Below are 141,732 nucleotides of genomic sequence, written 5' to 3'. Positions count from 1 at the left end.
GGCCAGCCAGCACAGCTACATCAGATGCAGGCCGCTCTAGATGGTCCACACATCAACCAGGGCAGATTAGAAGCCCCTCCAGCTATGACCAATGCGAGGATCTACTCACTCACCAGAGAGGACGTAGCAAATGCCTCGACAGTTGTTACAGGTCAGATTAGTATTTTACAGCAAAGTACAACTGTCTTATTCGATACTGGGGCAACCCATTCATATATATCCAGGGCATTTGCCGAGAAGTTAGCAATACCTCCAGAGGTACTCAGTAGTCAGTTTCTGACAACGCTACCTTCAGGAGAAATTATGGCATCCACGCACTGGCTCAGAGCAGTGCCAGTCATTATAGCAAACAGAGAACTCTTTTGTGATCTGATAGTGCTAAATATGACTGACTACGATGTCATCTTTGGAATGGACTTCCTGATCAGATACGGTGCTTCTATAGAGTGTCGTAAATAGAAAGTCGTATTCCAGCCTGAAGCAGAAGCACAGTTCGAGTTCATCTGAGAACCCAAGAGAAAGGCCAAGAGGTTTCTCTCAGCTATGAAGGCACAGAGATTAATGGATTCAGGGTGTACGGGATTTTTAGCGCACGTAGTCAGTACCAGTCAGGACAAGGACCAACAGCTAGCAGAGGTCCGAGTCGTATGTGACTACCCAGCAGTCTTCCCTGAAGAGTTACCAGGATTAGCACCAGACAGGGAGATTGAATTTGAGATAGAGCTCATCCCCGGTACCAACCCTATTTCCAAAGCACCCTACCGCATGGCTCCAGCAGAACTGAAGGAACTTCATGAGCAAGTACAGGAGCTGCTTGACAAAGGCTTCATACGCCCTAGTCACTCACCATGGGGAGCGCCTGTGTTGTTCGTGAAGAAGAAGGACGGGAGCATGCGCCTGTGTATAGATTACAGAGCGTTGAACCAAGTCACCATCAAGAACAGGTATCCTCTTCCCAGAATTGATGACCTGTTCGATCAGCTAAAGGGAGCAGCAGTGTTCTCTAAGATAGACCTCAGATCAGGTTATCATCAGGTGAAAGTTAAAGAAGGGGATATACCCAAGACAACATTCAGGACCAGATACGGACATTACGAGTTCGTAGTCATGCCCTTCAGCGTGACAAATGCTCCAACTACTTTCATGGACCTCATGAACAGGGTATTCAGAGAATACTTAGATAAGTTCATCATCGTGTTCATCGATGACATTCTTATCTATTCAGGAACTCAGGAAGAACATGCAGAGTACCTGAGAGTAGTATTGCAGACCCTTCAGCAGAACCAGCTGTACGCCAAGTTCACGAAGTGTGAATTTTGGTTAGATCAGGTGTCCTTCCTGGGTCACATCATCTCAAAGGATGGCATCATGGTAGACCCCAGTAAGATAGAAGCTGTGAGCAACTAGAAAAGACCCAAGAACGCCAGTGAGATCAGAAGTTTTCTGGGATTAGCAGGTTATTACAGAAAGTTTGTAGAGGACTTCTCCAGGATAGCCTCCCCACTGACAGCTCTTACCAGAAAGAACAGAAAGTTCCAGTGGACAGAGGACTGTGAGAACAGTTTCAGCGAGCTAAAGAGGAGATTGACCAGTGCACCTATTCTGACTCTACCAGAAAACACAGACAACTTTGACATTTATAGTGATGCCTCTAAATTGGGACTAGGAGCAGTGCTGATGCAAGAAGGCAAGGTAATCGCCTACGCCTCCAGACAACTCAAGGATTATGAGAGGAATTACCCCACTCATGACCTTGAGTTTGCAGCAGTGGTATTCGCTCTCAAAATTTGGAGACATTACTTGTATGGAGCTCAGTGCAGAGTGTATACAGATCATCAGAGTTTGAAGTACCTCTTCACCCAGAAGGATCTGAATATGCGACAGCGCAGATGGCTTGAGCTGGTAAAAGACTACGATATAGACATCCTCTACCACCCAGGGAAAGCCAATAAGGTGGCAGACGCACTTAGCAGAAAGTCCGATGCTGCCTTATTGTCTCTCACAGCCATGTCACCGCCCCTACAGCAGGAGATCGTAGATTTTGGTCTCGAACTTATAGTTGGACAGCTCTCTACTATGACCATAGAGTTTACCTTGCTTGGTGATATCCAGACAGCTCAGGAACAGGATCTTGAAATTCAGAAAATCAAGCAGGGATTAGCGGAATCAAAAAGTAGAGAATTCAGAGTGTCCGATAGCGGGGTGTTGTATTTTAGTGACCGACTCTGGGTTCCAGATCAGGAGGAACTACGGAGACATATCTTAGATAAAGCACACAGGACTCCTTATGCGATGCATCCTGGTTCTACCAAAATGTATCAAGACTTGAAGAAACGCTTTTGGTGGCCCGGGATGAAACGAGACATCGCTAGATATGTCAGCTGTAAAATACCGAAAATAGGCGAATATTAATAAGGGAATTTTTCGAAATTTTTTGAAAATTTTTCGGGAATTTTTCGGAGCTCGTACGGACGAGTTAACGGAGATAAAAACGGGGTCCCAGAAAGCCTGTTTGGGTTTCCCCAATTAAAAGAGGAAATGTTGAATTCTTAATTCCTTTTCTTTATTTCTTCGTTTTCTTTTTCCCCGCCGAACCCACGCGAGCCGTTCCCTTTCTTTTTCTTCTTCCCCCGCTGAATCGCTTGTGCCCTAGCCGGCCGATCCCTCTTCCTCCTCCCTCACGATGCTTCTGCCCTAGGTTGGCGCCGCACGGAGCAGCCCCGATCTCTCTCCCCTCCAGCGACGCCAACCACTGCTGTGCCCTAGATTGGGTTCATAGTCACCCGAACGCGCCGACGTCGACGCACAAAACCTCTTCGCTGTGCCTAGCACTGTCGACAGATTCTTGGTCACCTCCGACCAGTGGAGAGGAAGAAGGTTACGATTTGGTGAGGAAGTGGTGATCTTTGGTGATTTTGGGATCCGACAGTCCATTTCTGCCACCCGGGTCCAGCAGCCACGAACTTGGCAGAGGATCAGTGATCTTCACCTTTGATTTTCTTCCCTGTTGTGTTTCTTTGCTGTGTATGTTCTTCCTCCTGGTTGTGGATCAAGGGTACGAGATTTGGAGAGGAAGAGTCAAGTAGTCTTTGCCGAGAGGTTGTTACTCTTGTCCAACGACACCTGGTTTCCAACAGCAACCCTTCCATCCAGCACAGCTGAGATTTGAGGTAAGGATTATATGTATATGAATATTGGTTGTAGATCATGTTTCGAATTGGAGGATTTAGTTAGATGATCATGTGAATTTAGGTAAGGAACATGATTTTGGTACATATTGATTTAGGTAGGAATTGGTACATACATAATTGCTTATGTGTTGGAATTGGTGAGGTGTGGTGAATTGTGAAGGGGATGTGGATCTATTGGATTGATTCACTATGATTTAATCCTAATAGGTTTAGGATTTGGTCATTTTGATTTAATGATATAATTAATTGTAAAATGTATTGTTACAGGACTGTGATTCGAGATTGGGCGTCTCGACATCAGATTGGTTCGATTCGATCTATATCGGAGGCGGGTACCTCTTGACTTATCTTTTATGATATTGTCTTTGGATATGCATAGTATTTTATAACTACAAGCAATGAACATGTTTGTCTTTGGTATGTCACTGTTTGATATCCATAGCATGTTAGGTTTATCGCCTATGACGTATCCGTGCTTACATCATGTGATTTATTGCCATGAGTACTGTATTACCATGAGTATCTTAGTATTTAGAATAAGTGACATACCATGTTTTACTGAGGTTAGGACTAGGATTTGGATTGTTGTTTCTGGCCTGTGTATCTAGATTATCTGATACTTAGGTTTTTGTGCCATATCAGATTTGTGTACCTCTATTTATATATCATATATGATTCGGGTGTTTAGACCCTGATTCTTTGATCTGTGTATATTGTTGGTACATATGCTATGGAAGAGGGATATGATTTGGGTCTAGGTTGTTATACCTTAGAGGACTTGTATACCCTAGATCCGTGGATTTGACTTACTGATACTGTGGTACCCATATTATGTATATATGGATTTTTCTATGCTGATCAGGATATTCCATACTTATTATGTTCAGGACATAGGGTTATTGATATTTTATCTGACCTGTGTACTCTAGATCTTGGTATGTGACCATCACTTTTACAGTACCCATTTTGTATGTATGGATGTGGTTATGTTGATCAGTTTTTGCCATGTTTAGTGTCATGCATCATGATTGCATGCTGTGCGATAGTCGACTCCATTGTTGTTGAGCACATCGCCAGTTACATGGATCTGCACACACCACCACTCATGGGTTAGTGGTCGATTCAGGCAGTGTGTGTTGCAGCAGGGACTTTGTTTGGCTACGTTGGTCCGCTCATGGGTAGTGTGACACAACGTGTTAGCCGGCAGGGATTCCTCCCCGTCATCGTGTACCGGGAGTTGAGAGCATTGAGCTCCCCCATTTATGATTTGGGGTCAGGAGGATAGCCGTCCACTCGGTCACTCATCAGGAGCAGTGACGACAGAGTGCACGGTTGTCACAGCCCTACCCACTCGGTCTCGCCATTTGTGTGTGAGATGACTGACTGGCGTCAGGGGTGACCAGGACGCATCATTGACATCATATGCATTGATGCATTTATTTCTTGTGATTGTGTTTGCTGCATTTATTTGTTGCATTTGGTTGGATGCATATGTTTGACATGCATACAGGATTTAGGGCACTTTCGGTTTGACGACCCTTTTGTTTGGATAGGAGTTCCTGGTGAGTACAGCTTCCTTAGTTACCTTTCAGTTTTGCATCTTTCCTAGATATATGATTAGGAAGCTGTATTCCATGTTTATTGCTGTTAGATATATCTTACTAGGCATGTCTATTGGTATTCGCTGAGTTGTTGAACTCACCCCCGTGGACTCTATATTTTTCAGGAACCAGGTTATTTATGGTGTCGCTTGGAGCATCCTGTCTGCTGGTCCCCACGTCTCATCAGAGGACTTATCGGTTCACGTATGTTTTTGTTTGTTTTATGTATCGGTTTGTTTAGCTCTGTACTCTGGTTTTATTTTTGGAGTGTTGACGTTGTTATGTGGTATTTTGAATTTATGTTATTGGTTGTGTAAGTCTAGCCGGCTAGCAGTTTTGTGTTTTGGTTTTGGTACAGCCGAGTGGGCTGCTTTATATTTACCTGCGTGGTTGTGTCAGCCAGAGGCTGAATTTGATATTAACTGCGTGGTGTTTGTTTTCTTTTATTGTTATTATTCCAGCCGCATGTGGCTGAGGTATATAGTGCTTGTAGAAAAGTTTCAGATTGTCTGCCGTACAGGGGAGATGCTGCCGAAATTTCTTCGGACAGAGACTCCTCTGGGGCGTGACATCAGCATCTGCCTCACCTGTCAGAGGGTCAAGGCAGAACATCAGAGACCAAGAGGAGTTCTACAGCCTATTCAGATTCCAGAATGGAAGTGGGAGGATATCTCTATGAATTTCATAGTGGGACTACCCAGAACCACGAATGGTTTTGATGCCATCTGGGTAATAGTCGACAGATTGACTAAGTCAGCCCACTTCTTAGCTATCAGGATATCCTATTCCATGGAGCAGCTAGCTCAGTTGTATCTCAAGGAGATCATCAGGCTGCATGGAGTCCCACGAACCATTATTTCAGACAGAGATAGCAGATTCACATCACACTTCTGGGAGTGTGTACAGTCAGCTTTGAGCACGAAGTTAAAGTTCAACACAGCTTTCCATCCTCAGACAGATGGTCAAACAGAGCGAGTAAATCAAGTACTCGAAGATATGCTTCGAGCATGTGCCCTAGATTTCAAAGGAAGTTGGTGCAAATATCTGAGCTTAGCAGAATTTGCATACAACAATAGCTATCAGGCCACCATCGGCATGGCACCTTACGAGGCTCTCTATGGGCGGAGGTGTAGATCTCCAATCTGCTGGTATGAGAGTGGTGAACAGAAAGAACTAGAGCTTCAGATAGATCTAGTAGCAGATACCACAGCAGCTATACAGCAGATCCTCCAGAGGATAGAGACAGCTCAGAGCCGCCAAAAGAGCTATGCTGATACACGGCGCAGACCCTTAGAGTTTTCAGTCGGGGATACAGTGTTTCTCAGAGTAGCTCCCATGAAGGGAGTAATGCGTTTTGGGAAGAAGGGCAAACTTAGTCCCAGATATGTGGGACCATACCTTATCAGTAGAAGAGTGGGCAAGGTAGCATATGAGCTAGAGCTACCCCAGGAAATGTCAGCTGTCCACAATGTATTTCATGTCTCTATGCTGAAGAAGCATACCCCAGATGCCACCCAGGTGATTGAGCCCCAGTCGGTACAGATCCGCGAAGACCTCAGCTATGACAGTCGGCCTATTCAGATAATAGACCGAGCAGTCAAGAAATTACGGAACAAGGAAGTACCATTAGTCAAAGTTATTTGGCAAAATCACACAGCAGAAGAGGCAACCTGGGAGACAGAAGCCAGTATGAGACAGAAGTACCCAGAGTTATTCTAAGTTCGAGGATGAACTTTTTATAAGGTATGGGGGATTGTAACACCCAAAAATTCTCAAAACTATTTTAGAAATATTCTATGATTTTTCTGGAATTTTAGGATATTTTTATAGAATTTGTAGAGTAGCGGAAGTAGCAAAAACAAATAGAAAACGAAAACGGCCTAAGCGGGAATTGAACCCGAGACCTATGGTTTACGGATAACTCTAGTAACCAGTTGAACCCAGCAGGGTCGTGCTGAAAGGAAAGGGTATCAATTAAATTTATATTAGAGTTGGGCCGAATTACCCACTTAATATAAATAGGAAATTATTAAGTGGGGTTTTATTTTGATCGGGATTCCTTCTCCTCAAACCCTCACCGACGCCACCTCTCCCTCTCCTCCCTCTCTCGGCGCCAACCACAAGCAAGGCTAGGGTTCCGTCCCAAGGGTTTCCGGCGACGACTTCGACACGAGGACGCTCCCCTCCGCGAGAGGAACGTGTAGACGCGAGAAGATCGTCGAAAGGATCGTCTCCTCCGGAGATCTAGCGATTAGATTTGTAAGAAATTACGTATAGGAGGTAAGAAACCCCTCACCTGCAGTATAAGTAGCTTTCGTTTGATTGCATGCCTTTGGTTTTAGCTATATGCAGATTTTTCGGCACATAGGACGTGTTTAAACCCTCCTCGTAGATTGGGGATCTAGTTGAGCACCTTTGGATGGGCCAGACACGTTGTTCTCTGTCAGTTGGAGATTCTAGATGTTGTCGGGTGCCTAAATGTGGTCTTCCTAATAAAGGGGAGAGTTGGAGCACACCAAGTGTTCGACAAAATGTTAGTGTAGCTAAATACCACCTCAGATCCTTTTAACAGCTTAGTTAAATGCATTAGTAGCATTTAAATCAGTATATTAGTCTAGTTCAGCTTATATGGGACTACGGTCCAATGGGTGGGCTCCCACAGTCGCCTCTAGGTTTAGATAACCTAGCTCTAGGTTCAGATAACCTAGAAACAGCAAAATAAGCAATTAGTAGCCATATTCAGTATTTTATTTTCAGTTGGCACTGTACTGGATTAGATATCCATTGGGTCGGACTCCCACAGTCGTCCCTAGGTTCAGATAACCTAGTAAACCCTACTAAATTCGGGACTTGCAAACCCGGGTTTAGTTAGGGATGCGCACACAGTAAGTACAGTTGTCGGGCTCAACAGCACATGATTAGTATTTTAATCTACTATGTTATTAGTTTTCAAAACTCATAAAATCAGTTATGTTAGTTGAGTTTAATTTCAGCTTCAGGCTAGCTTCAGTTAGCTCGGTTTATGTTCAGCTTAGTTCTCTATTATTGTTCTATGTGATCAGCTTGCTATGCCATGTTTCAGTTTACATGTTCAGTTATTTCAGTTTATGCTTGCAACCATAGTATGCCATGCCAGTACATGTTTTCAAATAGCATTCTTTAAAAGCATGTTTGCATCGTTGCATGTTTTAGTGAAGTAGTTGGTTTCTTACTAAGCTTTAAGCTTACAGATTCTATTTTCCTTATACTGCAGATAAAGGTAAAGGAAAAATGGACTAGCAGAGGAAGTTGGAGGGTAATGCAAAGATGGTGTGTGTGGCAGGAACTGGAATAAAAGATTCTTAGGGGACTTAGCAAGTTTAAACCTTAGAACTCTTTAGTATTTTATTTTCATGCACGTTTAGTCATGAAATGATTTGAATCAGTAAACTATGCATCATGTTAAGTTTAGAATACTAGTTTTATGTCATTAGAATGTTTTTCATGTAATATATAACTCATATGTGAGATTTTGGCACGCCCAAGTGCTGAAATCAGAGTTTCAGTGCGAAATCAGAAACTCTGATCGATCCACGGATCGATCAGAATTGGGCTGTGCCACTGGATCGGTCAGCTGACCGATCCAGTCGCGAACAGAGAGTTTATGGATCGGTCAGCCGACCGATCCAGAGGTGAACAGGGAGTTCAGAAGCTCACTGATCGGTCTACCGACTGATCAGTGAGCCACTGGATCGGTCAGTCGACCGATCAGTGTGCTCCTGGATCGGTCGGTAGACCGATCCAGCCGCATACAGAAGCACTATAGCTTACTAATCGGTCAGCCGACCGATCAGGGAGCCACTGGATCGGTCAGTCGACCGATCCAGAGTCTTCTTCAGTGCCAGTATCAAGCTGGATCGATCACTAGATCGATCCGACAGCCCAATCGATCCATGGATCGATTGAAATGCCTGATTACAGCTAGCAGGACATCCGAGAGGCATATATTATCTTCCCTAGCATGTGTACAACTCCTAGGTACACCTAGAATTTTAAGTTCAGATTTTACAGTAATCAGTTTAGCAAAATTTTAATCAATCCAGATTTCCGCAATAGTAATTTAGCACAGCATAATGTAGCGATCGGCCTCACAGCCTAGTCAGTAGAAGGCGGGTCGTTACAACCAAGCTCCCTGCTTGGACTTTTCCGTGCCAAGTCTCCATACTTGGACTTTTCCCGTGTCAAGTCTCCATACTTGGACTTTTCCCGTGCCAAGCTCCCTGCTTGGACTTTTCCGTGCCAAGTCTCCATACTTGGACTTTACCGAATCAGGTCAACTCAAGTCGGGTCAACCAGGTCAACCTTGACCAAAGGTTGCACCCACAATCTCCCAAGTTTGTATTCTTGTCAAACATCAGAATACACCTTTTCTATTCTCGTCAAACATTAAAATACAACTCGAGTCAGGTCAACTCGAGTCGGGTCAACCAAGTCAACCTTGACCTAAGGTTGCACCAACAATCTCCCCCTTTTTGATGTTTGACAAAAATCATAATCAAGTTAGGTTAACCCGATAACCTAACTTAGGTTTTCCAATAGTTCTCCAATGCTCTTCCTTGAGCATTCTCTGAACATTCTCCCCAAACTCCAATGTTCTTCCTTGAACATTATCTGGACATTCTCCCCCTTTTTGACATACATCAAAAAGAGTGAATCAAGGTCAAGAGTTTCTTCCTAATGAAAGTCCCATACCTTTCATTGAAACTCTTAATTTCCCCCTTGATACTAAAGACAACAATCAACTTAGTGATAATCTCATATCACTTATTCTCAGAAATCATGACGAGTAAAAACTCCCCCTTGACTAATAGGTAAAACTCCCCCTAAAGGTCAACTCCTTCTTGACCATTGCACCAACAATGTCTTGGAGAGTTTCAACCCTTTAGAAATCTAAAACACCAACTTCCATAGCTGAAATTTCAGACAATCAGTCGAAAATCAGCATTTTGGCACGCTCTGATCGGTCACCAGACCGATCAGACCTTCACTGGATCGGTCACCAGACAGATCCACACTGCCCTGGATCGGTCCAGTGACCGATCCAGACTCTCCTGGACCGATCAGGATCTTCTCTGATCGGTCCACGACTCTCTGATAGGATTTCTGATTTTTCTCCCGAAATTCAGAAACCCCTAAAAAATCACAGAAAATTCTAAAAATTGTAAAATTTTGAGGATACATTCCTCATAACATATATTATCATGGAAAAATAGTTTTCTATGAAAATAACTTCCATTTTTAAATCTTGATACAAAGTTCGAAAAACTTTGAAATAGCTCAAGGTTAATCCATCTTTGTATCAACTTGCTCAATGATGAATGCTATCACTAGAAAAGCTTTATCAAGGTTTTTCAAATCAATTTTGAAATGATTTTAAACCATTCAATTTAGGATCACAATCTTAGGGCTAAATGTACATGACTTGTACACAAGTTTTCCCTATGATCCTCAATTCCGAATTAGGTTTATCTAGGTACGAGAACTATGCACCTTGATCCTAACTCATCATCCTAATATCTCACACACATCTAAGGTGTATCAAACACATCCAAGTCAATTTTGATGTGAGATATGGGTTTAGGTCATCTTAAGCTAAGTTCTCATGCATTTTCTAAACAACAATTTGATCTCCATATCAAATTGTGGTTTTTAACCTTAAATCAATTTAATTGATCATAAATGCAAGAGATGATGACATGGCATAAAACAGTATCATAAGTGAACATATGTGCCAATGTCATGATGTCATGGCATAAAGTATGAAACTTAAATAAGGCATGACATACAACTAACCTAAGCATTATCATGACATTTCAAATGATAATAAATTAAATATGATGTCATGATATGGCATATGACAAACAATATTTGGCAAATAACATATAAAGGTATAGAAAATACATAATTCTAGCCTTAGTTGCCATTTTTGATAATTTTGATCATTTTACCATAAATTCTATATTCCTAAGTGTAATAGACCTAAAATCATATACTAAAGATTTTTAGATCATTATGTGCCAATTAGATGGACCCTAGAAAACTCCTCAAATGTGGTTGGCACATCCTAATCACTTTAGGAATGAATAATTTTTAATTTCATTTTCAAGGCTTGATTACACCTTGAAAATTCCTAAAATGCCACCTTTTGCCATGATTAGGTTAACTACCTATCCAATTAAGGTTGGCATACCCTAATCCATCTAGCGTGATGGAATCACGCTCCTAGGAACCCAATACCTATTTGAGCTCATTGGGTTCACTAAATATTCACTAGGGATGACTTCCCTAGCAACCCTCCTAATGACTCTCTTAGGCTTTAAAACCTTGGTCATTTGGGACTCATCAAGATCAACTCTAGGGGTGACTCCCCTTGTGACCTTGGTGATGATCTTCCTAGCCCTAGGTCTTGTTCCATAATCGAATGGAACATCATGATAAGTGGGCTTGACCACTTGAGACTTAGGTTTGTGACCCAAACCTCTCATGTCCTTGGGCTTTGGTTTTTGACCCTTAGACCCTAGAGTTGACTTTTCCAAATTCTTAAGGGCCTTTTCTAAGGTGTCAAGTCTTGACCTCAAGACTTGATTTTCCTTCTCTAATACCTCAAGTTTTAATTTGTCATTTTTCTTTGAGGTATTCCTAGGCATATGTCTAGTTGTTTTGGGATTCCTATCTAGGTTTTCCTTACCTTAGATGAGTTAATTTTAGGGTTGGCATTTCTAGTATTGTCCTTATCTAGGCTAACATGTTTGGCACCTAAGCACATGTATCGGTTTCTATGGTTATCATGCTTATTATTGACAATTGCAATAAAGCTACTAGAATGTGTCTTAAAGGGTACCTTAGGGTTTGCCTTAGCTCCCCCCATAGATGTGCTTGGTCTCTTGTCCTTGTGAGGTTGCCTCCCCCTCGGACATTGGCTCCTATAATGTCCCTTTTGCTTGCATTGGAAGCACACCACGTGCTCCTTGCCCTTGCGTATCGGGACTCCGGCTTCCTTGACCTTTGGCGCCGGTGGAGTCTTCCTAATCCTCTTTGGACATTTACTCTTGTAATGTCCATATTCCCTACACTCAAAGCACATTATATGTAATTTACTTGAAATTAAGTTGCTTGAGTTACCTAGGGTTGAGGATGGATATAAGCTCTCTCCTTCATCCCTTCCGGAGGTAGAGGCTTCTTCTTCTTGCTCCAATCTCGAAGAAGAACTCTTCTCCTCGTCTTCCTTAGATGTTGAGTAGCCCTCAACTTCTAATTCCATACCTCCATGATGCGAGCTAGTTGGCTCACTTGACTCCTCTTCATGACTTGAATTGGAGCTCTCCTCATGGAACTTAGCCAAGTTGTTCCACAACTCCTTGGCATCGTTGTATCCACCTATCTTACACAAGATATCATTAGGTAATGAAAATTCAAAGATTTTCGTTACCTCGTCGTTGATTATGGATTGGTGGATTTGTTCCTTCGTCCACTTCTTCTTCTCGAGAGGTTCTCCTTCTTTATCCATCGGAGGAGTAAAACCTACTTGTACATAATTCCAATGGACTAGGTTAGTCATAAGAAAATACTTCATTCTTACCTTCCAATACGTGAAGTCGTCGCGATCGTAGAAGGGTGGAATCGTGATGTCTTCTCCAAGTCGATCCATTCTCTAGCTTGTGCTCCCCCGGGTGTTAATCCGACGAAGAGCAACCTTGCTCTGATACCACTTGTTAGGACCTTCGGATGCGGCTAGAGAGGGGGGGTGAATAGCCGACCCCAAATTTTCATTTCTTCCTACAATTTAGGTTAGTGCGGCGGAAATAAACGTAGAAACGAAAATGGAAAAGGGCAAACCTCAAACGCAATGATATAACGAGGTTCGGAGATGATACTCCTACTCCTCGGCGTGTCCGTAAGGTGGACGAATCCTATCAATCCGTCGGTGGATGAGACCCCAGAAAATCGGCTAATAAGAACTCCTTCTGGGTGGAGAAACCTCGCCACAATCTCTCTTGCAACAGCAAGAATGGAGTACAAAAATAGAGCAAGAAAAAAAAAACAATATGAATGTAAGAACACTTTGCTTGCCTTCTCGTTGTCGACTGGAGTTCGATGAAGCAGCAACTTCACGATGTCAACAGCAGCAGTCGAGGGAAGCTCACACGAAGCTTCAGCAAAAAGAAGCTCAGCAAAGCTCAAATCGCAGTAAGTGGGAAGTGGAAGAGCAGTTGCTGTAGAGGCCCTTGACCTCGATATATATCCTGCACCTGCTGCACCTGAGAAGAAGACAAAGAGCAACACAGAAATCTAGCCGTTGTGTCGCAACGGCTAGGCCTGGACCGATCAGGCTCCAACCTGATCGGTCTGGGAATCTCCTGATCGGTCTGTGGACCGATCAGACCCTAGGCTGATCGGTCCCCAGACCGATCAGCCAACTCTCTGTGAGAGTTGGCTTCAAAGCCTGATCGGTCCACAGACCGATCAGGAAACGATCAGTAGCTTTCTGATCATTTCCTGATCGTTTCCTGATCGGTCTGTGGACCGATCAGATAAACTACAGTGAGCCACTATTTGGTTACTGATCGGTCACCAGACCGATCAGATAAATCTGAGTATCACTGGATCGGTCACCAGACCGATCCAATGACTTAGAGCTTCTCAGCCCTAAATCCTAAAGCCTTCCCGGTCTAGAGAACGAGCTACCGAGCCCTCTCTGACCGAGTCTGGAAAATGAGCTACCGAGCCCTTTCCGACTTCCACGTCCGGTCCAGAGAACGAGCTACCGAGCCCTCTCTGACCTAGTCCGGAGAACGAGCTACCGAGCTGATGTGTGCAACTCATGTACAGTTTTGAGCATAAAACATATATGCATTTCATCTCATTTTATCTTGTTAGAAGCATATTTGTTAGTTTTTATTTGGTTTAACATATTTGGACGAAGGATACTGCTTTGCGTTGAATTCTGATGACAGGATGCACAAAACCAGCCGAATTACTCAGGGTATCAGAACAACACGGCCGTGTTGTTGATAAACACGGGCGTGTCAAGGTTTTCAGCGACCAACACGCTCAAGGCGTGTTGTTGAACACGGGCGTGGCGGAGATGTTGAAGAGCGACGCAGGAAGCAGAGGAGGACATGATCGGACCGTGTATTGAGATTGCTATTATTGCGGCGATGATTTTAAAAGATGGAAAGGGTCAATCCAATGGTGATACCGACTATCAAGGAGAGGAGGCTCTATAAAAGGGTAGAAAACCTAAAACCATGGGAGGCGGCAATTGAGACTTGGAGATAGACGACATCAGCAAGGACGATTAGTAATGTCTTTTCCTTATCTTATTGTCGAATTCTCTGGTGTAATGGAGTAGTTGTTTGAATCTTAGGTTAAGGGAGTAGCCCCTAACTATGTTCATGATTTGTTGTTAACTCTGGTTTTCGATTATGCATATTTTCGTTGGTTGTTTAAATTGTTGAATGATGCTTTGATTGGTTTCTGTGAAAGTGGTAATTGACTAGATAGGCTTTGCGGGATTTGTGTGACAGGATCCTATGCAAGTAAGAGTCATCTGTGTACGTATGCCATAAGATTGGGGACGGATCAAAGTAGATACATCAGCGTGATCACCAAAAGTGGCCGTTAGTATTTTAGGAATCAACTTACGAATCTGGTGGACGTATAGATAGGTTTGCAGGAATCTAGTGACAGGATTTCAAAGCATGAAAGATCATCTAATTCGGATACCTTGATAAAGAAAGTTGCATTCAAACAAAAGAAGCCAACCTAGGTATAAGTAGTCATTATCGGAGAACCGTCATGATAATAGTTAGAGTGGTGAAACCGTAATCCTAGGATTGATTTTATCTCTTAATATTTTCGTTGATTTTCGTTCGCTTGAATTGTTGATTTAGAGTAAAATTTCTCATTAGATCATTCGTATTGGATAATTGAAACTCGTACATTTCTAGTACTTGACCCAGTCCCTGTGGGATCGATATTTTATTACTTGACGATAAACCGTGCACTTGCGGATTTAAGCAATCAAGTTTTTGGTGCCGTTGCCGGGGACTGTGTCAATATTAGAATATTGCAGTTTGATTAATCCAGATTTCTATGTAATTTTTCTTATTCATTTTCCATAATTGTGTTTTCCAATTTTGCAACTCGATTTTCTATATTTGGAAGTATTCCTTTCTCGTTGAATGCTTAGGTCAGGTCAAGGAGGAGTCCTTCTTGAAGTTGATCCTGAAATAGAACGAACCTTTCGCACTCAGAGACGACTTCAAAAACAACGAGAAATGGCCAATCAAGAAGAGAACAATCAGGTAGAGAACAAGCTGTTGAGAGACTATGCTGCGCCAAGTGCTAGAGGCCTGAGATCTAGTATTAGAAGGCCTCCAATTGAAGCAAATAACTTTGAACTGAAGCCTGCTTTACTGAATATGATCCAACAACATCAGTTTGGAGGAGCACCTACGGAGGATCCAAATCTTCATATGGAAGTGTTTCTGGAATTCTGTGAAACTCTTAAATATAATGGAGCCTCTGCAGATGCGATCAGATTGCGACTTTTCCCTTTCTCTTTAAGGGACAAAGCACGAGCTTGGTTACATTCGCTTCCATCGGACTGTATCACAACATGGGAGCAACTCGAGCAGAAATTTTTAGATAAGTATTTTCCACCAAGCAAGACTGCTTCACTCCGTCACCAAATCACAAATTTTACGCAAAAAGATGGAGAATCTCTTTTTGAAGCTTGGGACCGATTTAAAGGACTACTGCAGCAATGCCCACATCACGGACTGGAGAAATGGCTCGTAATCCATACCTTTTATAACGGAATTTCCTACTCTACTAAAGTCTCTTTAGACTCTGCTGCAGGTGGTGCGCTCATGAACAAAACCTTAGAGGAGGCATTCGATATTATCGAAAGTGTGGCATTGAATCATCACCAATGGGCGATAGAGAGAGAGAATCCTGTTCGATTGGCAGGTAAGTATGAGGTGAGCGCTTTAGATAGTCTTGCGGCAAAGGTTGATGCATTAACCTATAAATTTGAAAATTTTAATGTTAATGCTGTTTCTAGTATCATCTGTGAGATTTGTGGAGTGACAGGACATTCAGCTATGAATTGCCAAATAATGGTCACGCAACCTACCGGAGCGCAGGTAGAACAAGTTGATGCGATAAATAACTATGCTCAAAAGCCAAACAACAATCCGTATTCAAATACCTACAATCCAGGATGGAGAAATCATCCAAATTTTTCCTACAGAAATAATCAAAATCAATCCGGGCAGAATAATTATGGAGCGTCTGGAGGATTTCAGCAAGAGAAGAAGTCTAACTTGGAAGTTATGATGGAAAACTTCATTGCTACCCAATCGAAACAAAATGATGAATATCGACAACACATGGTGGAATCTAATCGGAAGCATTCAGAGACAGCCGAAGCAATCTCTTAAATATCCGGTAAGATAGATAATTTAGCGAATCATACTAAAATGTTGGAAAATCAACTTGAGCAGGTCGCCGATTCGCCCTCGAGAGTAACAGGGAGATTTTCGGGAAGACCAGAAACAAATCCTGTGGAGCATTGTAATGCGATTACCTTGAGGAGTGGAAAGAGAGTAAATGAGCTCAAGGATAACCCAAAGCTATTTCCGGACAGAGAAGAACACGACCAGGACGTGGTGATTAGCACGCCCGTGCCAATCACCGAGAGATCCTCCAGCGAACAGCACGCCCCTGTCGGAATGAACAGCACGCCCGTGTCATTCTCTACTTCTGAAAAGACAAAAAAAATATCTGAAGGCCAAAAAACCCATGCACACGTAGAAAAATACGAACCACCGATTCCATTCCCTCAGAGGATAATTAAGGCCAAACTTGATGAACAATTTGGTAAGTTTCTTGATGTCCTAAGGAAGTTGTATATTAACATTCCATTCACAGAAGCCTTGCAGCAAATGCCCACATACTCAAAATTTCTGAAAGACATATTGACAAACAAAAGGAAAATTGAGGAGAGCGTAACGGTAGCACTGACGGAGGAATGTAGTGCTTTAATTCAAAACAGGTTACCTCCTAAACTCAAGGATCCAGGTAGTTTTTCAGTCCCATGCATGATTAGGAATCATAACTTTGATAAAGCTTTTTGTGATCTAGGAGCTAGTGTCAATCTTATTCCATTTTCACTGTGTAAGAAATTAAACTTGGGTGAATTGAAAATTACAACACTAGCTTTGCAACTTGCTGATCGCTCTGTGAGATATCCTTTAGGTATATTGGAAAATGTACCTGTCACGGTTGGGAAATTTGTCGTTCCTGCAGATTTTGTTGTTCTAGAAATGGATGAAGATCCATACATACCTATTATACTAGGAAGACCTTTCTTGGCCACTGCAAGAGCCGTAATTGATGTTAAAAATCACAAGCTGTCGTTAGCCGTAGGTAGCGAAAAAATTGAGTTTGATTTGTCTAAAGCTATTAAACAACCCTTCCTGCAGAATGTGTGTTGCAGGATTGATGAGGTGCAGATGGTTGAAGAAGAGGAAGAACCGTTTCTCGGATTCAGCGATACACTGGATGCATACTCGGATGATGAAGACGTTGCAAAGAGCAGTGAAGATGGAGGACAAATCAACCTTGTGCGGCATATGACTGAAGAAGCGAGGTTAGAACAAAAATCATTGGAAAGTGAAAACCATGAATCACCGCAGGTAGAACTTAAACCTCTTCCATCAACCCTCAGGTATGAATTTCTTGGTGATAATTCTACATTCCCCGTGATTGTAAATGCGAGTTTAAATGAAGTAGATACTGAAAAGCTGCTCCATGTGCTTAGAATGCATATTAAAGCCATAGGATATACCATTGAAGACATAAAAGGGATTAGCCCTTCATTATGCATGCATAGAATTTTGCTCGAGAAAGATTTTAAACCTTCAGTTGAGAGACAAAGGAGGCTTAATCCTAACATGAAAGAAGTGGTCAAGAAAGAGGTTTTGAAATTACTAGATGCAGGAATAATTTATCCAATCTCTGATAGTGAATGGGTAAGTCCGGTTCATGTTGTGCCAAAGAAAGGTGGGATGACAGTAGTTAGAAATTCAAATAATGAGTTGATTCCCACTAGGACGGTTACGGGGTGGAGAATGTGTATTGACTATCGGAAATTAAACAAAGAAACTAGGAAAGATCACTTCCCACTTCCATTCATTGATCAGATGTTAGAAAGGTTGGCAAAACACTCCTATTTCTGTTTTCTAGATGGGTATTCTGGTTTTTATCAAATCCCTATACATCCAAATGACCAGGAAAAAACCACGTTTACATGTCCTTATGGTACCTTTGCCTATAGGAGAATGCCTTTTGGTCTTTGCAATGCACCAGCTACCTTTCAACGTTGTATGATGGCTATTTTTTCTGATATGATTGAGAATATTATGGAAGTTTTTATGGATGATTTTTCAGTCTATGGTACTAACTTTGATACTTGCTTGTCCAATTTGGTTAATGTTCTGCAGAGATGCGAAGAAACAAACTTGGTTTTAAACTGGGAAAAATGCCACTTTATGGTAAGAGAAGGCATTGTGCTAGGACATTTGGTTTCAGAGCGAGGAATTGAAGTAGACACGGCAAAGGTGGAAGTAATTGAAAATCTACCTCCACCGACAAACGTTAAGGGAGTGCGAAGTTTGTTAGGACATGCAGGATTCTACCGGCGTTTCATCAAAGATTTTTCAAAGATCTCTAAACCTTTGACAAATTTGTTAATTAAGGAAACTGAATTTCTTTTTGATGAAAATTGTTTGGATGCTTTTTCCAGGTTGAAGGAAGCTTTGATCTCAGCTCCGATAATGCAAGTTCCCGATTGGACCTTACCTTTTGAAATCATGTGTGATGCGAGTGACTATGCAGTGGGAGCAGTCTTGGGACAAAGAAGAGACCGGAAGGTACATGCGATCTATTATGCTAGCCGAACTCTGGATGATGCTCAGATGAACTACGCAACTACGGAGAAGGAACTCTTAGCAATTGTTTTTGCCTTGGATAAATTCAGATCATACCTCGTTGGCTTTAAGGTTATTGTTTACACAGATCACGCGGCCATAAGATATCTATTGAGCAAAAAGGATGCTAAGCCAAGGCTCATAAGATGGATTCTTCTTTTGCAAGAATTTGATTTAGAAATAAAGGATAAGCAGGGAACTGAGAATGTGGTAGCGGATCACTTATCAAGACTATATCAGGGACAGAGTGGGACCAAGGAGGAAGATCTTCCAATTGATGACTGTTTTATAGATGAACATCTCCTTGCTATAAAAAGGATTGATTCTCCATGGTACGCAGACTACGCAAATTTTCTAGCTTGTGGAATTTTACCTCATCAGATGAGTTACCAACAGAGAAAGAAGTTTTTTGGCGATATCAAGAACTATGTATGGGATGATCCACTGCTTTTCAAGAAGTGTGCTGATACTATTTACAGGAGATGTGTACCGGAGGATGAAATAAAAGATATACTTTATCATTGTCATTCTTCATCATATGGCGGTCATGCAAGTACTTCGAAGACAGCTGCTAAAGTCTTTCATGCAGGATTTTATTGGCCACATATTTTCAGAGATGCTCGTGATTATGTATTGACTTGTGATAGATGCCAAAGGACGGGGAACATTTCCAAGAGACATGAGATGCCACTGAATTCAATTCTAGAAGTTGAACTTTTCGATGTTTGGGGGATTGATTACATGGGACCATTTCCCCCGTCTCATAACAATATCTACATTCTGGTAGCAGTGGACTACGTATCAAAGTGGGTTGAAGCTATACCATCTCCAACGAATGACGCGAAGACTGTGATAAAACTTTTTAAGAAAATCTTATTTCCTAGATTTGGAATTCCTCGAGCGGTGATTAGCGATGGAGGTTCACACTTCATTGAAAGACAATTTGAAAATCTTCTCAAAAAGTATGGAGTAACTCATAAGATTGCCTCTCCGTATCACCCCCAAACCAGTGGACAAGTGGAAGTATCAAATAGAGAAATCAAAAGCATTTTAGAGAAAACTGTGAAGCATTCACGAACAGATTGGTCAGAAAAATTGGATGACGCTCTATGGGCATATCGGACAGCTTACAAGACTCCTATTGGTATGACGCCGTTTCGCTTGGTGTATGGGAAATCTTGTCATCTTCCTGTAGAGTTGGAACACAAGGCTTTCTGGGCAATACAATTATTGAATTTCGATCTAAAGAATGCCGGAGAGAAAAGAAGGCTTCAGCTTGATGAACTAGAAGAACTCCGACTTGACGCTTATGAGCATGCAAAATCCTATAAAGAAAGGACTAAGCGTTGGCATGATCAACACATTATGCGTAGGGAATTCCAAGAGGGTGATCTTGTATTATTGTTCAACTCTCGATTGAAACTCTTTCCAGGAAAGCTTAAATCCAGATGGTCGGGTCCTTTTGAAGTGAAGAAAGTTTATCCTTATGGAGCTGTGGATATATCGAATGAAACCACCGGAGTCTTCAAAGTGAATGGGCAAAGGCTAAAAAAATATCTGAGCGAACCAACTCCTAAGGGAGGAGAGCAGAACCTCCTCGAGTCCACTTGAGTAACATCATATTGGTCAAGCTAATGACCATAAACAAACGCTAGTTGGGAGGCAACCTAATTTCTTACCTTATACTTTTATCTTTTATTTTCTTTTTCATTTTATTTTTCATTTTATTTGCAGAGCAACTGCCCAGGTAACAGAGGAGAACACGGCCGTGCAAATTTCAAACACGCCCGTGTTGGTTGCTGTCAGGTATGTTGGTGGCTGTCGGGTTTTCCAGAAGACAGCACGCTCAGGGCGTGTCGGGAAATGCGGGCGTGGAGATGTTTTCAGCGACCAACACGCTCAAGGCGTGTCAGGAGACACGGGCGTGCCGTAGGGTTTTTAAATAGGCACGACGGGTTTTAGGTCAGAACACGCCCGTGACTCTTCGAAGTTTTCGCCGTTGGTTCCAGAGCAGTTTCCGATCGTCTGCGTTCTTCTCATTCAATTCTAAAACGTGCACCGGTGAAGATTTTCCTCCGGCAAAGATGAGCAAGCGTGTGAAAACGGGGAAGGCACCCTCTTCTTCAAAAGACAAAGGAAAACGGAAAGCGCAAGACCAAGGTGATCGGTCTGATAACCCTTTTGGTTTAATCTTTCGTGATGATATTCATAAATCTCGTTTTGACAAGCTTGAAAAACGAAAAATAGTTTCCACTAGATATATGGACTCTTATACAATTGCTGCGCTAGGTATTAAGGAAGATATATATTGGATGGCAAATAGGATGGGATGGGGACAATTTTTGACTAGCCATTACCCTTCCTACCCTAGTATAACTTTAGAATTCCTTAGTTCCATGTCGGCCGAAATAATTCAAGGAAGAAATTGTGAGGAAGGATTGATTAAGTTTCGGTTGAGGAATATCGATTATAGGATGGATTTGAAGGAGTTTAATGAAATTTTCGATTTTCCTGTTGGAGGGGAGAGGCAAATACATCGAAATTTTTGTGTGTATACATTTTGGAGAGAAATTGCCTTAGACTCTATGCCCTATGATGCCTCTAGATCCAAATCATCTAATATCCCTAATCCAATTTTTCGCTATCTTCATAGATTCATGGCGAATACTATTTTTGGGAGAGGGGACAGTGTTGGGGTAGCCAGGCTAAGTGAATTGCAGTTTTTATGGGCCATGATTAATGATGTTAAAATTGATTCTGGAGCTCACCTAGTTAGACATTTTGTGAAAATTGGGAATAGCTCGACTGGAGTAATTGTTATTGGAGGACTTTTGACTAAGATTGCATTAGCTTTAGGGTGTGAGTTGGATGGATTGGAGACTTGCCCGGTTAGTCCGCGATTGGATTTGGATGCATGTTTAAATATGAAGATGATTGGGAGATTAGAGGAGGGATACTGTTTGATGTTACAAAATGATATTAAAATCCCTCTTCCAAATAATAGCCTTACAACCATTCGCAATACACGTAATTGGCTTTTTAAGGATGTTAGGACCCAAGATCTACCCACAGTAGGAGAGCCATCTATTCCACCGCATGTACCGGTACCCCAGGTTTCTTCCTTCATACCGGAGTCCCCTAGGACTATTACTGATGATGTTTCTGCAGGACCTTCTGTTTTTGATTTTTCAGGATTTCGTACATCGTTTGAGGATTTCAGAGAAAAGCATACTGCGGATAGAAACATGTGGGAGCAGTTTGCTCATACTTCAGAGAAGCATTATGAGCGAGTTGACAGGTATATGGAAGGGGCTAACTGTTTTTTTTCTAATACTGAGAAGTATTTTGTAGTTGAGGCCGCTAGAAGAGAGCGTGAGGAAAAATTTTGGCAAGAAGAAAGTGAATTTCGTGCAGAGCAAAGGAGAAGATGGCAAGAGGAAGATGATCGCAGATCTTAGGTGACCTCTTTTCTAGTTATTTTTCTTTATCTTTGGTTGTTCGTTTTTAAGTTTTTGCATTCCTGTTTTAGATTCGGTTTCATCTAATCAGTTTTATATATACCTCTTGTTTTGATTGATATAGACACTATGTGTTCAAGAGTCTTTGATACTTTGTTGCCCTCTCATCTCTTGTAGTATAACTTGATTATTAGTTGGATCTAGGAAATTCTTTATGGCTTATTCATTAAGAACCCTGTTTCACTTTTCACACAACCCCTAAGGTGGCGGCATTTGAAAAGGATTTAAATTTCTTTACCGGATTAGTACTCAATTTTCTATGGTGACTTTCATGAGCATTTTGGTTACTGGATAAACACTTCTCCTAGGAGTTTTTGTAAAAAAAAAAAAAAAAAAAAAAAAGGGAGATGGAATTTCTTTTGGCGCACCCCTTTGAGATTAGGTAGCTACTAGGGAAACACCTAAAGAAGGTGCCCTTTTGAGGTCAACTAGTTACTGGGGAAATGACCACTGCTAATTCCTTCTTTCTTTTCTTCTCGAGGGTGGTCCTTTGAGACCTTGTGTGATATTGAGGGGATGAACCAAGTGTTAGGGCAGGTAAGTGCCTCTACACTAGAAAGGAGAGGAACACGGTAATAGGGGTGATGAATCTAGATTGGTATCCAAAACCTTGGGGGGTTGATTTCTTCACATGCACTAAACGGGGATCTTTTGAGCTAAGCTGCAGGGAATGACTTGAGAAAATTAAGACCAATTTTATACCTTGGGATGAATTGCCAATAACTGTTTTCATGATTTCCACACATAGATTGTCTTTATTTTTCTTTGCTCGAGGACAAGCAAATGTTCAAGTGTGGGGATTTTTGATGTGTGCAACTCATGTACAGTTTTGAGCATAAAACATATATGCATTTCATCTCATTTTATCTTGTTAGAAGCATATTTGTTAGTTTTTATTTGGTTTAACATATTTGGACGAAGGATACTGCTTTGCGTTGAATTCTGATGACAGGATGCACAAAACCAGCCGAATTACTCAGGGTATCAGAACAACACGGCCGTGTTGTTGATAAACACGGGCGTGTCGAGGTTTTCAGCGACCAACACGCTCAAGGCGTGTCGTTGAACACGGGCGTGGCGGAGATGTTGAAGAGCGACGCAAGAAGCAGAGGAGGACATGATCGGGCCGTGTATTGAGATTGCTATTATTGCGGCGATGATTTTAAAAGATGGAAAGGGTCAATCCAATGGTGATACCGACTATCAAGGAGAGGAGGCTCTATAAAAGGGTAGAAAACCTAAAACCATGGGAGGCGGCAATTGAGACTTGGAGATAGACGACATCAGCAAGGACGATTAGTAATGTCTTTTCCTTATCTTATTGTCGAATTCTCTGGTGTAATGGAGTAGTTGTTTGAATCTTAGGTTAAGGGAGTAGCCCCTAACTATGTTCATGATTTGTTGTTAACTCTGGTTTTCGATTATGCATATTTTCGTTGGTTGTTTAAATGTTGAATGATGCTTTGATTGGTTTCTGTGAAAGTGGTAATTGACTAGATAGGCTTTGCGGGATTTGTGTGACAGGATCCTATGCAAGTAAGAGTCATCTGTGTACGTATGCCATAAGATTGGGGACGGATGAAAGTAGATACATCAGCGTGATCACCAAAAGTGGCCGTTGGTATTTTAGGAATCAACTTACGAATCTGGTGGACGTATAGATAGGTTTGCAGGAATCTAGTGACAGGATTTCAAAGCATGAAAGATCATCTAATTCGGATACCTTGATAAAGAAAGTTGCATTCAAACAAAAGAAGCCAACCTAGGTATAAGTAGTCATTATCGGAGAACCGTCATGATAATAGTTAGAGTGGTGAAACCGTAATCCTAGGATTGATTTTATCTCTTAATATTTTCGTTGATTTTCGTTCGCTTGAATTGTTGATTTAGAGTAAAATTTCTCATTAGATCATTCGTATTGGATAATTGAAACTCGTACATTTCTAGTACTTGACCCAGTCCCTGTGGGATCGATATTTTATTACTTGACGATAAACCGTGCACTTGCGGATTTAAGCAATCACGAGCCCTCTCCGACTTCATTCGGTCCAGAGAACGAGCTACCTAGCCCTCTCTGACCTAGTCCGGAGAACGAGCTACCGAGCCCTCTCTGACTTCCACGTCCGGTCCAGAGAACGAGCTACCGAGTCCTCTCTGACCTAGTCCGGAGAACGAGCTATCGAGCCCTCTCCGACTTCATCCGGTCCAGAGAACGAGCTACCTAGCCCTCTTTGACCTAGTCCGGAGAACGAGCTACCGAGCCCTCTCCGACTTCCCATTCCAAGCTTCCATACTTGGACTTCTCCCGTGCCAAGCCTCCATACTTGGACTTTTTCCCGTGCCAAGCTCCCTGCTTGGACTTTTCCGTGCCAAGTCTCCATACTTGGACTTTTCCCATGCCAAGTCTCCATACTTGGACTTTTCCCGTGCCAAGCTCCCTGCTTGGACTTTTCCGTGCCAAGTCTCCATACTTGGACTTTACCGAATCAGGTCAACTCAAGTCGGGTCAACCAGGTCAACCTTGACCAAAGGTTGCACCCACAATCTCCCAAGTTTGTATTCTTGTCAAACATCATAATACACCTTTTCTATTCTCGTCAAACATCAAAATACAACTCGAGTCAGGTCAACTCGAGTCAGGTCAACCAGGTCAACCTTGACCTAAGGTTGCACCAACAGCTTCCACATATGCTGATGTTCTACTGTTATTTTCATTGGTACATGACTATGAGATGTTGTACCCATGTTGATGATTACTTATCATTACTCATGGTATTATTTGTAGCTGAGTAGGTTTGCTACATAGTAGATGCATACATATGTTATCATATGATGGTGAGTTCCTACTCTTCCTTTGAGACTGTATATCTTGTTGAACTCGTTACACTATATTGATCATGCACCTTATTTTGTATATTCGCTGAGTATCTTTTATGCTCACGACCCCTTGCTTTCTATTTTATTTCTAGGTTAGCAGGTAGATGTTGACTGAGTCGCTTGGAGGATCTTGTCTGCGCATTCCCATTCACATCGAGGGTTTTCCCGCTTTGTGTTTCACTTTGTTATATTGTATATTTGGTTTCTACACTTATATTGTAACAAGTGAACTCTTGCGAGGATTTGGATTTCCATTTGGTATTCATTTTGGTGGTTCGTTGCATTGTTAAGTCGTACCGGCATGCACATTATGCTTTATGCATTTGGATTACTTTTGTTATGTTTGGATTTTCACTTTTGTTGATATACTTGCGTGGTTGTGTTTTATATCAGCTGCGTGGTAATGTATCAGGTTGTATCTTTGATTGTTACAAGGGAGATTCTGTCTGATTTTTCATTGGATAGATAGACTTCTGGGTCGTAACACTTTGCAAAGGCTTTGAGTAACAACCTTGACCCTGTAGGGAATAATGAATCCTCTGTATGTTATTCAAACACTTTCGGACACTTCGACTTATATACAATTATCTCACAAGGAGATACTTTGCTTAAGATGTCAAAGTATAAGTATCCATGACCAAGATGACTTGTTGATGGAGAATATCTCAGATGAATATCAAGAATACATTTCTAATTGTGATCTTCATGAAGAAGTTTATATAACACCTTCTCCTGGTATTTCACACCAACCTAATGAAGTTTGCAGGTTTCATAAAACGATTTATGGTCTTAAACAAGCACCTCATGCTTGGTTTAAGAAGTTCTCTATAGTGATCATTTCACTTAGTTTTAATCCTAGTAATCATAATTCAGCATTATTTGTTAGATGTTAAATGTCGATGACATGATTATTATTGATAATGATTCTGATGGAATTCCTTCCTTGAATTCTGAGTTAGCACGTTATTTTCCTAAGAAAAACTTGAGTATACTATGCTAATTTTTGGGCATTGAGGTCGCATATTCACTAAAAGGTTATCGTTTTATCCTAGTCAAAGTATATATCTGATCTGTTTGAGCATTCACCTCTTACTGATAATAGAGTCATTAATACTTCTATTGAAATTAATGCTTGATATTCTTCATCTGATGGCTCACGTTTGTCGGATGCTAGTTTGTGGCGAATTATTATTGGAAGCATTGTTTATCTCATAGTGACTCGTCTAGATATTGTATATGTTGTTTATGCGGTTAGTCAATTTATTGTTGCACCAACTACAGTTCATTAGGTTGTTATTCTTTGTATTCTAAGGAATCATTGAGACACTCAATTTCAAAGTCTTTTATTTTCTTCTATTTTATCTCTTGAGTTGCGTGCATACTCTGATGTTGATTAGGTTGGTGATCCTACAAATCATAAATCTACAATTGATTTCTGTGTTTTATTTGGTGATTCCTTCATTTCTTGGAAGAGTAAGAAACAAGATGTTATTTCTAAATCTTCACAGAAGCTGAATACCGTGTCATGACCTCAACTACTTGTGAGATAGTTTGGTTACGTTGGTTGCTTGCGGATATGAGTATCTCTCTTTATTAACTTACTGCGTTACATTATGATAATCAGAGTGTTATTTAAATTGTGCACAATTCAGTTTTTCATGAGCGAACGAAAGATATTGAAATTGACTATCACATTATTCGTCATCATTTTCATATTGACACCATCACATTGTCTTTCATTTTCTTTCAAATTTATAAATTGTTAATATGTTTACGAAAGCACGTTCTGCTTCACACTTTCTTTTTTGTTTGACAAACTTTCAATACTTCTAGCTATAGTATTGTGAGGTTGAGGGAGTGTTAGATTATATATATATATATATATATATATATATATATATATATATATATATATATATATATATATATATATATATATATATATATATATATATTTGTTTATAATTTTTACGATAATTTAGTCTTTTTTCTATTTATGATTTATGATTTTTTTAGTTAGCTATATAAGGCTTTATATTTTGTATTTCTATTATTATTTTTGAATTTAATAATATGACTAATTGTTTTTTCTTTTCTAATTTCTACGGTAAAATTAAAGACAGTTGTTTTCTGATCAGGAAGGACCAGGGGCGGATCTACCGGGGGGCGGATCTACCGGGGGGCGAAGGAATTTGGGGCCTCTTTACCGCCGTCAAAGGACAAAAATGAAGAAACGTGTGTTTTTAAAATTCTGAACAAAGTTTACATAAATAAATTAGGCTTATTTTTTATTTTCCTTTTTCTCTGTCCTCTTTTTTCTTTCTACCACTCACCAAGAAAACATCGACTTTGACTTTTTTTTTATTTTTGTCGCTGTGCTACTGACTGCTGCTGTGCGCCTATGCTGCCACGGCGTCGCCCACCTCCTGCCGACCAGCGGCTCTTGCCGGCCAGCAGGATCTCCGGCGAAACCCTGCCGCGGCACCACCCAACACAACTCGTAAGGGAGCCAGCGGTCACAGACAGTCACAGAAATTGTTTGCTACCGCCACCTCCTAGTCTCCTAGTTGCTGCTGGTCTTTTTTTATTGTTTCTTGATTACAATGATACAATTAACAATTAAAAATTTTGATTGTTTAAATGTTTAGTTGCTTTTGTATATTTGATTGTTGGATAATTGAAAATTTAGATTTTGTATATTTGATTGTTGGATAATTTATAATTTAGTTTTTGTATAAACTCCAAATATATAATAAGATTAGTTTTCTTTATTAGTTGTTAGTTAATTGTGATTTGTGAATATTGATAATTTATGTTAAATTAATTTTGTTTTTTTTTAAAGAATTGTGTCGATGAATGATGAATATTGCTAAATAATTTAATTGTGTTATTGTTAAATTGTTCACATTAAGTTTAGTAAAATAATACTTTATGTTGATACTTTTTTCCCATGTATTTTAATTTGTAGAAAATGTTGAAATATTTTGCAAAGAGGCCTAGGAGTTCAATTGAATCATCTAGTGTTCCTGATGAAGAGTCTACTCCTACACCACAACCACCACCACCTCCTCCTCCGCAAATTTTATTTGAAAATATTGGAAATCTGAGTAGTGAAGTAGAAATTGTTGTTGATCCTGGTTTACGAAAATTGATTGAAGAGTATGATGTTGGTGTTAGAGATCGTATTCGAAAAGAATATGTTGCTATGAGCCCTTGTCAACCTCGAGGACATAATTTTCCAAGAAAAAAAATGGGTAAAGACAATAGATATTTCAAAGATGTTTGGTTTAAAGACCGTGATTGGTTGGAGTATAGTGTTTCAAAGGATGCAACTTTTTGTTTCTGGTGTTATCTTTTTAGACCTAGTAATATAGGGTTTGGAGGAGATGATGTGTTTACGAGATCTGGTTTCATAAATTGGAAAAAAAGCAATTGAAAAATTCAATGAGCATGTAGGTGGAGTTGGTAGTGCGCACAATGAGGCAAGAATACAGTTTGAGGGTTTCAAGAATCAAAGACAAACTGTGGAGTATTCATTTTCATCGGGGAAACATGAGATCGAAGTTGCTTATCGCAAACGCTTGACTGCGATTTTAAAAGTAATTCGATTTTTGTTGTTACAAGGATTGCCTTTTCGGGGACATGATGAGTCTTCGACATCATCCAATAGAGGTAATTTTTTAGAATTGCTCAAATGGTATAGCTCAGAGTGTCCAGAAGTTGCGACAGTTGTTGGAATGAATGCACTTGGAAATAATCAAATGATTGCCCCAAAAATTCAAAAGCAATTGGTGAATGCTTGTGCAATTGAGACCACAAATGCTATTTTAGTTGATCTTGGAGATAGGTGGTTCACTTTACTACTTGATGAGGCTCGTGATTGTTCAGTGAAAGAGCAAATGACAGTTGTTATTAGATATGTGAACAAACATGGAGAGATGATTGAACGATTTATGGCTGTAGTTCATGTTGCAACAACTACGTACAGCTGCTTGTTTGAAGGAGGCAATCGACTCTTTATTTGCTAAGTATGGTTTGTCAGTCGCGAGATTGAGGGGTCAAGGATATGATGGTGCTTCAAATATGTCTGGAGAATTTAATGGTTTAAAGTCACTGATAATGAAAGAAAATCCGTATGCATTGTATGTTCATTGTTTTGCTCATCAACTCCAGCTAGTGGTTGTAGTTGTTGCTCAAGCAAATCAATATGTTTGTGATTTCATGTGGATTATTGGTTCGGTTGTGAACACATCTGCATCATCTTGCAAAAGGGCCGACAAACTTCGACAACTTGAACATGACAGAAAAATTAAACTTCTTGAAAGAGGAGAGATTAGTTCTGGTAGATGACTAAACCAAGAAACTAGTCTAGCTAGACCTGGAGATACACGTTGGGGGTCTCATCATTCAATTTTATGTCGTATTGAACAAATGTGGTCATCTGTTATAGAGGTTCTTCAAAATTTGATTGATGATGGTGATCGTTCTTCTAAGGGTTTAAGTAGAACTTTGGTTGAAAGAATGGAGAGGTATGAATTTGTGTTTATTCTACTATTAATGAAACATATTTTGGCAATCACAAATCATTTATCAACCGTTCTACAAGAGAAATATCAAAATATTGTGAATGTGATGCGTTTGATCAATAATGTGAAAGATAAATTGTAAAAGTTGAGAGATTGTGGATGAGATGTTTTATGTGAAGAAGTTTTGTAACACTCATTCCATTGAAATAATTAATATGACAGATAACATCAAGAGCCGTAGTCGTTTGAAGATAGATGGAAAAAATGTTAATTTGTTGAAATCTTTTGTGAGGTAACTTCATAATTCTTTTTTATTTAATTACTGTCAATTAAATTCTTTTAAATAGTAATATCTTTATTAACTTTTTACTTTTATTGTTTGATTTTTAAATTGTAGGTTATCGATATTATTCTACATGAGATGGATAATCGTTTCTCTGAAACAACTACAGATTTGCTGATTTATATGTCATGTCTTGATCCTAGAAACTCATTCTGTAGATTTGATGTACAAAAGTTAGTTGAATGAGCATATGTTAGTTGAACAAGAGCTTGAAACATATATTGATGATGTCATATCAGATGAATGGTTTGAAGGCATTTTAGATTTGGGAGCTCTTGTAAAGAAAATGATTGAAACAATAAAGAACCGTGTATTTCCTTTGGTTTATCGGATGATTGAGCTAACCTTACTTCTTCCAGTTGCTACTGTAACCGTTGAAAGGCTGTTTTTGGCAATGAATATTGTCAAAACAGATTTGCGAAACAGGATTGGAGATAAATGGACGAATGACAATTTGGTAGTCTATATCGAAAAAGATGTTTTTAATACTGTCGACAATGAGCCAATTTTACAGCGTTTTCAGAACATTGAGTTTCGAAGAATGCAATTGTCATGTATTTGTTAGTAGACTACTTTAATATTATTATACAAGTTTTTTCGTAATATTGTACTTTTTCTATGTCAAATTATTTAAAAAATATTTTTTTAATTACATAGAATTTATTAATTATTCAAAAAAAAATTCGCTGTGCTCGGATCACGATCACCCTTCCATGCTATAATTTCTGGATCCACTACTGGGAAGGACAATGGCAGTGTATAGAAGAAATTAACAAACGAGAAGGAGAAATAATAAATAGCTGCAAAAATGAGGTACGTGAAATTTGTGGATCGAAGAGGTTTGGTGTAAATTTGTGGGTGAACTTGGTTTACAATGAAATCAGTTAGCAGTTGCTGTGTGTCATGATGCAATTAATGAAAAGAAGTTCCAAGACGTGGCCGGTGTTAGTCGTACCGATCGAGTGGATAAGATCAGTGGCAATCCGAGTTCGACCAATCCATTCAATTATATATATTGGGCTAGCCAAGTAAGTAGCTAGGTAACCAAATCGAGTAACTAGACCTAATAGAATGGATCCTAACTAATTAAGGTCATTGTCTGAATAAGTAGACCAACCAAAATGTACTCTTCATGTGGATTTGAATCCAAAACGTCAACAGTAGGTACAGAAAGAGTTAATTAATTAAGCAAGATTCTCATAATTAATCAAATTTCTATTGATATGTTGAATTGAGTTGGATTTTGATCGAGAGAGCAAATGCATAGAACTGTACTTTGTAGATAGATTTTTACATGTTAATTGTCACATTCATTCTCATATCAAAGGCGCAACTTCCAAAATAAAATAAATCCTAACTAATTAGTTTATAAATAATAAATTAAAATTATATCATTTATTAATTATGATTTAATTAGTTTAATTACATGGCAAACAGCTGCCATCACATGCATTGAGTCTCTTGTTTGGGCTATTAACACCACAATAGATCATAAATAGTTAATTTAATGATAAATTTTTTTCCTACAAAATGTATGCTAACATTTGATTTTTACCTCCAATTCTAGCGGGTTAATTTGATGCTGCAAAACAAAGTTTGGTTAATTTGATGTTGCAAAACAAACCAATTCAATCTTATTTTCATTAAGAAAACTACCCTTAAATGTTCAAAAATGAATTTCATAGGGTTTAGGAATAGTTAACGTGACTAAAATGGCTTATTGTGCTGAAATTAGACCTTCACAGTCAAAGTTAACCTTTCCAATCGATTGAAGTTGGGACTCAATCGATTGAAGTCATACAATCAATCCACTGATCGATTCTACGAGCTTCTGTTAGCAGAATATGCCCTTGAATTGATCACCCGATCGATCCAAGCAGGGTCAATTGATCGACTGATCAATTCTGTGAGCTTCTACTCAAGAGAAAACTTAATTCAATAGATCAGTTGATCGATCGAACTCTCCCAATCGATCAGCTGATCAATTGGGCTTCTAATTTCTTGAAATCAAATTTTAGACAAAATTCAGAAATGCTCCAATAATTCTACAAAATTCTAAAAATCATGAAAATTCTTGTACACATTATTTAAGACATATACTATCAAGGAAAAATATGTTTCTAAGAAAATACTTCCTATTTTCAAAGATTGACATAAACTTGAGAACTCTTGAAAACTTTAATGTTTTCTTCTAGTTTATGTCTAACTTTTTAATGGTGATTACTATCAAAAGATAGCCTTCACTAAGGTTTTTCAAAGTATATTTAAAATGATTTTCAAACCCAATTTCCAACCATGTTCTTTGGGATCAATGCACATGACTTGTACATTAGCTTTTCCAATGATTAGATAACACATAACTATGTGTTTTGATGAAATAAAAAACTCAAAAGATGTACTAAATCAACATCTTGAGTTTTATTCATCATCCTAATGCCCCACTTATATTTAATGTGCACTAAACCACATACAAGTTAACTTATGGTTCTTGTGAGATGTAGATTTTAGTTTTCCTTAAACTAAGGAATCATGTATATCTATCTAGGCATTTTAATTTATGAACATCCACATACGATGTTACTTGTTGATAAAATCCTTTATCATTTGTTGGTAAATGTCATTGTCCTTAATTATAATAAATTTAAAATAATGCATGATGATTTATGACATATATAAAAAAATAATTTTTAAAAGAAAACATACTATTGCTACATGATATATGTATGACATAACATAGTATTTTTATTTATTTTTCATAATAAGCATGAATGCAAAATATGATGTCATGGAATATGATGGGCAAACAATCATAGCAAATTAGCATAAATAAATATACCTAGATTATCTATCTATCTCTAAATCTTTGCTAACTTAAACTTAATCCTAGATTGCTCTTATTTTCCTAAGAAAATGTCAAACTCCTAACTTGGCATTTCTTTTACTTTTCCTTATTTGTATCAATTTAAATTAAGTTCAATTCCTCAAATTGGCACATTTTACTCTTTCAAAGAATAATCAATTAATCCTTTTCATTCTCAAGGAATAACAAAACCTTTAATATGACTTCCAAGTATCAATTTTTTCAAGGTTAGGTTAACCACCCTTCCAATAAAATTTGACACTCTCTAAACCCATCTAGGATGTAGAGAATATACTCCTAGGAACCCAAAATCTATTGGTGTTCCTTGAGTGTTCTAGGTATTCACTAGAGATAACTTCCCTAATTACCTTCCTAATGACCTTCCTAGGTTTCTTAGAAGCCTTGATCATGCTCCTCTCCTCTAGGTCAACTCTAGGGATAACTTCCCTTGTGACTTTCTTAGTGACTTTCTTAGGCTTCTTAGAAGCCTTAGTCACGTTGGTCTTCTCAAGGTTAGTTTTAGGGATGACCTCCCTTGTAGCCTTGGCTTGACGCCTAGACCTAGGGTTAGTTCCATAACTATATGGAATCTCTATGATAAGAAGATACATCCTTCTTGGCTTTAGGTTTGTATCCCAAACCTCTATGGCCATAGGATGACTCTTGCATTCCCAAACCTATGGGCATAGGATGACTCTTGCATTCCCAAACCTAGGCTGTTCTCATTTTACCCCTTAAAGATATTTTCCATTCTTTTTAGGGTCTTTTTCAATTTATCAAGCCTTGACCTCAAGGCTCGGGTTTTCATCCTTAAATCCTTAGATTTTAATTTTCCATTAGGTCCTTGAGCATTTCTATTTCTAGGCTTATATCTAAGATCCATAGAATTTTTGCCTAGATTGTTATTTACCTTCCTAACCTTAGGTGAGATGGTCTTGGCATGAAGAGCTGCATATTTTTCTTTAATCCTATCATGTCTTCTATTTTCATGATAAATAACATTGAAATGATATAAATTAGAACTAGCATGCTTTTATCATGAGTTAAAAGAGTTGGTTCAATAAATGATACCTTGAGTTTCCCCTTAGAAGCTTCTCCTTGACTTGAGCTTCCTCCTTTGACTTTGGCTAGATTCTTTCCCTTTGGACATTGGCTCCAGTAATGCCCATTTTGTTTGCACAAAAAGCACACAATATGCTCCTTTCCCTTGCGTACCATGGGGCCGACCTCCTTGGGCTTATCCTTGCCTTTTGATGCCACTTGACTCTTCTTCTTGGCCAATTTAGGGCACTTACTCTTGTAGTGTCCTTTTTTCCTACATTCGAAACAAATGATGTGATCTTTATTATTTGAAATTTCTATACCTTTACTTGTAAGGGTGACACTTTCTCCATTTGATCCGGATGAAGAGACTTCTTCTTGATATATCCGGTATTGAAGTTCCATGCTCCCCCTCAATCCTTGAGGTGGAGGCCTCTCCATCTTCATTCTCTTGTATATGAAACAAAGAGTATGCTCCCTCTTTACTTTTTTCGTTACACTCCTTTGAGGATAAAACTTCTTGGACTTCTTATTTCGATGTTGAGCACCTCTCAACTTCGGACTCCTCTTCTTCTTGATCCAATGAGTTGCCTTCTTTAGATTTGTCTTGATTTGATGTAGTGGAGGGTTCTTAATGGATTTTCTCTAATTTTCTCCAAATTTCCTTGGCACTTTGATAATTCTCAATTTGAATCAAAATTTTACTTGGCAATAAATTGACCAACAATTTGGTCATTTTATTATTTGTCTCGCTACTTTGAATTTGCTCTTGACTCCATTTGCTCTTCTTGATGATTTTGCCTTTTGAATCCTTTAGAGCTTCAAAACCTTCCATGAGAGCAAACCATTGATCTATCTCCATCATAAGAAAATTCTTGATCCTTGATTTCCAAGAATCGAAACTCATTGATGTGAATGGTGGAGGCACCCTTGTGTCGAATCCGAGTCCATTTCAGAATTCCATCTTGAAGTTGAGCTCTTGAAAATCTTTGCCTTGTAGATTTTAGTGCTTCAACTTCTTCTTCCTCTAACTTATTGCCCTTCTGACGATGAGTCCGGTAAAGAGTGACCTCGCTCTTGTTGGACCGCTGGGCCGGCTAGAAGGGGGGTTGAATAGCCTGTAAAAATAAAAACGGAACCCTTCTCGATCTTTCAACAGTACACTTGCATAAATTATAACTTAAACAGAAAAATAGAAAGGATGAGGCACACCGAGATTTACTTGGTTACAACCAGAGAGGTTGTTAATCCAAGGAAAATGATCGCACTAAAAACTCCTTCAGGCGGAGAAGCCTCGTATAACGATGAAGCGCAAAAATACATAAGCTCAACTCTAAATCAAAGCCTACAAGTGTTGGAAATGAATTGTTTGTGATCGATGAAAAGCTTCTAGACCAAGGCTTTATTTATAGCATTGATCGGGGCGCCCTGAAGGGTTCCGGACACCTTGGGAGGGGGGGGGGATAAACTTTATCCCCTAACGTTCAGATCGAGTCAAAACTCGATCCGGTAAAAAAGTGGGGTCCGGGCGCCCGAAGCATTCCGGGCACCCCGGACTGATCCGGGCGCCCGGACCAAGAAAGTCAACAAAGTTGAATTTTCTCGGTCCGGGACCGCTGCTTCAGTTCAGCTCGTCTCAGTCTAGGTCTTTCGCTCCGGCTCCGCTAGCTTGGGTGATCTCGGCCATCCGGAAAAGGGCTCACCCGAACCCAACTTCCGGCCTTCTCGAGCGGGTTTTAGCTTCGGCTTCTCGTCCCTCGGAATCGCCGCGTGCTTCCTTCTCGTCCGCCAGCGTACTCATCCGCAGTCTTCATTCCTCAGTCGCACCCCCGTGCCGACCTTCTCGCTAGTTGCGTCTCTTGCTCCTCGAGCAGTCTTCCGCTCCGGATTCTTGTCCCTCGGAACCACCGCACGCTTCCTTCTCGTTCGCCGATGTACTCTTCCGCAACGCCTCGCCCCTCGGACGCACCGTGTGTCGTCCTTCTAGCTAGCTGAGTTTTCTGCTCGAGCACCTATGCTCCTAAGCTCCTGCACACTTAGACACAAGGTTAAAAATACACAGGACCTAACTTAACTTGTTGATCACACCAAAACAACTTTGGGGTTCCAACAATCTCCCCCTTTTTGATGTGAGCAACCCAAGTTAAGCAAGGGTAAAAATAGACATAAAAATTAAACTAACTAATTTTGCAATTAAGTGCAAATAGATAGAATTTTTTTTATTTTGGTCTACCTCCCCCTACACTTATACTTTTCCTTCTCCCCCTTTGATCACACAAAAAAATGAGGTTCTAAGAAAAAATCTAAGGGTTATAACTTAGAAACTTTTGAAAATTATTTCAATGGACTTTTAGAAAACATTTCTAAGTAAAAGAAAATTTTCTAAGTTAAACAAAATTCTAAGTTAGATATTTTGCAACAGAAAAATAAATTTAACTTAGGTAAAATTATCTTCTGAGAATTTTTCCAAAAAAAAACAATTTACAAAAGAGAATTTTTCTAAAAATTTTCCAAAACATGTTTTAAAACCTTTTTTTAAAGCATTATAAATTTCAACCTTAATGCTTTTTATCAGAAAGTTAATTAAACATTTTTATTTCATTACTTTGGCTTCCAGGTAGTGATGAGGCACTAGGCCTTCTTGGTTATTGAAACAACAACCACTTCCTTTGACAAAGCCTTATAAAGAAATTCGATGTCTAATTTTCTCGTTGAAAGCTCTAAAATTAAGTTTTTTTTTTAAATTTAGATCCAATTCTCTAATATTGTAATATTTAAAATTTTCATTTTAATCTATCATAATTTTTCAAATCATAATTTTTCATATTTGAAGCAAACAATATTAAGCATGCAGAAAATTGTATCATGTTATTATCTATTATTAGTTTGTCGAGATTCTTTAATTGACAAGCTATTGATTGAGTTTCTTTTAACTTACTATTAGTTAATAATTTTTCTAATTCACAAGAATATTTTGACAACATAAATTCTGATTTGCAAAAATCTTTTGACAATAAATTTTCTAATTCGAAAAAATCTTTTGATAATATAACTTCTATTTCAAAAAAAATCTTTCGATAATGTCGTCTTGATTGGATTAATCAACTGGTCAAGAGATGGAGGTCATACCTGCCTTACCTTTTTGGCTGTTGATTCTCCCCCTGTTGATTTGTTTTCTTCTGAAGACACTCCCCCTTTATCAATGCTCATCTCGAATGAGGTTTCTTCGTCTTTAGGTGGGTCTTCAGCTATGATTGTTGTTTCGGCAATTTCCTCGATCTCGGACTCTTCTGTCGGCGGCTCGGTGTCCATCGAGGAGTTGGATTCGACTTCAAGTGGTTCTTCGTAAAGCCTTAAGAACTTTTCCCAAAGTTCTTTTGCGCTTTTGTACGTTACGACTCTGTCAAGATCCAAAATAAAATGTTTGTATTATTATAAATTTCTATTAATGTTTTAAACTTTAAGTATGTACAATAATCAAAATAAAATGTTTGTTTTATTTTGAGCAATAAAGTAAATATCGATTTCAACTAGATGAATTCTTCTTCCATAATAAGAATTCCCATATCCATAATATAATGGATCGAAAAGAAACGATAGAGGGGGTGAATATTGCTCGTTAAAACTTTTTCTTTTATCGAAAGAAACATATTAAAGTAAAGAAGTGGAAAAAGAAAGAGTAATAAAAATGACTCAAGTGGTTACTTGGTTCCAAGCCTATATCGACTCCTACTCTAAGACCCGAGATTCTTGATCGCACCGTTGGGCAATCCACTATTATTTTTCTTTATGAAATCTTCAGAAAGGGGAAATGCATACAAATGCAAGTAGAAGATAGTAACAAACTACTATCTTCTTTCAATTAAACACAATGCAAGCTTAAATAAAATATACTAACAAGAATAATAATGAAGATCGTCGACACTTCATTGGAGTAGTAGCTTGCTTGAAGATGAGTAGCAGAGCAGTACAAACGAGAGTTTTAAAACAGAGTGAATTGGAATTCGATTACAGAGTTACCTTGGCTCAAATCTCGAGCTCCCCTTTTATAAGCCTAGTTCGGTTGACTGATCCATTCGGTCGGCCAAACCCTCTATCGGTCGACTGAATATTGTGCTTTCCTTTGGTGGCAAAATCTGATCTTCTCATAATTAATGTCATTAAAGGTTCAGTCAATTGATCACCTGGTTCGGTTGACCGATCCCTCAAATTACCTTCTTTGCTAGGATCCAAATAGGCTTCATCATCAATGCTAATTAATGTTCAGTCGACCGATCATTGGGTTCAGTCGATCGATCCCCTTGCATACCAAAAGTGTTTTGCTATATTACTTTATGTCATGTCAGTTTGGTTCGGTCGACCGATCCTCCTGTTCGGTGGATCGATCCACCTGTATTCTACAAAACAAAGTTAGGTTATACAGTAGTATAAAATACCCCTGCAATACAAAATTAGTACAGTAATAATACATGAAGTAAAAGACAGTAAGACCTATCTTGATCTCAACTTAGAAACCTTCTAGTTTCATTAATTGGATCAGCAACCTAGGGTTTGTTCCTTTTCGGAGCACTACCTCACTGTTGCTCCTCTTCAGTTACTTACCTCAACATACCTACCAAACATGTCCTCTAGACCTATTTGAACTTTAAGTACTCAATGTCTGATCCCTAATCCACTAAGGCTTTTCCTGCAATACTACATTAGCCAACAGCAATAATAGTAATACAAAACATTATGGTAAAACTAAACTTAGATTTACCAAGATCCGCTAGTTCGGTCGACCGCGCGCGGTCAATCGGAAACCATCCTATCAACCTTGCTTAGAGTTTACTCCTCCAAGACTTCCCGTTACCTAAGATTACCTCACCCTAGGATTTTCTCCATCTGACTTCACTCACTAGAACCAAGAGTTACCTCCCTCTAGCGTTTTCTTCATTTGGCTTCACTCACCAAGACTCAGCATTAGATCAGCCCACCAGGGATTCGATATTGGGTCCTCCAGATCTATCAAATCCTTCTAATTGGCTTCTATAATCTGTCAATATTTTCCTTATCTAGTCGCAACTAGGACTTCCCTTATCTAACCGCAGTTAGGACCAGTCACTCGATTGACTTCTCACCCTTGCATAGCCGCGACTAAGCTTCCCTTGATCAAGCTCCATTAAACATATTTGTTGAACATTAAAATCTTGGAGGTTAATTGCACCAACACAATATGTGCATAAAACACCTTAGGCGCCAAGCCCTTAGTGAATGAATCTACCAACATTGAATTTATACTAACATGCTTTATCATAATCTAACGACTCTGAACTCTTTCTTTAACCACCAAAAATTTGATGTTGATGTGCTTGGACTTGGACAAACTACAATTGTTCTTGACATACAATTCTGCTGCTTTTTTATTCTAGTTAATCCTAAGTGGTCTGTCAATGCCATCAACAATCTGCAATGTTGTGATAAAGTTCTGCAGTCAAATCCCATGATTGGATGCCTCAAAGCATGCTATCAACTTTGCCTCCATAGTAAAAGTAGTTATTAGTATCCGCTTGATGCTCTTCCAAGATATAACTCTTCCAATGTCATCAACAATCTGCAATGTTGTGATGAAGTTTGGCAGCCAAATCCCATAATTGGATGTCTCAAAGTATGCTATCAACTCTGCCTCTATAGTAAAAGTAACTATTAGCATATGTTTGACGCTCTTCCCAGATATAGCTCTTCTATCCAACATGAAAATATAGCCTGAAGTGGACCTCCTACTATCCAAGCATCTAGTAAAATAGAGTTTGAATATTCACCTCCAGGTGATCTGACCTCCGATATAGGAGTATATATCCTTTAGTTTTCTACAAATACCGCATCACTCTTGATCCGGTCTTAAGGATCGGGGGTCCACATAGGGAGGGGTCAACGACACGGAAGAGTCAAAGTTCCGGCTGAGTGGGGAGGAGGTCACCTGGCCGACCGGCACGAAGACAGCTCGGCTTCGAGTCGAGCTTCCGACGCTCACAAGCTCTTATAAAGGAACAGCTGGGTCGAGTGGCCAATCTGCTCGGCCAGATTGTAGAACAGCTAGCTTGTACCCCGTCCTAGTATGTGACCAAGCGGCCTTCCCGCCCGACCCAGGGTGCATGTATACCCTAGCGCTCGGATGGCTGAGCGACCAGCCCGCCCGGCCCGAGTAGAGACAAAAGATTTAAAAGAGGACAGAAGAGGAAGTCAGTGATATCATTCTCGAGATACCTACCACCGACAAACAGCAAGGTCGGCGGTGGGGCCGTACCGAGGATCGTACGGGGGAAGTTTCCGCTGCCATAGCAGATATATGCTCGGACAGTTGCGGTATGGCGTCATGCATACTTTTCTGACACAACCATTCTGAGGTATGCTTTGAGGGGCGTGCACGCCTCGAGAAGCGTGCACATGCCTCTCCGGGGTCCTATATAAAGACCCCTGGACTTCGACGGAGGTAGAGTTTTCTTCTCTCATCTACTGTAGCCATAGTCTTGTTACTTCGCCTCTATTTCATCTCGTCGTTGACTGACTTGAGCGTCAGAGGGTCGTCGCCGGGAACCCCTTCCCGATCCGGCTTTGTTGCAGGTTCACTGGAGGTCCACGTCACCGCGAAGATCACCCGAAGGCAGTAGAGAGCGCCACGTCCCCAGTTTTCATTGACTCAGCGCACGGACAAGATCAAATTGGTGCCGTCTGTGGGAACACACCTGAATCCGCGCCGAGAAGATGGAAGAAGTTGGACGCCAACTCATGGTAACGCTCTCTCCCGAGGAGCTCGATGCACTCATCCAAGAACGAGCCACAAAGATGGTCGAGCAACAGCAGAAGGCCCAAATCGAGAGGATGGCACAGCAAGCCGCCTCGGTTTCTGGAGGCCAAGCGGCAATGGAAGACCGACCGGAACAATATTCCACCTGGGCTCAGAACAAGGGGCAGACCGGCACACCAAAGGACGCGCCGGCCGCCCCTATTCCATTCCATCGGGATCTATTTCAGACGCCGTCGGAGCTAGCCCTAGCCAACCAGGGATCGTCCGATGAAGCGTCCGTGCTGGATGCTAGAAAGGGTAAAGCGTCGCGTACAGAGTCATCCCCCGAGCGGGTTAATCGCCAGTTCTCTGAGGCAATCCTACAAGACCCTCTCCCAAAGCATTACGCTCTAATATCGATCGGAGAGTATAGTGGTGCTACCGATCCGGACGACCATCTCGGTAAGTTCAATAATGCTGCTACTCTTCATCAATACACCGACGGAGTCAACTGCAGAGTCTTCCTCACTACATTGTCTGGTTCGGCTCAACGCTGGTTCCGGAGGTTGCTGGAAGGATCAATTAAAAGCTTCAGAGATTTTCGAACGGCATTCCTCCATCACTTTGCTAGCAGCCAGCGCTATTAGAAGACTAGCGTGAGCCTCTTTTCCATGAAACAAGGGCCAAGAAAAACTCTCCGAGCCTACATCTAGCGCTTCAACCAAGCAGCTATGGACATCCCCGCGATCTCGTCTGAGACAATGATGCATGCCTTTACACAAGGCTTAGTCGACAGAGATTTCTTTCGCTCGCTCATCAGAAAGTCACCTCGCGACTACGACCACATGTTGAAAAAAGCAAGTGAGTACATTAACGTGGAGGAAGCGCAAGCGGCCCGAAAGAAGGAAGCGTCAGGCGAGCCCCCAGCCCCAGCCGAACGGAGACCACACACCAACCAGCAACCGCCGAGAGGACCACACACCGAAGGGATGAGACCACCTCAAGATTCCAGGTCGCCCGCCTTTCAGCACATTGCGGCCGAGCGGCCTCGACAAAAAGGCAAGGTATGGACGCCCATGTTCTGCAAAATCCATCAATCAGCCTCTCATAACACGCGGGACTGCCGAAGTCCCCCCCCCCCCGGTCACTCAACCTGAGCCGAGCAACTATCGTCGTTGATCGCCTTCACTGGACAGGCGAGCTCATCATCAGAACGCCGAGCGAGTAGTTAGGTGTTCACCCAAACGACATAAGCATCCGCAGCAAAGTCACCAGCCAAGGGTTAATCCTCGAGTCTCCCATGAGCGAGCTAGACCGACGGCTCGGGAGGAAGAAAACAGAAGCAATACTACTCGGGGAGAAATCAATATCATCGCTGGTGGACCAACAAGTGGTGACTCCAACCGAGCCCACAAGTCGTATGCCCAACGACTGGAAATACATGCTGTGGGATGCAGCCAAGAGAAGGCGAACGGGTCGGCGATCAACTTTGGTCCTGGCGACCTCGAGGGAGTTGAAGTGCCTCACGATGACGCCCTCATTATCCGAGCGGTAATAGCGAACTACACTATTCATCGCATCTTTATTGACACAGGGAGTTCGGTCAACATCATCTTCAAGAAGGCGTTCGACCAACTCCAAATCGACAGGGCGGAGCTACTACCGATGACCACGCCCTTGTCCGAATTCACGGGTAACAAAGTTCAACCTGTCGGTCAGATAAAGTTGGTCATTTCGCTTGGCGAAGAACCACTCAGGAGGACGCAGACTGCTAACTTCATCGTTGTGGACGCTCCCTCGGCGTACAACGTCATTCTGGGCCGACCGACCCTCAACGAGTTCCGGGCTGTAGTCTCAACTTTCCATTAGAAGATCAAGTTCCCCGTTGAGAACCAAGTGGAGGAAGTTAGAGGAGATCAGCTGGCGGCCCGGCGTTGCTATGTGGAGATGGTTCGAGCTGAAGCAAAATCCGCTCGGAAAGCACCGCGCCTTGAGGTAGTGCAAAATCCGCTCGGAAAGCAAAATTCGTTGAAAAACCGCCCCCTTTTGTTTATGAAGAGAAGGAGGAAGTGCAGATCCACCCCGCCTGATCGGAGGCCACGACATTCATAGCCTCCGACCTGGAGGCAAGCCAGAAGGAGGAGTTGACCAGATGTCTTCAACAAAACCACGACGTCTTCGCATGGTCAACACACGAGCTGCCAGGAATCTCGCCAAGCGTCGCGCAACACGAGCTACACGTCCGGCCGGACGTTCATCCCGTTAAGCAAAGGAAACGGACTATAGTGTCGAGCAGAATGTCATCATACAGGCGGAAGTCGAGAAACTACTGGAGGCCGGCCATATACGTGAGGTACAGTTCCCAAGCTAGCTCGCAAATGTGGTACTAGTCTCCAAGTCCGGAAATAAATGGAGAGTCTTCATCGACTTCCGCGACCTGAACAAAGCATGTCCGAAGATTTCTACCCGCTGCCCCGGATCGACCAAATGGTGGACTCGACCGCCGGGTGCGAACTGATATGCATGCTGGATGCTTATCAGGGTTATCATCAAGTGTCGCTCGCTCGAGAAGATCAAGAGAAAGTCAGCTTCATTACGGCGGACGACACCTACTGCTACAACGTCATGCCGTTCGGACTAAAGAATGCTAAAGCGACGTACCAGCGGCTCGTGAACAGGGTGTTCCGGAAGCAGATCGGACAGAACTTTGAGGTATACTTAGATGATATACTCATTAAATCACTTCGATCGACCAATCTGTGCGCTGATATAGAGGAAACCTTCCAGATGCTGAGAACGTACGGAGTCAAGCTGAACCCCCAGAAGTGTCTGTTCGGGGCCAAAGGTGGACGCTTCCTGGGCTACATCATCACCGAGCATGGTATTGAGGCGAATCCCAGCAAGGTGAAGGCATTGCAGGATATGCCACCACCCAGAAATCTTAAGGAGGTTCAGCGTCTCACCGGTCGAATAATAACATTATCACGATTCATCTCCCGGACGGCCGATCGAGCCTTGCCCTTCTTTAAGATTCTACGCCGGGCTACTAAATTCTAGTGGGATGAAGAATGTGACCGAGCGTTCGAAGCTTTGAAGGTTTATCTGAACTCCCTGCCTGTATTAGCTAAGCCAATTATCAGCGAGCTGCTCCGCCTCTATTTATCATCGACCGAGCATGTTGTTGGCTCGGCGTTGGTTCGATCGGACGGCGGAGAACAACCAGTGTATTTTCTTAGTCATATTTTGAAGGATGTCGAATCCCGCTACACTGGTCTCGAGAAGCTTGCTTTCACATTAGTTCTCGCTGCTCAGAGGCTCCGGCCTTACTTCTTGGCACACACGATAATCGTTATGACGAATAGTCCTCTAGGGAGAGTCCTCCTTAACCCAGAGGCGTTCGGACGGCTTATCAAATGGACGACCGAGCTCAGTGAATTCGACATCCAGTACCAACCTCGAGCAGCGATTAAGGCGCAGTCCTTAGCAGATTTCATAACTGAAGTACGGAACCCCGAGCCAGCAGCTTTGTGGAAAATATTTGTGGATGGGTCGTCCACCCGGCTCGGAAGTGGAATCGGTATCTTGTTACTTTCTCCTCAAGAAGAGCGGATGCATCTAGCCGTCCGGCTGGATTACCGAGCGACAAATAATGAAGCTGAATATGAGGCCCTCATAGCCGGGTTGCAGGCTGCTAGACATGTAGGGGTCGGTCGGGTGGCCCTCTACTCGGACTCTCAGCTCGCGGCTCAGCAGCTTTCAGGAGCCTTCGAAATAAACAACACGCGACTCAAGCTCTATGCGGACGCTTTCGAGAAGCTCAAAGCTAACTTCGAGGAAGTTGTCATACAGAAGGCTCCCCGGACAGAGAATCATATGGCAGACGAATTAGCTAAACTCGCGAGTTCAATATCGCTGATCGTCATCCAGCAACCGATCGAGCATGTATCTCTGGTGGCACACATCGACAGAATGGAAGGTCTCACATTCCCGAGCGATTGGAGAACGTGCATAATGGAATTTTTACGCTCTGGAACTACACCTCCCGATCGGGAGGAGGCCCAGGTACTGAGAAGAAGAGCTAGTCGATTCACCCTCAAAGGGGACCAGCTCTACAAGAAGGCCTTCTCCCGACCGCTGCTAAAATGCGTTAGCTCAGAGGATGCGGAATATATATTGGAGGAAGTGCATCAAGGATCTTGCGGGGGACACCTGGGTGGCCGCTCGCTGGCAAGTAAGATCCTCTAGCGGGGTACTTCTGGCCAACCCTTCAAGAAGATGCCGCCCGAACCGTTGCCCACTGCCTTTCCTGTCAAAAACACCGCTGCTTCTCTCATCGGCCAACGGAGAAGATGAAGGCGTCTACGGTGTCTTGCCCGTTCGACCAGAGGGGGATGGATATTGTAGGGTCTTTTCCCATGGCAACCGGACAGAGGAAGTTCTTACTGGTAGCGGTAGATTATTTTTCAAAATGGGTCGAGGCCGAGCCGCTAGCAACAATAACCGAGCAGATGGTCAAGAAGTTCATCTGGCAACACATAATATGTCGGTTCGGCATTCCCCGACGCTCGTGTCCGAAAATGGGCGGCAGTTCGCCGGTCAAGAGCTCCAAGCATGGTGCGAAGGATATGACATCCGGCAGCACTTCACTTCCGTATCATACCCCCTAAAGCAATGGGCAGGCCGAGGTCACCAATCGGGAGATCCTTCGGATTCTTCGCGTTCGGCTTGACCATATAGGAGGAAGCTGGGTGGATGAATTGTCGGGCGTGCTATGGGCTATCCGCATGACCCCAAAGGAGGGAACGGCCGCTACGCCGTTTCACTTGGTGTATGGAGGAGAGGCGGTCGTCCCAGTCGAAGTCGGTGTAGAGTCCGAGCGGATATTGGGCTACGACGAGGACAACGCCGAAAGGAGACAGCTGGAGCTGAACTTGATTGATGAGAAGCGAGCCAAAGCAGCCGCTCGGCTGATGGCGTATTGGCAAAGGATGAAGCAGAATTATAACAAGCGGGTAATCCCTAGAGCATTCCAGGTCGGCGACTTGGTATGGAAGAAGGTAAAGTTGGTCGGCAATGTAAGTAAGCTGCAGGCCCCATGGGTCGGCCCCTTTAAGGTCATTAAAAAGCTCCGATCATGCGCCTACTATCTCGAGGATCAAGAAGGGCGACAGCTGGAATGACCTTGGAGTGCGAACCCTCTCCAGCCATACCGAGCTGGGTGAAAGGTGCGCCAATGTGATCATTTAAGCATGTGTTCGTTCTCCTGTACCCTTTAGCTGCAGGAATGGAATTGCAAAATACAAGGATGTACCGATTTCCACCGAGCGACCCTCTCCACCAAACCGTCGAGCGGCGACGTTAAATCCCCGAGTCGAACCGGCGACTATAAAAACCCCGGCTTGAAGACCGTCGAGCAGCGACGTTAAATCCCCGAGTCGAACCGGCCACTATAAAACCCCGGCTTGAAGACCGTCGAGTGGCGACGTTAAATCCCCGAGTCGGACCAGCGACTAAAAAAACCCCAGCTTGAAGATCGTCGAGAGGCGACGTTAAATCCCAAAGTCGGGCCGACGACTATAAACCCCCCAGCCCGAAGATTGCCAAATGCCGCTCGGAAAGAATGGGATTCGAAGAAGTAACATTAACATAATCAGAATTTTATATTAACCGTGTAGAAGCACACATATAAGTGGGCTAAAAGAGCCACGGGCGGATCAAGTTGGGAGAGAGTTCGGTCCAAAGATATGGCCTCGACTAAAGCGGGGGTCGGGCTGACCGCTGCAGAAGGGGCAGCGGTCAGCCCGGCCTGCTCTGTCTCCGGTTCCACAGATGTAACTGCGTGGGTGTGAAGGTCCGTCCGGCGCCGTTTGCGTATCACCAAGGGGGAGTCCTCGGCCGAGTGCCCCGCATCCTCTGACGCAGGATGTCCAGCAGACGAGATGGCGTCGCCGACCGTTTCGGTTGCAGGGAGCCGAACGGCCAACTCTCCAACTGCGGGCGGGGCTTCTTCGCTTTCGCCCTCATGCGAACCGACCGAAGCGATGCCCAGATCAGCCATCTCCTTAGTTGTCGCCACCTCGATCTCGGCAGCCTTCAACCTCATCCGCTCGGTAGCTTTGGCACACCACATGATGTCAGCTGCATAAAAGAAGAATAAATCAGTTAGACCAAAAGGAAGGGGGTGAGGAAAACGCTTACCCATGCTGCTCGAAAGCTTCGTTCGGATCGGGCTCAATCCGAATATGTACAGTACACCCTCACAGAGCAGCTTGTTGATATTGAATCTCTGCCCGGCTAGCAGATTGGCTGTGTGGAGATAATCTGGCTGGCTCTTGTATTTACCGAGGTCCGGCGGGCTCGGCACGGTAGTCTGCCATTTAGTTCGGAAAGGTGGCCGCTCGGGAAGACGAAGGTAGAAGTAGTTCTCCTTCCAATGTTTGTTCGAGGTTCGCATTTTGTTGAAGAAAACAAGGCCGATCCGTGACTGGAAGAGAAAGGTGCCTCACTCGGATTGTTTAAGGTAGTAGAAGTAGTGGAAAGTCTTGCGAACTAAGGGGATGTCGTGCAGCTTAAAGAGGACAACTACCCCGCACAACAACTGGAAGGAGTTCGGGAGAAGTTGGCCGAGGGGGAGGCGGAAGTAGTTGCACGCCTCAAGGATGAACGGATGTACAGGAAAGCGTAGACCGGCCACAAACTGGTCCCGGAAAAAGTAAATAGTGTCGATCGGAGGGTCGTGTGGCCAATCAGATGTGGTGGCTAGTATTAGTTCATGGTCAGAAGGAAGTTCGAAGGTTCGGACGAGGCTCAGTGCATCCCTATCGTCAAACCGGCTCTCTGTGGTATTGTACCAGAGGCCAGGGGCGGGGTCGGACTGGCGAGAGGAACTGGTCATTACCGGGGCGGGGTAAAGCAAAAGAAGGCGAGGGTGGATGAAAAGAGCGGCTGGAACAGTGTCAAAAGGGGCACGAGTACGGCAAGAGTACAAAGAAAAACGCAAAGGAACTGAAAGGAGAAGGACAAAAGGAGCCTTACAGAAAATATGACTGAAGTAGGAGACGAGAGATCGCCGAAACACTGCAAGACGAGTTCACCGGAGCACTGAACAAGGGGGAACAGAAGCCTTCGGATGCGTACACGCGATAACGTTAAACGGCTGGGGAAGAAGGGGTTCCTTATATACAAGGGGCTCGATCAACCGGAGCCATCCGATCCAGGTCACGGGATCCAAGGAGTCGATCCGACCCTCGAATTCAAAAGGCCAAAAGTCACATCAGCCCCGACAGCTCGAGCGAGCGATGACGGTCGCGTGCCACGTGGCACCCGCTCATGGGTCGCATTTAATGAGTACCATCACGCGGGCGTGGGCGCATGCTCAGCCTTAATGGCGAGGATTTACACGAATTCCGAAGAGATTCTAGGGATATCATCATTGACTAATGTCGGAGAGGTAGGACTACCACTGGCAAGCAAAACTTTCCAAGTGTCTACAGGTGTCTAACCGAGGGGCACCACCAACTTGGGCAGTTCCTGATCGGATAAACACTGATAGCGGCGGCCGAACGGTAGGTGTGTCACCAAGCCAACGATCCAGTCAGTCGGACTTGCCGCCTCCTTCGACTAGACTTGGAGGGAAGGCACGTGATCCGGTCTTAAGGATCGGGGGCCCACATAGGGAGGGGTCAACGACATAGAAGAGTCAAAGTTCCGGCTGAGTAGGGAGGAGGTCACCTGGCCGACCGGCACGAAGACAGCTCGGCTTCGGGTCGAGCTTCCGACGCTCACAAGCTCTTATAAAGGAGCAGCTGAGCCGAGTGGCCAATCTGCTCAGCCAGATTGTAGAACAGCTAGCTTGTACCCCATCCTAGTATGTGACCAAGCGGCCTTCCCGCCCGGCCCGGGGTGCATGTATACCCGAGCGCTCCGAAGGCTGAGCGACCAACCCGCCCGGCCCGAGTAGAGACAAAAGGTTTAAAAGAGGACAGAAGAGGCAGCCAGTGATATCATTCTCGAGACACCTGCCACCGGCAAACAGCATGGTCGGCGGCCGGGTCGTACCGAGGATCGTACAGGGAAAGTTTCCACTGTCATAGCAGAGATATGCTCGGACAGTTGCGGTATGACGTCAGGCATGCTTTTCTGACATAACCATTCTGAAGTATGCTTTGAGGGGCATGCATGCCTCGGGAAGCGTGCACGCGCCTCTCCGGGGTCCTATATAAAGACCCCTGCACTTCGACGAAGGTAGAGTTTTCTTCTCTCATCTACTGTAGCCACAGTCTTGTTACTTTGCCTCTATTTCATCTCGTCGTTGTCTGACTTGAGCGTCGGAGGGTCGTCGTCGGAAACCCCTTCTCGGCCCAGCTTTGTTGCAAGTTCACCGGAGGTCCACGCCACCGCGAAGATCACCCGAAGGTAGTAGAGAGTGTCACGTCCCCAGTTTTCATCGACTCAGCGCACGGACAGGATCAACTCTCTTGACAACTTTCAAGTACGATGGTCCTAGGTTACTAATATATCTATCTAACATCCCCACTATAAATGTTATATCTGGTTGAGTATAAACTTGTGCATATATGAGATTTCTCACTGATGATGCATATGATAATTATTTTATCTATTTTATTTCAAGTTCAAGCCGTGGACACTACTGCAAACTGAATCTATCACCTCTAGACATTGTTATGTCTACATATCATATAATCATCTTTTCAATATAGGCCCACTGTTGACCAGGTGTGTCTACATTCCCACTGCTGACTAGGTTTCGATTCGTCATCCCAATTGATTGCCAAACCAACATAATCGATCAGAGCCAACTGATCGATTGAGTCAATCGATTCAAGATGATTCTGTTCATAATTTTAGGCTTGATAATCAATTGGTCGACCAAACTAATCAATTAAGCTATCATAATTTGACCTAAAATAAGATTAAAGGTGGCAGTTTTCAACAAAGAAGCACGCTGTTTTTCGTGTTCTTCGTGGCAATACAAAAAAACTTGAATCCCCAAGCATTTTCTTGGTTTTCTATCACAGTAATTTGACGATCAAATTACTAAAACACAAGATCGACAAAAAACCCTAACTTTAAACCATGAAATCCGAAGAAATATAACCATAGCTCTGATACCGATTAAGAATACTTGAAATCCTATATCGTATGAGTTTTAAGAATCAGACAAGAATTCTAACAGGAAAATACAAGTACATAAACAAAATCTTGTTTCTACAAAATCATGGCATAACAAAATAAAACATAAACAGTAAATTAAGAAGAACTTAAATGCAACAAAATTGACATTGTTCTTCGTGTAGTATTAGTCGATCCGACGATATCTTGCAAAAAAAGAATTAAGGTTGATCTTCCAAGAGGCTTAGAGTGTGTTTGGTTTGCATGTTTTCCATTTTTATTTTCTGGAAAACGCATGTTTTCTAGAAAACAGAAAATGACTTTTTGTCATTCTCTATTTTTCTAGAAAATGCTATCTATTTTTTTAGAAAACAGACACGAAAAATGCAAACCAAACACCTTTTTTCATAAATGTGCATTTTTCAGAAAATGAAAATGAAAAACGCACAAACCAAACGCACTCTTAGAGTTTGATGGCGTCAAATCCTCTTTGTCTAATGGGGAACGAAGAGTCGTCAAGAGATATACCTAAAACCTTGGGGGACCAACTCTATATATATGAAAATCTAATCCGTTATCAGCGCATAAATAATAATGGATCGGGCTAATAAGTTCTACATAGTAAATCCACATCCGATAACCAGAAGTCCAATAAACTTAAGTTTGAATAGGTTCGGTTTATATTTATATGTGTAACTTACAAATAAGGCTTACCTAATAGGAAATATCTCACATTGATAATCACGGATGTTTGGTGTTTTGCTAATTCAGTTGAAGACCTAAGCCATCAAAAAGCTCAAACTAGAATCCTCCTCCCATTGAAGGATTCTTTAGAGATAGACGCAGTTAATTCATGGTCAACTAGCAATACAAAGGAAGCCTTTACATGGTGATGATGATTCAGATGATTGGTAAGTCATTAGAGAAACCAGCAGCTAGCATTTCTCTTAATTCTTCTCCTTTGTCTCCGGGACCAATGAAGTGGATAAGAAGATCGACTGCCCTGGATCCTCATTCTTTATGGAACGCAAATGAAAATATTGGAAGTTCTGATGCTAATTCAAATTCAGAGCCTCCTAAATCCAATGACCACTGGATTACTCCTGATATGAATAGGTGGATATATATATATATATTGAGTTTTGAACCCTTCATACGCATTTGCAAATAATGGACCTAGCAAAGTTAACTTAATGTCTATTAGGACATGCCCGGTGATATAGCTTTGGGTTAGACTAAATGAAAGGCTAATACCCATGTAGTTAGACCGAAAAAAAGCTGAGGTTTTGAGTTCGGCTTGCTAACGATGAGAGATAGAATCATCATCATTATTATTATTTTTAATAATTTAAGTATAATTTTAGAGATGACCAATCCAATTCCAAAAGTTTTCACCGGCATATGGATCCTCTTATGTCACGAAACTCCATCTACTATATTATATCCTTATCTATATTTAAATAAATTAAATTTTCATATTGAAATGCCTCTTAAATACATGGTTGTACTTTTTGTTTTGTTTTTGATTTGGGTGTTTGAATATCAATCATATACATGCTCTAATAGTTGAAGCAACATATCAAGAATTATAATTGATCATGTTCGAAAGTCGGGAAGACAGATGTTGGGGATGTAGTGCTCTTGCTGACCTTCGATGGAGTTCACTCCCACCTGCAACATAAGCAGCGTCAGTGTTAAGCCAGGGAAAGGGTCCTCAGCGATGGTCCTCCAACGCTCAAGTCACTCTCCGGTGAGACAAGAAGCAAAGAGAAATATAGCACAACAATAGAAATCGCGAGAAAAGCCTACCTCCGTATGCCTGGACCCCCCTTATATAGAGCTCCTGTGACGTGTGTGCATGCTTCTTAAAGCGGCCACACTGTCTCAAGCTTTTCCTGAAAAGACATGTCAGTAAAGTGTCCCTGCCACAGTATCTTAACGAGCCGAGCATATCTCTGAAGTGGCAATGGAAGCATTCGCAGTGTGATCCTCTGTCTGCCTATGTCGCCTTTCAGCGGCACTAGCTCCCAAAAGGATGTCGAAGGACATCCCGCAGTGTCTGTTGTTTGACCGAGCGGAATGGCCGCTCGGCCAGGACTCTGATATCCTTGCGTCTACTGCCACACCGAGTGGGATACCCGCTCGGCTGAAAGTCTCTATCCAAGTGTCGTCCGTTGTTGGGCCAAGCAGGGCATCCGCTCGGTCGGAAGCCCACGGTCGTGCCGAGCAGGAGAGCTGCTCGGTTGAAAGCCCTCGGTCTGTGTTGTCTGCCATCTGGCCGAGCAAGATAGCCGCTCGGCTCGGCTTCTACGCGTCCCTTGAGTGTCGATTTGATTACTCCGCGTCGGAGACGATGGGTCGATGCTTAACCCACGATCAGAATATGGCCCGCCCGACCGACCAAGATCATCTGTCCATTGACCATCTTCACTTTGACCTCCATTGACCTCCACCATGATAATAAGACGGGATTTTTCATCATCACCACATCAGCAATCATTCATCTGAAGATGACTCAAAAAAATTTAGAGGGGAGCTTAAACCATTAAAAAAACATACAAATCATTGAAGAATAAGGATTAAACAAAAATAATAATCCCAGTTAGCCTCAATGACTATCTCTGGGGTAACCGGTCCGGTTCCACGGAAGTTTTCCACAGGCCACTAGGGTAAATCGGGAAGCGCACGCGGCGGTCAACCCAAGTCCAACATCCTTTGATTACGCCCCTTATTTGGAGAAAAAAATCTTACAAATACGCCGTAGCTAGGGTTTCAAACATGAGTACTTAGGAAACAATCTGAATGTTCACCGCGACACCATTGTTCCGGGGACAATAATAAGGATTAAACAAGCTCAACTAACAACGGTATCTAGTCGAAGGATTATATTGTATATATTAAAACTTAACACCCAACTGACATGTGGCAGTCTCTTCCTGCAGACCTTAATCTAGATAGATGTCCGGATTTACTCCAACTAATTCTGAAAACAGACAGTCATTCCCTTTGCCTCATTTATATTCCTCTCTCCTTGCTCAATGCCACCATATAACAAAGCCCTCTCTCCTCTCATTCTGTTCTGTGTGCGTGTCAGAGTGTACAGAGCAAGTAGAACTGCATGCTGATGCGATGGAGAAGCTAACTAACTGGCTGTTGGTGATGGTTTGCACTTCATGGGCTGCATCACCAGCAGCTGGAGATCAGTGAGCTGCCTCCAGCCTTACAGAGTCTTGAGAGACGATCATCGACCTCCTCGTCCATCTTCGCTATGAGTCCTCTCCTTGAACGTATAATCCTACCAAATATGTATATATCTCATTGTTACGCATCTTTATTATTTTTTTTTAATAAGATAAATTTGTTTTCCAATTTTACCATAGCAACATTTAATTATAATTAGCTTATATATTTGATCATAGCTGTAGATAGGAGCATTGGGTCGAATAGGTTTAGCAATCAGATGGAAAATATTTCCTCAATTCTAAAATTTTCACTTTCAATTATTTACATTTAGATGATGAACATGATAGCCAACCTACCACAGCTACCGCCTGCCTTGTAATTTATGAACAGCATCATTTGCATACTCCCATCCACCCACCAGTCAGCATCTTATTCCTCCTTTAACCTTTTTGAAAATTTCATAAAGATCTTTTCATTTAATATTTGCAAATTTCAGAAATGCGTCGATCTACTTTTTCATGCCTGTATAAATTACATATATGCATTTAATTCTCTTTGAGATCACTGCAATCAGTGTGATCCCAACAAGAAGAAATCTCGCATGGTGAAATACCACCTTGCTTGTGTTTTATGTTCTTGTTAATTTCCTGCAACAAGGCTCTTACTAGCATGAAGTTACAGTTGGGGCAGTTGGCTGGCATTTGTGTTGTCACCGATTTCATTCATTTCAGCACAGCGCATGCATGGTTGTCCTTGATTCGACTGACTATAAGTTTTTTAACTAGCTAGTTGAATTAATCATCCAATATCCAGTAGTAAAATGGTTATTCAGACTGGCAAGATGAGCTGATCTACATAATTATGGATGGACATTAAGTTATATTCATGCATCCACTTGGCCAAAGATTTAATGCGGGCCTCGAGTGCCTTGCCTTGTGGAGTTATGGTGGTGAACTCTATATAATTAAGACTCTACTATGTTACTGAACATTTAGATTATTCACACTATCGATCGCTCTAGATATAACATGTAAATAGAAGAGACCTTGTTGAACACTTGATTTACCTACTACTTAGCTTATTGTTGTTGGAAATTCTTTTGGTGCTTAGCTCGGTGGTAAAACTAAAGACAGTTGTTTTCTGATCAGGAAGGACGATGCCAGTGAAGAAGAAATTAACAAACGACAAGGAGAAATAAATAGCTGCAAAAATGAGGTACGTGGAATTTGTGGATCCAAGAGGTTTGGTGTAAATTTATGGATCCCTACTATTCGACATTAAATTCGGTGTAAATTTGTGGGTGAATTTAGCTCGGTTCATTGTATAGGTGAAATCATCAGTTAGTAGTTACTGTGTGTCATGATGCAGTTAATTATATATATTGGGCTAGCCAAGTAAGTAGGCAACAAAATCGATCGACTAACTAGAGCTAAGAGAATGGATCCTAATTAAGGTCATTGTATGAATAAGTAGACCAACCAAATCAACTTAGGGGACCAAAATGTACTTTTCATGTGGATTAGAATCTAAAACGTCCTTCTCAACATCAACAGAAGGTACACAAAGAATTAATTAATCAAGCAAGATTCTCATAATTAATTCCTTCTTATTTGTTAAATTAATATGGAATCGAACCGAATCTTAAAACTTAAAAGTCATTCTCACCATCAATATACACACCATAATAATTCTCAAAATTATGTTGAAGTGTGAATTGGTAAAATAGCCCTCAGAAGTTAGTCAAATATCACAATAGAAATTATACACACATATTAAAGCACCCCTCGATCGATTTGCTCTTCGATTTTATATAGACATACATACACGACAAGCCTACCATTCCCACCTCGTTTCGAGTTGATCCAGCGCCGCCATGGCTCAGAGGATTGTCGCCGGAGTGCTGTTCCTTGCTCTGGCTTCGCTTCCCGCGCTCTCTGCGGCGGCTCGCGCCTTCTTCGTGTTCGGCGACTCCCTCGTCGACAACGGCAACAACAACTTCCTCGCCACCACCGCGCGCGCCGACCAGCCTCCCTACGGCATCGACACTCCCAGCCGCCGCCCCACCGGCCGCTTCTCCAACGGCAAGAACGTCCCCGACATTGTCAGTTACGTGGGTTGCTCTGCTTAATTAATTATCCACGGCCGCCGCCGCCGTCGTCGTAATCTGGTGTCCTAATTTTGCAGGCGAGTACATCGGATCGGAGCCCACGCTGCCGTACCTGAGCCCCGAACTCCAAGGAGAGCGACTCCTGGTCGGCGCGAACTTCGCTTCCGCGGGCATCGGGATCCTCAACGACACCGGATTCCAATTTGTCGGTTTTTTTTTAAATTTTATTCAGATCTGTGCCCGGAAGAACGTACGGTACTGATTTGCTTTTCGAACGCAGGCGAACATCATCAGGATCACGAAGCAGCTGCAGTACTTCGAGCAGTACCAGCAGCGCCTGAGCTCGGTGGTGGGGCAGCCGGCGGCGAAGCGGCTGGTGAACGACGCGCTGGTCCTGATCACCCTCGGCGGCAACGACTTCGTCAACAACTACTACCTCGTCCCCTACTCCCTCCGCTCCCGCCAGTTCTCCCTCCCGGACTACGTCCGCTACCTCATCTCCGAGTACAAGAAGATCCTCACGGTACGTAACAGAGAGGCCGTCGCCGTCGTGCGCTTGTCTTGACTGTTCGAGTTTTTTTTATTTAATTTGCACCGGCGGGACGTAACAGAGGTTGTACGAGCTGGGGTCCCGGCGGGTGCTGGTGACGGGGGTGGGACCGCTGGGGTGCGTGCCGGCCGAGCTGGGGCTGCGGAGCCTGACGGGCAGGTGCGACCCGGAGCTGCAGCGGGTGCCGGACTTGTACAACCCGCAGATGATCGCGCTGCTGGGGGACCTCAACGCCCAGTTCGGCGCCGACGTCTTCGTCGCCGTCAACGCCTACAAGATGCACATGGACTTCATCACCAACCCACAATCTTTCGGTAATTACAAATTCGTCACTTCTCTGTACGCAAAATACCCCCTTCCTCGTTTCGGAATCTCAACAAGGCCCTTAAAATAAAATAAAAATATGCATCGAAATTCATTTTTATTTTTTCTAAATTATCATCTAAATCAGTCATCTGTCAATAAAGATAAGGTATTTTCATTTGTCTTGTCATTTATAAATGCTACAAATTAAATGCTTTAATAGTTTAAAATTTTGCAGGTTTCGTCACATCGAAGATAGCTTGCTGTGGCCAAGGCCCTTACAATGGAATCGGGCTTTGTACTATCCTATCGAACTTGTGTCCCAACCGAGACATCTATGCTTTTTGGGATGCATTTCACCCGACTGAACGAGCTAACCGGATCATAGTGAGCCAGTTCATGACCGGAACCAATGAATACATGAATCCCATGAACTTGAGCTCCATCCTAGCCATGGACACTCGCACTTGACTCGATTTCCGTCAATGGGTCAAGATTAGCTCGCTAGTAATTGATCACTAATGTGATCATGGCTGTTTATTAGTTTAGTTTTAAGGCTAATTAGAGAGGGTTAGTGGTATTAATTGCGAGTAATTCGACCTAAATAGAGGTAAGACCATTTACATATGCTTGTAGACAACTTGATCAGTGTCTTGTTATTGTGGAATTTATTATGTGTTATGCTTTACAAGCTAGGAATAAGTATGCGACTTGTATTAGTTAGAAAAATACTAAAATTAATAATAATAAAAAAAAAACACTAGCTGTGTAGTTTTATTTAAAGTTATTTTACAAATAATGTATATATCATCGTGAAGGTAAAGTAGTTTTAGTTAGTCTTCAACGTACGGCTTAACTAGATCTGATCAATGTTGCTTAAAGATGGTGTGAGTTCGACCTAAATTACTTGAAGTAAAGTATTAAGCTGTATTTTGGATATCAAATTAGAGGTAGAATATGTTAGATATTTTAAATATCGGGTATATGGATCGATGTTGAGATTCAACAACTGCGCCTGATTAGTCATCTAGACAATGAGTCGATAATTTTAATTGGTGGAGCTCGGTACGACAATGTGAACTTTGTCTTGTTTATTCTCTCGACATCCTCTTTCAGTTATCGAAGTGCCCCTTTAGGTAAGAAACATATCCTTTTTGGTATCGTCGTTATTGACCTAATCTTATCGGTCATCAAGTTATCCCTTCGGATATCGACAAAACCCCTTTGGGTAAACTTATCCCTAAGGATAAGAGTATTAGGGTTGAGGTAAAGGCTAGACCTTCTTTTCTTAAGACGATATTGTCCCGCCCAAGTGCTTACGGTTTATTGGCAATTGTCTCCCAAGATACAACGACTTGCGTCTCAAAATAGGAGTACTCTAAATTTTGAACCCCGTCGAACTTTCGAAGCCTTGAAACTCTTAAGAGAGGAGGGAGAGAAGAGAACCCAAGAGGAGAATTCACAACTTGAAAATTGAGTGAGTTGAGTGGAAGGAATATATGAGATTTGTTTTATAGGGATGAAGGGTTACTCCCAAAAGGTGAAAAAAATGGGATGTATCTTTTTTCTTAAACTTTTTCATTATAATTAATTTAATTAATTAAATATTTACTTAATCTATTGTAAATATTAATTAATCAATTAATATTACAATAATTAGTCTTTTAATCAATCAATTAATTAATCAATAAAATTAATTATAATTTCATACTCCTTAATAGTTCCACATACTCGAGTTAGCGTTCATCTATGAATTCAACTCGTATACAAGTCAAATTTCCATTTGATCATATCGAATGAACCCTTCATTAAACATTAATTTCTCATTCACTCGATAAATTGATTTACGATGGTCTACTACGAAGTAGCCATCTTATCCCTAATGGTCACCAAAACTAATTTTCTAACAATCTCCCACATGAATGAAAATTATGGATAAGTTTCAAGTCTCAAACAAGAGTTTCATTGAAAGACTATTGCATCAGGAGAGGTACCTTATGACTTGGAACCTTTCGTAGTGGAATATGATTGGATTTACTTGGCTATCTAATGAACTATGTCTTGAATTGTTCAATCATTGGTGTAAAGCCCCTAGGCTTTTATCAGTTCTCTATCGTGTCTGTTTTACCCATGGACAAAGTTTGGGATTCATAAGTACTTTATTGAAGTGACTCGTCTTCACACATATATAGGTGATCTCCTATTAAGAGTATCCTGAATACTCTAGTATACCATTTACAATATAATATAGGAATCATTAAGAACTTTTGTTCATCCTTTACTCATTTTATATGTTGCACCTTTTGTCTCTTGGAATGAGTTAGAGTAATTACTCCTAGGTGCCTCGAATCTTATAACTTAGTTGTCCCTTTTAAATTATGATCTTGGGATCTCCAGTCAATATGGTTGGATTACCACTACTCGATTTAAATGTTGAGTTTTAGACTGATCATTCCCTTAGACATACAGTATAATTGATCTTTTGATAGGCCTAGCGGATCCGCACAATTCTCCATATTCAATGAAGATTTTACCACTAGAGATCTACTATTTTTAATGATATTAAGTCATTTCAAAACTTACCATTTTACACTAGTATTCTTCTCATAATTTCTTAGATACCATAATGTATATATATATTGGCACATTGCTTAACCTCTACATTTATAAACTTCATTAGAAGGTTCCTGACCTTTCAACGCCTTATAGAGATTTTTCATTTCTATTTTACCGAGGGCTATGGTTTATTGAGAGGACAATTTCTCCCATAATTTTCAGGATAAATCTAAAACTTATCAACATAACTTTATCATCTTCTCAATATTTAAGCCACTATTGTTGAATTGAGATGAATGTGATATAGTCAATTATTGAATGTTGCTCTTCCTTAAGAAACATTCCTTGAGCAATATCTTGCATTCTCTTCATCAATCACCATGGATGATCTTGCTTTATTGATTTTTCTAGAGCTATGATCCTCTAATTAGAGTATTGACTAGGATTGACTCAAGAGGTATACATCCCTTGGTCTTCCAATCTCTTCGAGCCAAACTTCTGGTCATCTAATTGGAGTGCTAGCTTGTAACGACCGCCTTTCTGAGTGCCCTAACTTAGGGCATGGATGTTACTTTTTTTTCTCATCTTCGTCTTCCTATGGGAAGATTGGGAGTTCTACTCCTTACTTGTTCCTATTGGGAGGTCCACTCCATACTTGTTCTGAGTGATAGGGCAGTATTTCGAGCCAACACAAGTCCTTAATGGAGTCTAGAGCTTTTAGAGTGCCTTGGTCGTGTGGCACACACGGTCGGGTAGCCTTACCCGAGAAGGGAAAGGACATGGCCGTGTGTGGCACATGGTCGTGCAACATTTCTAGAGGCTAAGCCTTGCAGGGCCATGTGTGGCACATGGTCGTGCAACCTTTCCAGAGGCTAAGCCTTGTATGGTCATGTGTGGCACATGGTCGTGGAACCTTTCAGAGGCTAAGCATTGCATGGTCGTGTGTGGCACATGGTCGTGCAACCTTTCAGAAGTTAAGCCTTGCATGGTCATGTGTGGCACATGGTCGTGCAACCTTTCCATAGGCTAAGCCTTGCATGGTCGTGTGTGGCACATGGTCGTGCAACCTTTCAGAAGCTAAGCCTTGCATGGTCGTGTGTGGCACACGGTCGTGCAACCTTTCTCAAGGCTAAGCCTCGCATGGCCGTGTGTAGAACACGGTCGTGCAACCTTTCCATAAGCTAAGCCTCACATGGTCGTGTGTGGCACACGGTCATGCAACCTTTCCCGAGGCTAAGCCTCACATGGCCGTGTGTAGCACACGGTCGTGCAACCTTTCCAGAGGCTAAGCCTCGCATGGCCATGTGTAGCACACGGCCGTGCAACCAAGGTCGAGAGGGAGAGAGTTGGGGCCGTGTGACTCCACATGGTCGTGTTACGGGTCGTGTGGGGGGCACACCCTGCACCCCAAAAGGCTCAATCTCTCCTTTCTACTCATCCTTGGCTACTACACAATCCCCTCACTTGAGGGAGAGTTTTTTTTTTTGACATACTAATTACTACCAAACTGAGAATTCATCATAAGAAATTCTTAGTGGCATTACTTGCATAGTCAAGAGGTAGGAAAGTACACACTAAAACCCGGTTTAACACATTTCTTTGCACTAACAAGTTCCAGGATCTTCTTCCACGGTTCCATCACACACACACCACCAAGCACTGCCCTTGCCGCCTCTTCTTACTCGAGCTTTCCTTTACCTTTATCTACAGTATAAGAAAATGCAAACTATAAGCTAAATGCATAGTAAGTACCGTCTACTCACAAAATAATGCATTAAGAAGAGTACATATTTTTCAAACTGCTTGCGGAAACACAAAACATGCATTTAACAATCAATCATGCTAAACCCCATATCTCGGGAACATGTATATGGCATGCATTTTTAAATCAGTTGATCGTGCAAAACATCCACTTAAAACCATGCTCGTAACATCAACATGCAAGGGAAAACATAAAACTTGCTATGCTATAGAGATCAAACACTGACTCTCTAATGCTAGTTCTCAACTCAACTATGTTTTCACTTAACCAAATCAATAAGCTTTGGAAACTTTATATTACATACTAATGAAAATAATAGTCAACTTACTTTGGGACTGGTATTGTACCATTTTGCGCGCATCATTAATAAAGTCTGAGATAGCTAGTCCCGAACCTATTAAGGTACTACTAGGCGATCTAGGGGTCTAGGGGCGCTTTGGGAGCCCACACATGGACCTTGTGTCCAGTACATGCTAATTAAAAGTAAAATACTTTCTTTTACTTATTACTTTCTTATAATTGCACTTGTTTGTCATTTTGACAAACACCTTATGTGCACTTAATCCCCCACACGTATAGGGAAGCATCTTAGGGCACTTGATTATGCTTCTTACTCCCAAAAACTTAATGGGAAGCAAATCAAAGTACTCACATGCTCTTAATTCCCGAAACTTAGGGGGGGCATCTCACATTCTCACATATCATAATATGTATCTTCATAACATGTATAAAATATATCATAGCATGTATTTTCTTTAGCATACAGAAATTATACTAAAACTATCACAAGGAAGTTTTCACATGCATAATCGTAACAACTCATATTGCAGGTGAGTAGTACTTACTTCCTTTCGCTAGATCCTACTATTCTAGATGTAGAGAAGACAACCTCCCTTGTACGCTTCAATCTCCAGGATACCTTTCCCCACGCGAACTACCTCCTTGCGCGTTGGAGACCTTCCCTTTGGATTCTCCCCTTGAAAATCTTTACAACTTGAAGCCCTAAGGTTCTTGGCCGAACTTGCAAGGAGGGATAGGAAGAATTCGGCTAGAGAGGAAAAGAGGGAGATGAAATCTAGGTTTTGATCTCATCCATCCCCTTTTATACTAAGTGGAAGTTGAAGCATCTCTTTACAAAAAAAATCTACTTATAATCAATTATTTCCTATTGTTAATGTAATGCATTACCCCCACCTTATTGGCAACTTCAACTAATCTTAAATAATAGGTCTTGGGTTCAATCTTGCCCAAGGCCATTTTTAAATCTATTATTTTTATTTCTTTTCTTTTTTTTCTATTTATTTTTACTCTTTTGAAATAGAGAAAATTTAAGGGTGTTACATAGCTAACTAAGATTGTATTTACTCTTTGAGAGACACTCGACTCAAGAAGTATACATCCTTTGGTCTTCCAATCTTATCGAGCCAAAGTTGCGGTCGTCTGATTAGAGTGTTGACTAGGATTATATTACTCTTCAAGAGACATTTGACTCAAGAAGTATACATCCCTTAGTCTTCCAATCTTATCGAGCCAAAGTTGCGGTCGTCTGATTGGAGTGCTGACCAGGATTGTATTACTTTTCGAGAGGCATTTGACTCAAGAAGTATACATCTCTTAGTATTCCAATCTTATCGAGTCAAAGTTACAGTCGTCTGATTGGAGTGCTAACCAAAATTGTATTACTCTTCAAGATATACTCGACTTAAGATGTATACATCCCTTGGTCTTCCAATCTTATTAACCCAAAGTTGCGATCGTCTAATTGGAGTACTGACCAAGACTGTATTACTCTTCGAGGGATACTCGGCTTATGAAGTATACATCCCTTAGACTTTCAATTTTATCGAGTCATAGCTATAGTCGTTTGATTGGAGTGTTGACCATGATTGCATTTATTCTTCGTGAAAAACTTGACTCAATTATTAGTCACTTGCAACACATGTAATGCAATCCTTCTAACTCATCTATTTTAACCTCTACTCAAGTCTTATTGAGTTAGACTCAAGTCTAGCTTTTTACTAAGTAGTCTTGATCTTCTATCTGAAGACTTTCATTAGCCCTCTTTTTGGATAGTTTAAATTCACTATCCTTAACTTTGTAACTTTAGTCAAATGACCCCCACAACTCCTTAACCATCATTGTTACATTATACTCAAGGTATAATTTTGTTATCCATCCTTTTAAGGCATGGTTCTTACATAGGAAAAATTTATTCTTCCTTACGAGTAACTCTCACATTACTTGAGGTTCACTTTAAATGCACTAGGATAATAACCTTAAAAGATACATTTTCTCCAAGTAATACAGTGTCTTTAACTGTCATTGCTTGAAGACGTTTACGGAGAATTTTTCCAATTTCTCACAAGTAGGAGTCGGACCCACGGTCACCATAATCGCCAATATCGTCTTAAGATTGTTAGATATTTTTAAATATCAAGTATATGGATCTTCGGTGTTGAAATCCAATAGTTGGGCCCAATTCATCTCAACAATGAGTCGATGACTCTAACCGGTAGAGCTCGATACGGCAATATGGACCTTGTCTCATTTATTCTCTCAACATCCCCTTTCAGTTATCGAAGCACCCCTTCGGGTAAGAGACATACCCTTCTTGGTATTGTCGTTACCGACCTAATCTCGTCGGTCGTCGAGTTATCCCTTTAGATATCGGTACAACCCCTTTGGGTAAACTTATCCCTAAGGATAAGAATATTAAGGTCGAGGTGAAGGCTAGACCTTCTTTCCTTAAGACGATATTGCTCCGCCCAGTGCTTACGGTTTATTGACAATCGTCTCTCAAGGTACAACGACTTACGTCTCGAAATAGGAGCACTCTAAATTTTGAACCCGCCGAACTTTCAAAGCCTTGAAACTCTTAAGAGAGGAGAGAGAGAAGAGAACCCAAGAGAAGAATTCACAACTTGAGAATTGAGTGAGTTGAGTGGAAGGAATGAGGTTTGTTTTATAGGGATGGAGGGCTACTCCCAAGAGATGAAAGATTTCTTTCAAGAGGTAAAAGGATATGGGATGTGTTTTTTCCCTTAAACCTTTTCACTTAAACTTTTTTATTATAATTAATTTAATTAATTAATCTGATTAACTATTGACTTAATCTATTGTAAATATTAATTAATCAATTAATATTATAATGATTAATATTTTAATTAATTAATTAATTTAATTAATTATAATTTCATATCTCTCAATGGTTCCACATACTCAAGTTAGTATTTATCTATAAATCTAACTTGTATACGAGTCAAACTTTCATCCGATCATATCATGTCAACCCTTCATTAAACACTAATTTCTCATTCACTCAAGAAATTAGTTTACAATGATTTAATCACGAAATAGTCATCTTATCCCTAATGGTCACTAATCTTATTCAAAAATCGTGAAGAAGGTTGGCGGGGGATGTGACTCCTCTGTTGACCTCGCGAAAACTCCACTTTGATCTACAACACAAGAAATGTCAGTACCGAGCCAGAGAAGGGGTCTCTGACGTTGGCCCTTCGACACTCAATTTAGTCACCAGATCAGTAGACGAAGGTGAAGCAACGTAACAACAGTGAAATCACAAGTGTGAATAGTAAATAGCATATACCTCTGCCGGTGTATGGACCCCCTTTATATAGTGTCCCAGTGGACGACGTGCATGCTCCTGAAGGCGCAGGCACGCTTGCCCAACAGTCCTATGAAAGGACATATCATAAAAGTGTCTCTGACATCATACCTTAACAAGGTATGCAAATCCCCAATGAGACGGTAGAAACTTTTGTCGTACAATTTGCATGTTAACCATGCTCTGTCGTCAACGGCATTACCTCCCAAATGGATATTAAGAGATATAGGAATGATCCCACTGTTCGGTCAAGTAGAATAGCCGCTCGGGACTCCTCCGCTCGGTCGACCTCTGTTGTTTTTCCCCGTAGTGACTTGGTTCAATAGATTATTTCTACTTGACCGAACAAGCACTCCAATCTCCTTAATGTTCCTTTGATCCGTAATGAACATCTGATATTCTTACTGTAGTGCTCCTGGTCAGACAAGCATTTTGCTCAAACAAGCCACCTGGTCGATCAGTAGGCGGCGTCAATTTTTGCTCAACCATCTTTAATGGTATCGTTAATCACTATTAATCATCTTAACTTTAACTTTCACGTGAACTACTGTCTCTGCATTTGACCCCATGAACCCGCTAATCGCCACATCAGTCACCAAAACTAATTTTCCAGCCGAATACTATTTTAAAATTTTTAAAAGATCAAAGAATAGAACATATTTATATATTGAATTAGTTAAGAAGGCATGCATGTTTATAGATGAAACAGCAAAATCATCGCCATGCAACTAGACGCCGGAAGAGAGAGAGAGATCCATCGGATCGAATGATCGATGTGTTAGCTCTGTCACGGGCACCGCGGGTTGTTGCCGGGCCCGCCGAAGTAGAAGTAGGCGCCCCACCCGTCGGCGTCGCCGGCAGAGTCGCCGGCGAAGCTCCTGATGTCGTAGCAGTCGGTGTTCTCAGCGAGCGTTGATACGCCGGCGCCGACGGACGCCAGGGTGTTGTCCGCGTCGACGACCTCGAGGTTTCGGAAGTAGCCGGCCCGCGAGAACCCTCCGGCGGCGAAGTGGCCCGACCCCATCTGGGTGGCGGTGTGCGAGCCGTCGGGGCGCGTGTCCACCACCTCACCGCCCCACTCCACCATGGTGGCGTGCTCCGACAGGTGGCTGAACAGCTCCGCCGGCCAGTACCCCACCAGATCTCCGCCGTCCCCGAAGCTCATCCACCAGTTCCCCAGCTTCGGGTCCTAATTTACACAATACACAAAGTACAGGGGCTAAATTGATTAATTTTTTAAAAAATAAAAACTTAAATGGGCCGGAATAGGAAGGCCCTATCTGTCCAGGGCCCATTAATTTTTTGTTCACCTTCCAAATGAGGACTGTGATATCGTACTGGCCGCCTTGGAAGGAAGAGACCGGTGAAATGGCAGCTCCAACGGCGATCCTTCTGTTGGTCTGCACAAATCCTGAACACAGAAGATTGTAGCACCCAGTCGCTTCATATGCATCGCTCTGTTTTATATGAATAATAATGATGATTATTATTATTTATTTATTTCCTAAAATTAACTTTTTAATTATTATTATTTTTAAAATTATATATATATATATATATATTTTAAATCTCACCGTCCAGTAAGTGAACAGCCTCGGCCTGCTGTCCCCGTACAGCTCAGGGCTGACCTGACTAAAACAACAAAATTTCAGCATTTTCAAATTAACAAAACTTGAGGGGGCATTTTGATATTAGCGAATTTAAAATTCAATTTTTAAAAAAGATTAATAAATAAACAATTTCTGGCATTTATTTGTCTCGGCTTGGAAATGTGTGCTGTGGGATTTAGAGAAGGGCTCCATTAATGCCCATCAAATTTTGTAATTAATTAATGATTTAATTAATTACCTGCCAGCCCGCCTCGATGCTGTTGAGATCCGAGCCGTCGAATGATCCCGAGAGGATCCAGATCTGAGAGAGGCTGAACTCGCTGTTTACTTGGACGGATGGATCCCACACGTTGATGGTGGCCTTTGCCCCGTAGAACTCGCCACCGTTTATTGTGTAAGCAATTGCATGCTGCAAAAATTCAAACGAATAAGATTAATTAATTAATTAATTCAAAACCTGTGCCAAACTAATAAATTAGTTCATGTCATGTTTACTAGGCTGGATATTCATCCTATGAACTAAGATCCTATTTTCTAATTCCCTTGTTGGCGCATATCTCCTTTCCTCATCAAGAACAATATCATTCTATAAAAGATAAACATGCATTTTTTCGATCGAACAATATCATTATAGTCTTCCCATAATAAAAAATGTCCCTGCCTCAATGAAGATTATTTTCGATTTGAAGGGTAGATAAAAAGAAGTGATGATGGCTTCCTCCACTAACCCTAATCAAAGCCCTAGCTCTCTTAGTTCACTCACTGCATGCGTGCTTTGATTTCTCTTCACTCATCAGCAAACACTAACTAGATAGTCAAAATATTGCACAACAAACCTTATTATTATTTTTATTATTATTATTAAAATGGGAAATTTGAAATTATGACAAACTGCAGGGTCATATTGATATATATACCTCATGGCCATTGCCGCTGACCACATCAGGCGCGTCGGAGCTCCTCGCCGGAGGCCTCATCAAGGTCTTCTTCCCGAAGTGGAACAGTGACTTGGCTCGCAGAACGTCGTCGACGGAGCTCCGGCGTATGGGGACGGTCCCCCTGGGGCAGTGCCCGGCGTGGTGCCACGCCTGCCACGCCCTGCGCGATGCACTCGCGCTGACGTTCCTAGCCGCCGCCGCCGCTGCCGCCTTCTTCGGCCTCTCCGCAGCTCTCTGAAACAAAAACAAACAGAGTAAAAAAAAATTACATGAAGAAATTGTGAGCTAGGAGCAATCGGCGATGGAGCTATGTGAAAGAAGAACCTGGATCTTATGGTCCTTCAGCAGCGTGTGATCGAGCGCCGGCTGCCGGTGCCGCGGGACGCAGTCGATGATGTCTCCGCCGTCGGGACTCTATCAGCCGTCGATCAAAGATCGAGTAGCTCATCAAAAATCAATCCAAAGCCCAGAAACGAACTGCTCTCTCCGATCGCAACGATCACCTACCTCGATGGTTCTGACTGCGGGTTTGTTGATCCTGGCCAAGTGGCGCTGAATCCTCGCGATCCTGAGCGACGTGATCCCTCGCCTCGCCGTGCGGTTGCCCGGCGACGCCAGAGCGCCCTTAACGCCAAAAAAGACGAGGAAGAGGAGGAGCAGAAGCAGCAGAAGAAGAAGAGTGTGCTTCATGGTCATCATCCTCGTCGTGGCCCTAGCTCCTCCTCGTTTGTTTTAGTGCTAAAGCGACGGCGATCGCCTTGAAGGAGGAAGGTGTGAGATCGAGAGAGATGAAAAGAGAGAAGATGGAGTTTGTGTAAAGGCTTGACCTACCAACTTAATGACACTACTTCAATGGCCTAACTGCCACGACACTAATAAAAAAAAAAATTATTACTTTTCTTTTAATTTTTACTCATAACATTAATAATTTAAATAAATTATACTCTTAAATTTGTTTATTTTATTTAAGTATTTATTTATTTAATTTTATATATATTAAACAAATATAAATAAATTCGAACATTAAAAATTTATTCACAAATGTTCAGTTCATAGTTTCAGAGGGGCAAAATGAAAATATGGCAGCCGCGTTGATCTCCCCACTCCCCCAGGCGGTACATGCGTAATTATTCAGATAGTTAAGGCTGCGATCTGGTGTCGGACACAGGACAGCAGACAGGCTTTCAATTGAATGGGCACCGGCTATTTAATTTTCCTCTCTGAATTAATTAAAGCCGACTCTGCTCCACCATTAATATCATGCTAACTAATATAATTGTTATTATAATCCTTTGGAAATAATAATTGTTATTATAAAATCATCAGATTAAATGCAATATATCTGAAAAAAAACGCAGGCCGAATAAATAGCAGAGGAGTCGAATCATCGTAATTAACTACTATTTCCTTATTATTTTATTTCGATATTACCAATATTATTGAAAGTTTTAATAAATAAATAAATATGATTGAAGGACAGAGGGTTGCGTAGTTGCGCCTCTTCATTCCCTTCCACGGCAAGAAAAAGTTTTAGTGTATATAAATATTAATAAAAATAGTGTTTTTATGTTTTTTTTTTAAAAAAAATATTTCGGCCGGTTCAAGAACAACACAAAGGTGAGAGCTCTCAGTGTAGCTACTACAAAGTCAAAGTCAAACCCAACGTGAGTTAAATCATTCCTTTATGACCCCATCAAAATCTAAATTACACAAATCTAGAAGGATCTTTCCGGCCAATTTACATTTTTATTAGAAATTACTAAAATTAACTCAAGAGTAGACTTGAGTACAAAATCAAACGTGTGGCTCATTCACAAAGTTTATTGACCCAACAATGAAAGTAACCTTTTACAACTTCATTAAGTAGACTATCTTCATCCTTGATTCATTTGTTCTGACCTCCAAGAAATCTGCAGAGTTGTCTATTCAAAATAAAACAGTCAAAATCACAATAACAATTTTCTTAGGAACACAAAATTCACATGAAACTTTATCCCTCCTAGAACACCATGCTGTTTAATGCTGATAAATAAATATATTCTTCCCTCTACAGAATGAACCACCAGAACAGAAGCATTCTACTATATATAGAAAAAAAAGAGCATCAATTGGGATACAAACAAATCTATGCTTTACTCTGCATGGATAAGTGAATCAGAGTAGATATATTTCCTAGCTATTGACTATAGATGTTAGACGATTGGTAGATTTTTATTATTATTATTTTTTAATAATTTTTACTGATATGGCGGTAAGCACAGGGGGCTCGCATGGATGAGGATCAACGACATGTGAAGGTTAAGGTCAGAGGGGTCGACCTACAGTTTCGGCCGATCAGAGAGGCCTTATGGCCGCCCGGTTGACCGCCCGGCCTTGAGAAGTCTTATGGCCGCTCGGTCGGGATCGTGCCAAGGGTGGTGCGAAGACCGGTGACTATAAACCCCCCGGCCCGAAAACCGTCGAGCGGCGACGTTAAATCCCAGAGTCAGACCGGCGACTATAAACCTCCCGGCCCGAAAACCGTCGAGCGGCGACGTTAAATCCCAGAGTCGGACCGACTACTATAAACCCCCCGACCCGAAGACCGTCGAGTTCCGCTTGGAAAGAATGTACGTGTTTTGAGAAGCAAATGAGAGCAAAATTGGAAGGTTATATTGGCTCATTGCATGACTGGTACATAGACAAAAGACGGATAAAAGTCGGATAGCATTAACTCGCAGAACGATGAGTATACAGATGAAACTACAAAATTTCCAGCAACCCTAACTCGTCGATTGGCTCGGAGATAGTTTCCAGCAACCCAACCAAGTCTCGGGGGATGGATGCCGTCTCCGGAAGTTGGCCCTTAGCGATGGCTTCCTCAAAGGCCAGGACAAGCCGGTCGCTGAGCTTGTTGCCAAATTCTTCCGAACGGACATAGTTTTGCCTCATCACCGCGAAGCAACCTGATTCGCCATCTTGGTACTCTTTGAGAGCGGCTCGGGCAGCTTCGAGGGCGTCCTGTAGATCCTTCTTATCTCCTTGAAATTTAGCTTGGTCTGCCAATCGGTTTTCTCGCTCGGTGGATAGCAAGCCAGTCAATTCTTGGACACATTGCTCCTGCGCTCGGGCCTGCAAATTCTTTGCCTCTAAATCAGAAACGACCCTATTCTTCCTGTTAGTCGCCAGCTTGATCTCCTGGTCGTGAAACTTAACCTGGGCTTCGAGCCCAGCTACCCTGGTTTCCAGGCCAGAAGATTTATGTCGCTCGGCCGCCAACAGTTTTTCAGTTTTGTTCAGCTCGACCCGAAGCATGGCGTACGAAGGCCCCTGAGCTGGCGCCCCTCCAGAAATCTGAAGTTTCTTCAACTCTTCCTCCAGCGCCGCCAGGCGGTTGCTGACCGCGATGTTCTCCACCCAGTTCTACGCTCAAATGAAATAATATAAAGAACCGAGCCACATAATCATATAGGAGTTTGAGAGGCATATCCCGGTAGCCTGCTGCAAGTGGCTGTCACCGAGCTGACCGAGAGTCATTAGGGAAACACGGGCCCTCGCATCCTCCCATACTTTTGCAAGTGGTCCGCAGATGGTGATCTGATGTTCAGGGGAAGTTGGTCGATCAGGCGCCAGAAGGAATTCTTCAGTTGGGAGATGCAGGACAGCCTTAATCACTCGACGACCGCTCGGATCAGACTAGGCTGAAGGTGAGCGACCGGACGACTCGCCGAGCGGGAGGCAGAAGTAATTGCACACTTCACGGACGAACGAATGAAGGGGAAAGCGCAGACCGGCTACAAACTGGTCGCGGAAGAAACAAATGGTGCCGGTCGACGAGTCATATGGCTGATCGGAGGGGGTAGCTAATATTAGTTCGTGGTCAGAAGAAAGTTCGAAGGTTCGGACAAGGCTCAGCGTGCCCCTTTCATCAAACCGGCTCTCCATGTTAACATACCAGAGGCCGGGATTGGGGTCGGACTGGCAAGAGGAACTGACCATTACCGAGACAAGGGGCGAAGCAAAGGAGAAATAGCAGGGTCGACGGGAAATATGACTGGAACAGTGGCAAAAGTGGCAAAAACTGCGAGAGTGCGAAGAAAAATGCAAAAGAACGGAAAGGCGAGGGGCAAAGAAGCCTTACACAGAAGAAGGTGATCGGAGAAGGGAACGAGGGGTCACCGGAATGTTGAAGAAAGAAGTCGCCGAAGCACCAAACGTGAGCAAGAGCCCAAAAGCACGAAAGCAAGCAGCGGCGAGGGAAGGCGATAAGAGCATTATAAAGGTTGGACTCGAGTGCTCCGAGTTGTTGGATTCAGGGCACAGGGCCCGAGAATCAGATCCAGCCGTGGAATTCGAAAGGGTAAGGGTCGCATCAGCCCTGACAACCCGATCGCGTGGTGTCGGCGGCAGCGCCACACGTCGCTCGTTCATAAGGGCACATTTAATGGGCTCCATTACTGAGGCATGGCCGCATGCTCGCCCTCAATGGTGAGGATTTATGCTAATCCCGAGGAAATCTTAAAGACGTCAGCATTGATCGTCGTTTAATCGGCAAGGCAGATGGTGGCAAACCAAAACTCGCCTAAGTTCCAGAGAATGTGTTGTCGAGCGGCAGGGTTCCCTTCCAGGGTCCCCAAGCAGTTAAGCATTTTCGGCAGAGCGGCTGTCAGATCACCAGGCTAATGGTCCAGTCAGTCGAACTTGAGGCCTCCTTCGACTAGACTTGAGGGGGAGGCACGTGATCTGGCGGTAAGCACAGGGGGACCCGCATGGGCGAGGATCAACGACACGTGGAGGTTAAGGTCAGAGGGGTCGACCTACGGGTTCGGCAGATCAGAGAGGCCTTATGGCCGCCCGGTTGGCCGCCCGGCCTGGAGAAGTCTTATGGTCGCTCGGCCGGGATCGCGCCAAGGGTGGTGCGAAGACAGCTTGACCGTGAGTTCGGTTTCCGACGCTCACAAGCTGCCAAGTACAGAGAACTTGCTTTGCCGAGCGGCATCTCCGCTCGGTTGAACTGCAGCTCAACCAAGTAAGCATTCTCGCTCGGTCTGTCACGCCTTCAGGTCCGAGCCCTACGAGGCCGAGTGGCTCTTCCACTCGGCCCAAAACGGACAAGGCGCGGAAGGGGACAAAGGGTGTAGCTTAGGATATCCTCCTTGAGACGTGTGTTGCCGACGGACAGTATGGTTGGCGGCTGGACCGGACAGAGAATCGTACGGTGGAAGTTTCCACTGTCGCGTCAGAGATATGCCCGGACGATTGCGGCATGGCGACAGGCACACTTTTCTGACATGGTCATTCCAGGTATGCTTTGAGGAGCGTACACGCTTTGGGATGCGTGCACGCATCCCCCCGGGAGCCCTATATAAGGACTCCCAGGTTTCAACGGAGGTATGCATTCTGCGTTACTGTAGCTACAGTATTCAGTCTCATCTTTCTCTCTTTCCGCCGTAGTTGACTTGAGCGTCGGAGGGTCGTTGCCGAGAACCCCTTCCCGACTCGGTTTTGTGCTTACAGGTTCTCGTCGGAGGTTCATAGCAGTCGAAGGGCTATACGTCATCACCGAGAGCGCCACGTACCCAGCGTTCATCAACTCAGCACTCGGACAGGATCATTTACCTTTAGGGTATTTAAGGTATTTTTAATATTTTTAAAAAAAATTGATAATTTTTATCCTTTAGATTTTTAGCTTTTTAGTCCGTTTAGTGATTTTAGGATTACTAGTCTATTAAAAAATTTGTCCTTCATTTTTAGTTCTTTCCTTTCTTTACAAGATAGGAATTGTAGTTTATATATTGGTATTTATTTCTTTTTTATGTCTTAAGGTTTGGAGTCTAAATAAGAGTTTGTTTAGTTGATGTGGAGGCGAAGATTTTCAGTTTAATAATATTATCGACAGTGCCATTATTTCCTTATTTTCTTGTATTCCTCTTAGAAACAATAAACTTTAGAAGATTATTTCCTGTATTCACTATTGAATCAACGGATTCAATAATCCGCAAGATAATATCTATCCTACCCATCGTCAACTATGGTACACAACTTTTATTGTTCACCCATAACATATAGATCAGTGGGTGGGTTTCTTATAGTTGGTGTTAATGCTCGAAAATCAACATCACAGTTGCTAATATGGTTTTTGAAATTCAGCATCACTGTAGTGCTAAATTTCGAAATCCAGCTCCATAATGTTGATGATTTTAAAAATTCAACGCCACTAAATAATTTATAAAAGAATTATTTGATATATCGATATATCAAAAAAATATAAATTTCACACTGATACTAATACCGAAAAATTAAGTATACCAAAATATTGGTACATTGAAAATTCGCTATAACAAAATTTTGGAAATTTTGATATACCAAAAAAAATATTATATTAAAATTTTAGTATATCAAAATTTTAGTAATTTTAGAATACAAAAAAATTTCGCTAAACTGAAATTTAATATTCTGAAAATTCACTATACTAAAATTCTATATACTGAAAATTTGCTATACTAAAATTTTAGTATGTTCGATATACCAAAAAAAAATCGCTATGCCTGCAATTTTGCTATACTAAAAATTTGCTATACCGGCTCAACTTGTCTATGAGATAGAACCCGCTAAGATGCTAAAAGGGTTGGCCTCCTAAGCGATAGAGAATAGAGGATAACCAACTATTCACAGGCCTCCGAGCGCAAGCTGAACTGACGGCCAATAAAGCAGAAGAAGATTGTCAGACGGACTTCAAGTAGGAGTTTCTATAATCACAGAAGTATTTCAACCTACTGAGTGCCCAAGTATGGAAAAGACTCCAACAAGGCTTTTAATGAGTGATCAAGCAAAGTCACAACGTTGGATTACTGTCGTCCGGTACCTCCTTGGATTTCCAAAATTTAAACAAAGTGTGGGAGGCGTTGTCTGAGTAAAAAAATTGATAAGTAATGGAGCTTTTACTCGTTTATTTTGATAGCTCTCCATGTAATGGGCCGATAGGCCTTATGTTGATGTAATGGGTCAAGAGGCCTTCATTTGACTGAATGGGAAGTATTTTTTATTAGGACACTTGAGAGATAGGGGGTGAATAGCTTTATTTGCTTCTTCGATGATAAGTTGCAATGGATACTCGAAGCGAAGACTCCACAATGTTGACACCTCCAATTTACTTGATATCCACCTTCTTAAGATGACTAATCCAAAGATCTATATAGTGCGCATAGCTCCACTATGAACACATTCCTTCTTGGAAATACTTTGGAGGTGAAGAAACCTCGTACAACCTCAAATATAAGAATTACACAAGAAATGTAAATTAAGTTACAAAGAAATTGAAAATGATTACAACACATAACCTTGCTTTGCTTACTCTTTTCTTGCTTTGATTTAGTCTCTCGCTGACTCGAAAATGCAGCAGCACTTCACTCTAAATCGTCCAAGAACTAATGGTGAAAACCCTAGATGAACTCCCCTTTATATCAAAGTTGTTCAAACCTTTTTTTGCCTTCTAATCGATTAAAGTTTTCCTTAATTGATTGTCGTGTAAGCCAACCGTCCAATAACCTGCAAAATGGCTCTTTTTCAAATCCTTAGTCGATTGTTGAGCCATCCCAATTGATTCAGAAGGAGTTAATTGATTCCTAACCTTTCTGTTCTCTCGCGACAAATCTTAATCGATTAGCCCAATAGATTAAGAAGTTTGAATCAATTGCCTCAATTTATTCAATATCTTCGCGATAAACCACTGCCTAATCAATCAACTCAATTGATTGTCAATCGATTTAGCACCTGTTCTCACAAATTCTATGTGAAGCTCCCAATCAATTGGTGTTGGACCCCATGGTTGTTTTGGTATAATCAACCAAGTTAAGTTAGGTTCTGTTTTATTTTGATCCCTGTGTTTAAGTGTCCAAAAGCTTAGGAGCACAAGAAGTCGAGCGAAAGACGCAGGTAGCGAGAAGAATGACACGGGAAGGGAGCCGACAGGCTCGGTGCATCGGAGGGATGAGGTGCTGTTAAAGAGTACACCGGTGGACGAGAAGAACGTACGTGACGTTCGAGGGACGAGTGTTGGTGCAAGGAGCATCAGACGATCGAATCTGAGTTTTGATTATGTCAAAGGGTTCAAAGTTAAGTTGTCTTATGATCTAACATGTTTGAATGAGTTTGCAGGAAAGTCCTAAGTATACTTAGGTAAAAGTCCTAGCTGCAGTTAGACATGTGGAAAACCCTAGGGGGCGGTAACCCTAGCTCTTAGGGGGTGGTAACCCTAGGTCCAAGGGGATAACTCTAGGTGAGGAAAAGTCTTAGCTGCGGTTAGGCAAAGGGAAAACCCTAGAGGGTGGTAACCCTAGGTCCTAGGGGTGGTAACCCTAAGCGGAAAGTCTTGGCAGGTCGAGGGCTTCGGGCAAAAATCCTAGAGTCGGGGACTCTAGGTGGAAAGTCCTGGTGTCGCAAACCAGGTGGAAGACTGAACGGGTCGTGGACCGAACGTCCAGTAGAACGTCCTAGAGTCTCGGGCACTGAGCAAAAGTCTAGTCGGTCTGGAGAACTGGTCTGACAACAGGTAAACTCTCCTAAGTGGAGTAGGTAAGGACGCATTCCCCGATGAGGGAACAGTAGGCATCGGTTCAACCTAGGGTTTTCGGATGGAAATCCGAAGTCAGAACCGGACAGTCTGGTGGCTGTCAAATATTTATCTTAATCTTATTTTATTATGCTAAACTCTGTTTTGCAGGATATGTTTTATATTTTGGACTAACACATCTTACAGGGAGTGAAAAAACCTTAAAGTCTCGGATGAACTTGGAGGCGCCTCGGGTGCAATGCTTCAAGACTCTGTGCAGCAGAGCAGGAGGCGCTCTCCATGGAGCTGGAGGCATCCTGGACGTTGGGTGGAGGAAGCCCTCCATGGGCTTGGAGGCGCCCTCAAGCGGATAGGCTATGGGCGAAGTAGAGCTTATCCACCCTGCGGATTCGACGGGTTTTGAGAGCGCCCTCCATGCTGTTGGAGGCGCCCTCAACAGGCTATATAAGCATGTCTCGAGTAGCAGCAAAGAACAACACTTAAAATCGCAATCAGTCTTCCTTGTGCTGCTCAAAGAACGATCCGACAAAGCTATAACAAGACTCCGACAACCAGAAGCTTCAAATTCTCTGTATTTGTTGTCGATATAATTTCGTTATTGTTCTAAATTATACTTCAAAGTTGTATTTTCCGAACTTATAGTGATTTCCAAAGTAAACGATCAACAAGCGTGAGCCTTGGAGTAGGAGTCGCCACAGGCTTCGAACCAAGTAATTCTTTGGTGTGCTCGTGTGTTGTTTTATTCCGCTGCATAACATTTACTCTGATCGATTGTTTTAAAACGACATAAAAGCCACGAGAGCTATTCACCCCCCCCCCCCCTCTAGCGCTTTCGATCCTACAATTCGTACCAAAGCGGGATCGCTTCGAATTGGTGAAACCACCATTCAAGTAATTTCTTTTCTCGTGGTAATTTTTAATATTTCGGAGTCAATCAGAATCAATAAAATTGTCATCTTCCGATCTGTTTTTATCGCAATCAAAATTTTCCTTCAAAGCTGGTGCAACACTACTCGAGTTCATACATATATTTTTAATCCCGCACTACTAATCCAAGACTAAGTCTTAGAACAAAGTTTCTTATTTTTGTTTGTGCGAGACGTTACTTCTACAATGGCCCACCAAGAAGGCTATAGCACAGTCCGCCCGCCTCTCTTCTCCGGCGAGGACTTCGGCTACTAGAAGGGCCAAATAGAGTCCTACCTCTAAATCCAGTTCGAGATGTGGATGATCATCAAAACCGGCATCTCACTCCCACTCGACGGCACGGGAAAACTAGTATAATATGAGAATTGGGACGCAAGGATAATAAATAAGGTCGAGGCCAATGCCAAAGCAACGTGTACTCTTCAATGTGGTCTAACAAAGGAAGAGCTGAACCAAATTGGTCCATTTTCAAGCGCGAAAGAACTATGGAAGAAGCTAATCGAAATGCACGAAGGCACCTCCTATATGAAAGTAAGTAAGTGCGATTTAATTTTGAATAAGTTATATAACATAAAAATGCAGGAAGATGAGACAGCCAGCCAACTTCACGCGCAGATACAAGATCTACTGAACAGACTCCATGGGATCAAACAAAAGAAAAAGCTTTCCTAACCTACTATCATCCAAAACTTCTCCAGTACCGTTTATCAAGTTAAACTTTTGTCCCTATTTAACTTAGTCCTAATTACCCAGTCGGATAAGCTATTATTTTGGAGGTGCCAGCTAAATTAGAGCCTCTCCTGAATTATTTGGCTAGGTTTAAGTTTTAGGTTTGTGTCAATTTTTATAATTATAATAAACTTGGTTATAGTTGGAGTTTAGGTTAATTTTGGTTCTACTTAGTTTAGGTTGATTTAATTTTATTTGATTCCTTTGGTTTGAATTTATTGAAGGTTCAATTTTGGAGGTTGAGAGTGAGTTATTTGATTTATTTTGATTACTTTGTTTTTGGGACATAATATTAATTGACTCCTACTTGCGTGGCTAGGCACACTTTTGGAACTCAGACCTTGGTTTGATTTTTATTTTGATTTACCAGAGATATAAAGGTTTCGTTGGTTGAACTGGACTTGTATCCGAGTCCGGATTTATTGTACACAGCTCTTTGTAATCCAAGTATCATGTCAAGGTACTTGGATCTAGTTGTGAATTTCTCTAGTAGTTCTTTTAGTTCAACTACTTCGCCTTTCAATTTAGAATTGTCCTCTTCAAGTTTTACAACTTGAATTGGGATTTCAGCTTGAATTGACTCACTTGTTGAATCTGAATTTAATTGATTATTATATATTTTATTTTTTAAATTAGTTCGTTTATTTGATCTTTAGATGCAATCAATTTCTTATGTAAGCAAGCAATAATTTTAAAAACTCTTTTGATTAAAGTAGATTTACCTCATCGGAACCTTCAGAAATGAGTGCGGACTCGTGGTTTGATTTGAGTTCGGACCCGTCTTTTGATTCACTTTCTGATTCTAGTCTGTATGCCATCAGTATCAGGTAGTTGGTGTGCCTTAGTTCGTCGTTGTCTGATTCCTCTGCGAACGATTCATGCCAAGTTGCCTTAAGGGCTTTCTTCCTTTTGAGATTCAGGCAATTGATCTTGTAGTGTCCCTTCTTGTTGCATCCAAAGTATGTGATGTTTGACTTATTGTTAGAGTTATAAGTGGAGTTGATCTTCTGCAATTCCTTTTTGGAGAAGTTCTTCTTTCTCCTAGTGAACATCTTCCTTACTAGATTCATCAGGTATTCTTCATCATCTGAGTCTTAGTCAGACTCAACTTTAGGTTCTAGTTTGGTTCTAAACTTTTCTTTCGATGCTCCTGCAATAAAAGCAACACATTTCTCAGGTTTGGCATTAGTTTATTCGTGTAGCTCTAATTCACAAAAAAATTCATCTAACTTTAACTTGGAATTTCCTTGAAATTTTATAGGCATCCACGATGGATGCTCACAGTGCATTTCGAGGAAATGCGTTTAGAGTATACCTTATAAGTGTTGGTGTAATATTCCCCAGGTCAGAGTTGACCAAGTTGACTGAGCTTGGACTGAGTCAAGCTCGAGTCTTGATGTTTGGGTTTCGTTGTTTAACAATGCATGTAAACAACACATGGAGATTGCAGGTGTAATTGTTCATGTGGGGAGATTGTGAAGAAGAGTCAAGTAGGTCAAGGTTGACTGGATACTTGACTGGAAAGTCTTGGTGAGTGAAGTCAGACAGAAGGGAAGTCTTGGTGAGTGAAGCCAGGCAGAAGGGAAGTCCTGGTAAGTGAAACCAGGCAGAAGGAAAGTCCTGGTGAGTGAAGTCACGCAGATTGAAAGTCCTGGTGAGTGAAGCCAGGCAGATTGGAAGTCCTGGTGAGTGAAGCCAGGCAAATTGAAAGTCCTGGTGAGTGAAGCCATGCAATTAAGAAAAGTCCAAGTAGGTCAAAGTTTTGACCAGATACATAGCACGAGGAAATCCAGGTAGATCAAGGTTGATCGGACACCTGGTGGTGAAGTCCAAGTAGGTCAAAAGGATTGACTGAATACTTGGCACGAGGAGGAAAAGTCCAAGTAGGTCAAAGGGATTGACCGGATACTTGGCACAAAGAAAAGTCCAAGTGGGTCAAAGGGATTGACCGGACACTTGGTGAGCGAGTTCTAGCAGGTCAAGGATGACCGGATGTTAGGCATGATGTACCAACAGGTCATAGGTGACCGGATGTTGGTTTAGGGGGCTTTGGACTTGATTTTGGGCAAAATCAAGGAGCTGGATCGATCAGCCGATCGATTGGCTCATGCCCAATCGATCGGTCGATCGATTGGGTGAGTCCCCACGACAAGCTTCCTCCCAATCGATCGGTGGATCGATTGGGAGAGGCTCGCAATCGCACAGAATATCGCTGGATCGATCAACCAATCGATCCAGAGCTCCCAATCGATCGAGCGATCGATTGGGAAGTGCAATTCTGCGCAATAAGCCCTGGATCGATCGGTGAATCGATCCAGGCGTTTCCCGAGAGCACATAGGCGCTCTGGATCGATCGACCGATAGATCCAAAGCCTCCCCAATCGATTGGGAGCAATCCAATCGAACGGGATCCGACCGTTGGCCCTAGATAAAGCCGTTGGCGTGTGATTCCTTCGCTATCGCTTGCACTGTTCACTCCCGATCTACACAGCAATCTTCGAGGGTTCTTCTCCAGAGCTCACCGCCAGTTCTTGAAGCTTCTTGGAGCAGCGTTTCCAAGGTCAAGAGGCATCCCAAGCAAGAGGAAGAAGCTAGTTAGGGTCTATTGTACACAATCTTGTAAGATTTACTTGTATTTGCTTCTTCTTCTCTTCTTGTTTGTTGTGTGAGTTTGTAAAGGCTTCTCCACCTTTGGTAGTTACCGTAAAGGAGTGTTTCCATAGTGGAGAGTGCTCGTGTATGTGGATCCTTGGATTAGTCACCTCATCTTGAGGTGGATACCAAGTAAATCCTTTGTGTTAGCGTTGTATGTTTTGTTTCTTGTATTTCTGCTGCATATCATTGAAGAAACAAGCAACGAGGAGTGCGACAAGCTATTCACCCCCTTCTAGATACATTTTGGTCCTAACAAGTGGTATCAGAGCGAGGCCGCTCTTCACCGGAATCATCCCCGGAAGGGGCAAAGAGCTAGAGGGTGAAAAAGTTGGAGCAAAATTCTTCAAGTCAAAGATTTCTTCAAGCTCAACTTCAACATGGAATTCCAAGACGGACTTGGATTCGACACAAGGGTGCCTCCACCATATGTATCTACAAGCTTCGATTCTTGGAGATCAAGAATCGAAAATTTCTTGATGATGGAGATAGAACAATGGTTTACTCTAATGGAAGGTTTCGAGGCTCTAAGAAATTCAAAGGGCAAAATCCTCACGAAGAGCAAATGGAGCCAAGAATAAATTCAAAGGTGTGAGGCGAATAACAAGGTAACCAAATTATTGGTTAATTTATTGCCAAACACCATTCTTTATAAAATTAGAGAATTTGAAGATGCAAAGGAATTGTGGAGTAAGTTGGCCAAACTTCATGAAGAACCCTCCATTGTACCAAATCAAGATAAATCTAAAGAGGGCGACTCATTGGAGCATGACCAAGAGAAGGAGGACTCTAAAGTTGAGAGATGCTCAACTTCCGAAGAAGAAGAAGTCCAAGAAGCCTCGTCTTCAAAGGAATGTAACGAAAAGGGCAAAGAGGGTGCATACTCTTTGTTTCTTGTAGAAGATGAAGATGAAGAAGCCTCCACCTCTAGGATCGAGGGGCAGCAATTTTCGATGACACCAGATCAAGAAGAAGAAGAAGTCTCCACATCCGGGTCAAGAAAAGAAGAGGATGAAGAAGCTTCCACCTCCACAAGTCGAGTCGAATCTATTGGAGGAGCATCATTATCGGATCAAGAGGAAGCCTCTACCTCCGGATCAAAAGGAGAAGATGTCATCCCTACACATGAAGGTATAAATGTTTCAAATAAAAATAAAAATCATATCATATGTTTTGAGTGTAGGGAGCATGGGCATTATAAGAGCAAATGCCCTAAATTGACCAAGAAAAAGAGTCAAGTGGCACCAAAGGGTAAGGAGAAACCCAAAGAGACTGCTCCGTCACAAAGAAGAGCAAGGAGCACATTGTGTGCTTTTTGTGCAACCAAAAGGGACATTATAGAAGTCAATGTCCCAAGGGGAAGAAAGCGATCAAGCCTCAAGAAGGAAGCACAAATCAAGGGGGAGCCTCCAAGGTAAAACGAAAGGTATCATTTATTGAGCCTACCCCTTTAAATAATGGTAAAAAACATGCTAGTTCTAATTTATATCATTTTAATGCTATTTACCATAAACATAGGAAGCATGATAGCATTAAGGGAAATCATATGGCTCTTCATGCTAAAACTACCACACCTAGGGTTAGGAAGGTAGATAAGAATTTAGGCAATAACTCTAAGAATTTTAGTTATAAGCCTAGAAATAGAAATGCTCATGGACTTAATGATAAATCAAAAACTATGGATTTATGGAAAGAAAATCAAGTCTTGAGGTCAAGACTTGATAAAATGGAAAAGACCCTAAAAAGGATGGAAAATATCCTAAAAGGGTAAAATGAGCAAAACCTAGGTTTAGGACAACAAAAGTCATCTAATGGCCATAGAGGTTTGAGATACAAACTTAAGGCTAAGAAGGATGTAATTTCTTACCATAGGATTCCATATAGCTATGGAGCCGAGTCTAGGTCTAAGGGTCAAGTCAAAAGTACAAGGGAAGTTATCCCTAGGAGTATTTTTGCAACTAAGGTGACTAAGACTTCTAAGAAGTCTAACAAAGTCACTAAAAAGGTCACAAGGGAAGAAATCCCTAGGGTTGACCTAGAAAAGGTGACCAAGGCTTCTAAGAATCTAAACAAAGTCACTAGGAAGGTATCTAGGGAGGTTATCCCTAGCGAGTACCTAGAGCATCCAAGGAGCACCAATAGGTTTTGGGTTCCTAGGAGCATTTTCTCTACCCCATAGATGGGTTAGAGAGTGTCAACTCAAATTAAAAGGGTAATTAACCTAATCATAATGAAGTTGACACTCAAGAAGCATTTTCAAGGTTATTATTAACCTTTAAAAATGAAAAGACTTATCATTTACGCTTAATTGGAGTAATATGTGCTATGAGTTGAGAAGTTTTGATGTATTTTCAATGGCACAACAAAATATGAGTAAAAGAAATGTCAATTTGGGATTTTGGTATTTTCTTAGAAAGTTAAGGGCAATTTAGACCTTATTTTTAAATGGTTACTCTTGTAAGAGTAAAATATGCCAAACCTTGAGGAATTGTGTTTCTAAATTAAATTAGCACAATTGGGATAATAATACGAACTACCAAATTGATATTTTGATAGTTTCTTAAGGGATTAAAGGCAATCTATACCTTAACTCAAATGGTTACTCTTGGAAGAGTATATTGTGCCAAAATTTGAGGAATATAGTTAATTTCAATTGGCACAACAAATTAAGAGTAAAAGAAATGTCAAGTTGGGAGTTTGGCATTTTATTATGGACTTAAGGGCAATCTAGGACTTAAATTTTAAGTTAGTCAAGGTTTTATGATACTTAGATAGGTAATCTAGGTATTTTATTTATGCTAAAACTTGTCATGATTGTTTGCCTTTTATATGTCATGACATCATATTTATTTGCTTTGACATTCATACCTTATTATGAAAAATATAAAAATACCATGTCATGTCATACATACATCATATAGTCATAGGAAATTTTCTTTTGAAAATTATTTTTCTTTGATGTATGTCATAACATTATCATGCATTAGTCTATTCCTTGCAATTAAGGACTAATGACATTTATTAACAAGTAACATCCTTAGTGGATGTTCATAACCTCAAAATGCCTAGGTAGATATGCATGATCCCTAGATTAGGGCAAAACCAAGACTTACATCTCACAAAGAACTATAAGGTGGCTTGTATGTGTTTTTGTACACATTAGATGCAAGTGAGATGTTAGGATGATGAACAAAACTCAAGATGTGATTTAGTACATTCTTTTGAGTTTTAGGTTCATCAAAACACATAGTTATGTATTTTCCAATATTTGGGAAAGCTAATGTACAAGTCATGTGCATTGAGCCCAAGGAACATGGTTGGATATTGGTTTTGAAAATCATTTTAAAATGCTTTTGGAAAACCTTGGTGAAAGCTATCTTTTGATAGTAATCATCATTGAATAGTTGAGCACAAACTTGAAGAAAATACTAAAGTGTTTACAAGTTTTCAAGTTTGTGTCAATCATTGAAAATATGAAGTATTTTCTTAAGAAAACTATTTTTCCATGATACTATATGCCCTAAATAATGTCTACAACGATTTTTATGATTTTTGAAATTTTGTAGATTTTTCTAGGGGTTTCTGAAATTGACTAAAATGGAATTTCAGCTTTTTCAGAGCTTCGATCGATCACCCGATCGATTGAAGGGTCTCAATCAATTAGGCGATCGATTGAGAGCAAGCTTCTCGCGAACAGAAGCTTTCTGGATCGATCCACCGATCGATCCAGCCATCCTGAATCGATCCGTGGATCAATTCAAACAGGTTCAATCGATTGGAACCCAACTCCAATCGATTGGGAATGCTGATTTTGGTTGGTAAAGCCTGATTTCAGCATTTTGGACCATCTATAGTCTAGGTAATCATTCCTAACCCCTCAAAACATATTTATACACATTTAAGGGGAGTTTTCATGATGAAAACAAGGATGGATTGGTTAAGGAAGACTAAGTCGAACTTTGGGTTGAGGTTTGGTTTCACTATTAAATTTATGAACCTCAAAACTTCTAATTTTGGGTTTCCTAAAGGTTTAGGGATTCCAAGTCATTGTTGGGCAATGACAGAAGTTTCGTGCATGTCTTTAGGAGGAGTTACTCTTTAAGGACATGAAAAATATTTTTCATACACCTTGGAAGGTGGCTAACCTTTTTTTGTGAAAATACTCAAGGTTGGGCATTTGAATATAATGGAGAGTGGATATCTTCATTATTCAAGTGGTGTCTGCTCAAGGATGAGCATTTAATGATAATGAAGGGTATGGGACCTTCGTTATCGGGTTGTGAGCAACGAGTGAAGTTGTGAACAACGTTGGGTAACTCTTCAGGGGGAGAGTTTATTTTTTTTTATGTGTGCCAATAGGGGGAGAATGAAAAGGTTTAAGTTAGGCCTTCATTATCTAAGAGGGAGTTTGCCCTCTTAGGGGGAGAACGTAGGGTTTAACTTACATCTTCATTACCTAGTGGCATGATGGGAGTTGAGGCTATGGGATTAGCCTAACTTAAATGTGGTATTGTCAAACATCAAAAAAGGGGAGATTGTTGGTGCAATATTCCCCAGGTCAAGGTTGACCAAGTTGACTGAGCTTGGACTGAGTCAAGCTCGAGTCTTGATGTTTGGGTTTCGATATTTGACAATACATGTAAACAACACATAGAGATTGCAGGTGCAATTGTTTATGTGAGGAGATTGTGAAGAAGAGTCAAGTAGGTCAAGGTTGACTGGATACTTGACTGGAAAGTCCTGGTGAGTGAAGTCAAACAGAAGGGAAGTCCTGGTGAGTGAAGTCAGGCAGAAGGAAAGTCCTGGTGAGTGAAGTCAGGCAGATTGAAAGTCCTGGTGAGTGAAGCCAGGCAGATTGGAAGTCCTAGTGAGTGAAGCCAGACAGATTGAAAGTCCTGGTGAGTGAAGCCAGGCAATTAAGAAAAGTCCAAGTAGGTCAAAGTTTTGACCAGATACTTGGCACGAGGAAATCCAGGTGGATCAAGGTTGATCGGACACCTGGTGGTGAAAGTCCAAGTAGGTCAAAGGGATTGACTGGATACTTGGCACGAGGAGGAAAAGTCCAAGTAGGTCAAAGAGATTGACTGGATACTTGGCATGAAGAAAAGTCTAAGTGGGTCAAAGGGATTGATCGGACACTTGGTGAGCGAGTTCTAACAGGTTAAGGGTGACCGGATGTTAGGCATGATGTAACAACAGGTCATAGGTGACCGGATGTTGGTTTAGAGGGCTTTGGACTTGATTTTCGACAAAATCAAGGAGCCGAATCGATCAGCCGATCGATTAGCTCATGCCTAATCGATCGGCCGATCGATTGGGTGAGTCCCCGCGACAAGCTTCCTCCCAATCGATCGGAGGATCGATTGGGAGAGGCTCGCAATCGCATAGAATAGCGCTGGATCGATCAGCCGATCGATCCAGAGCTCCCAATCGATCGAGTGATGATTGGGAGGTGCGATTCTGCACAATAAGCCCTGGATCGATCGGTGAATCGATCCAGGCGTTTCCTGAGAGCACAAAGGCGCTCTGGATTGATCGACCGATCGATCCAAAGCTTCCCCGATTGATTGGGAGCAATCCAATCGATCAGGATCCGACCGTTGGCGCTGGATAAAGCCGTTGGCGTGCGATTCCTTCGCTATCGCTTGCACTGTTCACTCCCGATCTACATAGCGATATTCGAGGGTTCTTCTCCAGAGCTCACCGCCAGTTCTTGAAGTTTCTTGGAGCAACGTTTCCAAGGTCAAGAGGCATCCCAAGCAAGATGAAGAAGCTAGCTAGGGTTTATTGTACACAATCTTGTAAGATTTACTTGTATTTGCTTCTTCTTCTCTTCTTGTTTGTTGTGTGAGTTTGTAAAGGCTTCTCCGCCTTCGGTAGTTACCGTAAAGGAGTATTTTCATAGTGGAGAGTGCTCGTGTGTGTGGATCCTTGGATTAGTCACCTCATCTTGAGGTGGATACCAAGTAAATCCTTTGTGTTAGCGTTGTATGTTTTGTTTCTTATATTTCCGTTGCATATCATTGAAGAAACAAGCAACGAAGAGCACGAGGAGTGCGACGAGCTATTCACCCCCCCTACTCTAGCTACATTTTGGTCCTAACAATAAGATCACAGTTATCCATCTGGTGGCTGATCATATGAAGTCCGTTGAGGATGTCCTTTATCCTCACATATAGTTGAGGGCAGTCTCACCTTCCTGCATTTTTATATTAAATAATTTATTTAAATATATATATCTTTTCTTTACCTTTGCATCGTTGGTTCTCTCGTGTAGTTTTATGAGTTTGTCCCATAGCTCTTTGGTGTTTTCGTGTGGGCCGACGCGGTTTAGCTCCTCCTTTGTTAACCCGCACTAGATTATGTTGGAGGTCTTGAAGTCAATCTGGGTCTTCTTCTTCATTTCCGGATTCTAATTTTCCAGGTCCATTGGAATTCCAGCATTGTCAATTGGCGCCTTGTACCCTTTGGTGACGCTGAACCATTGGTCGAAGTTAGTTTTCAAGTACACCTCCACCTGCCTTTTCAAGTATGGAAAATCATCCCCGTTTAAGAGTGGGGGATGAACGGTATTGTATCCTTCGTTTTGGGACATTTAGAGCTATAGATAGAAAACTAAAGAAAGGTATCAAGACTTGGTCTTGGATTAGCAGAGTTTAAGAAGAAGAATAAGAAATTTCGAAGAACTTGAGTGGTGTTGTACCAATTTTGAGTTAAAAATTGAAAGAGAAATCATTATTTGAAAGGGTAAGTTCTACCAATTCAAATTGAATACGAAAAACTAAAATTTGAAAAGAAAATAAAAGAATTCCTCATAGCTTGATTAGTGGTTACACCAATTTAGAGCAGAACTTGGCTCCGATACCACATGTTGGATCAAGTCGCACGTGAGAGAGGGGGGTTGAATCATGTGATTTTAAAAATCTCGTTCTTTTCAGATTTTAAAAGACAAGTACACAACGGAAATTAAGTAAGAAAAAGAACACCAGAAAACATGGTCGGTTTTACTTGGTTCAGAGCCTTCGGTGACTCCTACTCCAAGACCCAAATCTCGCAGGCCTATCGATGGATAATCCATTAAAATACCTCTGTCGGTATCTCTAGAAGAGGGAATCGAGTACAAAGAATGTAGGACAAGTGTAACAAACTACACTTCCCTTTTTCAGTAATTAAATACAAAAAATAACTTTGTTATCGACACATAGGGATCAAAGTGAAAGTACTCGTGTGTCGGTGTCGGTTTGTCGGACGCGATCGGAAGTCTTTGGAGAAGTTGTCGGGAGCAGAAGCTTGGCAATAGAGTCACAACAGGGAGTTGGAGCAGTTGGAACCTCAAATGGACGCGCAGTAGCTCGTATATCAGTTGTTGTGAGAAGCTTAGTCGAGACTGACTTATAAGGGCCATAAAAGGCGCCTTCCATAGGCATTGAAGGCACCTTCGACTAAGAAATCTGATCTCAACTTCGTCGCACCTTATCTGCGACAATGTCCAAATTCTATCCCTTGGAAGGCACCTTCAAGTCATTGAAGGCACCTTCCATGAACAGTGTGAAGGCGCCTTCGGGTATTGTTCATCCGAAGACTTTTTGCTTCTTTTTCCCTACAAGTTATGTTAGCCCAAAACTAAAACATCTAACCTGCAAAACAAGATTAGCACAGTGATAATAAGTAGTATTAATTAGCTCCTGTTATCCCAGAACCATGAACTAGTCAAAGTCTCAAATTAAGAATCTAAAATGGACCTAATCTGGACCGACGCCTACTGTCCCTCAATCGAGACGCGTCCTCATTTAGTCACTCTCCTCCAGTGATTTACCTTTACTTACCAATTTGTTGTTGGTTGACTAGCCTCTTAACCCACCAGGTCTGCATGCCAGTTGTCCGGTCTGCAAACTCAACTGGACTTCTGTCAGTTGTCTGGTCCCACGGACCCAACCAGACTTCCTGCCAGATATCCGGTCGGCTTGTTGACCTTTCTGGACTTTGCACCAGCTATCTGGTCCTGTAGACCTAGCTGGATTTCAGCTTGGTGTCCGATCCGTCGGACCCGTCAATTTCTGCACACTTGGTAACGCAATTAGATCACAAAATACTCAACTTAACTCACTTGTCATTCATCAAAACCTGAGTTAGACCGTTAGTGCAAAATGTACCAATAGTTAGTCCTTTTGAAATTTGAATCGATCTAGCTCTAATACCAATTGTAGGTCTAGATAGGTTGGTTAGAGGCGATGAATAGCCTTGAAATAAAAGTTAGCATTTCTTTTGCTTCTAGCTTAATAAGGGGCACACATTAATTAATTAACAAAAAATTATTAGCATAAAAAGAAAGTAAGAAGATACTCTGATTTTACTTAGTTTACAATCGAGGAAATTGCTAATTTAAGACAATGAAAACTTACTAAAATCTCCCTTGAAGAAGGTGGAGTAACCTCTTACAAGCGTTGAAAGCACATTACAAAATTATAGAATTTAGAAGTTAAGAACAAATGTGTTATAAACTTCGAGCACTAGCTCTCTATTTATAGTCTACTAGTAGAAACTAGTCATTTGCTGACATGGAACTTCCCAGGCGCCTGGACCGGGTCCAGGTGCTTGGACTTAATCGAGTCGATTCACTCTGCAACAGCTTTTCTCCAACGACTCTAGACTTCTCGGGCACCTAGACTCGATTCAGATGTCTAGAGTCTGCTGACGTGGACTCCGTGCTATCCTCTTTGGCAATAGCTCTAGCTGACGTGGTAGAACGATCCAAGTACTTGGACCTGGTCTGGACACTTAGACCCGGTCCAGGCGGCTGGATATGGTCCAAATGCCTGGAATGGTCAACTTCCAGGTTGACCATTCTTTGACCTTCGTTCGCTTGGATGATATTTCAGCCGTCCAGAGTTGAGCCCACCTGAATCGATCTTCGGTCTTCTTCTCGAGCAAACTTCATCCCGACTTCTCATCCCTCGAATATGTCGCACACATCCTTCTCGCTCCACCGGAGTACTCTTCTGCAGCTCCTCGTCACTCTGATGCACCAAGCACGTCGATTTTCTTACAATGTCATCTTTTTCACTTGCAGCGTCTTCCGCTGAACTTCTTATATTCTTAAGTCCTTGCATACTTAGACACAAGGCATCAAATCCGCAGAACCTAACTTAATTCGATTGATCACATTAAGACTAACCCGGAGTACTTACAATGTACCTGTCAAGAATTGATTTCTTTCTCATGTAATAAATCTATCATCTTCTAACAAACTAGTCACCCGGGGAAAAAAAATTATCTTAGAATGTACATTGATGGTGCTCCTTCCATACGCTCGAACCGCTCCCCTTCTTCTATTCTCGAAGTCGCAGTTGTCAATCACTCCGATCGATTAAACCTCTTCTTCCTGCAAGTTAGCAAGTATCAGTGAACGTCGATATGACTAGAATGACTCCTCTCTGACCGTCAAATCAACACGAAGCTGAAACGCAAAGCTCGCAATTGTACGAGAGAAAGAAATGTGAGTGGTTGGAGATGAAGAAGATGACCAACATAATCCTTATCTTCATGTCTATGTTCAATTCAGTGCCTCACTTCATGTTTAATAATTTGGTTCATCTATTTTTTCGGAATCGATGATAGGAAATGCATTAAAAAGGGAGTAATCACGAAATTAAATTTAGGAATTTAGGCTAATCGGATAAGCAATTACTTATAAAAATAAAATAAAATAAGCCCTAGAACTAAAGCTTAGTTAAATTTACACCTCCCTCCACCTCTATTTTAGAGAGAGCGAATCTTCTGGATCATACTTTACCGTTAGAGGATGAATCATTATATTAATTGATTAATTTGAATATACTCCGCCTGTTTAACAGGTAAACTCCATCTAAATTGATCAATCAATTTCTATCATCCATCTTTTAGTTAGTAAAATATAGACTAGATGATCCACCTATGTTTTAGATGGCTACACGTTACCACGAATCACACCATGTGATAAAAAGCATAATATCAATTTGATTTATTTTTTTTAATACTCAATGCCCAGGAATGTGATTTTTTATTAGATGTGAGTTTTTTAACAAAAGAAGTCAAATTGGTCTCCAATTATTGAGTGATAGGAAAAATAAATAATATTAATAAAATTATAATTTACTATTTAAAAAAAATAGTATAATAGCAATTATAAAAAAAATATTAGTAAGAATCTTAATAGTTTTAAGTTAATGTTTGACTTCCGTGTTGCCACTAATTACTCATTGATAAAGGACCATACGTTAGCATAAATACATCATAATTTATTTATCTATATCTAACCGAGAGCAAAGACGTGTGATATAACCTACATGAGAATCGAATCCTCGTTGTACAAAGTCAAAGTCAAACCCAACATTAGATAAATCATTCCTTTATGAGTTGTGTGCCCATCAAAATCTCAATTACACAAATCTAGAAAGTTGTCCCAAGTAAACTTTTACAACTTCAACAAGTAGACAATCTGAAGCACAATTTTTACATAATTTAAAATTGATCTAACGCACAATTTTTACAGTCTTCTAAAGAAAAAGCCCCGACCACCTAGTCTGACCTCCAAGAAATCTGCAGAGTTGTCTATTCAAAACAAAATGGTCAAAATCACAATAACAATTTTCTTAGGAACACAAAGTTCACATGAAACTTTATCCTTCGTAGAACACCATGCTGTTTAATGCAGATAAGTAAATCTATTCTGCCCTCTATATAATGAACCAGTAGATAGAGCAAGACACTCTTCCAGAACAACAGCATTCTACTATATATAAAAAAACAAACATCCAGTGGGATACAAACAAATCTATGCTTTACTCTACCGGATATTACAATAGAAATGGATAAGTGAATCAGAGTAGATCAGGAAACACTAACTTAACTTTTAAAAAACATTTATCAGGAGACAGGTAACAAGATGCCAACAATAAGACACCGTGTTGTTTAATACTGACCAATAAATCTATGCTTCTCTCTACAGAACGACCCAATGGATAGATCAGGCCACTCTTTCAGGATAGAAGCAACGAAAACAAGAAAGAGTGAGGAGAGAGAAAGTATGATGAGAGAAAATGAGAGACTGAGGAGAGAGAACATATGATGAGAGAGAAAGAGTGATGGGAAAAATGAAGAGAGAGAAAGTATTATGAGAGAAAATGAAAAAATGAGGAGAGAGAAAATATGATGAGAGAGAAAGTGGGTTGAGAGAGAAAAAATGATGGGAAAAAATCAAGAGAGAGAAAGTGTGATGAGAGAAAATGCGAGACTAGGAGAGAGAAAGTGTGCTTAGAGAAAAAGTGTGATTAGAGAAAATAAAGAGAGAGAGTGTGATGAGAGAGAATAGAGAGAGAAAGTGTGATGATAGAAAATGAGGAGAGAGAGTATCCTGAGAGAGATTGAGGAGAGAGAAAGTACGATGAGAGAGAAAGTATGATGAAAAAATAAGTAAAAAGTGTGTAATGGGAGAGAAAGTGTGATAGAAGAGAATGAAGAGAGAGAAAATAAGAAGAGAGAGTATATGATGGGATGGAATATAGAGAGAGAATGAGGAAAGAGAAAGTATCTTGAGAGAGAAACTGTGATGATAAAATAAGAAGAGAGAAAATATGATGAGAAAGAGTGTGTGAAATTAAAAAAAATTGAACAAATATACTAAAGATATTTTTGTCTAAAACTTAATTCACAATCCTATTCCATCAAAACCCAAGGGAGGGGGTGGGTTTCATCCATACCCAAATTTTTAGGTTTCATTCCAAAATCTTGATTCCATTCCCATTAACCAAACACAAGGTTGGGAATGAATTCATTCCCTCATTCCCAAACCCATAAACCAAATGTCACCTTAGTCTTTGCTTCATTCTCTTTCCAAGTACAATTTTCATATAAAATGTATGAAACATTAACTATTGTTGGAGATGATTGATAAATTGATGACTAAATTAAACTGGTGGAGTTAACCCTTTTGAATCATGATCTTGGGGTCTCTGATCCGTCTTGATCTCGTAAAACATTGGAACGATGCTGGTTTAATTCTCTCCACAAGCACTGACTTTTAATTAGGAATATGAACAAAAAAAAAATGAAGATTTGGAACATTTGCTAGAAAGGTGAAACTTATCAATAAAATTAATTTGTTCAACAAGTTAATCGCTTCACTTATTATAAAAAAATATCATCACGGTAATCTAAGACATTGACGATAAAACAACAACGAATTATTGGATGAATTGTTGAAACATAATAAGAATAAATTAGCATTCTTTACCAAACTGAGGCCACCAAAACATCACCAACAGAGTCAGAAAGGAAGCCAATAGGGCAAAGCACTTTGTCTGGAAGATCCAGTGTAATTCGAAACTCCCTCCCCTCTCTATACATTTAGAAGAAACGAAGCATCGACCACAAATCATTGCTTAGTAAGGGAACGAAACCCTACGCCAAATATCAATCAGATCGAAACACAAAAAAGTATTCTTTTACGACGACAAATAATGAACGAATCTAATCGGCAATTCGAGATCATTAGAAGGCATCGAACAAGGAACGAAATATCAGATCGAAACACAAAAAAATATTCTTTTACGAGGAAATATAGTGGACGAATCTGATCAGCGATTCCAGATCATTAGAAGGCATCGAATGAGGAATTCCCATCGAGAAGATCGATGATGACTCAAGATTTGCAATGGCAACTCAAACACTAACGAATATGAGGAAGAGAGTAGTTTGACGACACAGCGGCCGAGTCCTCAGTCATGAACTCTGCGACGTCGTGGCGAGAAGAGAATGTGAGCGTCAATTTATCGAGTAGCATCTAGGGCTTTAGGAGTAATTACCGGGACGTGTCCTTCGTCTAAACCGGCCGGATCGGTTGGGTTTGGGCTTTGCAAACATGGGCCGAAACATGAAGGTCCCTTCAAATCTCTCTCTCCACATATACACACACAAAATATTAAATTAAAAAAAAATCAAAATGTCTTTTTTTTTTTTTTTTTTTTTGTAAAAGGCATCGTGTTCATACTATCGGCGAACTAAGGAGGTGTTTGGTTTAGGAGAATAAGAGCGAGGAATGAGAATGAGAATGAGAATGAGAATGAGAATCATTAATTGTCATTGTTAATGTTTGGATTATAAGAATAAGAATACAAATAAGAGAATGAATCCTTGAAATTGGGTAATAACTCATTCTCATATACCTCCACTTCAATGAGCTATTATCCTATTTTCATGCCCCCACAGGCTGGATCAGCTGGTTAGATGCCTGCAGCTTATCACTGAAGTCGTGGAGTCGAAGGTCGCCAGTTGCACTCGGGGATAAAACCCTGGTCTACTGCGCTAAAAATTCCTTCAACCCCCAGTCACCTATCCTGCCCAGCATTAACCGTGATTTACTCCCTCTGGAATCTTGTGGGGTCGGGGCCAGGGGGCCGCTAGGGTGGCGGTTCCACCTTTTTGCCACTATTATCCTATTTTCATCATTCAAAATATTCCCTTGTTCCAAAAATACCATTTACCTAAAATTAAAATTTTCTCCCTTAATATCAAATATCAAAATATATTTATTTATTTTTTCTTTCATATCACTTCTCTCTCCTTGGTCTCTCTCATCATATTTTCTCTCTCATCATTTTATCACACATTTTCTCTCTTATTAATCTCTCCTATCACACTATCTTTCCTCTTTTTTTTCTCATTATATTTTCTCTCTCATCATATTTTCTTTCTTCTCAATCTCTTTCATCGCACTCACTTCTTTCTTTTTTTCTCATTATACTTTCTTTCTCATCATACTTTCTCTCTCCTCAATCTCTCCCATCACACTCTCTTTTTTCTTTTTTTCTCATCACACTTTCTCTCTCCTCAATATCTCTTGTCACACTCCCTCATTTTTTTTCTCAACATATTTTTTCTTTCATTATACTTTCTCCCTCCTCAATCTCTCCCATCACACTCACTGTTCTTTTTTTTTCTCATCATACTTTCTCTCTCCTTAATCTCTCTCATCACACTCTCTCTCCTCATTTTTCTCATTGCATTTTCTCTCTCTTCATCTTCTTCTATCATACTTTCTCTCACATCATATTTTTTCTCTCATCTTCTCTCATCATGCTCTCTCCTATCACACTCTCTTTTTCCATTTTCTCCCATCACACTCTCTCTCTTCATTCTCTCTCATCATTCTCTTTTATCATATTTGTCTCTCGCATTCATCTTTCTCTCACATCTAATTTTTTTCTTCTTATTATCCTTTAAGGGTAAAAAAGGAAATTTTGATTTATTCCGATAAAAAATATATAACTAACCAAACATTGCTTTTAAGAGTGATATTTATGCTCATACTCATTCTCATTCCATAATACAATGATTTCCATTCTGATTTCTATTCCTAGGAAAGAACCAAACACCCCCCAAAATTATTAGAAGACTTGGATAAAAGATCAACACGATATTTTTTTAATTTGAAATCTGTTACAAGTTTCACCCCATAATTAGTTATAAATTTTTAAACGAATTTTAATTTAATACATTCTGTGTCCTTTATTTCTATTTGAGTTAAAAGTTATAATATCTCGTACCCTCTAAAATTTTGAAATGTTCTATTCAAATTGGCATCTAATCATTTAAGACGTAGTGTGACTCGATTGGGTAGGGTCGCATTTAAGTGGCTCTATGGGTTCGCACAATTAATTTTTACATGGATGTTGTTATAATAGATCAAATATAGACAGTAGTAAATGATTAGGATTTGATCCGATAGAGTTGTCTTTTCATGTCATTATTAAGGATGTTTAAGTAGTATTATATTTTATGAGTTAATTATACTCTTTTCTATCTATTTTTATATTTAAGTTTTAAAAATTATCTCTATATATATCAATGATTAATTATATTTTTAAAATGTCATATTTTGACCATTTATCATTTTTAATTCAATTCCCCACTCAAAATTCAATTCCTCCCTAACTCCTAAATCCGTCCTGAATACAAGTTATGAAATTATTGAATCATCAACAATTCTATGCTACTTATTTTATAACTTATCGACCGACATGGTTACAAACCTGAAAGTAATCGAGCATAATCCAACGAACTTGTCTACAATAACTCACCCATTATAACAACAATGACAACAATCCGACCATGGTAAGTATCCCATTTGGTACGTGTGTATATATATATATATATATCCATAAATTTATATGTCATAATTTGACCAATTAGAAAATTAATTAAATATTATTAATAATATTTATATATAATAAATTACTAATTAACTCTTAAATAAAGTATAAAATTTAAAATTAGCTGGAAAATTTATTACGAGCTTGAAATCAGTTAGAAAATTTATTGGAAGTTAGAAAATTTATTGGAAATTATTAATGACATTTCCAATAAATTCTAGAACCGTTTATCATTTAAATTACATTAATATCCCTAATAATAATAGATCCATGACACCATCTCACGATATGAGAGACCTACTTGACTCATAACCATTTATCATAGAAATTACATTAATGCCCCTAGTAATAATCGATCCATGACACCATCTGATGAGAGACCTACTTGACTTGATAACCATTTATCATAGAAATTATAATGCCCTAATAATAATCGATCTGTGACATCATCTCACAAGATACGTTAATTATATACATAGAAATTAAACATTTATTTAATTGTGTATGTTTGATATGTCGTGCCTTTTATTTTTTAAAATTAAATTAAAAAGTTAATCCTTCAAATATATGGTATACATAATTAATATCAATAACTAGTGTTCAATTCCAATATATTCTTAGGAAGTATACGAATACAAAATGTCATCTTAATTTGGTATACAAAATTAATATCAATAACTAGTGCTCTATTCCAATATATTCATGGGAAATATAAATTAACTAGATAATACAAAATATCATCTTAATTGTAAATTAATGATCAAATATTAATCCTATTTAAACGAACTAAACTAAATCATCATCTACCAATTGCTTATACGATAATGGCACAAAGAACACCAATCAAGAAAATTCGAAGCAACAAGTGGTTCGTTCCTCCATCGCCTAAGAGCATGGAGACATTGTATCTTAATCTCAGGGAGAAACAAAAGAAGTTGGTGGAGGAAATGAAAGATTTGAAAGACGAGATGAAGGAGTTCCTAATTAAGAGTTGCAAAAAAGACACAGAGGAATATGTCAGGGATATGTTGCTGAACGAATTTCCTTTGCCGAAGACGTATGAGCTGTTTTTAGAATGCGTGAAAGAAGAAGCTACTCGTAAACCTATCTCTGTGATTGTGGTTTCCGATAGCTCTTCTGCGCAATGATTTTATTTTGGATTTACATTATGGTGTTGTTCTATTCTTCTACGCTATGAATAAAAATATATTTTATGCTATAATCTAACCTATTATTTATTTCAAAATTGAGTTTTAAGATATATATATATATATATATCAATCTGACTAAAAAACCAAAATTAATATTCAGCTCAAAGTGAACAATTAAAACGATCTTATCCAATGAATTGCTATTTATGAGAAAAATATTACAACTACATATTTTGAATTTGCTCAGATAAAAATAAGGATCGATTTTATTCAATAATCCGTATTATGAGATATTATATATTATGGAAATTTGGATTGGCTCCATGAATTATGGAGGTGACCCTATCACTACAAGAAAACATGACTTCAGAAACAGATTTTCGATACAAAATTAAAATCTATTTCAGATTTAGATAAATTAGAGATGGATTTGCTACAGAATTACTAATCCGTTTCATTTTAATAAAATATAATATTTGAAAAAAAATTTGAGTCGGAATTTGAAATGAATTTGAGATGAAATTTTAAATAAATTTTTATAAACAAAAATAAATACAAATTATAGACAGAATTTGAAACCGTTTAATTTCTGTCACAAAATTTGTTTAAAATTTAATAAAAAATTAAGACAGAAAATAATATATTTCAAGTTTATATAAATTAATGATATATTTTTTAAAACAAAATTAAAATCCATTTTAAATTTACATAAATTAGAGACACATTTGCTATGTAATTATTAATCTACTTTCACTTTAATATAATATAATATTTGGAAAAAAAATTAATACGGAATTTGAAATAAATTTGAGACAAAATTGTAAATAAACTTTTTATAAACAAAACTAAATACATATTATAAATAAAATTTGAAGTCATATAATTTCTGTCACAAATTTATTTAAAATTTAATAAAAATATTTAATGAAAAATTGAGATAAAAACAATCAGTTTTAAATTTATATAAATTAGTGATAATTTTTTAAATAAAAATAAAATCTATATCAAATTTATATAAATTAGAGATGAATTTAAAATATAATATACAATGAACATTAGACAAAATTGAAAATAAGTTTCATAAATAAAGATTACAAATAAAATATACATTTCATTTAAAATAATATTTTTTATAAAAATAAAAATAAACTTTTTATTTTTTCTTTAAACTTATGAATCCTATTTAATTTACTTTATTTACCTCTGAGCCTAATTCCCTTCTCTGTAACCTAACCCTCTGCTTCGCTTGCTTGACTTCCGAGGTCGCGCGGCTCGCGCTGCAGTGAGGACATCAGTTGCGCAAGGTGGCTGTGGCGAGGACGTCGATGACCGCCTTGTGCAGTGGCGAGGATGTCGGCGGTTGCCTCACGTTATGGCAAGGACGACGACGACCCCCTTCGTGCTGTAGCGAGGACAACGACCCCCTTCGTGCTTTGGCGAGGGATGCCCACTGCCCCTCGCGCGGCGACGAGGATGCCCACGGCCGCCTCGCGCAGCGGCCCTAAGGTTGCCTCTCTCGATCACGAGGACGCTCGCAACTGCCTCACACGGGGTGAGTACGTGAACTGTTCTCTTGTGCAAATCCTAATTAGGGGTTTGACCGATACTCAATCATTCTTCTATCGCCAGCGTGCCTCTTGTCTATCGCACTGTCAATGATTTACATCCACTTGCCATTGTGATGGATGGGAGAGACCAAATGCCGCCAACAGAAATGGCATTGGATTGAAGCGGAATAAAGATAATTTTTCTTGATTTATATGGTTTATTATATTTTTCATTGAGGTTAGATGAGCATTTATATTCCTTCCACATAGTACTAGGTTGACTATGCTTTGTATTGTTATAAAGGCGCCTTGATTTGGTAAATTCAAGATTATTTTGTTCTCTTGTATTATTTTTCTTAGATGTAAGAAATTGTGTTTTTTTTTCAACAGTCCATCTTATGCTCTTGTTATACAAATACCAATTAGCTAGCTTATTTGAATGAGGCAATTCCCAAGTTCTAAAATTTTATTAGCATTCCCAAGATTTTTCTTTCTAATACCAAATCTAAGCAGATTTTAAGCTTTTTTTTAAATGAAATTTTTATCGTTGATATTAAATAAAATTTATATCTTTGATATGGTTAAAACTGTTTTGCGTGAATTAGTGAAACTATGAGGTACTGCTATAAAGGATATCTCTTTATGGGAGCGTCACAGATCATATTTGCTTATATTGACCTAAATCTTTTGGTAAATCTGATAGGGTAAGGTGATCTTGAGGTATAATTTTCTTTTGCAAGCAATTATAAGTCTTTGTTAGTTATGTTGGTGGCAACAAGTGTGGATATACTTGATGTTTATGATATTATTTTTGTTTGAAATTGTGAATTGATTTTTATTCTTCTTGTAATACGGGTAAAATAAATTATGAATACATTAGTACTTTCTGATTTTCTCCTTTGACCACTACTGATATGGTTATCAACTTGCTTAACTGAAGGTGGTGATCGTACCTTATATAAACTCTATAGAATTACTCAACTCTTTCCCAAGGTGAATTCCTTGTTCCAAATACTATTAATATTATTCCTTTCATTTAAAATTTTTTTGTACTATGGATGCTGAAACCTTTGGTTTTATTTATAGGTAGATATATTTGCCCAGCTCCAAAAAGCGAGTGAAACATTTATAACTTATATTAGAGATAGACTTGCTCATATTTGTAGGATTTCCTCAAAATGTTTCCTTTATATTATAGCACGGTGAATATTATGTTTATTGTATCTGAATTTTGTTATTTCTCCATCCAGATGAAGAAGAATGCAATAGTTGGAAAGACACCTTCCCGTCTTCCCATGACTACTCCACCCCCACCAACAACTATTTCATCTCTAAAGTTTGGATACTTTCTTCTGTACACACGAAGTCAGTTAATGCAAAAGTTGAAAGCATATATCTAAGTGCATACATAGATGATGGTGTTGCCAAAACAACTGCAAGTCACTAATTTGACCTTCCAGAGTTTAGGCCTTATTTAGGAGATGAGCAAGTGGACCAAGGATTTGATTTCTGTGAGAGTAGTGATAGCAGAAATAAAGATTAAATTATTTGTGGTGGGATTTAAAATTTTATCAGTTACTTATAGTTTGATTAATGGTTAAATTTGTTTGGATGTTTTGAATATTTATTTATCTCAATGTTAATTGAATGATGCTTTTTTATTAGAAATTAATTGTTTTAATTTTTTTCAATTTATTTGAAATGTGTGATTATTTATTGTAAAATATTATGTAGATGAGAAATATAAAATAGCATATAATAAAAATTTAGTGATAAATTTAAAGACTAAATTATATACGAATTTATAAATAGAAATATATACGGATTTATAAACGGATTAAAATTATATTTGAAATTAATATATAAAATTAATTTAATTTGGTCAATTTAATAACAAATGTATAAACGGATTTTAAATCTGTTTCTAAAATTAGAGACGGAATATTTCTGTCTCAAAATTAGCCACGGGGCTTTCACTAACGGATTTTTGAAACAAAATATTTCGTCTCAAGTTTTTTTTAGAGACGGAAAAATGACTTTCAGAGACGGATTTTTTCGTCTCTGAAGTCCTGTTTTCTTGTAGTGTATCACACAGAGGAATATCACATAATCCATATCAAATTTATATAAAATAATAACATTTCAAAAATAAAGATAAAAAATAATGTTTATTGGCAAGGGTAAGAAAATGATGGAGGTGATCCTATCAAATACTCAAACTGTAATAAATCTAACACGACAGAATATTGAGGATTAGATTATTGAGAGAATGAACTTTTTAAAATTTGCACTCAAGATGAGTTTCTTAACGATAGCATGGTCTCTCGTATATTTTGGTTTACCATTGCAAACCATATAGAAGAATAATTGAGACATTTCATTTTTAGTCCATTATATACATATGATATTACTAAAATGTCCATGTATATGGATGTATGTATATATTCTGATTGGTCAGATATATATCTATATACAGTAAGGGTAAATCTTGTTGGCAAAAATCTGGTCAACTAGAAATTTTTATCTCCCAATTATAATACATGCATGTACATACATGTAATTAATATCTACATATGATATTACTAAAATACCCATGCATACACATGCATGTATATATTCTGGGTGGCCAGATTTTGACTATTTAGCATTACCCTATCAGTAAATCTTGTTGGTGGGCAACTAGAAATTTTTATCTTTCAATTATAATACATACATGTAATTAATATATAAATATGATATTATTAAAATGTCCTTGTGCATGCATGTATCCATATATTCTGATTGACTAGATTCTGACCATTTAGCATTATCCTATATATATATATATATATATATATATATATATATATATATATATATATATATATATAAATCTGACTCAAATTAAAACAATTTAATAGAGCTCGACCACTTAAGGAGCATAGTTTCACCAACCTCGCTCTAGCGAGTCTTAATTTCATTAAATGAAGCAAGTAGAAGCCTTTCGTTCAGGTGTCTTTATAACATCGTGGGACTTGATGAATTTCATTGATGCTCGATATTTATTACGATTGTGCGTTTAATTAAAGTTAGAGATCCTTTATGTACCCTAATCGATGAACCATTTACACGTTTAATTAAATTCACATTAAATGCTCTTTTATGAATTTTAGGTGGGCATCTTACACCTCTTTTTTTCCCCCTATTTGTCTTTTTTTTTTCTCCAAAAAAAAAAAAAAAAATACAAACACAATACTCAACCATCACTTTCATTCGCTTGATCGAGCCCCTTAAATAAACAAGACAATTTGGTCCCCAATCATGGCAGGATATTTGATACTTAAAAAAATAGACATTGCTAAATGATCAGAATATATACATGTATGTATATATATGATCATTTTAGTAATATTATATGTATATATTAATTATATACATCTACATGCATGTATTATAATTGGGAAGATAGAGATTTCTAGTCAGATTTTAGCTAACAAAATTTACCTTAAACAAAAATTATTGTTCGATCTCTACCGTTAACCTAATCAATCATTATAATCATTGCAATCTCTTCCTTATTAGCAAATTCAATTTTAAACACCAAAAAAGCTTTAGAAACATTTAAAGCTAAAGACACTCAAAAGAATAAGAGCTCATTGACTCCCCCTCGTCGTGGTTGGGCAACGCGTGCCAGAAGAATCTTAGGCATCTTCAATCGTTAAAGTTTTAATTAATTTTTTTTTATGATTTCAATATGTTACATGAATATTATAAAATCTTATTGAAAAACCTCCAATGGTTAAAGCTCTATGTGAATCTTTTTTATGATATAATTTATAGTATGTAATTGCATGATTTCATGTATATATATCAATTTCAATACAAAAGAATAGGTTTAAATTTTCACTATTACTCTTCAACTATAAATTTCAAACCTATCTATAATAGTTTAAACCTTTTTATTCAATTTTTTTAATTTTAAAAATCTCTCATGTGCTTTACATTGGAGATGCTCTTAACAAATCTCTTCTTTATGAAGAGAAGGTCAGGGAAAATATCCATCTGCAATCAAAGTTAGTAAAACAGTTAATGAATTAAATGTGGTAAAATATATTTATATTCATTCAATATCTAGTTATCAATTAAATAAATAAATTAAAATAATTATTAAATTAAATAAATAAACTCGAATACGTTGTGTTTGTTAATATCCATAAATTGAGATTATAAATTATTGATAAATAATATTAGTGAATAAAATTTATAAGTTATCTTCCACAATAAACTCTCTTGTTATCTTGGTTAATAAATAAAAAAACTTTAAAAACAAATAAATTTATGTTATCAAATTCAAACCAAATAAGATTTAAAAAAAAATAAAAAGTTACCTTCTTATAAGAAGAAGATGAGTTCCTGTATGCGCTTTCCGATTTATTTTGATAAATGACAGTAAACTTCTTTAGAACTAAGACATTCACCCCATCATTAGTCAGTTCGAATAGATGAATATTTACCCTTAATTTGGATGGGACAAGCGAAGATTCATTAACATAAGGGGAAGGGAGAGAAATGGAGAGGAAATTAAATATTTATATTCTTTTTGTTTGGGAGGGAGAGAAAGTTCATTAATGTAACATGTGTTACCTGTATTTGGAAGGAAAATGAGGATGATGAAGGTTAAATATATAAAGTTATAAAATTACTCTTACTTTTATTAAAGACTTACGTGTTCAAGAACCTAGTGCATCTTACGTACATTTATTGGTTAAGACTTATGTATTCAAATAATTGTAACTTATTTATTAAAGTCGGTGTCAGCGTCGAAGTCGGTGTCGAAGCCGAAGTTGGTGTCGACATTGAAGTCGAAGTCTAAGTCAATGTCGAAGTCGATGTCGGTGTTGAAGTCGATATCCGCGTCGAAGTCGACACCGACGCCAAAGTCGGCGTCAGTGTTGACGAACTATGAGTGTCAAGCGGCGCAAGTCGGACGGTGTGAGTATTTTTTATTATAAAGTAAAAATTATCTAAAATAATGATTTTTAGAGTGTAAAAAATTCTTTTGTTTCATTAATAAAGAAGGTTAAAACTTCCTCCTACCTTTTCATTCTATAACTTACTTCCTTCTAAACAAGGTTTCAAATTTTCCTTTTTTTTTTTTTTGGTTACCAATACCTCACCTCCTCTCAAATAGTCCGTTAGTATCAACTAAAAAAATAATCAAATAATTAATAAATTTAAATTAAGAGATTTATAACATTTAAACAAATTCAACTCAAACTAAATTTAAATCAAGCTTAAATTTATAAAAAAAAATTAAGCTAAATTTGAACCGCCATTTTCATGACTTAATTTGTTTTAGGTTTGACTCAAATTTAGTTCGATTACCTTAAGGTATAAATAGTAGCGGTGCGAAGGGATCTTTTATGGGTGCTTGACTCAACCGTCGAATCCAACCTCATTTGATCCCGGCCTTTCACACGTGGAGAGTCCGTATTGTCCATTGCGCAAAGGACCCCCCTTCGTCTAGGGTTTTCTCAATCCAAGCTGATCGGTCAAGTTCGCGCCAGCTAGCTAGATCCGGGTCCACAGCTGCAAAATCTCTGTAAGGCCGTAAGGGTGGGTAAATGATCGCATTAAATGTGAGAAATTACTTTTTTATTTTTATTTTTATTTTATATTTGTAGTTTATGCAGACGGCAGAGGAGAGTCTTCTCATGGAGTTGTTGTCAATGGCGTCCGCCTTCATGCTCTTCTACTGCTTCTTAAACATTCTATGGGTTTTTTTCCGGCGGTGGCGCGACCGGCAGTGCTACCTGGTTGACTATGTGTGTTTCAAGCCCTCCGACGACCGGAAAATATCGACGGAGTTCAGCGGGGACATCGTGATGAGGAACCCGCGGCTGGGGTTCCCGGAGTACAAGTTCCTGCTCAAGGTCATCGTCAACTCCGGCATCGGCGAGGAGACGTACGGCCCGAGCAACATTTTGGAGGGGCGGGAGGACGAGTGCACCCACGGCGACGGCATGGCGGAGATGGACGACTGCATGGACGCGGCGCTGGACGAGCTGTTCCGGCGGTCGGCGGCGCTGCGCGTGTCGCCGCTCGACGTGGACGTGCTGGTGGTGAACGTGTCGATGTTCGCGCCGGCGCCGTCGCTGGCGTCGCGGATCGTGCGGCGGTACGGCATGCGGGAGGACGTGAAGGCGTTCAACCTCGGCGGGATGGGGTGCAGCGGCAGCCTCATCTCGCTGGACCTCGTCGGGAACGTGTTCCGGGGGAGGGGGAGGACGACGGCGGTGGTGCTGTCGTCGGAGTCGATCGGGCCCAACTGGTACCGCGGCAGCGATAAGTCGATGATGATGGGGAACTGCCTCTTCCGCTCCGGCGGATGCGCCATGCTGCTGAGCAACGACCCAGCGATGCGGCGGCGGGCGAAGATGAGCCTCCGATGCCTCGTGCGCACCCACATTGGCGCCAACGACGACGCTCACCAGTGCGCCGCCCAGAAGGAGGACGACCGAGGCCTCGTCGGCTTCTTCCTCGGCAAAGAGCTCCCAAAGGTCGGTAGTACTTTTTCAAATTACCTCCGAGTTTTATAATTCTTTTACTTTTACCCCGAATCTTAGAAAATGAATTCAACTCCTGTAGTTTTTAAAGCCACCAATATATTTCACCCTTTTTCTTCTACCAAGTACTGCATCACATAACTATAAATTGCAACCCCACATGCAGATGTTTCCGTATAATTGGGGACGGGTACAACTGTGTTGTTAAGACTGAAATGAGATAATTTAAACTTACAAGGATTTATAAGTAATTTACTAAACGTTAAGGTGTGGAAACAAAATTTTCTCTGGTTCTTACTCTGTTTTCGGAACAAAGAAGAAAACAGAGCCAACTGTTCTTGACCGAAAGATGCTCGATCGTTCGATCGATTCTAAGCTGTTCATGAACAGGCTGCAGTCCGATCGTTAACGGAGAATCTCCAACGCCTTCTCCCCAAAGTGCTTCCCACCCGAGAGCTGCTCCTCTTCGCCGCCCGGGCGGCGAGGCAGCGGCTGTGGTGGCGGAACAAGGCCGGGGCACCTCTGGCGGCGGCGACGCGAGTCAACTTCAAGTCCGGCATCGACCACTTCTGCCTACACCCCGGCGGCGCCGCCGTGATCGAGGCCGTCGGGCGAAGCATGGCGCTCTCCCCCCACGACCTCGAGCCGTCGCGCATGACCCTCCACCGGTGGGGCAACACCTCCGCCAGCAGCCTCTGGTACGTCCTCGCCTACATGGAGGCCAAGCGCCGCCTTCGGAGGAACCACCGCGTGCTCATGGTCACCTTCGGCGCCGGCTTCAAGTGCAACAGCTGCGTGTGGCAGGTGGAGCGCGACCTCGACGACGACGGAGCTTGGGCGGACTGCATCCATGGCTACCCTCCCAAGACCTCGACCAATCCCTTCCTCGAAAAGTACGGCTGGGTCAACGATGAGTGATCGCCATTGCCATCGAACAAAACTACTATAAAAGGATCTTCACAACTCTCTTCACAGCCATTAAGATCAGAGCAGAATTCGCTTTCAATGTAGTTTTCTTCTTCTTCGTCTTCTTGATGTTTTCCTCTGATTAACATTCGATTATGATGATTAGTTCTTAGCCGCCACTAATTAATCAACATGAGCTTAATTAATTGTATTTGGATGCATTATGCCGTTGACAACATGAATGCAACAAGAGCTTTCTTCCAGCTTCATTAATGGCGGCAATTAAGGGCTAGAACTGCCCTTCTCCAACCGGGCATGTGCCTTACCAACATTTTCGCCGGTCTCTTTCCCATGAATTGATTGTCGTCTCCGCATTTTTAATCTTGCAGCCTAAATAAGTTTAGCCACGATCCCGTTAGGAATATGAGACAGACGGAGACCGGACGAGCGGTCAGTGATGTTGACGAAGGATGACTGAGCTCCTCGGAAGTACTATTGAGGACTGCTAACGAGGGGCGATGACGAAGAGGGTGATACACGAATCCTGCGCACACTCAAACAAGTACCCTACACATTAGGGACCAAGAATCAGAGAAAAAGTTCTCGGAGCAGGTCCTCTGACGCTCAAGTCAGATACTTTTTTTTTCAGAAGCACAATAAAACGACAAAGGAACAAAGTATAAGACAGATGCGAAAAAAATCGTGAGCATACCTACGTAAGGGAGAGGACCATCTTTTTTATACGACAGTGCGTACTTCTGGCCTCTGACAAGTATCAGGGAATGTCGGATGTCAGACCTTGTCCGACGGTGAATGACGCGTGACATCCTCTTATAGGTCGGAGGAAGGTTCTGTTAGCAACGAGTCACAGACCGTAAGAATATACCCTGACACGCAACAGTTATTTCATGACAGGTGATTACGATTCTCTGACTCAGTTGTCGTTTTTGCTGATCCGGCCTGGACAGAAAAACTCTTGACGACCAGCAGTCGAAGAGCCTGACCTGGATATATCTGAGTAGTCCGCCATATCTTGGCCGGGTGTGCCATGTTCTTATATGTAACTCTGCTTGAGAAAACCTGACCGGTAGAGATAGTTCCCGCTCTTCTTTTACTGTTCCTCATTCTGTTAGCCTGAATCCCCGATCTATTCATCCCGACTGGGCATTAACTAATTAGCTGTCTCTAGCAGTTATATCCCTTCTGTTGAATGATACGCGCCTCTTGACCCTTGACTACCACGTCCTCTAGACTTCCGACTGTCATGTCCCCTTGATTTCTGACTGCCGCGTCCCTTTGACTTCTGACTGTCACGTCCCTTTGATTTCTGATCGCCACGTCCTCTTGACTCCTTCCTGATTGGCTCTCCCGACCCCCCACATCATACGCCGCATCAAGCCATATTAAACATATTTTGATAACCCGAATGACAAAGATACACAATTTGATCTAGCAAACCTCTTTTCCTCATTCCAGTCACAATCTTTTATTCTCTATAGGGAGCACGAGTCTCTCCTCTGCCACCGGTGCCCTTGCGATCTCTTCGCCAAAAGAAAACCCTTGTTCTGTAACTATAATAGCTATTAACCAGTCGAGATCCTCTGGACCGCAACCCTTGACAAAAATCTGGTGTGTTAGTCGTCAAAAAATTTTACATCTTAGCATAACTAACTTATTTGCAAACTATATTAATAATGAGCTACAAAGCAAATCCAAATTCTTCAATGATCTTGTCTGAAAATTACAGGGATGACAAGCTGAGTACGATGAACATATGGTTGACTAGCAGAAGACCTTTAACTCCCAGGAGTAGCTTTTTTTCGATCCTATACACAAGGAGATGAGCCAATAAAACATCAGCGCCTAGAAACCAGGGGGGAGTCCTTAGTGTAGACCCTTCGACGTTCAAGTCAGTCTCAGTTCGAGTGAGTAGATGAAAAACAATAAGAATGTAAGCGTGAGAGTAAAATTACAGATGTCAAAGAGCGTACCTTCGTCACAGAGACGACGCCTCTTTTATATATCACCTCACATAACCTCCTTTATCATGAGGTGACAAAACATGTCAAAGTTTGTTAAACAATTCACCATAATCATCCGAGAAATCTTTCTCTTACTTACATGTATACCTCTTTTATCATTTATAACTTGTGTTATTACCAAGGTTGTTAAAGAGATATGTTGTTATTATTGATCAGCTGATGGGAGACACGATAGTTCCTGAAGAAGTTTTCAGAAGAATATTTTTTGACACCAAGTTATTATTATGGCAAGTTATCATGATATTGTCCGCTGAGCATAATTCAGTAGATCCTTAAGTCGGTTGTCATGTTATGATGATGTTGTTGGCTGAGCATAATTTGACAGGTCCTTAAGTCGGCCGCCCTATTAGGATGATGTTGTTAGATGAGTATAATTCGATCGGTCCTTAAGCCGACCGCTTCGCTAGGATGATGTTGTCGACTGAGCATAATTCGGTAGGTCCTTAAACCGACCGCTTTTATAGAACTATTTGGTTGCATTCTATATATTCCACTGTAATGCATCATATTAAACTACTCAATTACGTTCTGCGAAGCATTAAGATATTCGTTCGGAAAATGGTAGAGTGCGCCATGCTTCCTAGAAATCACTTTGATAGTGCATGTTTTGCTATAATTCTATTCGAGCGGTAATATGAGGATAAGTGCCATAGACTTGGTCATCCTTTTTCCCGACCAGTCATATAATTGGCCCCTCAGAGAAACCCCACTTCATGCCGAGAGACTTGATCAATATATTAGGATGGATTATATTTGTCTTGACTGACTTTTTACACGGCGGGGCATATAAATTTATCTGACTTTATTACCAGATGAGTTTACCTACATACCGTCCCCTTGGTTGGTCTGTTGTGGAGTGAGTCAATTATTCCGGTCGACCCATAAGACTAAGATTAAGAGTGCGTTTGGTTCAAGTCATCATGTATAACCTTGGTTATGTGATTACCAGGTAATCACATAATCAAGGTTATAGGGAATAAAACATAACCAAATATTGTTTGGTTCAACTTAGGTAATGCAACAAAAACTTGTTTGTTTGAAGGTTTTAATGAATACCCTAATTTAATATTTTACCGTATTACCCTCAGTTACAAAACCAACTATACATAATATTATTATTATTATTATTATTTATTTATTTATTTTTTAATGTTTATTTACTTTTCTTTTTCCTGTATATTTTTTTACTTTTTTATATGTTTTTTTTTTTAATGTTTTTATATTTTTATATTATTTATATTATTTATATTTATATATTTTATTTTTTTTTTACATTTTTAAAATTTTAATTTTTATTTATTTATTTTATTTTTAACTTTTTTTAAATTTTTTAAATTTTTAAAATTTTTAAAAAATTTTAAATTTTTATAATTTTTTTTTTAAATTTTAAAAATTTTTAAAAATTTTTAAAAAATTTTAAATTTTTATAATTTTTTTTAATTTTTTTTAAAAATTTTTTAACATTTTTAAAATTTTTATTTTTTTAAATTATTTATTTTTAAAAAAATTAAATTTTTAAATTTTTTAAAACATTTTTTTTAATATTTTTTTTACATTTTTTCTCTTTTTTTTCATGCTTTTTCTTATCGGAGGGTATTTTTGATAAAAAAAATTCGTTAACCCCGGAATCAACAAAAACCTTAGTTTTCTGAGATTTTCCGATTCCGGGCTGCATGACCCTTTTGCTGACGTGTCGGGCATGGAACATTACTTGAGAATCATCGAATACCTAAACCAAATAAGGTTTTTGTTGATAACCTTGGATGGATAACCAAGGTTATCAAAAATAACCCCGAACCAAACGCACCCTAAGGGTTAATCTTTCAGGAATCATTTAACCGATGATTCCAAACCATCAAATCATCAATTTCAAACCACAGACTGATCTAGTGGCAAGTGGGAGAGCGAGTAACACACATTTTGCGGAAACGCGGAGGATGTACTGTAAAATCTTTTCTCATTCTCTCTTAGTCGGGTATAAAAGAATATTCGTATAGAGTAGGTCAAGGCCGGCGATACTTTTTCCACTATGCTAATTGTTGAGTTTTTTTCCTATGTTTGGCTTGAGGGCAGAGGAGGTTTCGCCCAGGTTTGCCTTGACCCCTTCTAATTTTCCTCTGTGGTCGCAGTCCAACCTAACAAGGAGTTAAGGTCGGGTCCTCAAATCCCAAGGCGGAGTTGACTAACGTACTACGGTCTAACATGAACTGAACACGAAGGTGGGGTTCAATCGGGTGGATGGGTAAGTGTGAGAGTGAGTAAGGCACATTATGAGGACGTGCAGGAGGTACACAGAGAGGTATTTTCCTACTCTCCCTGAGTCAAGTATAACCGGAGGCAGGTGAATAGGTGATAAAAGAATTTCCTAAAAAAATGGATATTAAAATTCGCCTTGAAGGTTGGCCCCGCTGTGGGACCAACCTGGGTACAATTTCCAGCAGGTAATGAACGGGTCTTTCTAATCGAGTATCTCTAGTATTGATTTTACAAAAACCCAACCCGTCATTCACGCGTTAAATATCGAAACCTCCTAAAGCCCTAACGCCTAATCGTTCGTCTCTTACTTATCGCCGCCGCTAGCTCCTTCCTCCACGGGCCACCGTCTCCCTCCGCAGGTTTGCTTCTTCTCCTGTCTCACTCGATCACGAACCAGATACTTGTGTCGTTCGATTAGGATTGCTATTATTTTTGGTTACTGCTTCCTGACGATGTAAATTGTGTAAATTCGAAGGTTGAGGGAATCATCGAAGATGTACCTCCAGTTCTACATCAATGAGAACGGAGACAAGGTTTACACCACCAAGGTACCTATTTTTTTTTCCTTTGTATTTCGCGGATGGTTTTATGCGGAATCAGAAGAGAGGTGATTTTTCTTTTCTTCTATTCGAATTCGTCGTTCCCCCCTTTTATATCTCTCTGATGATTTATTCGGGATGAAAAAAGAGATGATTTTGTTTTTCTACTTTCTGAACTCTTAAAATGAAAAGGGATTATCTATTAGTTGTTTGCAATTTGTTTCTTTAGCTTGAATTCAATAACTTCATGTTGATTTACTGCTGGGAAATTTGTTTTTTTTTAAACATGGATCTTTAACAACTTCGTGTTGAGTACCGCTGGGGAATTTGTTTTTCTTATTTGGCATTTAGTAGCTTACTGATTGAAGTTCTTTCTCGCGTCTGCAGAAAGAGACTCCAGTGGGGTTGCCAACACAATCTGCACATCCAGGTATGCTTTACGCTCAATATAGTCTCATTTGTATTTATTCTCCTTTCATTTTTGCTATTGTTCTCTGTTTCAGTATCTTTTGAGCATTTGCAAAAAAAAAAAAAATAATTAACATATGGGAGGCAAAATGTCTAACAATATGGTAATCGAAAACAAATTTAAATAAAGATAGTCACCGGTGTACTAAGTTCCTAAGTATACATTTACCATTTAGTAATATATATTAGCAATCTCTAGAATAGTTTGATTGACCTCTCGTGAATTCGATAGCATTATTGCCTATCGACGTGCCCATAGGGGATTGTTGGCTTTGTAATCAACAAAGTTTTTTACATACCATGATCTATAACACAAAGATTGAATGGATATTGGCTATTTAATTTCATTTAGAATTAAAATATAATGAAAAACATGTTAATGTGTATTACTTTTGACATAGGACTACCATCGATGATGTAGGAAATGAACGTCCCCAGTTAACGGTGGTCAAATAAACGACACACCAAATCACTTAAAGCTCACATAAAGCACAAAAACAAAGATAATAATAATATTAGTAGTGTGTGTGCTCATATGTGTTTGGTTGATTGTGTCAAGCATATATGCAATGGAAATAAAAAGGAAAACTAAAACATGATGTTAGCGAGATCATCTAATGTGGTTCGGAGACCTTCTCGTATTACATAACCTATGATATGTCAATCCATTTCTTCACAAGAGGTAATAGGGTAAAGATTTACAAGCAAGGATGGTTCCTTGATCCAAACAATGAGATTTCACAGCTTGAGCTTATCTCACACAGATTCAACCTTACTCTACTAAGTAATGAAATGAATGCAACGGGGAAGAAGAATTACCAAGAGCTTGACGAGGATGGAGCCTTTACTTCATCCAAATCGTTGGAGATTTTTAAACACTTATCCACTTAAGCAGGAGGAGAAAATGATATGAAATGAAGAGCTCATTGTGCCCAAATGCTCTTGATGCATATATCAAACCCACAGAAAACACCGACCTCAAACTATGGTACATCAAAATAATGTGGTTAAGTGCAACCACAAATGATTTTTTTCAGGTTACATTATACTACCTGTTATTTAATATTTTATATATCTAGGCATTATTTGATTGTTAAATCTGTTCATGGTTGATTTAAAATCCGAAAACTCTATCTGAACTTGAATTTGAACAAATGCAAAACTCAAAACCCATATAATTTATTTCTTTTCTGGTCTGATTGTTTGATTTTCGGATAAGAATTATGCCATTTATTTTTTGTGCACCTCCATTGAAGAATAATGTCATTTCAGGCATAAAACTGGTTAATTTCATTTATGCTGTTAAGTCATTGGTCAAAACCGATAGTGAAGTAATACATTTTTTGCTTTGCATTTGAGAGCTCAGTTTCTAACACTCAGGAAAGCATGCTTTTGCTTACATTTTTTTTTCACCCACGGTGATGCAGCTCGTTTCTCTCCGGATGACAAGTATTCCAGGCAACGGGTGCTTCTGAAGAAGCGGTTTGGTCTACTTCCAACCCAACAGTCGCCCTTGAAGTACTAAACCATTCCACGATGAGCTGAGCTGGTGAACCATATCCATCCATTCGCTGTAAGAGAGACTTATAAGAACATTGTGTGCATTGTGTTCGTCATCTTCTTGAAGTACTTTTTGCCTGGCCAAGTATTTGTAGATTTATGATATTTCTGTTCATGTGTGTTCGTGTGCGTTCAGTTGGTTGCGTCAAGCATTCGTTCTTCGATTCTAAAGCGTGTTTGGATGGACCACCTTCTGATTTTGCTCAAGTTTTGAAGAAAATGGACTCAAATAAATTCATTGTACCACTACCTTTTTGCTATGTTGCTTTTCTTGCTATTGGTCAAAAAGTTGGAAAAATTAAATCCTCTTGATCTTGCTCTTTTTTTTTGTTTTTTTTATTGTTCTGCGAGGATATGAATCCATAAACGTACAATTATTTGTGAAACGACAAGTTAGGTAGGGTGCAATTGTAGGTGGGAAACAATGACAAATTGCATGGTGATCAATGACCCTACTTTATTCTTTTGGTTGTAGAGGTATATTTATTACTTTTAATGTTTTTTTATAATTAATTATGCTCATCTGTTAAAAATTTCTGCATTATTTTTTAAAAAATTTTAAAGCTTAATTAAATTTTAGTTAAATTTAGATCATGGACATTTGAGAGTATTTATTTAATATATAAAATTTATATTATTATTTTTAAATATTATGAATAATTTAAAATTATAAAATTTATAAATTATTGTATTTTATGTTTTTAATAAAAATTTAGAATTATATTTTATCTAATTTAAAAAAAATAGATAAAATGATAGGTATTCATGTTGAAACAAGAATATTATAAAAAAATTTAATTCGATTCGAATATGAACTCAACGTGAAAATCTTAACTGAATCCATTCGAATTATCTAACCAATCTATTTTTTTTTCTCTTAATATTTTATCATTATATACTAACATTCTTTTATTCATGTACATAAAAGTAAAACATCCCAATTTAAAAATTTCTAATTCGAATTTCCAAATCCCTAATCTTCATCTAATATTTCAAGTCAATTCGAATTGGCAGGTCAGATTTATTTTTGACACTTCTAAACTATACGGATTATATTATTTATGTTTCATCTTTAATGTGCAAAATACCAATTAATTAATAGACAAATCAAGAAGCCCTCCGATATTTGGAAGCATCACATGAGCATTTCTCTTAGTTTTTTTGTTTTTTATAACAAATCCACCCGTCTCAATAATATAGTTGTCTTCAAGTATATTATTTGATGTTATTATCTTTTACCACAAGTATTAAATTCTAAACAAATCAATTAGTTGTAAGTTTGAATTAATAAGAATTATAGTTTTATAATTACTACAACATAAATATTAGATGAATGAGTCCTATCCACATTATAATAGTCTAGAAATCATAACTACTATAATATAAATATTTTTAATAAGTAAAAAAAGCATTGTAATAATTACATAATATTTTTAACAGGTACAATTTTTGTAGCTATAACAATACAGATTTATCCTATTATACAATTACCTGATTTAGGTTTAATATGTGTGACAAAAAATAATAATATCAAATAATATACTTGAGGGTAGTTGTGTAATTTTAAGAAGAGGTCTTTTTATAAAAAAACAAAACAAGAGAGTCCTTTTTATGAATAAAAAGGGATTTCCTTTTTATTATTACCCTTAATTAATTGCAAGACCATAGTGAATGCAAGTGGTCCTGTTTGAGCAAACATTAATTAATTGATATGTTAAATTGCAAACAAAAAGAAAATTGCCAGATTAATTACACCAAATAATTATCCATTGTTAATTAAGTGTTTTGAACGTAAGACGAGAATTTCCCTTACAACATATCTATCTATACACGGAACAATGCCAAACCTATAATCCATCTACATAAACAGTCACTCATGCATATCTCCATTACACTTGATTAACTAACACGCAATCTAAAACTAAATAAGTGAGTCAATGCTGAGTAATTAACAGCTAAGTACATTATTATTATTATTAATAATAATCAACAATCAGAATAAAATTTGATCCTTTTTTTCCAGATTCGTGATCAAATCTTGGTCTTCGATAAATTCCACATCAAGCATTAGTCCATATTGGTCCATGGCCCCACCAATTCCCCTAGACCCCACCTCCTCCTCCATCTCCATGAAGTTGTAGTGCAATGGCGTTAAGTCAGGGAAGAATGTGTTATTCGAGGTGCTTCCCTCTTCACCCAGGGCATACAACTTGTGGGAGGATGATTTTGATGGCATCATCATCATCGCGGCCGTGCAGCATTCGTGTTGGAGGGGCATTTGACGAGGAGGAGACACTTCCAAGTACGACGAGGAGTTGTTGTTGTTGTTGTACTCTTGTTCATTATTCTCGACTCCCTTCTTCTTGTGGAAAACCCTGCACAGCACCCAGTCTTCCTGTCGGAGTCGTATAGTTTTTGGAAGTTAGTTGTTTCCTTATCTCTGCTCAGGGTTAAAGAGGTTTGCTATTGGTCAATTAATACCTTCACAGGCGGTGCGAGTGGTGATTCGAGTCGGAACTCATGCATGACCCAATTGGTCTTGGTGCCGTTGGGCGCTCGTCCCATGTAGAACACGAGCGTCTTCCTCATCCCGACCACCGTTGCATGGGTCGCAGGGTCATAGATTGTTCGATCCTTCCCTGTGGCCTTCCAATACCCTGATCTAGTTGCGCGGTTCGCACGCGACCCCGTGGCATACTTGCGGTCGCGAAAGTTAAAGAAGTACCACTCATCCACACTCAACTTCGCTATGTCTAATCGAACAAATCCCAAAACACTCGCATAATCAGACCTTAAAATAAAACCCAAAAAAAAAAAAAAAAATCCAATGCATGTAACGATAAACATAACTAACGGTCAAGAAGTTAACCTGGAAGCTCCCATGGCTCTTGAGTGTGCAGATCCACCTCCACCAAAGTCCCCGTGGACACTCTATCGCATGCAACCTTCTTCTGCAAGTAGTAGCAAACCAGCTCTTCATCGCTAGGGTAGAACTTGAACCCCGGTGGGAGAGTCGACCCAATGTCCCTAAGCTCCATTTCTTTGATCCACCTCTCACCAACAACTCGATCAATATATATATATATATATAAATATATAAATATATATGTGTGTGTGTTACTCAAACCCTAGTTCCTACAAAGAGGGAGTTTATATTCATGAAGAGAAGGGAAAAAGAAGACGAAGTTGAAATGGCTTCACTTGGTTGATGAAAATCCATACTTATAGAGAGCATTAAGTCGTCATGAAAACAACATCGACTATTCCATATCAAAATCAATTTAAATAATAAATAAAATTCTAAATATTTAAACATATATAGTCCCTGTCAAATCATGATCAAGAAGGCGTGCAAAGAGGTCGTAATCTTTCTGGAAAATGCTTAAGTATCAGTCCTCATGCGTCTGCGGCGAGAACACAAGGAAAAGAAATCCATGCCCACAAGAAATCTCACATTTTAATTAAAGAAACATTTCATGTATCAAAATATCAATTATTTGTTCCTAGTTCTTCTCATGTATAATTATATATATTAAAGTTAGTTAAATTGTAGATGATGGTAGGAATAACAAATTAATATTTAAATAAATAAAAAATAAATATTAGGGTTTCTTGTGGTTTAAGGTAGGAAATTGAAGGATGTACCAAGAATTGGAGTCATCAACTAGCTTGTCAACTTGTGTGAGTAGTAGTGTATTATATTATTTGATGTCAATTAATATTTATGTAGATGATAATAGATTGAACATTAAGTAGATGGGGACGAAAAGATGTCACCAATCAAATAATGGAGACCACTTGTGAAATGTACAAATTGCATGCCCATCACTTTCCAAGCTAGAAATACACTCTGTCCTACTCATTATCTACGTGAAAGTTAAGTGATAAGTAATGTCGCTAATAGAGATGTATTAAACCTTGTATGACGGCCATCTTCACCATTAACACGTCAAATTGTAAGTCTTAATTCAAACTCTATATGATTATCAATAATAATAGAATCTTATCTCTTCACCCATATTGAACTCCACGCATAATTAAGGTGACTGCAAAGAAGGTCCATCCCACCCAATGCGTGGTTAATCTTTCTTCTCAAACACCTAATCTAAGGTTGCCACATCAGTGGCATGTTGAGGTTTGTATAGGTGCATTCTCTTGTAGTGTCGATCGAGTTTCTCATATACGTAAAACTAGTGCATATATTTGATATATGTTTATAAGGATTATGCCTAGTTATTTGCTTGCTTCAAGCCCTAAGAAATGGCAACTACAAAGGGAACATGGAATTAATGAGCACTAATTAAACCTAAGTACTAGGCACCTTTGTTTCCTTATCCTAAGGTGTTGTAGTCCCATGTGTACTCTTAATTGTGTTTAATTGTGTGGAAATAGGAATAATTTCTAGTAAACACATCATGGCTATAAAAGGACATATATTCTATAAATTATTGTAGAAACCCTAGTTTGGATTTCTTGCACAATTTGGCGAACCATGAGTTCATTTTTTTATAATTATATATAATGATTATAAGAACAATAACTGAAAAAAAAAATATTTTTCACATGTGGTAATATGGAGCACTAACAATTATTGGAGTCTCTTAATTGACTAATTAATTATATATCAATTTGCATTCCTTGTTGATTTTGCTTTGCTAAGTACCAAGTGGCACTATCACCTTTAGTTCCCATCAACATCTTGTCTTGAAAAAGTCAAACAAATGGACTTGTAATTTGTAACTGTAATTTAATAAGACAGTAGAAAATAAAATTTTAAAAAAGAAACAAAGAATAAAACTCCATCTTTTATCTGATCTCTATCTTTATGACTAATAAGTGAACTAATTACCATCTTTGATCCTCTAATGATATATACAAATCATTGGAAGCTCAAATCTTTTGCCACATCACTTCCTTAAATTTTAGCTAATTAAATCCAAACACAGGGACAAGAGAATTAGTTTAACCTTTTCTGTTAATATCAACAAAACTAATAAGGACAAATATGTGAATATCGTGACTTCATTCAGGTGGTGGCCATCCATGAATATTTTCAGGTATATTAATTAATTAACACCCTAAAACACATTGTTTCAACATCATATTTAATTATTCATTTGATTCTCCATAGAGATCGTTGTGACGTTAAGCAAGCAATGTGATTTAGTTTGTAGTGTTGTAGGCTTTTGGGGAGAGTGTGCATGTCTTGATGGCTTGAGAAGGTGGGAAAGCGGTTGTCTACAAGCAAAATTTTAGGGCAGATGGCGACTAAATTCTTACAAGGGAAGCATCCCGACTTCAAGTCATAATCATAATAATAAACATTGAAAGTTGATGAAAGTTTTTGAATGTTCCATCTACTCAACCTCGCTATCTTGATGCATTGATCTATTTCCACGCAACGATGACACGAGTGTTCTTTCATCGGTTGATCACCAACTCTATTGACTTGGTCTTAGTAGATTTTGGATTAGATCTGTTGAACTGATCAACCCTCTTAGACTTTGACAAGTAGGCCATGTGCATGAGCACACGACTCTAGGAACATAGCGAGCCAAGTTTGGTTGGGTATTGCACTTCAATAGCTAATGCGAGCAATCTTGGTTGGCTTTTGCTTAAGAAAATATATATGCTATAGGAAGGATGACACTTGCTAGCTACAATTAACGCCTACTAAAGGCTAAAGAGCTAGTCGAGCATTTGAAGCCCAATAAAAATATTTGAAATAATGGGCCTATATTTGAGCCCGTTGTGATCATTTGAATGATGTGATCTTTTTCATTTCCATCCACATTTAATAGAAATTGACTCCTTTCCCTCCTCCCTATTTCCACCCAAGTAAATGCAAGCCATAAATCTTTTCTCGTTACCTTCATGTGTGGCTTACCATTTCCTCTCCGCTTTGCTCACTTTTGGCCATAGCCCATTGAGTTCCTCATTTGAGGATTTAAATTTGTGTTATGATACAAATGGTTCCTCCCAACATTAGAGCCCATCGAGATGAATCCTAACATATATAGTCAATGGCCTTTCAATCCAATTAATCCATTTACCGACTCTATCAAACATTGGGTCATTACAAATAGAGTTGTAAATGAACTAAACGTTCGTAAAGCTTGGTGTTCGGCTTCGTAAGAGCTTGTTTATATTCGTTCAATAAACACAAGATCAATTAAATGAACAAGCTTGAACATATGTGTTCAGCTCGTTAACATTAGTGAACATGTTTGTGAATAATGTTCGTAAATAATGTTCATCAATAAAACTCTTATCAATATGTTAAATAAATAAAGAAAGTTTCAAAATGAATAACCAAGTTTCTAAGCTCAATAACCAACAAAACAAGCTAAAAAAGTAAAAGTTTCAAACAATCAAACAAATTTGAATTGAGAGCTCGATAACAACTAAATGAACCAAGCTCAAGCCAAACTTGAACAATCATTTCAACGGCTTGGTTCATTTTAGGCTTGGCTTGACTTAGCTCGATTACCTTATCAAACAAGCTTGAACACTATAAAGCTTGCCTCATCTTTGGCTGGTTTACAACCCTAATTACGAAAACAATAGCTTAAACCATGTCACTTCTTTGAGACACTTAAACTACTCAATTGTAACATGATGTCATTTATATACAAGATCTAGTGTTTCAATTCTTAGAATCAAGATAAGAAATGAAAGATTTTCCATACATCCTTTATTCATGTTGTTGACTGTTAATTACAATGAATGAATTATAAGAATCAAGACAAGGAGAGCTAAAGGTCTCTTCTTTTCATCTTGTTGTTTGCTAGTCGGAATGAATTAGACATTGTCATACCTTGAAGCCACTCGAACTACTTAAGTTGTAACACTGCGACATGATATCACTTATAGATCACATCAATTAGTTTACTAACAAAAATCCGTATGTGTGATCAAGTCTCAACCATCGATGACCTCTCTTCGTCATTGCAATTTGATACAATTGGATATAAAGGGGCCTCCATAGGAAATCCTATGAAGGGCCCCTCTGTAGGATTTGCTTCCTACAGTGGGCCTCTCGAAACGATTCACATTCTTGCCTTATGCTCTCTCCCCACATTCTAATAGCTATCAAACCCAAAGATCTCCAACCATGCGGACCCATAACACAAATAAAATAACCTGATTGTGATTTGGACCAACCATGTAGCATTTGCTGTGGGACAACACTTTCTATTGTTCAGTTTGTGGTCTTTTATTTAATTATCTCTATAATTTCTAGGAAAATGGAAAAGTATTCCTCATTCTTCCATAACTTGGAACTAAGCAGCAATTTCTAAGAACAAATAGTTCAGAATTTCATGGGAAAGAAACTATAAGACTTATACCTTGTTTCACCTCTCCATCTGAACTCTGCTTGCATTGTGGCAAATCCTTGCACTGGGGGGCGAACAGAAGTGGAAGAGAAATCTAAGCCATGGCTGGTGATTCATTGTGAAACCCATTCCCCTTCCACATGCAACAAACTGACAAGTATTATAAATTAGTAAACAAAACAAAATAAACAAATAAATAAAATCTAAAAGCAATAATACATAGTTCAGTTTTTATTTTGGCAGTATCATTCAGACAGCAGAGTACAGACTCCATCATTTGTAGTTTATTTGGTCAGATGTGGATATGCAATTACTTTGCACACTTGTAAATAAAAATATTTAGGCAAAAATTACAGTTCATCTCTATCTTAACCAATATCATTCCTCACTGGTATTGTTCTTCCCAAGTAACAACTAGAGAGTCTGAAGTTTTTCTAGTTGAATCAGCTCAACAAACAACTAAACCACAATTTCCTCACTGATTCAGTTGCATCGACATCCTAGCCATACTTTCTCAGCTTAACTGATTGAATCAGATGCCATAATATCATTGTAAAAACACTTTTACAACTGAAGAAATATGGTGAAGCTGAGGCCATACTCAGATCAGTTTCATCACTTATATCTGTTTCTTGTCTCCATACCGCCTTTAAAATCATGTCAACTATCACAGTAGCTCAGAATATGAGCTATACCTCTCTATATATGTATGTTTCTTCCTCACCCTCCCAGTTTAATTCAACCACAGAGTTCAAAGATGCTCCACTTGAAACTCTGCAAGACATTTCTCAGGAGGTGGAGAGAGCTAATCAAAGAGACAATGACATATGTGCATCCTGCAAGATACAGCAGACACTGTGTCAAAGAAGAAGGTGAAGAAGATAAAGTTCCTAAGGATGTTCCCAAAGGCCATTTGGTGGTCTATGTTGGAGAGCACTGCAGGCGCTTCATCATTGATCTTGCCTTCCTGCAACACCCTCTGTTCAGGGGGTTGCTCGAGCTAGCTCAGGAAGAGTTTGACTACCTAAGCCCTGGTGGCAAGCTCTGCATCCCATGTGACGAAGCCATCTTTCTTGGCATTCTACAGCATGTTAGATCATGGCAACGCATGAGGGTGTGCACACTGTGCTGCCTGTAAGCTAAAGCATGTTCTTGATTTTTTCTTTCTCCCTCTACTTTCATGTGGTTACTATTGTACAAAGTTCTGTTTATCATAATGAATAAGCAACAACTCCTTCCATTGACCGTGTCATTTATACGCACACAAGACATATCTCTTCGACAAAACAAGTGTGCCATTTTAGCTCTACAATTTTTCTGGTCCACAGCATTCGAAGTTTCGAACAAAGATTTTTCACAAGGATAATGAAGTTAATTTGTAAATTGCATTACGTGCACACATACAGAAGATCCAACAAGGCAAGACAAAAAAAAAAATGCTTTCACCCTAAAAATGAGAAAGTCTGATACCACCAAACAAGTAAATGTACTGAACTTGTTATTGAAAAATTCAGAACAGGAGATGAACAATGACATCAACTGCAAAGTAAAAGAACTCACCTAAGTTGAAGAGAAAGCATAGGTGAAGAATCTGAAGTACGTTAATAACTTTCACTGCATTGACTCTACCTGCCTGCAAACTCGTGCCAGAACCAATAGATGAATCAAGGTTCAAACAGCAAGGCTCGCGATCAAACTGTTAAGAAGTGCTTCAGAAGGCACTCATGGCAGCTCCTTGGCCTTGATTTAGCTCGAGAAGCTTATGTCATGGCCTTTCTCCAACGAATGGCATTATGAGGCACATCCTTGCAGAGACATGGCATGGGAGCTGCAAATATCCTCTCACTTAGCCTCAGGCCTTTCTCGCCCATATCTCAGGCCGTTCTCCACCCGACTAGATGAGGCATAACCTTTTGATCCTCAAGTTGTAGGATATCGAATTAGGCTGACATTTCGCCAAACACCTTCTCTGCGACATCCATCTTCTTCGCTCATGCCAAATCATTGAGAACGCTGTTGTTGTGACTAGCGATATTCGGGCGATTCGCCTCGGCTCATGCCATCCTAGAATCATTAGGTCGTCTCCATCTTGGTGGAGAGGCAAAAGTCCCAAAGGAGGGTATTGTAGGTGGAGAGATCCGTAAAGACGCCCTCCTCGAGCATGGCATTGGAGAACCGCTTGGCCATGGCGACGCGACCAGATCGCGTGATGACAACCTCGGGGAATCAACGACGAGGAGCACGTCCTCGATCTTCGTTCATCAGGAGGAGGCAGCGGGAGATGGACCATATCCACAAATTACGGATCAAAGGATTCGAAAAAGCGCATCAGAGGATCTGGGCTGCCCCGCGCAATGGGCTAAAAGTTTGCACTCGATCCATTGGGCCACACACAATGGGCTTTCGGCCCCGTAATCCTCCTTCCGATTGAACCGCCGACCATATTTTGAAATCGAATCGACCGGATCGGTTTTCTGGAAAGACCTAACGAGATAGTCAAGTCAACGACACGCATCTGGAAGCTTCTTCAAATTGCGAAGTTTAGTTCGACATGTGCTTTCTTATTGGTTTAATTTATAATTGTATTAGTCATGTGATTGGCCAAATCGTGTGTTCCCTGACACGGTAAAGATAGTGGATTTTCACCGCCACCCGTAGAGGACCCGGCATGATATCGATGATATCCCGGAACGTGTGGATACGGACACGTGTCGGTCAAAAATTACCTGCTCCTCCCTCTCCGTATTATTTCCTTTTTTTTTTTCATTATTCCTTTTCTTTATTTTTTCTCGGTCTCCTTCCTCCTCTTTTTCTCGAGTAGAGAATCTCAGGCGCTTGTTGTATCGAACCAACAGATCCACGTCTCGTTCCTTCACCGATCTCATTCCCACGGTCGGTGGATCGGTTCCCTCCTCGCTCGCGTGAATCGGGATCGTCAAGACCGTCGCCTGCGCAGGTATTCCCTTTTCGCTTCATTTAATCGATCCATTTGTCGTTTTAATTGACTTGAAGTGTCGTTTATTGGATCTCATCTTGTTTGCGTGTTTTACGTTTCGAATTTTTTATATTTAAAATAGATTCGATATTGTTGAGGCAAAAATTTTAATTTTGTGCATAAGATAATGTAACTGCAGTTGGGGTTTCCTTCGATTTTATGTTTTTTTTTTACAATAAACGGATCTGGTGCCATCTTCGATGAACTTGAGTTTAGAGTTGCGGATTTGATAAAATGAATCGAATCTGTTAAAGACTCGCTGATTTTGTCGGCTTCTTTTAGTTGATCATCAGGAAGAATAACCGTGATTTCATTCTTTTTTTTTTTTTTTTCATTTTGTTCGTTCTATTTTTTTTTTCTTTTAGTTGATCACCTGCCAATAAAGTACTAATTTTTTTTCATTGTTCTGGCAGATAGTTTGTAGAGGCAGTATTGAATAAGCGTTCCTGTAAGCCTAATTGTTCTAGTCCTCTAAAGATCATGAAGAAAGCTTTTGATCAAACTGTTCGTGATCTGTAAGAATTTCTCTTGACATTGTAGAACTATTTGACATTGGCACTTCAAAATAAATTTCAGTTTCGTTAATTGTTGATTTTTACATATCTTTTAGGAAAAGAGGAGTAAATAAGAACGTTCTGAAGGTTCCTAGTATAGAGCAGAAGGTTTGTTATGCGACATAAGTATTACATTTGAGTTCCTGAGGGTTGACAATACTGAGAGCATACCATCGTAAATAGAGGATAATGATTTAATTGAAAGAGAATGAAGTTCTTCAACTGTGAATCTGACATACATGCCTGTTTTTATGTATATTTTGTCTTTAGATTCTCGATGCAACCAGCAATGAGCCCTGGGGACCCCATGGATCACTTCTGGCAGATATTGCACAAGCATCGAGGAACTAGTATGTACTTTATCTACCCCCATCTACTGATTCAATTGATCTTCCTGGAATCTAACGTTTCATCTGAATTTAAGTCATGAATACCAGATGATCATGAATGTAATATGGAAGAGGATCAATGATACTGGAAAAAACTGGCGGCATGTTTACAAGGTATTTTAAACAATTTTTTTTATTCGATTGGATCCAGGAAACAACCTCTTGCAAAAAGCAGGATAAGGTTGCATATAATGGATCCTTTTCCGGAATCCCGCATGGAGGGAGCTTCATGCACCGGGCTGACCTTTTTTATTTTTATTCGATTGGATCTTGTGAAGTTCTTTCTTTCAATAATTTGTATACTGTTCATGAAATGTACCATTGCTTTTTATTTTCATTTTGTTTTGATGAAATATTTTTTTAGTTAATATGCTTATTTTGATTGTGAGATTCAGGCATTGACTGTTTTGGAGTACCTAGTTGGAAATGGATCTGAGCGAGTAATTGACGACATGAGGGAGCATGCTTACCAGATATCGGTAGTGCAATATTCATAATCTTATTGTTCTTCCACAAAAATGTACATAGCCTTGATGTTAGTGTTGTACATTGTGCTAGTTTAACTGGAAATGATGCTTATCTTTCAGACTTTATCCGAGTTCCAGTACATTGATTCAAGTGGAAGAGATCAGGGAAATAATGTTAGAAGGAAATCTCAAACCCTCGTAGCTCTAATTAATGATAAAGAAAGGATACAGGAAGTTAGGCAAAAAGCAGCAGCTAACCGGGACAAGTAAGGTTACTGAAATCTAAAATAATTATGGTATGGTTCACTCTGCCTATTAACAGTTCTTCTGTTCTTGTGTAGATTTCAAAGTACACATTCAAGTAGGCCTGGTTCATATCCAAGCCCAAGGCGTTATGGTGATCGTTATGATGATGATCATTATGATAGTCGTTATGCTAGTAGAGATGATGACCGGTATGGTAATCAGAAGGAACGCAATTGGGGTTACAAAGATGATGATAGAAGTGGCAGGGTTAGCGATCCATATGGTCGAGAGGAAGATCGTTATGGTAGGTACTCTGATGAACATTATGGAAGAGATGGTTATAAGGATGATGAGCATAGAGGAGGTCAGGAAGGTGATTATGGTTCAAGAAATACAGGTAGAAACCGTTCCTTTGATGATGATGACCGCAGGTTAGTTTTTTGCTCTTACTACATCTGTACTATTGTTTCTCATAAAGCAGTAAATCATCTGGATTTTAGTTGCATTGTTATGTGTTAATGAGTTGATGCTAGTTTGCTTAGTAAATATTGTATTGTCCTCTTCCATTGAGTAAAATTTCTTTAAACATGTTCATTAAAGAATGTTTTAAAAATCATGTTTGTTTATGCTATCTTTTATGTTGAAGTGTGGGTGGCAGAGTTGACCATGTTCCTCGGGATGAAAGGTGAGCAGTTTGAATTCTTTGGTATTGCAGTTGTGAATCTTATAGCTGTGCGCCTTTCTTGACTAACAAATTTTAATAAAACACCAGAGAGCTGGACCGCAGACTTTCTGAGCAGAGTAGTGGTGCACCACCAAGCTATGAAGAAGCCACAAGAGATGTCCACAACCATGTGCAAGAAGATAGGTACACCTTGAATACAATCATATCCTGTTATGGAAATTCTTTTTTCTAACAACTCCACTTGTAGAAATATCAGTGGAGTTAAAGCAGCTGCACCAACAGCACCTTCTTCTTCTGTACCAAGCACAAACTCTCCTCCACAAACTCTGAAGCAGGGTTCACCACCTGTGCCAGCAGCTAGCTCCACTGTCAAAATTGAAAACCATGGTTCAGGCAATGTTTCATCTGCTCTATCTAAACAAACAAACAACAGTAATAGCAATGGTTTTGATGAGTTTGATCCACGAGGTTCGGCATCAGGTATTGAATTTTTTTGGTTATCCCCAGAGTTTAGGAATACTAGTCCCATTTCTAAACTTAAATGTGTGAAAAATATATGAACCAGTAATTGAATTTGTGCACCCTACATATTGCCCAACTACATACAAGAACTGAGCACTATTCTTGCAAATCTGTGGTATGTAATTCGATGATCAAGCACATTACATTTGATCTGATTTAACCCTTTAACCTAAGATTTTATCCTACTCTTTCAAAATTGTGCGTGGAAATATAGATTCACAGTAAAGAGTACTGGTTTAGAAATTTGGGGTATTAACTTAATTAGTTAGTCATTGGTGTATGGTTTGTCAAAACTAGTTTAAGTTGGTTGTCTGTTTCTGTTTTAGCTTAAGGTACTCTACTATTTTCAATGCTACAGGAAGTATGGAGTCTCATTTGTCCATTGTTTATATGCATACACATAAACAATATCTTTGTTTTAGACAATTATATTCTCATAATAATGCATTTGTTCATATCTTTCTCCTTTTTTTTTCATAAAATATTTATTGTACCTGTTTGCCTGGTCTTTCTATATCATCTGCTTTTCTTCTTAGTATATTAATGCTTAAGGCATTATTCTCTTTTTCAAAGTTGTGGATATTCTAATAAGCAATGACAATTACTTTGTTTCTTCTTCTACTCAGCTGCTCCACCTGCTGCAAATAATCCTGAGATGGACTTATTTGGATCATCATCAGATTCAATTTATTCGCTTGCTTTGGTACCCTTGACAACAATGAACACTGAACTTGAAACTGATGTGCCAGAAAATTCAGATTTTGGAGCAGGTTTTGCTGCCAAATCATCAGTGCCTGCTGGATTGAATCAGGTTTTTCTCATCATCTTTATACTCGCACAAATTGCAGTTGAAAATTATCGATTATACTATCAATTTCAACTCACAAGGACTGTTGCTGTTGCAATGAATTTCAGAATCTTTTGCTTGTATACCAATTGCGGCTTTGCTGCCTTGTTGTGTTTGTTTATATTTGCTATTCTCATATATATTTGAATTGAGCTTGATTCTTTCTTGTTTTGACTTCTTGTACAGTCTAGTGAAGATCCCTTCGGAGGTGCTCCTTTTAGAGCTACTCAAGAAAGCTTTCCAAGTCAGCAACATAGTTTTGCTCCCGTCGCAACCATTAATTCTTCAATTTCAACTGGAGGAGCTGAAATACTCGCATCTACTAGAAGTTTTGACTTTGATGGTTCATTTGGTGGCATTGCCTATAATCATATACCAAATGATCAGCACAATGATTTTGCAAACACCGCGAATGTGACTTCCGATGCCCTTGCACCCCAGCCAAGAAATGATATGTCAAATATGTTTGGCCCCCAAACAGGAGGAACAACCTTTGTTCCTTATATTCAGGAAGCTCAACCTGTTGCACCGATTCATATACAAGCCAACCACTTGACACAGGCTGGTGTTCCTTTTCCATCACAGGCAACTCCAGTGGCTACTGGTATTGTTCGCCCTGCTGCTCCTGTAAATATGCAGACCAACCAGTCGAATATTGTTTTACAACCGGGTTGGCATACGCCCATTACTCCAGAAGTTTCAGCTACGACATCAGCATCTCCATCGAAGGACAAGCTTGTGAAATCAACAGTTTGGGCTGACACATTGAGTAAAGGCCTAGTCAATCTGAATATATCAGGACGTAAATGCTCTATCTTTGGATCTATTTTTCAATTGTTTATGCTTTTTATTCTGCAAATGCAATAAAAAACAATAAGAAAATTTCTTTGTTGGGTCTCATTTTTATCTTTCATAATTTTGCAGCGAAAATCAATCCTCATGCTGATATTGGTGTAGATTTTGCATCTATAAACCGAAAAGATAAATGGAAAGAAGAAAAAAAGACTTATGCTGCTCCACTAGCTACTGCAACCATGGGTAAAGCTATGGGATCTGGTTCTGGCATTGGGCGAGCAGGTGCAAGTGCTCTCGCAGCCCCGTTGAACCCCATGGTTGGCCCGGGCATGGGTTTCGGAATGGGAATGGGTAGTAGCGGTGCTATGGGAAGGGGAACAGGATTTGGAATGGGAATGGCAGGCTATGGTCAACCAATGGGGACGGCGAACATGGGAATGAATCAGGGAATTCCTCCACATCCTGTTGCACGAGCTCCTGGTGGAGGATACAACCCCATGACGATGAGCAATTATGGTTCTCAGCAAGCATATGGAGGAGGATACATGTAAAGAATACACCAATTCTTGAGTGTGAGTTATATATATATATCGAGTTGACTCCCTAAGTGTATTTGGGCTATTTCAATCAAGGAGGTATAGAAGGATCTTGGTGCTTCAAACGTTACGAACGGTCTTGCTGTACATTGCTGATGACTCGGGATCGGATTTACCCTTGTGAATTTTTGGCTTGAGATTTGTTTTAGCACTTGTGCTTATAAAATAAAGTTTCATTGTTCTTTACGCTTATAGGGGTTTTACATTTTACTGGTTTAATCATGTGCTCAGGTGGATGACAATCTAACATGAGGTGAAACTCGGTTCGACTAGTCGGGATGTAATATCGTCATCTTGAAGGATATTTTACGATTAGTTTCAATGCATCGAAAAAACTGAGTACTTTTACTTGGTCTTTTTTTTCTTGAGTTTCTTGTACCTTATATATATTTGGTTAATTAAAATGATGGTTTATATTATAATTAAACAAAATGCAAGATTCTAAATATAGGGATAATCTAAGTTGGCATAGCTCAATACAGGCTTAAAATGAAATGGGAGGGCATCAACAACCAGGTATCACCAAAGGTATAATACATTGCCGTCGATAGTCCTAATAATCTAGTAAATATTTGAAACTCAAAAATCGTGTTAAGGGCATAAATCTCTGCTCACCTCCGGTCCCTTGGTATTAAATAATTAGAATTCATTACATGCAAAAACTTGGCAACAAATGGTTTGACTCCAAAATCGTAGCAAGGACATCTAGCTTTGTTGCAGAAGAATCTCCAAAGAGGTTTATTCCAGTTCCTTATTCCAGACACGAAGAAGTTCTACTTGCTGTGCTGGTAAAATTTTGCCAAACGTCAAAGGAATCATCGGTGAGATTATTTTGAGTAGATATCTCAGATTTTGTATTGCTGCTTACCATCTGTAGCCCATCTTGAACAGAAAATTCAGAGACACTGTCTCCTTTGTCAAGATGGGTTTTGTCTTTGACAGAATTTTTTTGAAGACTATCTTATCACTCTGCGTGGGCCAAAAATCTTCTTGAAACTCTTTGTTAACTGATATCACCTGATTTATTTTCAAATCCTCCAAATGCCTCTATTTTTCTCAAGTTGGTCTTTAGTATCTTCAGTTATGGCAGCATGACTAAGACTGCTAACTCAAGAATCTTGAAAAAGGCCAAGTGATTTGGGACTGACAACAGAAGGGCTTGTGCTAGCAGCTTGAAATTCAGCATTCATTCCAGACACCAAATGAACCTCATATTGACAATGTTATTGACAATGTTCAGTCCCCTGTCCTTAAGCATAGACAATGTTATTGACAGCATTCATTCCAGGCGACCCCGCGGTCTGGCGAGGCGGCAAGAGGCGTCCTCGCCACCGGGGGAGAGCCGCCCAAATCTACATTATGCCCTCATGTACCCCGACAGCACTATGCCCTCATCCCCTCAATCTAGAGAGTCATATTTACATCCATGAGTAACAAAACTGGACCAAATTTCAAACAAATCAGCAGATACTGTCTTTGGCACGCAGACAACAGATACGGCTGCACACCAAATTCAGTCATGATCATGAAAGGGCACAATGAAGACACTCACTCTCGTAAATCCAGCTACTGACACCACTAAGCTATTCCCCCTCCAAACAGGGCAACATCACAAAAGAAAGACAACAGCACTAAACAGCAAAAATATGTTCCTCCTATTACTGAAAAGCTTGTGCCACATACACTGCACCCCCATCGAAGGAAGGGCATCACCAACACATAGAAGGGGTCCAGCCACAGCCAGTCCATGAGCTCAAACTCCAACATCACTCCAGTACCTCAACGTACACCTAAGCTAGACCACCCTCACTGAGGGAAACCAGGATCGAGAATGCACAACTGGAAAATCTGTTGTGGTGTTGCATCAATCTCGTTGGATTCTTATTCTATGTGATATGAATACACTTGATTTATCAAGTTGGTTGGGAAATGAAGTAATAGAATCTGATTTCTGATACCACATCTACCATCATACATACCTCATGCAAATATCAAATGCAATAATAATAATAACATAACCAATTTTTCCAACTTCATAATAATTTCTAAATCACTAACTAAATATCACAACTAAATAACTAAATATAATCACTGAGTAACATTTCCAAACGCTCTTCTACATAATGGACATATCATATGCTCTCTAAACCAAGAATCAATACAATCAACATGAAAACTATGAAGACAAGTGAGAGTACGAAATTCTTCACCATTTTGAATTTCTTCGATGCAAATTACACACTCTGATAATTCATTTGACTGATCTTCTGTGTAGATCGATACAGGAAATATCTGGATCTCATGTTCTTGTAGCCCCATTGAAGAAGGTGGATTTGCAACGGCTACATTTGGAGTTGTAGCTTGAGGTGCATTACGGGATCGAATGCACCACCAAAGTAATACTGCTAGCACACTAAGTAAAAGCACTATGCATATAGTAACTCCAATAATGAGTAATAATGAAAAATGCATAGGTTTCTTGTCCAACGGTAAACTGCCAAAAAGGGTACCATGCGGTGATAAATGACGGGAAGAAACTACAAAATAAAATTAATGTATGAGGATATATAAAAATTTATAACATTTAAAAAATTACTAACATAGAACAATTAAAAATACTAACAAGATGATTAATTGTTAAGTAACATCTCACCTGAAAAGTTGGCCATCCAAATTACCTTTAAAAGTACCTGTAATTTTTAAAATGTTAAATAAAAAGATAACTAATATAAATTTATTTAAAAACTAAACTAAATAAATTTGTATTTATTGGACATAAAAAACACTATAACTAATCCCATACACAAACAAACTTAAAACCTAATCCTTTCCCCTTCTTCCTTCCTGTTCTCAGATCGCCGCGGCCGATCGAGGCGGCCTATCGAGGCGGCCAACTCGATGCGCACGGCCATGAGTGAGGCGTGCGGCCGCGGGCGACCACGGTCTCCTCGCAGTCGGGCTAGGCCGAGGAAACTTCGCGGCCGCCCAGATCTGTCAAATATCTGGGTGAGGCGACCTCAGCCGACCTCCGGCCGGGCGAGGGCGGCCCTCCGGCGGACGGGCGTTGCGGCCGCGGAAAACTTCGCAGCCGCCCAGATCTGGCAAATATCTTACCTGAGACTAGATCGGAGGACTGGAATGAGCTCCGCTGTCGAAGACTGGAATCTGAGAGGCTGAGCTCCGCAAGACTGGGATCTGAGAGAACTGAGCTCTTCTGTAGATGACTGGAATCTGAGAGGAGTGAGCTCCGCTGTCGAAGACTGGAATGAGGACTGCGCTCCGCTATGGACAACAGGAATCTGAGAGGTATGAACTTCGCACGATCTTGTGAATTAGGTTTTAGGAATTAAAATGGGAGTTAAAACCGATTGGGAATGGGATATCCACAATGGGAGAAGATGGAATGGGAAAACTCCAAAAATAAATAACCCCACCCAAAGTTTGAAGAAGCACCTCCATATGGTAAGCCTAGAAGAGGAACCCTCAGAGATAGAGAACCCCCGAGTACTTTGAACTTGATAGGTTCAATTTTGAGCTCATTGCCGCCAATGGTATTAAGATATGGATTATGCAGGATGACATTCTGTTTGACAATATTTTAGTAGCTAACTATCGAACGATGAGAAGGTTGCTGAGATGGAAAACATAAGATTTGAAGAAACGACTTCTGGGTTTGGCTTCTAAGACGAACTTTCAAGATTTCCAGGTGATGATGCCACTCTATGTTTTAAATTTAGTTGAGGAACATGACATTCTTAATCTCTTTGATTTTTTTTTTCTGTTGCAGAGGAGAATATTAGCTGACATTCTTTTCCTAGAGCTTTACAAGATTAAAATCCCTCGATTCAAAATTTTCAATTATTGTCAATTTCTTATTGAAATAATGCTCCCCAAATAGTCCTATTAGTTTCTTTCTTTAGATTTCCTATTTTAATCCCTAGTATTGAGTTAGTATTGATTTCTTTTTAGGATTTGATTGATAAGGTAGACAAACAAACTACACTTACCATTAACGGAGCTAGCCTCAGTTAAGCTTTGGATTTATCTTGACTTAATGTAAATTCAGTTGTGAGCTAAATAACTTATTAACTCTTTGAACCTTATTGTATCCAGGAGTAGTAGATGAAGAGCTACAAATAGACGTTCCACCTTCTTCATCTTTAAGGGTAAGGTTCTTAATTGCTTTGTTATTATCTTAGTTAGTCCATTATATTATTGATAGCGTATGTAAATTTTGGTTGAGAATATAAGTTAAATAAATAGTTTTTGCTTATTTGGGTAATGTTTATTGTGTGTTGTGCATAACGAGTTGAACTTGCTTTCTTGTCAGCTAGGATTTATACAGACTTTTAATTATTTGAGTTGGTCCTTAGCATATTACATATTTTAGTTGAGAATACATCATTTGAAAACTCTTAGTTCATCCTTTAGGACGCTTACTTAAATATTTTTTCTTTTCTAATAGAATATTCTTTTTAGTATGATTATCTATTTATGAAATATATTAATTAAATATTTGTAATATTAATGCAGAGAAAAAGAATGGAGAAGATGACATCATCCATTTCATGAGAATTTGATACCGAAGTAAATGGTGCAAAGATTAGATTATTTGTGTTATTTAAAATTTTATTTAGTTACTAATGATGATAATGGTTTAGTTTACTTGGATAATATGAATATTTATTTATATTAGTGTTAATTGCATGTTATTTTTTAATTAAGATTTGATCTGGTTACTTTTGACCTATATTAGTTATATGCTAGAGCAACTATTGCATTGAAGCTACTAATGAGATCATTCCGCAACATTTGTTAAACTTGTCCTTAATCAACTAATCACATTAGTTAGGCCCTATGTGCTCCACAACCAACAGGCATGTCATCCATATGGATGTACTTTCTTGGTGTTTGATGTTTTGATCGAAACTATAATTATGAAAATAAACTATTTGTTCCAATTAATTCAGACGATTCTAGCTATTTAGGAAATTGGCTAAGAAGATAAGATTGGGAGGAGTTCAACTCAAAAGTTGAATATAATTGCGGGTTCAATTCAATTGAATTGCTTGAACATTAATCATAGTGGATGAGGAGTCTACTCGAATTTATCAAAGTGACTAAGTTCAATTGATGTGGATAATTTGTCTAAAGTGAATGAGTTTAAGATTAGATATGATGGTTGATGTTAAGAAAGAGTTTTTTTAAAAATTAGAAAATATCTAAATTATTATATGAAAAGTATATTTTCTATTATTTTGTAAAAAGTTTGTAGTCACTTGATTTCTACGAATAAATCCCCTAACTTTCCCCTCAAAGAATCCAAATGATTTGCTCTGTATCATATTCACTTGTTAATGGCTTCAATTTAAATGGGAAAACACAATTAATATTGATCTGTGTCGGGCTCTTGTTAATTCAACTCCAAGTATCTTTGAAATAACAGAATCCGAGTCTGAATACTAACCTTGAAAGAAACAAAACAAAAAATTTCAAGTGACAAAGCCCTATGCTATGAATGAACATCACAAGACTTTACTAACAGGAAGCAAAAATGCTCATGTCGAAGCCCTCTGAATGAAGCAAAAATTTGTGGTTTTCTGGCATCTCGCATTTCCTAATTATGCTCTACAATTGCACAATTTGCCGACGAAAAGTAATTATATTCATCTATACAGTTGTCAAAAATTGTACTGTAGTGTGATCTGCGTATGCATGACGACTAAAGTGCAAGTGCTCCTACAATAACATTGTTGTCGGAATCAGGAATTGAAACCTTTGGCTTGGACATAACCCGTGTAAATCCGGGAAAATTTTTAAAATAGGCCTAAATAGCAAAGTTATTACAAAATAGGTAAAATTAAAATTTTTTACAAATCTAGGTGAGATGAATTTATATCCGGAATTTAAATCCCGGTATTTATTATTTTTTATTTATTTCCTTATTGATCCGGTGGTAAGAGCCCGGGACCTCCTAACGAGGGTCAACGCCACGTGAAGGTCAAAGGGTCAGGTGGTCCGTCGAAGAAGGGTGAGCCGACCGGACGCATGAAAAAAGGGCAGGCCGATCGGCCTGCCCGTAAACGTCTGATAGTGAAAGACGCCCTGACAGGGGTCGGGGTTCCGACGCTCAATGAAATAGTAAATAATGACCGAACGGAAGGCCTAAGAGAAGGCAAGACATAATGGGCGTGCCGGCCGGCTGGCGCAGGGAATTAAGGCCGTACAGACGACGCTCTTCGCGCCGGCCGGACGGACGTCCCGACCGGGCGGTGGGTGAAGGATAGGAACATCTTCTGACAGCCATCAAGTCCTATGTCTAGGCCATATTCTAAGTCTGACAACAAGGTGTTCTGTTGTCCCATCGAAGACGTGATTGGACTGTAGCAGTATGGTGTCAGGTAAGCTCTCTAACAGGTACATACCGAGGTATGGGCTGCGGACACGTATGCGTCTCGGTGGACGTGCATTAGTTCTTTCACCGCTCTATATAAAGAGCTTCTTACTTCGCTGGAGGTACGCATTCTACAAGCTTCGGAGCCACTTTTTCCACCACTCGCTTACCTGACTTGAGCGTCGGAGGTTCGCCGCCGGGAATCCCTTCCCGACCCGACTTCTGTGCAGGTTCGCCGGAGATTCGTGCGACCAGACGGAGGCCTACACCCTCGACTAGGAGTGCGCCACGTGCCCAGCGTCCTTTGGTTCGGCGATTCGGACAGGATCAATTTGGCGCCGTCTGTGGGAACGCTCCTGCATCCGATCGGTAGCCATGGACGAGGCTGGACGACAACACGTGGTGACGCTCTCGAACGAGGAACTTGACGCTCTGATCGAGATAAGGGCCGCCAAGCTCATGGAGCAAAAACAAAAAGCCACAGCCGAGCGGCCTGAGCAGCAAGCAACATCGGCGTCTGGTGGTCGAGCGGAAGCACCACCGACCACCGTTGCATTTCATCGAGCCCTATTCCGCACCCCTGAAGCCGTACCAGCTCATAGGGATAGGGGATCTTCTTCGGATGAAATGCCTAGGCGAGATGACAGAAAGGGGAAAGCCCCCCGAGTGGACGCATCGCCCGAGCGGATCAATCGCCAATTTTCAGAGGCTATTCTACGACGATCGGCGAGTACGATGGGACAACCGACCCAGATGATCATCTGGGTAAGTTCGATAACACAGCTACTCTCCATCAATACACAGATGGAGTAAAGTGCCGAGTTTTTTTTACCACTCTCTCGGGATCGGCTCAACGGTGGTTTCGGAGATTGCCGGACGGATCCATCACGAACTTCAAAGATTTCCGAACGGCCTTCCTCCACCATTTTGCGAGCAGTCGATGCTACCAGAAAACGAGCGTGAGCATGTTCGCCATCAAGCAAGAAGCCCGTGAATCGCTTCGAGCTTACATCCAGCAGTTCAACCAAGTGGCGATGGACATTCCAACGGCCACCTCGGAAACCATGATGAATGCCTTCACACAAGGCCTGGTAGATAGGGATTTCTTCCGATCGCTCGTCCGAAAGCCGCCCCGAGACTATGATCACATGCTACACCGGGCAAACGAATACATCAACGTGGAAGAGGCACAAGCGGCTAGGAAAAAAGAAACTCCAACCAAGCGGGCTCCTCCAGCCGAGCGGAAACAGCACGCCGTTCATCAGCCGCCCAGAGGATCAAGGGCCGAAGTAATCCGATCCCCCTATGCCAGGTCCCACGTGCAAGAGGTAGCCGCCGCCCGGCCCAAGCCAAAAAAGAAATTGACCCCGATGTTTTGCTCCTTCCACCTGACGGATACGCACAACACAAGGGATTGTCGAAGTCTTCCCTTCGTGGCTCATCCTGCGCCCCGGAATGCTGGACGACGGTCTCCCTCAGTCGACAGGCAACGGAGAACTCATGACGCCGATCGGACGCGAGCTGATAGGCCACAACAACATAATCCCGATCGGCATCGTTCCCCAAGGAAGGAGAATCGTCGAGCGTCCAGAGAAAGGTCTCGACCATCCTCTCGGGAAGAGGAAAATAGAAGCAATACTTCCCGAGGTGAGATCAACGTTATTGCTGGCGGGCCGACCGGAGGAGACTCCAACCGAGCTAGAAAGGCGAGCGTCCGGCAGCTCCAGATTCATGCGGCCGGCTGTAGCCAAGAACGAGCGGAAGGACCCGAAATTAGTTTCGGGCCCGGGGACTTGGAAGGAGTTGAAGTACCCCATGACGATGCTCTGCTCATCAAAGCGGTAATAGTCAATTACACTATTCACCGCGTATTTGTTGACACAGGGAGCTCAGTCAACATCATATTCAAGAAGGCGTTCGATTAGTTGCAAATTGATCGAGCCGAGCTGTTACCCATGACAACTCCGCTCTATGGGTTCACTGGTAAGGAAGTTCAGCCGGTCGGACAGATCCGGCTGGCTACCTCGCTGGGAGAAGAGCCGCTCAGGAGGACAAGAACAACAAACTTCGTGGTAGTCGACTCTCCCTCTTCCTACAATGTCATTTTGGGACGACCAGCGCTCAGCGAATTCCGAGCGGTCGTCTCAACCTTCCATCAGAAGATCAAGTTCCCCGTGGAGGACAAAGTGGGAGAGGTACCAGGAGATCAGCTAGCAGCTCGGCGATGCTACATCGAGATGGTCCGAGCAGAAGCCAATTCCGCTCGGAAGGTGCCCCGGATTGAGGTAAACGCCATCACCGAAAAGCCACCCTCTTTAATTTATGAAGAAAAAGAGGAAGTGCAGATTCACCCAACCCGATCGGATGCCACGACTTTTATTGCGTCCGATCTGGAGGAGAAACAGAAAGATGAGCTGATCCAATGCCTCCGAAGAAATCATGATGTCTTCATCTGGTCGACACATGAGCTGCCCGGAATTTCGCCGAGCATAGCGCAGCACGAGTTGCATGTCCGACTGGACGCTCGGCCAGTGAAGCAAAGAAAAAGGGACTTCAGCGCCGAGCAGAATGCCATCATCCGGGCGGAGGTAGAAAAGCTTTTGAAAGCCGGACATATACGCGAGGTGCAGTTCCCGAGCTGGCTGGCTAACGTAGTATTAGTCTCCAAGCCAGGCAACAAGTGGAGAGTGTGCATTGATTTTCGGGATCTCAACAAAGCTTGCCCGAAAGATTTTTATCCTCTGCCCCGGATAGATCAGTTGGTGGACTCTACGGCCGGCTGCGAATTAATCTGTATGCTCGACGCCTACCAGGGCTATCACCAAGTGCCGCTCGCCTGTGAAGATCAAGAAAAGGTTAGCTTCGTGACGGCCGACGACACTTATTGCTATAATGTAATGCCGTTCGGATTGAAGAATGCGGGGGCCATATATCAGCGCTTGATGAATAAAGTATTCAGAGAGCAGATCGGGCGGAATCTAGAAGTTTATGTGGACGACATTCTCATTAAGTCCGGCCGAGCGGCCGATCTCTTCAAAGACATGGAGGAAACCTTCCGAACGCTGCGCAAATATGGAGTCAAGCTAAATCCCCAGAAGTGCCTGGTCGGAGCAAAAGGAGGGCGCTTTCTGGGGTACATAGTGACCGAGCGGGGAATCGAAGCAAATCCCAGCAAGGTGAAAGCTCTACAAGATATGCCGCCTCCAAGAAATACAAGGGAAGTGCAGCGTTTGACCGATCGGATCACCGCTCTGTCCAGGTTCATCTCCAAAATCGTCGACCGGAGCCTTCCTTTTTTCAAGATCTTACGCAAAGCTACAAAATTTTACTGGGACGAAGAATGCGACCGGGCGTTCGAAGATTTGAAGGCATTTCTGAACTCTCTCCCGATATTAGCCAAGCCGACTGCGGGTGAGCCACTTCATATGTACTTGTCTTCAACTGAGCATGCAATCGGCTCAGCTTTAGTGAGGTCGAGCGGAGAAGAGCCTGTATATTTCCTTAGTCACATTTTAAAAGATGCTGAATCGCGCTACACTGGGCTCGAGAAGCTGGCTTTCGCTTTGGTCCTGGCCGCTCGGCGTCTTCGTCCATACTTCCTGGCGCATACGATCATTGTCAAAACCAATAGCCCGCTCGGACGTGTCCTACTAAATCCAGAGGCATCCGGACGACTCATCAAATGGACGACGGAATTAAGTGAGTTCGACATCCAATACCAGCCCTGCTCGGCGATCAAAGCGCAATCCTTGGCCGATTTCGTGACTGAGGTGCAAATGCCGGAGCCGGAAGCTATGTGGAGAATATATGTGGATGAGTCGTCCACTCGTCTCGGAAGCGGGATTGAAATATTGTTGCTCTCCCCTCAAGAAGAAAAGATGCACTTATCCGTCCGGCTGGATTATAAAGCTACCAACAATGAAGCAGAATATGAGGCCCTCATAGCTGGCTTGCAGGCTGCCCGGCATGTAGGAGCCGGTCGGGTAACGCTTCATTCGGATTCGCAGTTGGCCGCTCAGCAGCTCTCTGGTACCTTCGAAATTAATAATGCTCGACTCAAGCTCTACGTTGAAGCCTTCGAAAAGCTCAAAGCCGATTTTAGAGAAGTTATTGTTCAGAAGATACCCAGAGTAGAAAATCAAGCGGCCGATGAGTTAGCCAAGCTCAATAACGCCGATCGCCATTCAGCAGCCAATTGAAAAAGTATTGTTGGTGGCGCATGTCGACCGGATGGCAGGCCTCACGATTCCGAGCGACTGGAGAACACTCATCATAGAGTTCCTCCGCTCGGGCGCCACACCATCCAATGAGTATGAAGCTCAGCTGCTAAGGAGAAGAGCCGGTCGGTTCACACTCATCGGCGATCAGCTTTACAAAAAGGCTTTCTCACGCCCGTTGTTGAAATGCGTGAGCTCGGAGGACTCGGCTTACATCCTCCAAGAAGTACATCAAGGATCGTGCGGAGGGCATCCGGGCGGACAATCGTTGGCCAAGAAGATCCTCCTGGCCGGGTACTTTTGGCCGACTTTACAAGCAGACGCCGCTCGGACCGTGTCGACGTGCCTTTCATGCCAGAAGTACCATAACTTCAACCACCGACCGGCAGAGGAAATGAAGGCATCTACAGTCTCGTGTCCGTTCGACCAGTGGGGAATGGATATCGTTGGTCCATTTCCTATGGCGACCGGACAGCGGAAATTTCTACTAGTGGCGGTAGATTATTTTTCCAAGTGGGTGGAGGCCGAGCCGCTAGCCAGGATCACCGAACAAATGGTCAAAAAGTTCATATGGCAACACATCATTTGTCGGTTCGGCATCCCTCGCCGACTGATTTCCGACAACGGACGACAATTCACAGGGAAGGTGCTGGAGGATTGGTGCAAGAGCTACGACATCGAGCAACACTTCACGTCCGTGGCTTATCCCCAAAGCAACGGTCAAGCCGAAGTAGCCAATCGGGAAATTCTTCGTATTCTGCGCGCTCGACTCGACCACTTGGGAGGAAGTTGGCCGGATGAAGTGCCGGGCGTCTTGTGGGCCATCCGGACGACTCCGAAGGAAGGGACGGGCGTCACACCATTCCATTTGGTGTATGGTGGCGAGGCAGTTATTCCGGTTGAAGTCGGCGTCGAGTCCGTCCGGATTCAGAGTTATGATGATGGCAACGCCGAACGGAGGAACATGGAGCTGGATTTGGTCGACGAGGAGCGAGCCAAGGCGTCCGTTCGGCTGATGGCGTACCGGCAGCGGATGAAGCAAAATTACAACCGCCGTGTAATCCCCAGATCATTCCCGGTCGACGATCTTGTCTGGAAGAAAGTCAAGCCGGTCGGCAAGTTATAAGCTCCCTGGGCGGGCCCCTTCAAGGTTATTGAGAAGCTCCGATCGGGGGCATATTATTTGGAGGATGAAGACGGGCGGCAGCTGGATCGACCGTGGAGTGCGAATCATCTCCAGCCTTATCGAGCGGGGTGAAAGGTGCACGAATGTAAATCATTTTTGTATATGTTAGTCGCACATGTCCTTGTAATGCAGGAAGCAAAATTAATGCAAAGGATGGCCAATGGATTCACCGATCGGCAGCGTCAAAATTAACCTTGAAAACCGTCGAGCTCCGACGTTAAATATCGAGAGACGAGCCGGCGTCTATAAACATCCGAGCGGAAGACCGTCGAGCTCCGACGTTAAATATCGAGAGACGAGCCGGCGTCTATAAACATCCGAGCGGAAGACCGTCGAGCTCCGACGTTAAATATCGAGAGACGAGCCGGCGTCTATAAACATCCGAGCGGAAGACCGTCGAGCTCCGACGTTAAATATCGAGAGACGAGCCGGCGTCTATAAACATCCGAGCGGAAGACCGTCGAGCTCCGACGTTAAATATCGAGAGACGAGCCGGCGTCTATAAACGTCCGAGCGGATAGCCATTCACATGATACAATCAACGATAGCCTGGTCGTTAAGACCAACATACGGCTGAGCGGCTCGCTTATCCAATGTGTACGGAAAACCCCTTTGGGGGTAAGGCATAGAGCAAAAGTTGGTCAGTAGAAGTTAAAAGATATTAGCGTGTAAACGCCGAGCGGCTGCTCAGTCGCATGATAAAAGACATTGAAAACAATCGACTTGTCTGGTAGAGCGTGGTGCCGAGCGTGGTGCCGAGCGGAAGAGTTTTAAAGAACACTTCAGTCGTGACGAGAGAAAAATTTCTTGCCAAAACAGAAGTTGAAGGAACAGAAAAGATTATCTATTATACACTGGGTGAACCAAAAAAGTTGGGCCGAACGGCTGGAATACAAAAAAAGTTCATACACAGAAAAAACAAGGCTTATCACGCGTCAAAGTCAAAAAGAGTGTCGGGGATGGCGCCCATCACGGTCGCGAGGTCCTCGGGGGGGATGGCTAGCTCGGCGGGCAGGTGGCCCTTGGTCTTCAGGTAATCCACCGCCGCCTTGATCGCTTCTTCGAAAGTGAGGGATATCTTGTCGGTAAACTTCTCTCCGAAATCTTCCGAGCGGAGATACGCCTTCCTCACTTCGTCAGAACGGGCCGACTCCCCCTCTTGATATTCTTTGAGCGCGGCGTGGGCAGCGTCGCTGGCGGCTTGGAGATCCTTCAAGTCTCCATCAAATCTTTGGAGATCGGCCGAGCGACTCTCCTTCTCGGTAGCCAGCAGAGCATCCAGATCCTTGATGCGTTGCTCCAGCCCTCGGATCTCCACCTTCATCCGGTCCATATCATCGATGGCCTGGAGCTTCCGGGTGGTCGCCGTCTTGATCTCCTTATCTCGTTGCTTGATCATCGCCTCAAGCCGAACGACCTTGCTCGCCAGATCGGAAGCCCTTTTCCGTTCGGCTTCCAGTGATTTTTTGGCCTTCTCCAGAGCGGCCGTCGATTGTTGGTTGTCCCCGGCGGCTTTAAGTTTTCTCAGTTCGTCCTCCAGCTCGGCCAACCGATTGCTAATGGCAATCTGCTCCACCCAGTTCTACGAGCAAAGGTGAATAGGTTAAAAACTTAATTCAACAACACGAATAAAGAAGAAGAGCATACCCCGGTGGCCTGTTGGAGGTTGCTGTCGCCGAGCTGCCTAGGAGTCATCGCTTTTATGCGACGCCGAGCGTCCTCCCAAGCTTTTGCAAGGGGGCCCGTCAAGGTGATCTGTTGTTCAGGGACCACTGGCCGATCAGCAGCAGCCATGTATTTCTCTGAGGGGAGGTGCAAAACGGTCTTAATTAAATTCGAGCCGCTCGGCTCGCTCTGAGAGGCATTGGCCTTACCGGTGGACGAGGAGGGAAGCTCGCCCAAACGCCTGATACGACGCAGAGTTCTAGAAGGGCTGGATGACGGCACCTCAGAGCTGGCCCTCGGAGAGCCATGTGGGGTCGGAGTACTCTCGAGGGAAACCGTCCCGGACAACATCGGAGCATCCGCGCCCCGCTCGGGCGGTGGCTCATCAAGTGGAGTGGAGGCAGACGCAGATTCCGGTCGGCGGCGCTTCCGAGTGACTAGCGAAACATCGTCGGCCGAACGGCCCTCCACCTCGGCTTGGGTATGAGGTTCTGTGTCGCCCGCTGCCTCCTTGTGGGAGGTAGTAGCTGCTACGGCTTCAGGGGCGTTCTGAGTCCCCTCACTTGCTTCGCCGGTCGGATCAGCTAGACTAAGGCCCCGCTCGGCGACCTCTTCGTTCGTCACCGCCTCAATCTGAGCGGCTTTCAATTTGAGCTTCTCAGTCGCCTTGGCGCGCCACATGACTTCAGCTGCAGAAGCAAAAAATAATTCAGTTAGAACAAAACAAACGGGAAGATAAGGGAACTTACTCATACTGCAGGGCAAATCGGCTGTAGTAGAGGACAAGCCAAATAGGTGCATTACTCCCGGAAGGAGCAGCTTGTCAATATGATAACGCTGACCAACCAGCCGTTCGGCTGCATTGGCATCGCCGTCTGCCATTTGGTACGAAAAGTTGGCCGCTCGGGAAAACGTATATAGAAAAAGTGCTCCTTCCAATGTTTGTTGGAGCTCGGAATGCCATCGAAGAGGACGAAACCTATCCTAGATTGAAAAACAAAAGTTCCCCACTCGGCCTGCTTGGGATAGTAGAAGTAGTGGAAAATTTTTGGGTCTAAGGGGATGCCGTTCAGTTTGAACAAAACTATTACTCCGCTCAGCAGCCTAATAGAGTTGGGAACTACCTGGCCGAGCGGAATGCGGAAATAATTGCAGACTTGCAGGAAAAATTTATGGGGTGGGAAGCGTAGTCCGACCAGAAATTGGTCTCGGAAAAAAAGAACTGTGCCGATCGGCGGTTCATGAGGCCGA

General features: G+C 40.6%; 12 protein-coding genes, 1 long non-coding RNA gene and 2 other non-coding genes across 23 annotated transcripts; 11 read left to right on the top strand and 4 right to left on the bottom strand.

Annotated features, from left to right (window-relative positions):
• Positions 1–15,111: 15,111 nt before the first annotated feature.
• LOC121980165 lies at positions 15,112–16,278 on the top strand. The gene has a single exon (XM_042532128.1). It carries the CDS (start codon positions 15,112–15,114, stop codon positions 16,276–16,278), a length of 1,167 nt encoding a protein of 388 aa, XP_042388062.1.
• Positions 15,511–15,617, bottom strand: LOC121983437. The gene has a single exon (XR_006112490.1). It is a non-coding gene; the product is annotated as a small nucleolar RNA R71 (small nucleolar RNA).
• Positions 16,279–16,317: 39 nt separating the features above from the next.
• LOC121980164 lies at positions 16,318–37,342 on the top strand. Its single transcript, XM_042532127.1, has 12 exons — positions 16,318–18,317; positions 18,353–18,363; positions 18,431–19,331; positions 19,467–20,366; positions 20,563–20,634; positions 21,482–21,716; positions 21,873–22,126; positions 22,358–22,362; positions 28,680–29,228; positions 29,674–29,752; positions 30,519–30,646; positions 37,230–37,342. The coding sequence occupies exons 1-12, from the start codon at positions 16,318–16,320 to the stop codon at positions 37,340–37,342; spliced, it is 5,247 nt and encodes a 1,748-aa protein (XP_042388061.1).
• A 6,042-nt stretch (positions 37,343–43,384) lies between these two features.
• On the top strand, positions 43,385–45,004 carry LOC121980163. Its single transcript, XM_042532126.1, has 3 exons — positions 43,385–43,708; positions 43,817–44,107; positions 44,207–45,004. The coding sequence occupies exons 1-3, from the start codon at positions 43,385–43,387 to the stop codon at positions 45,002–45,004; spliced, it is 1,413 nt and encodes a 470-aa protein (XP_042388060.1).
• A 539-nt stretch (positions 45,005–45,543) lies between these two features.
• On the top strand, positions 45,544–45,939 carry LOC121980162. Its single transcript, XM_042532125.1, has one exon. The coding sequence runs from the start codon at positions 45,544–45,546 to the stop codon at positions 45,937–45,939; it is 396 nt and encodes a 131-aa protein (XP_042388059.1).
• Positions 45,940–54,866: 8,927 nt separating this feature from the next.
• Positions 54,867–56,736, top strand: LOC121982382 (GDSL esterase/lipase At5g33370-like). Of its 2 annotated transcripts, none has more exons than XM_042535409.1 (5): positions 54,867–55,084; positions 55,332–55,386; positions 55,462–55,704; positions 55,793–56,045; positions 56,273–56,736. In XM_042535409.1, exons 1-5 carry the CDS (start codon positions 54,948–54,950, stop codon positions 56,503–56,505), a joined length of 921 nt encoding a protein of 306 aa, XP_042391343.1. In that variant the 5' UTR covers positions 54,867–54,947; the 3' UTR covers positions 56,506–56,736. The 2 variants fall into 2 exon arrangements, with proteins under 2 accessions (XP_042391343.1, XP_042391342.1); XM_042535408.1 differs by having other exon boundaries at positions 54,867–55,179; positions 55,259–55,386.
• Positions 56,737–64,594: 7,858 nt separating this feature from the next.
• LOC121983375 lies at positions 64,595–67,322 on the bottom strand. Its single transcript, XM_042536316.1, has 7 exons — positions 67,033–67,322; positions 66,850–66,939; positions 66,505–66,759; positions 65,826–65,996; positions 65,552–65,605; positions 65,288–65,434; positions 64,595–65,166 (listed from the first exon to the last, which is right to left on the bottom strand). Exons 1-7 carry the CDS (start codon positions 67,222–67,224, stop codon positions 64,765–64,767), a joined length of 1,311 nt encoding a protein of 436 aa, XP_042392250.1. The 5' UTR covers positions 67,225–67,322; the 3' UTR covers positions 64,595–64,764.
• A 22,960-nt stretch (positions 67,323–90,282) lies between these two features.
• LOC121983667 lies at positions 90,283–90,418 on the bottom strand. The gene has a single exon (XR_006112687.1). It is a non-coding gene; the product is annotated as a small nucleolar RNA snoR137 (small nucleolar RNA).
• A 6,507-nt stretch (positions 90,419–96,925) lies between these two features.
• On the top strand, positions 96,926–98,934 carry LOC121982381. 3 transcript variants are annotated; one of them, XR_006112088.1, is made up of 3 exons: positions 96,926–97,275; positions 97,353–98,263; positions 98,521–98,934. XR_006112088.1 is itself a non-coding variant. In XM_042535407.1 (2 exons), exons 1-2 carry the CDS (start codon positions 97,074–97,076, stop codon positions 98,715–98,717), a joined length of 399 nt encoding a protein of 132 aa, XP_042391341.1. In that variant the 5' UTR covers positions 96,926–97,073; the 3' UTR covers positions 98,718–98,934. The 3 variants fall into 3 exon arrangements, 1 of the variants encoding a protein (XP_042391341.1); XR_006112087.1 differs by having other exon boundaries at positions 97,353–98,934; XM_042535407.1 differs by lacking the exon at positions 97,353–98,263.
• Positions 98,935–102,954: 4,020 nt separating this feature from the next.
• LOC121983374 (3-ketoacyl-CoA synthase 12-like) lies at positions 102,955–104,926 on the top strand. Its single transcript, XM_042536315.1, has 2 exons — positions 102,955–103,809; positions 104,206–104,926. Exons 1-2 carry the CDS (start codon positions 102,964–102,966, stop codon positions 104,731–104,733), a joined length of 1,374 nt encoding a protein of 457 aa, XP_042392249.1. The 5' UTR covers positions 102,955–102,963; the 3' UTR covers positions 104,734–104,926.
• A 4,312-nt stretch (positions 104,927–109,238) lies between these two features.
• LOC121982380 (H/ACA ribonucleoprotein complex subunit 3-like protein) lies at positions 109,239–111,889 on the top strand. Of its 2 annotated transcripts, XM_042535406.1 has the most exons (5): positions 109,239–109,378; positions 109,495–109,567; positions 109,946–109,988; positions 111,454–111,599; positions 111,723–111,889. In XM_042535406.1, exons 2-4 carry the CDS (start codon positions 109,514–109,516, stop codon positions 111,549–111,551), a joined length of 195 nt encoding a protein of 64 aa, XP_042391340.1. In that variant the 5' UTR covers positions 109,239–109,378; positions 109,495–109,513; the 3' UTR covers positions 111,552–111,599; positions 111,723–111,889. The 2 variants fall into 2 exon arrangements, with proteins under 2 accessions (XP_042391340.1, XP_042391338.1); XM_042535404.1 differs by lacking the exon at positions 111,723–111,889 and having other exon boundaries at positions 109,241–109,378; positions 111,454–111,721.
• Positions 111,890–113,272: 1,383 nt separating this feature from the next.
• On the bottom strand, positions 113,273–121,197 carry LOC121982379 (NAC domain-containing protein 76-like). The gene is made up of 5 exons (XM_042535403.1): positions 120,484–121,197; positions 118,936–119,073; positions 114,456–114,626; positions 114,068–114,339; positions 113,273–113,981 (listed from the first exon to the last, which is right to left on the bottom strand). The coding sequence occupies exons 3-5, from the start codon at positions 114,622–114,624 to the stop codon at positions 113,580–113,582; spliced, it is 843 nt and encodes a 280-aa protein (XP_042391337.1). The 5' UTR covers positions 114,625–114,626; positions 118,936–119,073; positions 120,484–121,197; the 3' UTR covers positions 113,273–113,579.
• On the top strand, positions 119,744–120,061 carry LOC121980160 (auxin-induced protein 15A-like). The gene has a single exon (XM_042532124.1). The coding sequence runs from the start codon at positions 119,744–119,746 to the stop codon at positions 120,059–120,061; it is 318 nt and encodes a 105-aa protein (XP_042388058.1).
• A 506-nt stretch (positions 121,198–121,703) lies between the features above and the next one.
• On the top strand, positions 121,704–127,205 carry LOC121982377 (clathrin interactor EPSIN 2-like). 4 transcript variants are annotated; one of them, XM_042535400.1, is made up of 14 exons: positions 121,704–121,879; positions 122,336–122,433; positions 122,529–122,580; positions 122,743–122,822; positions 122,897–122,975; positions 123,257–123,340; positions 123,449–123,594; positions 123,670–124,005; positions 124,221–124,259; positions 124,347–124,442; positions 124,507–124,739; positions 125,408–125,592; positions 125,815–126,430; positions 126,553–127,205. In XM_042535400.1, the coding sequence occupies exons 2-14, from the start codon at positions 122,399–122,401 to the stop codon at positions 126,972–126,974; spliced, it is 2,403 nt and encodes an 800-aa protein (XP_042391334.1). In that variant the 5' UTR covers positions 121,704–121,879; positions 122,336–122,398; the 3' UTR covers positions 126,975–127,205. The 4 variants fall into 4 exon arrangements, with proteins under 4 accessions (XP_042391334.1, XP_042391335.1, XP_042391333.1 ...); XM_042535401.1 differs by having other exon boundaries at positions 122,332–122,433; positions 124,516–124,739; XM_042535399.1 differs by having other exon boundaries at positions 122,332–122,433.
• A 2,482-nt stretch (positions 127,206–129,687) lies between these two features.
• LOC121982376 lies at positions 129,688–131,743 on the top strand. 2 transcript variants are annotated; one of them, XR_006112086.1, is made up of 3 exons: positions 129,801–131,046; positions 131,133–131,185; positions 131,553–131,743. It is a non-coding gene; the product is annotated as an uncharacterized LOC121982376 (long non-coding RNA). The 2 variants fall into 2 exon arrangements; XR_006112085.1 differs by having other exon boundaries at positions 129,688–131,185.
• The last annotated feature ends 9,989 nt before the right edge of the window (positions 131,744–141,732 follow it).

The sequence above is a fragment of the Zingiber officinale genome, chromosome 5A (genome assembly GCF_018446385.1).
Source record: "Zingiber officinale cultivar Zhangliang chromosome 5A, Zo_v1.1, whole genome shotgun sequence".
Lineage (NCBI taxonomy): Eukaryota > Viridiplantae > Streptophyta > Magnoliopsida > Zingiberales > Zingiberaceae > Zingiber > Zingiber officinale.
The sequence above is the reverse complement of the archived record's forward strand: the minus strand, read 5'-3'. Positions and strand labels throughout refer to the sequence as shown.

What these genes read in the sequence shown, in the direction of transcription:
- LOC121980165 (XM_042532128.1), top strand. Translation starts at nt 15,112, where the DNA reads ATGGCCAATCAAGAAGAGAACAATCAGGTAGAGAACAAGCTGTTGAGA.
- LOC121982382 (XM_042535408.1), top strand. Translation starts at nt 54,948, where the DNA reads ATGGCTCAGAGGATTGTCGCCGGAGTGCTGTTCCTTGCTCTGGCTTCG. An exon ending in GAACGTCCCCGACATTGTCA is followed by an intron (nt 55,180 to 55,258) that starts GTTACGTGGGTT and finishes CTAATTTTGCAG; the next exon opens with GCGAGTACATCGGATCGGAG. An exon ending in CACCAACCCACAATCTTTCG is followed by an intron (nt 56,046 to 56,272) that starts GTAATTACAAAT and finishes AAAATTTTGCAG; the next exon opens with GTTTCGTCACATCGAAGATA.
- LOC121980163 (XM_042532126.1), top strand. Translation starts at nt 43,385, where the DNA reads ATGCCGTTCGGACTAAAGAATGCTAAAGCGACGTACCAGCGGCTCGTG. An exon ending in CACCCAGAAATCTTAAGGAG is followed by an intron (nt 43,709 to 43,816) that starts GTTCAGCGTCTC and finishes ACTAAATTCTAG; the next exon opens with TGGGATGAAGAATGTGACCG. An exon ending in TCTTGGCACACACGATAATC is followed by an intron (nt 44,108 to 44,206) that starts GTTATGACGAAT and finishes TTCGACATCCAG; the next exon opens with TACCAACCTCGAGCAGCGAT.
- LOC121983374 (XM_042536315.1), top strand. Translation starts at nt 102,964, where the DNA reads ATGGAGTTGTTGTCAATGGCGTCCGCCTTCATGCTCTTCTACTGCTTC. An exon ending in TCGGCAAAGAGCTCCCAAAG is followed by an intron (nt 103,810 to 104,205) that starts GTCGGTAGTACT and finishes GTTCATGAACAG; the next exon opens with GCTGCAGTCCGATCGTTAAC.
- LOC121980162 (XM_042532125.1), top strand. Translation starts at nt 45,544, where the DNA reads ATGACCCCAAAGGAGGGAACGGCCGCTACGCCGTTTCACTTGGTGTAT.
- LOC121980160 (XM_042532124.1), top strand. Translation starts at nt 119,744, where the DNA reads ATGACATATGTGCATCCTGCAAGATACAGCAGACACTGTGTCAAAGAA.
- LOC121982377 (XM_042535400.1), top strand. Translation starts at nt 122,399, where the DNA reads ATGAAGAAAGCTTTTGATCAAACTGTTCGTGATCT. An exon ending in TCCACGAGGTTCGGCATCAG is followed by an intron (nt 124,740 to 125,407) that starts GTATTGAATTTT and finishes TCTTCTACTCAG; the next exon opens with CTGCTCCACCTGCTGCAAAT. An exon ending in CAATCTGAATATATCAGGAC is followed by an intron (nt 126,431 to 126,552) that starts GTAAATGCTCTA and finishes ATAATTTTGCAG; the next exon opens with CGAAAATCAATCCTCATGCT.
- LOC121983375 (XM_042536316.1), bottom strand. Translation starts at nt 67,224, where the DNA reads ATGATGACCATGAAGCACACTCTTCTTCTTCTGCTGCTTCTGCTCCTC. An exon ending in CCGCAGTCAGAACCATCGAG is followed by an intron (nt 66,940 to 67,032) that starts GTAGGTGATCGT and finishes GACGGCTGATAG; the next exon opens with AGTCCCGACGGCGGAGACAT. An exon ending in GGCTGTTCACTTACTGGACG is followed by an intron (nt 65,435 to 65,551) that starts GTGAGATTTAAA and finishes CATATAAAACAG; the next exon opens with AGCGATGCATATGAAGCGAC.
- LOC121982380 (XM_042535406.1), top strand. Translation starts at nt 109,514, where the DNA reads ATGTACCTCCAGTTCTACATCAATGAGAACGGAGACAAGGTTTACACC. An exon ending in ACAAGGTTTACACCACCAAG is followed by an intron (nt 109,568 to 109,945) that starts GTACCTATTTTT and finishes TCGCGTCTGCAG; the next exon opens with AAAGAGACTCCAGTGGGGTT. An exon ending in AACACAATCTGCACATCCAG is followed by an intron (nt 109,989 to 111,453) that starts GTATGCTTTACG and finishes ACGGTGATGCAG; the next exon opens with CTCGTTTCTCTCCGGATGAC.
- LOC121982379 (XM_042535403.1), bottom strand. Translation starts at nt 114,624, where the DNA reads ATGGAGCTTAGGGACATTGGGTCGACTCTCCCACCGGGGTTCAAGTTC. An exon ending in AGAGCCATGGGAGCTTCCAG is followed by an intron (nt 114,340 to 114,455) that starts GTTAACTTCTTG and finishes TTGTTCGATTAG; the next exon opens with ACATAGCGAAGTTGAGTGTG. An exon ending in CACTCGCACCGCCTGTGAAG is followed by an intron (nt 113,982 to 114,067) that starts GTATTAATTGAC and finishes CGACTCCGACAG; the next exon opens with GAAGACTGGGTGCTGTGCAG.
- LOC121982381 (XM_042535407.1), top strand. Translation starts at nt 97,074, where the DNA reads ATGTCGGCGGTTGCCTCACGTTATGGCAAGGACGACGACGACCCCCTT. An exon ending in TCGCAACTGCCTCACACGGG is followed by an intron (nt 97,276 to 98,520) that starts GTGAGTACGTGA and finishes TTCTCCATCCAG; the next exon opens with ATGAAGAAGAATGCAATAGT.
- LOC121980164 (XM_042532127.1), top strand. Translation starts at nt 16,318, where the DNA reads ATGTTGGAAAATCAACTTGAGCAGGTCGCCGATTCGCCCTCGAGAGTA. An exon ending in GGAGTCTTCAAAGTGAATGG is followed by an intron (nt 20,367 to 20,562) that starts GCAAAGGCTAAA and finishes TTTTATTTGCAG; the next exon opens with AGCAACTGCCCAGGTAACAG. An exon ending in ATGGATTGGAGACTTGCCCG is followed by an intron (nt 21,717 to 21,872) that starts GTTAGTCCGCGA and finishes TGGCTTTTTAAG; the next exon opens with GATGTTAGGACCCAAGATCT.